This window comes from Triturus cristatus, chromosome 1_2 (genome assembly GCF_964204655.1).
Source record: "Triturus cristatus chromosome 1_2, aTriCri1.1, whole genome shotgun sequence".
In the NCBI taxonomy this organism is placed as follows: Eukaryota; Metazoa; Chordata; class Amphibia; order Caudata; family Salamandridae; genus Triturus; species Triturus cristatus.
The window spans coordinates 45,437,712-45,581,890 of NC_140580.1; positions in this window are offsets into that span (position 1 = coordinate 45,437,712).

Sequence of the window (144,179 nt, forward strand, 5' to 3'; positions counted from 1 at the left end):
TGTGTGAGTGACAGGGCTGGGGAAACTCAGAGGGGCAGGGCTAGGTAGCCTGGTGGTGAATAGAGAGATTGACATCCAGATGGGTGGGAGGAGTGCACCTGGACTCTGAATAGGGCTGTGCTCTGCCACCACAATGCTGGCTCCACCTCCTGTGGAGCGGCTGATGTCTCTGCCCTGCACCCTGAATAGAAAGTCAGAGTCATGTCAACAAAGTGCTCAGGAACTGGTTTGGACTGGGCAAAGGCCCCTCTACCCCAGAGGAACAAAGGAATTAGGGGTATAAGTATTGGGACCCTGCTCCCAAGAAATTAGATCCTGCTTGACAAGAAGAACCTCTGCCTGAGGAGAAGGAACCGGGAAAGCTGTAAGGAGGAGTACTGTCCCTGACCTGGGGGATTGGCCTGCAGTGGTTGCCTTGCTGCTGAAAGGAGAGGAGAAAGACTACAAAGACTTTATTTCAACTTGTGCTTCAAAAGATCTCCAAGGGCTTGTGCTGAGCTTGCCCCCTGAACGAAGTCCCAGGACCAGTGGACTTCACCCACCAGCTCCCCAAAGTTCTTTGGAAGTGCCTGCTGCTGTTGTTGGGCCTTCTGAGGGACTGCGTGTCGCAAGGAGCTGGAAGCGCGACTCAAGAAGGAGAAGCGTGCCGCCGTCGGAACTGCTGTCGTCGCATCACGTAAAGGGTGTCGCCGCTGCAGCATCGCATCGAGCGGAAGCATCTCGCATCATCCAAGAAGTGTCTCGCAACGCCGAAGAAGCGTGTCGCCATCGCAGCCATCGTAGCTGACGCATCGCACCGCATCAAGAGAAGAGTCTCGCATCGAGAAAGTAGCGTGTCGCCATCGCAGCCATCGTAGCTGTCGCATTGCACCGCATCAAGAAAAGCGCCTCGCATCCATGGAGAAGCGTGCCGCCGTCGGAGCTGCTGTCGTCGCACCGCGTAAGGGGGTGTCGCCGCTGCAACATCGCATCGAGCGGAAGCGTCTCGCAAACGTCGGAGAAGAGTGCCGCTGCCAAGGCCGCTGTCGTCGCATCGCGTAAAGGGTGACGCCGCTGCAGCTGACGCATCGAGTCGAGTCTTCTTGCAACATCGGAGAAGCGTAACGCATCTGGAAGATCTTCACGTCTTTATTTCTTTGCACCAAAAACTTCATCGCATCAGCATCGTTGCAACACTTTCGTTGCCCTGCGTGTCGCATCTAAGGTACATGGACTTAAAGTGTCGCATTTAAGAACTTAAGAGAACTAAGCAAAATTTCTACCATCTAAAGTAACAGTATTGTGTATTTTTGTCGTTTAATGGTCTTGTGGTAACTCTATATAAAGAATCCTTATTTTTAATATAAACACCTGTGTGGTGTCCATTTGTAGTGTAGTCACTTGGTTATTGTATGTGTTCACAAATGCTTAACCTATAACGCTCTGAGATAAGCCTTGTCTGCTCGCGCCAAGCTACCTAGAGGGTGAGCAGGGGTTATTTTAGGAGTGTAACCCCTTACCCTGACTAGAGGAAAGGTTCCCTGCTTGTCACAAGTACCTACCAGTCACCAACCCAGGAAGTAGTTGGGTTCATGTTTCTGTTTCGTGTATAGATATTTACCTAGAAAAATTGAAGGATTTATGGAGTGAGCACCAAAAAGTGTTGGAAACAATAAAATAAATTCAGGAAGGGCCTGTCTGGTTCCCTGAAATGGCAACAGATGATGGTGCTGATAATTTTCAAGTTGGGAGCTATAGGACAATGAGGTTGTAACTCCTAGGAGGTTACCACTGCTCATGGGCAGTCAGGATGCATCAGAACCTTAGGAGTGGAAGCCCCCAATGAGGTCAAGGGATAGAAGGTAGCCATGAAGCCTGATCATAGGCTCTGAGGTTTAGCGAAGGGGCCGTGAAGTCCACTGAGACCCTGAAGTCATGAAACAGTGATGCGAGCAAGAGCTGGTTGATTCATTTCCATAGGGTGGAATACGTTTTATGAATTAGGTCTATTGCTATTTAGTAATAATGTAGCTTGTAAGGGATGGTCCGCTATAGCAGGAAACAGTGGAAAAGGTATCATTACTGCAGCAGGTGCGGTGGCACTGGGGGCAGGTGGTTTAGGAGCCTGTTGCATCTCAGTTATGGATGAAATTTACTACCCGGACTAGGGGTAGAGGGCCCTTTTCCGTGTTTGAATGAGGAAGCATTGCACCCTAGCCAGGTCATTTGTCTTCCTATAGTTGAAGCCCTTGGGCCCAGTGCAGCTGCTCTGCTCAGCACAGGAGGAGGTAGAAGGGAAAACACAACATGACTTTGTCGGCTTCCTGTCAGTGGACAGGTAGAGTGTGAGGCAATGTGCCTTTGCATTTCGTGCAGACCCATTTGCAGGTGTGTTTGTGCCATAATCTTCAATACAGCGGCACCACTTTAATCTATGTTTTTAGGTCGAGCCTGGGCAGCGCATGCGCTGCTCTGTGGCATGCTGTATTGAGGTAGAGACTTGAAGCTCCGCCCACTCTCCACCCATATTTTTCAATGGCTTGTGTCTTTGTCCACTGTAAACTGTGGCTGTTCTTTCGTCAAAAGGCTTAGTAGTCCCTCCTTAGTACCGCCTTGTCTCATTTTGTAACCTCCCATGGTGACACCCCGTTACGTGTGTTGTTGCTTGGTAGGCTTTAATTACAGGCTCTGAGCACTATTTCTTGCAAGGGTTTTCACCTGCCTGCAGTTTTAGACAAGACACGCTCTCTCCTAACACTTTATTATAATTTTTTTTAATAGTACGGCATGCCACTGTGGCGGCCACGCCTTTGTTTTATCCACGGTGCCGAATGCAGCCGCATGTTTTTCAACCTTTTTATTCACTGCGGCTCGTCTGAAGAAAGGGGTGTGTCCTCTATTAACGTGAACGCGCAGCATAAGTGCTTTTACAAACAAAGTATTGGCAATGCAATAGGTCTTGCATTTACGAGAGTTTAAGCTATTGGCATTTGGAATGCCAATAGCTCAAACTCTTGTAAATGTGAGACCTGTTGCATTGAAAATGCTTGTTTTAATTGACAGTGTTTCCAACATTCTCCTTCGAAGGAAAGGTGGACCTGCCTTTATGATGCTTGCATCTGCCACGCATTACACAGGTCACACAGACGTTCCCCCAGCGTCTGCACAGAGAGTTTCTGGACAGGGGTGGTTTCGGTCCAAAAATAGGCCAAAAAATGTGGCCCACATTTTCATATCACAACCTTCCATATGACATTGCCTGGGAAGTATCAGGGGCTCATTTTTGGAGAACGTTTTGATATAAAAGTGTTTTAAATCTGGTCGGAATATTAGAATTAGTAAAAACTACAAACACCATTGTTCCTCTGCAGCTCTGAAAGCTGGATCCTTGCAGGCTCAAAATCTTGCACAAGCTAGAAACATGCCCGCTGCAACCTACTATGTCCTGGACTAATGCACACATTAGAAGTCTATTGCAGAAAAGTGGGAAGAGGTTAGGTGGAATTCTGGGAACAGAACTGAAAATGCCACACTTGACTTCCAGAACATATTAATGGAAGAAGTCCATTGACTAGTACGAGTTAAAGGATTAATGAGCTTGTTTAACACCCAGTGCCAGAAAGGAGGCCTTTTGCTCATGGACTGTTGATGTTGGATTCTTTTAGGATGATGCATGGCTGCTCCTGTGACAGGATCGACCAAGAGCAAGTACGCGTGGGGCTCGGGGACCAAGCACTTAACTTTATCGAGGATCTGATCCAGCTCCTGAGAAAGTAATTCTTCCCTATCAGGAGAACTTCATCTTCAGCCTCCAAAGCCCGTAGATCTGAGCAACAGATTCAGCTGTGCTAAATAGGAAGCTAAAAATAGTTCTGCAACAAAGTAAAATACTTTAAAATGTATGAAGCTTGTGCCAGTGAAATGGGTGGAATTGAAGCAGACATTTCACATATCAAGGGAAAAGGCGAGCTTTCCACAGACAGCGCACATCCACCACCTATCCAAGGTGCATTTTGGAGGCACTCTGAGTTGAATCGCATATATTCGACAGGTGTACATCATCATTCAACAACGTGCTTCAGTTTTATCCCTGGCATGCCAATAGTGGGTTTAATATTAAACCATATCCCCTTCAAGATGCAAATTTCTCTGCTTTCAAGACCTCTTTGACTTTCCTCAGAAGTAGATCGTGTATATTTTCTGTCAGACATAAACAAAAGACAAAAGGTTGCTGGGTGGGCGGGGCCTGCTCCTGATGGCTAATGACTGGGCTGCTGGAAGATTCTGGACCCTGGCTCTTCCAGCTACCCGCAGCGTGCAGCACTGTAAACAGAATCAGAAGAGGAAGTGACGCATTCTGGACCCTGACTCTTCTGCTAGCTACCTGCAGAGTGCAGCACTGTAAACAGAATCCGAAGAGGAAGTGACGTCTTCTTCGTCTCCTCGCCAGACTGCCAGTGTCGGTGTGCGCTCCATTGCGGTTGTTTATATAAATGTGGCTCTTCCTTATCTGCATCTTACTTCGTAGGACGGGGCAGTGAGCCTCTTGCAAGGCTGCCCGGGGGGGTTGCGCTGTAGCCCCCCCTAAAAGGGCGGCCGCCTTAGTGCCACAGGAAGGCACGGGAGGCACCGGTCTAGTCCCTGGGCCACGGCCAGGGAGGACGTCCGGTTGACCCACTTCCGGGAAAGGGGGAGGGGAAAAGGGTATTTAGGTTGTCCCCCCGCGATGTTCGCCCTCTTGTCCCTCGACGTCTCGTCTGGGAGGGCAAGGCTTCACATAGGGTGGTGACTGTCGGAAGGTGATGGTCATACTACGAGTAGTGCTAGACTCAGATAACTGAGGAAAGAGGAAGTAGAGCGGGCTTGTCAACTCTTACCTCCACCCGCATTGGCACTTCCTTCCTGGCAGGAGTGGCTTGTCATAGGTATTGTTCTTCAGCCATGCAAAGGTAACATTGGACCAACGCCTATTTATAGGTTCAGGTCATATCAGTCAAAATCCACGGGGAGTTTTGAAAGAATGGGGGCACCTGTCCTGATGGGGCATGCTGGCTCCGGTCCTGTAGGGGCTAAGACTTGTTTTGGCTGGACCTGGGGAAGCCCGGTTATCAGCATGTTGTAAGTTAAAAGGCCTACCTTGGTGGGGGGCCCTGGTAGTGACTGTGGCCACTCCCAAGGCTGTGGAGGAGTTACAGGGCGATCCAGAGTCTTCAGATACCAAGGGGTACTTCATGCAGCAGCACAGCGTTGTGCTAAGCCAGGATACCCAGGGATGTTTAGCGTTGTCCCCTGGAAGAACCACGGCGCCCCGTTAGTCCTACGGGCGGTTGTGGGTCTGAGCAACCGGGGGCTGCCATAAGACGCTCCGCCCACCTCTTTCAGGGGGGCGTGAGTAAGCGAGTGGACTGGTGGTCCACAGATGGGAGGGGTGGCCCCTCCCAAGATTTGGTATGCACCAATTGGCGACTGCCACTGTGTAATTTAAGCTTATCAGACGGGCAGGCGGCATAGGGCTTGGCCTGCCATGGGATCGGATCGCCCGTAAGATAACCCACCATATTTGCATATTGGTTATGCTAATAAACCTGCAGCAATATTTCTCCACTTATAAAAGTGTTGTGTGGTTTATTGATGCATTATGTGTGTTACGTGACTACAGTTGCCGATATTGGCACTAATCAGGCTGTCATACTTTGCAATGGCTGCCTCTTTTGTTCCCTGCGCTTTCAAGATGAGGGCTGTGACAGCCTGTCGGTTATGCCCTCTGCTCCCAAACTCTCACCTTGCAGGTGGGCCAGTGCCCTCCCGCTGCCCTCGGAACGTCCTGTGACAGTATGTAGCAATGTACCCAACTTTCCCCATCTTCACCGGGACTGGCACATACAGGGTTAACCATTACCAGTCGGTACAGACAGGCCTAAGGAGGCGCTATTCAAATGTTAATTAACATTCACAACCTGACAAATGGGTCTCAACGTTTGTACACAAAGAAACCCTCCCAGCATCTGTACAGGCAGTCCCTGAGTTCACATACGATTACTTACTAGGTATGCACTAACAGTCGCCACAGGCAGGACTGCGAAGACACTATACAGACGTGAATTAATAATCAGAAAATACAAACGTTTGCCCACTGTCTCTACACACCACGGGCGCATCCAGACCCAGACTTCAGAGGGGACTAACACTTAGAATAAAGGGGGTGGAGCCATCTTCAGAGATGAATCGAAGTCACTTCTGGGGTCCCCTTCAATTTTCTTGTACAATATCTGATATGGAGTGTTATTATTCCAAATGCTATGTAGCCAATAATGCATTTTAAGTGCACTGGGCAGTAAGGCTGGGCCTAGCATAACACAGTTTAACATCTCTTGGAGTGGGAGGGTTTTCCCTCAAGACATTTTAGAAGAATGAATAACAAAAGGTGCTTTGTTGTATTACATATAAAGCCATTAGACTTGGTAGGTTGTGGAAGTTCAGGTTCTGGGTCAAACAGCAGCTAATGCTGCATTCTGTTATACACTTTTGTAAAATACAATGCTTGTAAAATATTTTGGGGGCCACCACCAAATTAGGTTTTGCGAAAAGTCACTGGCTAAGCACAATTTTGTACCTATTATTATGTTCATACTATATTTCCCAGCACACACTACCAACACATTTGCAGGACAGATGTTAGTACATGAATGAAATGTCTTGCAGTCAGGGGAGAGAATGCCTCTTGTCTCGGCTCGATAACACATAGAATGTTGAATCTGTATTTCCACGGTTCCAAATGTTACTCCTGAGTTTTAACTGCCATCAAATAGTCTTTGGTATGATATGCTTGGAAGGCATGAAATGGACCTCACATTTGGACAGATATTGACTGTACAAACACAGAGACAGAAACTGATCATTACGTATGATGATCCAAAGTGCCGCCAGAAAACAGAATCAATGCCAGAACTTACACATACTCATAGGCACTGGTAGCTGTAGAGTGTCAAATAGTAATAACATTGCAGAAACTATTGTGCAACATTGCTTGAACTCATCTTCAACTCTGCGGCGTGTTTGCAAATTATATAATGCATGTATTTAGCAGGAGTGATAGGGCCACATCAGCAATAGAATTGAAAAAGGTTCTAGACCATCAGGTGCGATCAGTCTTAGGAAAAGAGTAAGCTGCAGAAATACTATGTTCTACTGTGTTGCAGCAGACAGAGAAGTGGGAAACTATATAGGACCAGAGATCCCACTTCCAACTTCAGTTGTTTTCAGAGGTAGAGCACTGGCTTTTAAGAGCAGGAAACAAGTATTTCAAGACAATACATTCCTGCACTTTGCATCTACCCTTTTAAGAACTGCCCTATTTTCACTCAACTCACAGTCATCTCTAATCCTGGTATTTATTTTCGGTATCATCATATCCTCTCACTTGCTCGCTTCTAGTTTTCTTTCTCACCTCTATGTTACTCCCCCGCCCCCGCAGATTTATTCTTCTGTTCACATGTGTATCTCTCCGTTTAGATCTTTCAGGGTTTATTCTCACATGCAGAACCTTTCATATGGGACAGACCATTAATCCCCCACACTGAAGTAGACAGGTAAAAATACATGTGCCTTCAGTAGGACTCATGATGCTACTACCGCCAGTTCCACACTGCCCCAAAAGTGAGGACAGTAGTCAGGTTCATATAGAAGGTGCACTTTGTCTGTCTCTTCAACCTCAAAACAATGCTTTGGGGTTTAGGACCAGGTAAAAAAAAGACAGACTATTAGCAGAAAAACAACAAGGATAGGGCAGCATACTCTTCAGAGCCATGCAATAGACTTTCCCTCCCAAGACTACTTTCCCTCCCTGGTGACTTTAATCAAGCATATTAATTAATGTTGTGCTCAGACTTATATGTGTCCTCTTCTGTTTCATGTGACAACCACATTTCATTTCTGGGTGTTCTGCCTACACCCTGGTACAAGTAGTGACTCTTGATTTTACTGGGTGATGGCATCTTGCACTTCTCATTGGACCCAACAGACACCTGATTCTTAGGGTTGTTGGATCCCTCTTCATGGTGGGCCACATAGGCTCAAATAAGATGTGTCTCTTGACTGGGTCATGCCATCTCCAACCCCAGGTGGATCCTATAAACACATGTATAAATGGTCTTCCTGTTTCAGAGCATCTCTGCTCTTCGGTGCCCCTTGTAACAATGATGTCTGTTGATTTTCCTTGCGCCACACACTTCCTATGCCCAGGCTCCGAACCCCCACTTATTCACCAAGCACAGCAGAGATAGATCACTCAAACAACACCATTATAAATAAGGATGGTAAGTGTGGTAGGGGAAATGTATGCAAAAGCAGCTTTACTTTCCCACATTTTTTCTGCTTCCTACCTTGGTAAAATATTGCCATAAGTTTGTAACTTAGCACTGAACTTCACACACAACACCAAAATACTTTCAATCTAGCCCACAATATGAAACATACTGCCGACCAGCAATGCATAGCAAGCTGAGTATATGCTTACCCAACCACCCCGAAAACACTTTCAATCTAGACCACAATATGAAACATACTGCCGACCGGCAATGCATAGCAAGCTGAGTCTATGCTTACCCAACCACCCCGAAAACACTTTCAATCTAGACCACAATATGAAACATACTGCCGACCGGCAATGCACAGCAAGCTGAGTCTATGCTTACCCAACCACCCCGAAAACACTTTCAATCTAGACCACAATATGAAACATACTGCCGACCGGCAATTCACAGCAAGCTGAGTCTATGCTTACCCAACCACCCCGAAAACACTTTCAATCTAGACCACAATATGAAACATACTGCCGACCGGCAATGCACAGCAAGCTGAGTCTATGCTTACCCAACCACCCCGAAAACACTTTCAATCTAGACCACAATATGAAACATACTGCCGACCGGCAATGCACAGCAAGCTGAGTCTATGCTTACCCAACCACCCCGAAAACACTTTCAATCTAGACCACAATATGAAACATACTGCCGACCAGCAATGCATAGCAAGCTGAGTCTATGCTTACCCAACCACCCCGAAAACACTTTCAATCTAGACCACAATATGAAACATACTGCCGACCGGCAATGCACAGCAAGCTGAGTATATGCTTACCCATCCACCCCGAAAACACTGTCAGGCATTATTAGGGATCTGAAATTGCTATACAAATGCTACAATCAAATACAGCAATCCACAAAGTCATTACCAAATTCAGTTTGGTAGGTTCGATTACTATACAATGAACATGAAATGGTTATTACATATAGAAACTGGCAGAAAACTAACTTCTTGGACTTTCTTGCACATAGGAACGGAGCCTAATCAAACGTACATTTATTATAATAAGGTTTAATGAGTGTACAATCAGACAAACAAAGGTAAAACTATTCAAACCAATGCACATTTAAACCAAGAAGGTACATTTGACTCTATTAATGTTTATCTGCTCCAAAGAATCTAGATCAATGAATATACATTCACAGACACAACCGTACATTAAAATAGTATCTGCACAACACTGCATTAACCGGAGTCAACTAAACGCTTACTAACTGACCTGATCATAAAGGTATCCGTGCTCATTATAGAAAAACATAAACTAGCATGCATGCCTATCTGTCAATTCTATTTAGAGTCAGGCAGGCTGAATGTTTCCGATGGTGGTGCCATCTCTGGCACCGACTCTGCCGGTGGAAACCTTGCACTCACAGCCTGACTGACAGGGGGCCTTCAGTGTGAGTACATCAGTGCAGACCATCCCTCATATTTAGAGTGGACGTCTGATTTACTTTTTTTCTGTTTGGGACCACCGCGGAAAGCCTGAGGTCAAAAACAGGGGAAAAAAATTACCCTCTCACCCTGGGAGAAAATTCTCATGAGTTTTTTTTTTTTAAACCCCCGTTTGGAAATGTGTTCCTGAAAAACAAAAAACGTTTGTAGAGTTCCTGCATGATATGTAGTGGCGGCTCAGCCAATTTTCATTCCCTTTAGAGAAGCTACCAAGGCAGAGGTTTCTTCCAGCGGTAATCTATAAGTATGGTGGACGGTAATCTGTAGGCAAGCAAATGTTAGTACCCCTGCTGCCCTGATGGATGGTGGGCCACCCACCAAACTCTGAATTATGATGGATGACACTGTTGTTAACTTAATAACAAGTTTTTGATGAGAGCGAAAAATGGTTCAAGGGTTATTAATATCACAGGTAAACTTTTTATTTTGGCTCTGAACTCTGCAAAAGAACCTTATTTGTAGCTCCCTGCTGTGATATGGCACTCCTTGATGCCTGCCCTGCTCCCTGCGGTGCAATAAGGCCACAGCACATCACTTAAGATGCTTTTGAATAAACTTGTTGTAGTTCCACAGAAAACTCTTAAATAATTCTCACCAGTACTGACAGAACATGACACAACTTTGTGCATTATTTAGGAAAAGTGATACTTTCAATGGTGGTAATTAATGCATTACTAAAACACAATTTAACTCATATATTTCAGTACTTTTTAAGTTTTTTTTTTTTAAATGTTAGCCTGTAATCAGTGTATCCCGCTGCAATACTTTGTGACACCTTATTTCTATTGTAAAAAAGATATATAGTATTGTTTCAGGGACAGGAGGGTTGTGATCTATGGAACGGGATGTAGTCCGTTAACAGAGATACTAGTGCTTGCTACAGTAGATGTTGCCATATTACAGTACTGTCATTATAAAGTGGCTTGATAACGCAAGGATGAAATACTGGGATACCCTTAAAAGGATTTGGATAGCTCAATATGGGCCAGTATACTCACATAACACAAACATGTATGCATGCACATAAACACTCATGTGCATTAAGAGAAAGGCTTCTAGAACGTCTTAGATAACCCTAAGTCCGAATGCAACACGTCCTTTGTTTTGTTTAGATTTATATAGTGCTGCATCATATGAATGGCCTCACAGCACTAAAATAGTCAAGCAAACGACTAAGAAATGCATAATTATATTCTAATGTTAAACATTTTGTGTTACATTTTATTGACAGGGAACAACAAGCATGTACTGCAGGAAACGTGCATGGCTTGTGTTTTATTGTTTTGCGACATTCCATTGTTTGGTTGGTGAATAGGGCCAAAATATGATAACAGCACTTGTAAGGCTGCTCATTGCACATGTAACATTTACCTTCCTCTGGTGTTTTTTTGGTCTCGCCTGAGCTAGCACTACTGCGCTGCTCTGCGAGGCTTCTAGTAAGGGATTCAAACTCAAAACACACACTCGTGCGTGTGCTTTTTTTGTATCTCCCGCTATTGGCCTTTGCGTGCGTCTTTCTAAGAAAAACAGCATGCAATTGGCCCAAGGCGGGTGCATGTCCCGCCTTCTCTCTCCCCTGGCCTAGGGAGCTCGGGAGCGAGCAGCAGCGATATCTTTTTCCAATTATCGCGCCCGCATCTTGCGGTCGCGTTATTTGAAAACAGAGGGTGGTCGCGCTGGCCCTGGTGCACTTTTGCTCCAAACGCTGCGCTTTCACTTTCGCCGCCAACCTGGCACGCGCGGCCGCGTTGTTAAATTGCGCGGCCGCGCTTGTTTGTTAAGTTAGCTTCCTGAGCCCCAGGCAGCGCAAAGCAGGATTAGCGCAGAAATCGAGTAATGCACAGATACGTTTCCAGCGCCAAGACGTCTAGAGTATGAGCTTGCTTTATAAATTATTTTCATTTTCAATTGGTCTGAGCCCCAGGCAGCGCAAAGAAGGATTAGCGCAGAAATTGAGTAATGCACAGATACGTTTCCAGCGCCAAGACGTCCAGAGTATGAGTGCGCTTTATAAAATATTTTCATTTTCAATTGGTCAGCTGAAAAATGCTGATTTCAGCCTTTTTAAAGTAGTTGTATTTGGTGCACTGTTGCTTTTTTTTAAAGTAAAATCAAATCTGTCATAGAAATATCAGCGCAATCACGCAGATTTCTAGATTAATCCCTTTTTCTGTTTTTAAAGTGCAGAATCATGGAAGGAGTATTTTGTACATCTGGGGAGAAAACACTTTTGTTCCTTCTCTTATGTGTGGAGGGAGGCCTGATGCATTAAGTTAGTGCAGCGTGGTATTGTGTAACAGTGTTGGGAGGGAGGAGCAATGGCGTCAGATATGTATATTCGGCAGTATGGCAAATCGGAAAAGCAAGCACGAGGCTGTGTATAGAAACAATAGGAGGAGCTACTTAGTTCTATGGATGTGCCTCTCAACCTTTGACTCTCCTAGGAGGGTGAGTGTAAATGGCTTTGGAGGGATATGTGTTCTTGTAAAATTAATGGCGATGTAAACATGTTTTTGGGCGGGTGAAGAGTGTTTTCCGGGCTGGTGATCCCATTGAAGTCTGTGGGAAGTTAGTTCTCTGGTTAGGAAATGGGTCCAAGGAGGGGAGACCCTTCAAATGAAAGTGAGTTAAGAGGTAAGAAAATATTGCCAGGGCACCTATGCCTCTTTCACTTTTGTCACCATAACAAGGAACGGACATTCCGAAACTTCAAGAGCTGGTCAGTTCCCGCCGAACTGGATTACATGCAAATTCTAGACTTTGCCCTTATTGCAGCATCTCAAAAAAGGTGGAGCTACATCTCCGTGACGTAGAGTGGAAGGAACATCTCCAAACATGCAGTATCAATGATGCTAAAAACTGTGAGTTGCAGTTAGAAGAACCTTAAAAGCTGTTTAATGGTTTTAGCCAGTGCTTAATTTGAGCCGGTTGTTGCAGATGGGGCCCACCAGCACTTATTTTTGGGTGCCTGCACTCACTTTTCGTCACCAGACTTCGCCCCAGATCCAAAGAGTGAACAAGCATTGAAAATGCAACAGGTCTCGCCTTTGGTTAAGTTAAAGCCATTTGCTTTGCTAATGGTATTGTCCACTCTTCTCATTCTAGGTTACAGTTGTCTTTGGCATAGTGTACTTTGGGTGCTGTACGCCCTCTTGTAGTCTAACATGCATCTGACATTTCCATTCCACAGAAGCCGCTTTGGGGCTATTGGGTGAACTTCATTGCCTTTTAACTGTTTGAATCACTTGTACCTCTGAAGGACGGTACCATTCATCTCATATCAAAATACTCATAACATAGAACACAAGGCACTCACACACTCCTATCCATCCATACATTAGAATCATCCAAGAGCAACCATTCGCTCACTACTTTTCACTTGAAATTAATGCATATGAGCAGTGAAACAACATGATAAGAGCACAATTCTGATCATTGCATACAACATATGCACAACCTTTGGGCGGTAAATGTGTACAAATGAGGTAAAATCTTAGCCCAGACAGAGGTAAGATTAGTAGAAATGTCAAAATAATGAAGTATTACAATCGGATTATGTGCAGCATTATGCAGCACAATGTGCTTTTTATTCGCTGCATAATTTAGTCAATACCGTCACATTATTTCTTTACTGCATTATTCCAGTGGAACTGACCACGGGCAATAACTGCATGTAAAATATTATTGCAGACACCTTACATGAAAAAACAGTGCATAATAAACTAATCCTTGGGAAATGCATTGTTCTGGAGAAAAGTTCAGTTGGTTCATACAATTAATTCACATATCTTGTGTCACAGTCAGCACGGGGTCCACGTTTAGGCACACCTGTCACAATCATGGCATCACACTGAGAAAGCCACCAAGATAATAACTGGAATTTATCTAAAGTCTCAGCCACTGGCAATCTCTCTGAGCTGCACACCAGCCCATCATTTTTTACCCACTGCGACTTCAAATGCCAACCAATCATTTTGCACCCCAACATTAGTTTGTCAGTTTCTGAAAATGTGAATTTTGATATCGGCTATAAGCTTTTATTTTGAATAATTGAACTGATCTTTCCAAACAAAAGCTTTTGATTTGCTCCAAAAGAAACTATTTTTTCCTGAAATAGAAGCTTTTCATATTAAGTAACCTATATGGTTCCCAAAGCTCAGCATGTCTTTTTGTCACGTTCTCGCCCATGAACAAATTCTGGTTTGATTGTTAATGTATCACTATCTTTAGCTAGTGAGTTACACCAGCTAAGTTAAGTCCTTTTTTAGGAGGAGAAATATAGATCCATCTTTGCTAGAACAAGTGCTTTAAGTGGGATGAAAAAGGTTTGAGGTCTCTAAATGGGACATGGTCCAGTAAGCATTACTAGGAATCCTTTCCAAGAGTGACTTAAAACATGTAAACTAATCCCTGCACTTTTAATATATATATTTTTAATGTGCGTTTGTAGAGCTCACGACTCACCCAGGAGGATATCTTGGCACTGAAAAGCAGGTGAAGAGACATGTCTTTAGTTTCTTGCAAAATTCAGGAACTGAGGAAGTGACTCTAATGTGCAAGGGTAGTTTGTTCCAGGCTTTGAGAGCGAGGTAGGAAACGGCCTGGCTGCTGGATGCGTTTGTGCATATGTGGGTATGTGTGTAGGAGTCAGTCTGGCTGAATGGATGTGTGGGGTAGGTATGTGAAAGTTAATTCGATTATTGAGGAATATGGGGGTGATGTGCAAGGGTTGGTTTATGTGCATGCAGAGTTTGAAGAGGGCTTGTTTGTGGATGGGGAGCTTGTGGTGGTCTTTGGGGTGAAGGGTGATGTGGGTGCAAGGGAGGGGGGAGTCTGAGTGTAAGTCTGGCAGCTACATTGTGTGTGGTCTGGAGACTTCGGGTTAGTTGCGTGTAGATGCCCACTTAGTGTGTGTGCCGTAATCCAACTGGCTGGTGATGGAGGCCTAAGTGACAGTTCTGCAGGTGTTGAAGGAAAGCCATTTGAAACTCTTGAACATCTTGAGTGTGTGGAACAGGATGTGGAGAGACTGTGTACACTTGTCATAGCAAGCTGGTTGCCGACTATTATTCAGAGGATCTGATAGAGACTTCTAGCCACAGATTCCTTACCTTTTGAATTATCTCCCGAATCAAACTGGATCTGGAAATTCGCCTTCTGTATTTTATTTGTGGAGTTTTTGTTTTTAGTAAACTGGTGCACCTGTTGGTATTTATACTCTTGTTGTCAATTTTTTATTAAACGTTTTATCTTGGTACCTACACTCTTATTCTTTTTTTTTTTACTTAGCAGGGTTTCTTTTATAAGTGTAATCAGCACAATATCCTTGATGCAACATCGACTGTTGCATGGCTAAACACTTATAAGGTCCAAAAGGCGAGACCTATTGGCTATGCCAATGCTTGTTTATTATTCAGATGTCATGATTAGGAGACAGATGGGAAGGACCGGGGAGACGCTTAAAGAGACAAAGAAGGCTTGATTAGTTGTAAAGAGCCTCTGGACGATAGGTCAGAGCAGCGCCATACACGTGATGGTGCTTGGCATCCTGGCTCCCAGCTCAGCCAAGGTCCCGGAGGCTGACGGGGGGGGGGGCTAAAGCCCACTCAGGCCAATGCGTTTTACACGCCTGGTACACACGCTCACTGCAGACACCCGCAATTTGTACAGACGGTCCCTGGCCAGCTTCGCGCCCCCCTAAGGTCACCCACTATAAGCCTGGCAGGCCTTAGGAGGCATTAATAGTTTACAAACGGGAATTAATAACAACAAACTCACGAACGTGTGTCCAAAGTACACGCTGAACCTCCCTCCGTGAGCACGCACACACTCCCGCAAAGGGGCACCCTCTAACTGCCTATGCAGACAGATCTGCCGAGGTGCGTGCTAAGCACTTTGTATGATGGCTGCCTACCAACACTGCCTACACACAAGTATATAATCCGTCCCCCACCTAAGCGCTCCCACACTAGAGCTCACCTTAACAGATGCACAATCCCCCAGTTTACCTGCTATCGAGCTGACTTGACCTCCAGAGAGGTGTAAAGCTGGAGACCGCTTAAATAAGAACTTTAGAAAGAGCAATGAAAACAAAGAATATTGGTAAGAAATGTATAATTGCAACTTGCGTCAGACACCTGACTCAGGCCAGTGATGGATTTCGAAACTGGATACAGACAGTGGTGCGAGGCTAGGGTGACCAGATTTTGAGAGTAAAATACCGGGACAAGCCAGATATAATAGTAGGACTAAAACAGGGCTTTATGTGGGCCGGGTCTTGCTGGTGCTCAGCACGACAGTTCTAAAAAGGAGGTTCTGAGACGGGTCTCTATCCGGCTTTCCGTTTTGTCCTCACACTCAGGGTGGAAAAAAAATCTTAACTCTGCACAGGCGTGCAACGCAGCTCCACTCTTCCTACTGCCCCCCCCCCCCCCGAAATCTTTTCTTAGCCCCCCCCCCCGAAATTTGGCTCTAGTTGAACCTCTGACTCTGCAGCAGTACCACCCTTCACTAGTTTTAATATAGCCTTATAGACCGCCGTAGCGGGCTATACCGGCTATTAAAGGCCCGCTGCAGCGTTAAAGGCCCGAGCCGAAGGAGAGGGACTTTAACAAAAGCAGCGGGACTTTAGTAAAGCCCTGCTACGAAGGGCTATAAGGCTATTAGAACATTCTGCCACTAGAGGGCAGAATGTTCTAATAAATTAAACAAAGGCTTCTCGAAGATCGAGGGGATTTAAATCCCCTCGAGCTTCCAGAGGCTTTTGTAAAACATTGGAATGTTGCTCTGCGGGCCTTTACCGGCCCGTAGAAGCATGGAGCACTCCATTGTCTACAATGTTGTGCTCCACATTCCAATGTTCTAATGTAACTTCAAAGAGACTCGTTGTAGTTATTTTCCAGTCTCATCATGTCAAAACTGAGGCATTTTCAAAATTATATACAATGAAGCCATAGTTGTTGCTTATTTATCTGATGCAACTAACATTCATTGACAAAGGCAATAGTCTTGGCTTGGAGCAGGTATAATATTACGTTTTTCATTATATATATATGGATGCAATGACCGAAACAGCAAAATACCAGTCAGGGCGGCGCACTAAGCTAAGCACAGATTTTTGGCTTACATGTTTTTAAGCCATGCTCTTAATTGCATTGGCCACACCCCTTTGAGAGACCCCACCAGTTTTTTCATCCCACTTAAAGCTCTGGACTAAAGTCTTTAGTCTTAATTATGACTGGCCTGTCCTGGTTTTTTCATGGGGGTGGAGGGCTATATAATAGAGCCACACATATACAAGCTATGCTACATAACATTAGCTATGGCATCACCCTTGCCGTGAGCCACCTGCCCCCCACCGCACTCTGTCTCCCCCCTGCTGTAGCATGCATTCAGCCATCTTCTCCTGCGCACCCTGAAACAGACACATTACTTATGGAGCGCACACCTTTCATTTCTCCTTTACAGTTTGATTTGATCTTGTTCCAAAAACAAGGACATACCTTTAAATTGTTAAAAAGCGTAGGGACACCAGGACAGTACTCAGAAAAGTGAGACTGTCCGGGGTCATCCAGGCCGTCTGGTCACCCTATGCGAGGCCATACTAGAGCTATATAAGTCTCTGTTACCATAACATATGTAGGGTGACCAGAATTTGATAGCCAATTACTGGGATATTTCCCAAAAGTAGAAGAAGGACTACAATTTTACTTCAATGGAGCTAAGAGAATGGCGGCGCTCCTCAGCAGAGAATTACAGAAGACCCTGTAAGAAGATAAATAACATGCAATTTTTATTAAGTGGATTTCTTACAACAGCTGCTAAGTATTTCTGCTTTTCAAAACATGAAAAGATACCTCCCACCGTTTTCAGTCGACCCTCTCTAAAAACCGGCACATGAGCTAAATTTCTGGAAATCTGCCGGGCCAGCTGGTGACGAGAACTCGGGACTTTCCCGGCAAGCCCCGGTCGCCTGGTCACCCTAAACATATGCTCTTTTCTGCCTAACGCAGGGTGTTTACATTTCAGCAGGACTTGCCACTGATCTGGCAACACGGCTCCAGGAAGTGTGCGGCTCTCTGGCACAACAAGTGCAGGCCGGGCTTGGTGCCAGGCACAGCAGAACGCAGCCCCTAAAAATAGGCCGGCAGTGAGGCATGCGAGCACACGGTGCTCCGGCATACAACCCGACGTAGATAGGGGGTGAGAGGGGGATTCAAGCAAGGGCAGGCCGTGCCAGGCCTTCTCTGTGGAGGGCCGGAGCAAGAGAGGACCTTTGTGGTGGGAGTGCAAGAGGGTGGGGCGGTGAGACTCAACGAGAGGGGCAAATAGTGCCGTTGAATCGATGACGGTGGTGTAGGGAGAGGCAGGCAGAGGCTCTAGGCTGGACTCATAGCGCGCAAAATGCATCAGGGCTTTCCCATAGGTGGGATATGAGCAGCAGGCAGGGCCTTCCATTTATTTTAAAGTGCAACCAGGCTGTGTGAGGGTTGGGGAGGGGGTGGCTATTTAAAGGGTATGGTGATCCTTCACCTAGTGAGAGGGGCACGTCTGTCTATGACACGTAACAGCTAGGGTTCACCCCAGAACAGGGAAGCAAAAGGCATGCGGCAGCAAGCAAGTCCTTCCTGCGGGCACTGGGCACATCTGGCCGCGCGGATAAACCCAGAGCCCCGCCCTCCCGGAGGCAGTGCGTGTCGCAGGATGTGAAAGTGAGACAGGAAGAGTGGCCTCGCAGTGAGCAATCTTCGCGTGACCTCGAATGACATTATCCCGGTGTTTACCTCAACACACACTTCTTAATTCCCCAATGTAATACTTTTCAAGTATTGCGTCTCACAAAAAATCGCAGTATTCAAACAGTTTGACACATAAATAATGGAATCCCGGGAAAAATGCGTAGTCACTGATGAGGAAAACAGAAAAAGCAGTGGGGGTGGGGGCAGAGGCAAGAACAGCAGTTCAGGGGCTGTACGAAAACCAAAAAAGGCACAAAGAATAATGTAAACGATTGGGTTACTGGTTGAGGGGGTGAAACCCTGCTCAAGCAGCAACCACCGTTCTTTTCAGGGTGAAGTCACAAGCAACCCCAAAGTAACCTGTGGGCGTTTGGCACAAAGCAGTCAGGCTTAACGTAGAGGTAAAGTGCAAACGTATTTATCCAGCACTCAAGGAGTAATAAAGTGAAAGCACAACACAAGACAAATCCCACAACAATTTGGAAAAATAGAATAAAGTTTAATAAATTATTTGATATCAAAACAACAACAATCCAATCAGTATTACTGGAGATATGCAGCAATATGCAGCTTTAAAGAGTTCATTAAAAACAGTGCTTTAAAGCACAAAGCACAAACCGTGGCTATCTGGTCGCAACGGACTGGGACAAAGTCACATTTTCAGGCAGACCGTGATAGAGTGTGAGTCAGATACAGGGGCCAGGTTAGGCCCACTGAGCAAAGTACCATAAATCATGGTTGTGGAGCATTGTGACATCCCACGTTGAGTATCCGTTGCGCCGCAGCGGTTCCAATGAGTTGTGCGTGGTTGCTCTAGGTCCTGCGTTGAAGATGCATCACGCAGCAGCAGTTCAGACGGAGCTGTTAACGAGGCTTGTGATGCGAGGTCCTGTGTTGTCTTCGAGGATGCCGTTGATGGAGGCTAGCAATGCGAAGTCCTGTGTGGGGAATGTTCTGTGCAGTGGCAGTTTCAATGAGCTGCGCACTGCGATGAGAGGTCTGCATTGGGGATGCGTCGCACAGCAGCTGTACCAATTCGAGTCTGTGAGGAGATGTGTCGTGCTGCACCTGTTCTGCCCAACAGACCATAGCTGGACTGCAAGAGCACCTTCAGGGCCACTTCAAAGGAACAGTCTGTGGTTGGGTAGTGTGTGGGGGACAAAGGGGCTTCCATCATTGGGTCTGCCTCAGGTAGCGAGGAGGACAGCTGATCCCCACGGACATCTACTCACAGGCAGAAAGAGACCCCGACACCTGGTCCCCACCGCCATTTCACTGCCCGGGAGGAAGGAAAACGCACAAAAACAATGAGCTATTCCCCGCTAAGCCAACCATGAAAAGAAACCAGGGCTGCATTTTAATGAAGGAGGGATGGGGCTTATCACCCAATTAAAAATTATATATTTCTGCTGTTACTATGAATATTCCTCACAGGGGAGGCCCGGTGGATGTCTTTAATGAAAACATTTTTGAAGCACAAGCTTCACAGGAAAGGAAGAAATGTTTCCATATTGACAAGCAGCAAGCACGCCTAGATATGAAGCAATGGATTGTAAAGAATCTGTGGTATGTTAAAATTGTTTCAACCAGAAGGCACCCCCTGAACACAATCCTAACACAAATAATTTAACTAATGTCTCTTTCACCAGCAAATTTCAAACCCCACGCTGGGGGCAAAGAGGGGGTTCATTCAGACCAATACAGTTCGATGTGCATAGCACCCACAGCAAAATAAACACCTTCTCAGCGCTTGGGGGAACGTACAGAATGGATCTTGTTTACTTGAGAGGTGCCGCTACTGAGGACCTGACCTTAACATCTACCTCCCCCCCTTCCCACCCTGTGCAGGTTACCATGGTCACCACTTCAAGCTCCTTATGCTTACCAAGCAAGACGGCGAAGATGACCCAGAGGTCAACTTTTTCCACTAACTGGTGCTTTTAATTCATGCGGAGCGCAAAACAAATGTTTAAACAGTAAAGGCGGCCAGCACAGCCTCTGCATCAGCCCATACCAGAGGCTAGAGAACTGGGAGACAGGGGTGTTAACGAGGGGAAAAGACGTTGTGCCAGTAATTCGCTGTAGGCAGAGGTAACCAAACCTGCCAACTTGCAGACCAAGCACGGTCCCGAAAGCGAAAGAGGATCGCGCCGGAGCATGGGGATCTTTTATCTTCATAGGCCATGTGTTTAAACACATGGCCCCATAAAGATTAGAAAGTGCTTCACGACAGCCGTGAAGCAGGCCACCGAGTCCGATCGCAAGCCAAAGGGCGGCAACCAAAAACACTGATTTCCAATGGCAGGCCACCGTTTAACATAAACGGTGACGCCAGCCAATGGAAATGAGGAGCGGGGCTTAAAGCCGTCTTCTGAAAATCCTCTCGCGGAGGCGGAGCAGGGCTCTGCCCTGCAACACACGCGAGACCTAAAAAACCCTAAGGAGGCTGGTTGAGAGGAACATTGATAAAATTAAGAAGGGAAAGTATAAGAAAAAGGGGTTCTTGGGTTTAACCCCAACAAGCATTGGGAAAGCCAATAGATGTTGCAGAGAAGCATCAAAGCAGTTGAGGAGAGCTTTGAAAAAAAGTAACACAAAAGCTGAGAGAGATGGGGAGAAGTGTGGGAAGCAATAGAAGGGCTTGGGCATGCAGAACGAAGGGACAGAAATGAGAGGGAAGAGAGCAAGATAACATATGCGCTGCAATGAAGGAAAAATAAATACATAGTTCCCTGATTGTAAGCAGTGTAAAAATCAAAAGAATGGTAAAAGGATAGTTAAGAAGCTAGGTTCCAGGAGTGGAACGAGTACAAGAAAAGGAAGGAAAGACATTGCCATGGGACACAAGCAAATAAGATAGACAAGAAGGCTAACCAATCATGAGTAATGGGCTGGCCAAAACCCTACTTTAAGCATTGGTATTTTAAACAATGGGTAGTTCAACAATAAATAGTTAAACATTACCTGTAGGCGACACCTAAAATAGATGAAAGTATTGTAAAAGACCCATGATAGAAGTCCAATTTGGATCCCTCTATACTCTCTAACTATAGACTGATCTCCATCTTGCCTGCAACTGCAAGATATTTAGAAAAGAAGGTTGCTGGTGAACCTTGTTCTTTTTTAGAAAATCACTCAATTGTTGATGATATACAGGCATAATTTCTCTCTGGTCATAGCAATAAATTGTCCATGGTTATGGTTACTAATGACCTCTGCCAGAAGGCAGATTCCAACAGTGTTAGTGGCCTAATCATGCTTATAATCAGAATTCGACCCGGTCAAATAGAAAATGTTTACCTGGCACATGCATGGCTTCTGTATTAGAGGTTGGACTATTTTACCCGTTCTTTCTCTCTGAACACTCTTGGAATTAATCAGGGATCAGCACTGTCTCCGTATCTCTTCAGTGTCCTAGTTCAGCATTTGACCCATCTTGTATGCACACTAGGCCTCTAATTATATGCATATGCAGCTAACACTACAATAATTTACCATCAACCCTGGGCTACATCAATGCCTCCTCCTGTAAGGATTGGTGCTCTACTCACAGATAACGGTGTCAAGATTCACCAATATGTAGATGATGCATAGCTCTATTTTCAAGTCTCCTTTGCTTCGGATATCCAATGCCTCAAACACTGCTTGCACATCATCCAGACCTGAATGCCAAGCACCTTTCTAAAGCTCAACCCAATCCAAAACAGAATTCCTGTGCTTTGCACAATAAACAAGTTACAATGCAAATTTGTCTCAATGTTATGAACCTTGATGCCTTGAAACCCCAACTTTCACCAAATGCCAAGTCGCTTGTATTCATCCTGGACACTAAGCTCACCTTCAAGGATTCCATTAGCAAAAAAAAAAAAAACGTCCACGGAGTACCAGCTCTCTCTTCTAAAGGCAGTCAAACCATTTAATTCCTGAAAGCAACGTCAGAACTGCTATTCAGGCCTTATAACTCTTACATCTAAATGGTTGCACTCCACACTGGTTTTAGGTTGCATGGAGGACCCGGTTGTATCATACAGGTCTCCTCTTTGGAGATTCTATTTTCAATTGAAGGCATGTAGACAAGTATTTGACACCTTCCAGGATCCAACCATATGCAGACTTTGTGCATACTTGTAGTTAGGTGTGCTGTCAAGCACCCAAGACCCCTTAATGGTTGAAACATCATAAAGTTGTCCCACTAGAGCATAGTGGACCAGGAATCTTTCGTTCGACCAGCGATAAATTTCAAGTTTTGCATGACATGTTATCCTCATGCCAGGAGCGATTTTAAGTGGTCAGTCACAGGAACAGCTTAATACTATCATTTGCGGTTTGAAATTTGTGTCATTCTTGCTGCATCGACCATGATATATATCTATATTCAAGTCAATGAGGCATCGCTCTCCTGCTGAAGGCCTGTGTGCCGAAACACGCGTAGAGAGATCTTTTGAGTGCATCGTTCACTCCAGCCACATTATTATTTTTATCAACTGTATACCTTATTAGGTCTTTGGAATTCCTGCAATGGGCGATATTTTGTTTTTATAAGAAGTATATGTTTAAATGGTTATCTTCTATATCTATCAGGATCTGTCTATCAAGAAGACATTGATCTGTAAATGTATTGATACCTTACTATTTGATTATTGAGTGAATTTTATGAATGTGTCTGGGTTATGATAGATGTGGATGATTGTACTGTATGGTTTTAGAGCCATATTCCATGAATATTTATGTTTATCTCATGTGGTGTCTATATTTGTGGATTGATAATAAAATAATTTTGAGATTTTTCTATATTAATGTGCTTATGAGCTCCGTTTTTTATTATATAATAATGAGTTAGTAAGTAAGAGTGGTTACCTGAGGATTTACATTATAGTTGGTTCTTCACACTGGGACCATTTAGGGGCCTCATACATGCTTCAGCATGTCTCACCCAGGGCACCCCCAACTTACCTTACAGACAAGCTCACTATCTTTGGCGGACCTCAGCACACCCACAGCCAGGACACCATCCGACTGCAGACTAAAAAGAAAGCACAAGACAGCACGCCTTTTCCATCTATGCCTCCAGGATCTAGAAAAACATCCCTATATGCCCCAACAATGGTCCAATTTAAAGAAGAGTTGAAAATGCACCTCTTTAAAGAACACATCACAATACAGTAACTATCGACAGCCCAATTTCCTCTTCTTTTATGCGTTGACTTTATGCTTGTCTTTGACTATGTACAGTGCGCCGCTGCTTTTTGACTAGGCTTGTGCTATGCCATAGAAATATGATATATACATACATATGCACATACATTGCTTAATTCAAAACAGCGACGGGTCACGATCATTCTTGCCAAAAATGAAGTGTTAGTCAACTGTGGCAGTTTGCTGTTACGGTCTCCTCAGGTCTGACTTCTTTGGTGGCTGTCAAGAGCCTTGAAAATGAGTTCTTAACTTGAGATGGACGTCCAGGTCTCAGTCGTTGCTTCAGCCTGTGCCTGCCACATGTATAAATAATTCTCTATTTACCCCTTTACTATCCCAGATTAGCATCAGATGACAGCAATGGCAGTGCTCAGCTCTTGTCTTATTTACGACAATGCTTTTTGTTTTTAAACTTACAATGCCCCTTTGCATTGCATTTAGTGTCTATAAAACCAGCCAGCTAGTCTGGCTACTCTCTCTCCTTGTATCTCGAGAGTTAAATGATTATGAGGGATCTTTTTTGCAACTCTGGAACACTTTACTCCTTCGAATTAAGACCAATCTCATCTTGATTTTAGGAAACATAAAAACTGTTTTATTGAAAGAATACCTCTGCTTCTGATCTTGAGCTCTTTCTTTTTTAGGTCTTGCCTGTTACAGCGTATGGGATGCATGCATTCTCGCTTGAGAGATATTGTATACAACAAGGGATTTGCAGCGCGTCCATTGCTTAACAATGGCTGACTTCATTGTCACTCATATTTGCTGCCTTCTAATTGGCCAGCGCGTGTGTGCTGGCTTCACTTCCTCTTCTTTCTTCTGGAGAATGGTTCAAGTACTGACTGCTTCAGCTTGAATGCAGTCCTTCCGCGATTGCACTGTGATTGACATACAACTTTTATTTTCTCATCTTCCCTGTCGTCCTTGTTAAACCTCTTGCCATTTGTAGCTATGTTTTACAATGCTACATGCACTTAAAAGTCTTTTTCCCCTTTGAAATGGATGTTTATTGTGACAACACATGTTGTCTACTTTTACTGTGGAAACAGATGTTATCTGCTTCCAAATGTATTTTCACTAAGACATGGACAAAGGCATAATTGCTTTCTTTACGTGACAGGATTTTTTGCCAAATGTCATATTTTTTTTCTTTTTCAGGCATGGGGAGATTAACTGATTTGTTCAGAATCACTGGGGTGCTGTGTATTGGCAAAGTCAATAAGTCTAGCTTTTGAGACTATTGTCTCTGCCATTGCTTTTTGTTCATGCTGTACAGCATGGGAATTGCCAACTATAGCAATGATTTGTGGCTGTGCTGTATAGCAGAGTGGCTGCTGCGCAGCATGGCTAAAACTAAAAATAATTGACAAAAAAGGACTATGATGCATCCAGCGGTAATAGACTTTAAAAAATAAAATGCACATTAGCTCATGCTGCATTTTTGAATTAGCTTTAGCCACACTGCAAAGCATCCGTGCTGCTATACAGCATGGCTACAAAGCATTGGCAAAGCCAATAGTTCTCATAAGCGAGACCTATTGGCTTTGCCAATTCTTGTTCCTCTTGCTAGGTCTGAGAGTCCTTCGGGCATAAGAGCACTAAATAAAACTCCAATAACATAACGAAGTAAAAAAAAAAACATACATAAAATGGGCGATGGAATAAACAGGACAACTGGGGAAAAATAAAGTGTTATAGAAGTACGGAGCAAAAAAAAAATAAAACATTGAGAGGTAAAAAATGTTAAGTAACGCTATTGAAAAAAAATTCAAGAATATGAGATACATGCATTATAGCAGCCTTGCCGTCTTGAGGCACCGGTACAGTGAATGAGCCAGTATCCTCCCGCTCCCTGGCCTCTCAAAGGCACCGACAAGTCCTGATATGTGATTAGCTCTGTTCTAGCCATTCTAATTGTGCAGTGGTCCTGTTCTACATGTGACTGGCTTTTTCCAGCATAAGAGCCATTTTGAGCACAAAGACGGACCTGTATTGAAATCTACCCATTTCTGCAAAAGAGTACGAGACGCTAACCTGGCATGCGACTGACACTTCTCCTGTCATGCCAGCCTTTTTAGTACCATGGCCAAGGTGTGACAGAATATCAGCGGCAGGCAAGGCTGACATGTGACATTCCCCACAGCCTTTAGGCGCCCTCAGCCTGGTGTGATGGGGCCATCCTTACCTTCAGGCTTAGGCACTGGATCGCCATGTGACAGAGATCTCCAGCTGTGCTAACAAACTTGTCTGGATTGCAGTACTGAATTCGGCAAGTCAATATCTTGGTGGCAAAATTTCATTTTGGAAATCAGGTATTCATGCAACTGCTTTCTGTCTTCTGAAGCACAGGGAAGAAGACAATCCTGGAAAGGGTAAAGTGTTCATCATGTGCTCTCCCAGGGCACACACCCCACCTACATATGAACCTGCATGAGACCCTTCGTGCTGCTCTTCTGAAGTGGTGGCCTGGGCCCAAGTGGACAGCGCCCCCCTATTATTTAGAGAGAGGAGACCTCTTCCCCGTAAGAGCAGAGCCACAGGAGGAGATGACAGTGCGTCCTGTATTGTCAGCTGGCGTCTCCTCTTGACCCAGCACCATGGCTTTTAACATGTGCAGGCACCGAATGCTGTTGCGTGCTCTTTCAATATGGCGTTGCCTGATCATTGTTCAGTTCCGTGGCTGCACCCACATGTATATCTGTGAAAGGCACCGGAGTGGGAACCTTTGGAGTACTTTACTGTTGAACCTTTGGAGTGCTTTACTGTTTCCAAAGGCACCTGTCAATCAGTTATCCTTTGGGCACTTTATTCCAGCCTCGAGGAACTGATAATGCCCCTCCAATGGGTTGATGGGGGAATATTTGGGTCTTTCTTCCAAAAATAACAATTTATAGGACAAAGTATGCTTTAACTTTAAAAAGTTAAAATAATTAAAAAAGTTAAAATACATTTTGAACTCCCTGAGGGGTTCTGCAACAATATGGCCAAACCAGAGGAATGAGACCGAAGACTGAGGTTCTTGATCAGATCAAGAAGCAACAAAGTGGCTTGCATTATAGGCAGAGGGTATTTTCTTCCTTATAAAACAAGGTCTCACAATCACCCTTACCCCAATCATCTTAAATCTTTGGTCAATTTCTATTTTTCAGGAAAGAGACAGTATGTTTGCAGATGGATACAAGCGAATGGGAAGGCAAACAAGGTGGAGGCCTAACGCCCATACACAAAAACTTTCTGAGCTGCAGACCACTCCCCAACACCTGCTTTCAATCGTTCAAGAATCTATCACTGGAATGAATCTGTCAATCTTCCTGCAACCACAATCTGAATGTGATCTACCACTCCCCGGTCAAACCTACACCTTAATCGAAAAGTGCATGGAATTCTTCACAGCACAATTCATCAGCTCTGAAAGAATTATCTTTTTCAGTGACTTCAACCTCCATTGGGGTTTCAAAGGAAATAACCCACTGGACCACGTTTTAACTTTTCAAAACAACAGTGACCTCCACTAACAATGCCAGAAAGCCATACACTGCGAAGGTGCCACTCGACCTCATTGTCGCAGGGTGACCTCTACTTTAGACCAGTGACCCTATCCTCGTCGATTGGTCAGATCACCTGCAGATTCCCTTCATAGTGTGTTTCTCAAACAAAAAACCCTTGGTCAACAAAAGGGGGAACAAACCAGGTTCAGAGATAGCAGTAACATTGATTCTGAAACCTAGCCGTACTACACCTCACCTCGATAGTTCCTCAACTTGACATCAACGAGGTCACAGACAATTTCAGCTCCTGCATCGACTCCCTGATTGGGAAATTCCAACTATCAAAAGCCAATACAGTAGACCCAAACCCTCTTGCCCCTGGTACTCCAAACACTCTACAAAGAAGGGAAAAACGTCAGAAAAATGGAGAAAGACGGGTGGGGAGCGTCCTCACAATTAAGTGTAACAAAGCATCGTACTGTGAGACAAAAGTACAAAGACCATATCTCTATAGTCAAGGCATAACATAGCAGATCCCTCCTTGATACAGCCAATAATAGACCAAAACAACTATTTGAGGTAATAAATCAAGCCAACAACCCTCCCGCCAACCACCCCACCTCCCCATTTAAGGCATCAAATATACTTTGTAATAACTTTGCAGAGTTCTTTGACAAAAAATCAAAGACATTAACTTCTCCCTTCCTTCCAAAGTCGATAATATAACCGCGGAGATAGTACCTTGCAAGGCACTACAGCCATGGTCCTCTTTCTCCCCAATCTCTGAGGCAGATCTGCTACAAAATCTATGAAAGGCAAAACCCTCTAACCATACCTTCACTGCCATTCCAACCCCCAACAGCAAATCCCTAACCAGACTGCTTCTCTCCATTTGGACAACCCTGGTTAACTCATCATTGGATCAGGGCTCATTCCCAGACTGTCTAAAAAGCAGTCACATTTCGCCTCTTCAAAAAAAAAATACAATCTTTTGACCCTCAACTTCAACAACTTCCCCCCAGTATTCACCCTGCATCTCCTAGGCTAGGTGTTTGAAAGTTGCCTACCCTTTCAACTGTCATCCCACATTTAGGACAACAACCTCCTCAACTCCCTTCAATTCTGATTCCATCAGGGCCACGGCACTGAGATTGCAACCCTGCAGATTGTGGACAACGCCCTCCGCATCCTAGACATGGGCAATTCCTGTCTACTTGTGCTCATCACCCTCGCTGCGGCAGTTGACACAGTTAAACAACTGGCTTTGTTAAACACCCTGAGGTGTTGAATGGGAATATATGAAGTTACAACGCATGCAATTACAACACATGCTTGTACAACACAGTTGTTACAGCGCAACTACCATTACATTGCATGATTTTACAGCGCCATTACAATGCATTTTTTAAATCTACCATTACAACGCATTCCATTACAACGCATACCATTACAGCGCATAATACTTTTAGGGCAAACAGTAGGATAAGTGTTGGATAGTGTAGGAGTAAAAATTACTATTCCCACTCCAGTGAGGTCAACAGTAGGGTCAGTGCTGGATAGTGTAGGGGTAAAAATTACTATTCCTACTCCAGTGAGTGCAACACGAGGGAAAGTGTTGGGTAGTGTGGGGTAAACATTACTATTCCCATCTACCCATCCTAATACTAAAAAAATCTCTATTACTTACCTTATAATGCGTTGTAAAGGCATGTGTTGTAATGGTATGGATTGTAATGACATGCATTGTAGTGACATGCATTGTAATAGCATGCATTGTAATGGTATGCGATGTATAGGCAGTTACGTTGTAACAGTTGCTTTGTAAAGGTAGGTCGTCGTAATGACTGCATTGTAATGGATGTTTCCCGTTGAATGGGTATTGATGGTGCCATCCTTAGGTGGTTCACTTTCTACCTAACTAACCACTCCCAAATTCTGAAAATTGGGAATGCCATCTCAGATACAGTCAGCCTGCAACAAGGGGTCCCATATGAATCAATTATCTTTCCAACCCTTTTCCACCTCAAACTCCTCTGCACAATCTCAGGAACTCAGGAGTCCTCTACCTATATGCTGATGACACACAAATCTACTTGATGGTCTCATGCCCAGAAGACGGTACCAACTTATCCAACTCCCTGAAAAAGAATTTAAACTTGGATGGCTAACAACCACCTCAAACTAAACTCAATGAAAACAGGAATTTCTGGTCATCTCTCCAGAGACAGCTAACTTGCAGATCCATGACTGGATGGATCTTCTCCCACACATGGATGCCTGCCCTTCCATCATTCAGAAAGTCAAATGTCTGAAACTCCAGAACCATATCTCCTCCATGGCTAAGAGTGCCCGCTTCCAGCTAAGGCTTCCTTCTGGAATCAGGAACCACATCCCAGCAATTTACCTTAAATCTGTTGTCCAGGCACTTGTGCACTCCAGACTCAGCTATGGAATTGCACCAGCATTCCCAATGTTCACCTAGGTTCTCTCAAAGCAGTCCTACATTTAGCTGCCCGCTTTGTGACAGGACACTAGAAATCCAACCACATCTTCCTCATTCTACATTCAATTAAGTGGCTTCCCACTTGCCTGCATCACTCATAAAGCTTTTCACTCCTCCTTACCTCGTATCTCTCGGAGAAGCTGCATATCTCGGGCATAGGCAGAGAATCTTAAAATGCTAATTTGCTCCTCCTCAAACCACCCCACCTTCAAACAGAAGCGATACATGAACCAATCTTTCTCCGGAAGCACCACAAGATTATGGAACTCTCTCCCATCGAGCCCCTGCCTGACCACACGCGTTGTCACCTTCAAAAATGACCTCAAAACTATTCTCTTTGAAAGACACCTGGCCTAATCCTGCTTCTACCCTCGCACGCTCCCACCAAGGACAGACCAACTTCAACCAGCAGAAACGATTTATGACCATCCTGGGGTACTTTTTCACCTGCTTGTCATTGCTTTTTTTACAATGAATACATGTGAAACACTCTACCTCACAGGGAGATTAACCTCTCCACCTCTATCGTACAGACATATTTTATATGTGTTATAAATATATTCTTCTTTATTGCAAAGCTCTCTAATGCCTATGGGCCATGTCAGCGCTATATAAAATCACAAAAATAAATAAATGAAATAAATAAATGAGGACTCTGTAGTGTGAAACTAACACACATAAATGCAGCTAGTAATTGGTCTGATAACATGTAATGACCCCTCCCCCTGCAAAAAATAAATACCCTGCATTAAAAGTCTTTTTTTCGATAATGACAGTTAAATGTATGGAAAAGAATCGATTAATCACAACACACATTGCAGGAACCTAAAAAGATATGTTGAAGGGTGATGCAGCAGAAATTCTCAAGCAGTCAAGGCAATGTGCTGTTATTTGCAGAAATCAGCTGCAGAACCCACTTCTGAGGCCCAGGACTAAAGGGGGTACCTTCATCAAGGGTAGGACTCACAGATGGCAGAGTCCAGCAGCACCAGCAGCATTGCAGGGAGTCTTTTGTATCCCTTAGAGTTAAGAAAACAAGAGGCATGCCAGCAAGCCATTTGAGTCAGTATGGGTTCAAGTGAGATGGGTCCTGGCCTTGTCCTCATCAGGGCAGAGATCAGCAGGCAGCAGGGCAGCTCAGTAAAAAAGGAGAGAAGCAGTCACAGCAAAGTGGCAATCCTTACAGCACAGTAGTCTTTACTCCAGCAGAGTTCCTTCTAGGTCCATTTGTGTACTGATTTGGTATGGTCCGTGCCAAGGTACTTATACCCAAAAGTGCCTTTGATGTAGGGAGTGACTTCAAAGGAGCTCGCTGAAGTGCACAGGTTCCGTTTCAACCCAGTCCTCTCTGCCAGGCTACCTGTAGGGAGTATACAGCCCTTTTTGTGCCCCTTCCTGCCCAGGAAAGCTATCGGAATGCAGATGAGTGCCCTGTCACACTCAGCACTTCCTGAGTTTGTGGCTGTCTAGCAGGAATGTACAAAGTATAGCTGTCACCCAGACCGTTGGAAACAGGGTGCAGGCACACAGAGCAAAGTTAAGAGCAGAGAAATAATGTCCGCTTTCTAAAAGTAATGAAACTGCTGGTCGGTAATTAATTTGCCGCGTTGCGTGTCCATTCTGCCTAACAATGCGGGCATAATTTGGAGTGGATCTTTTCATTTTTGGGCCCCATAAGACTTGTTTTGGTGGCCAGTTGCCGAATTGAATTTAGAGCAACATAGAATCCATTTGATGTATATATTGTTCATTTGGGAAGCTCAGTTAAACTTTATGTCCTGAGGATGACCATGGATTAACGCCAAAGGTCGAAACGCCGTCGACGCTACTGTGGCCGCAATTATTGGAGGACACATTGTCTTGTTTGTCGGAGTTTTCTTGTAAAGTGTTGAAACTCTGCCTTTTATGTTTTTTCTCCTTGTCTGCCACTTGTCTGGTTGTGTATATGATTGTAATATGTTATATGTACCAGCTTATTATACTGAGCCCTGGTGATATTTTTCACTGAATAAATTTTGTATTTTCATTAGGGTCTTTTTATTCTAATTTTTATCTTTTTATTCTAATTTTTATTTTATTCTGTATGTCAATGTGTGCATTGCTATACATGTAAAAAAAAATGTTGGCTCATTAATTGTCCTTTATTACTGAGAAATTGGAAATTCTGAACCTTTGTTTGGAAAAATTATTGTACGCCCCTGGTTCAGGAGGTTTGGGCTGCCCTTGTGGTAGTTAATGCTTTCTAAAAGTGGCATTTCTAAAATGATAGTGACAAATCTAACTTTACCACTAAAGAGGATTCATAACCACCATTTCAAAGATATGAATCATGATGCAGCTACTCCTTTCTGATCAGGATTTACAGCTTAAAAAGTGTTTTAAGGATCTCCAATGCTAGCCTGTGAGAGGTGTAGGCCTCACAGCTGTGAAAAACAAATTTAACTGTCTGTCACTGTGAGGACATGTAAACCTTAAAAGTACATGTCCTGAGTTTTAGTTACACACATCCTGCCCTTAGGGCCTACCTTAGGAGTGACGTATGTGTAATAAACTGGGAGTTTAAGGCTCTGCAAGTGGTTTTAAATGCCAAGACGAAGTGGCAGTAAACTGTACACACAGGTCCTGCAATGTTAGGCCTGAGACAGGTTTAAAAGGCTACTTGTGTGGGTGGCACAACCAGTGCTTCAGGCCAACTAGTAGCATTTAGATTACAGGCCCTGGGTATATGGAATACCAATTTACAAGGGACTGACAGGTAAACCAAATATGCCAATGAGGTATATAACAATGTAACCATGTTTTATATGAGGCTGGACTGTTCCCATTGGGTGCAGGGTCAAGACTGATTTGCATATGTCTGTGTTCAAACTGGAATGTGATGGGGAGCAAAAAAAGATGGATTTAGGCCCAGATCTATTACTTGGGTGAATGTATGACATTGTTCTGCATTCTGTCCATCAATCGCTCTTTTTGCATTTGTCACCCCGAGTGGGACGGGTATGCCCAAACGTGGGTCCCATGCTATCCATGCCACTGGAGTCAAGCTATTCTGGCTGATGAGGGGTGAAACCCCCAAACCAGTCCTAGGATGCTCGTTTCCAGTCCAGGGAGGACCTGTCCTGGCAGTTCAGGCTGGACTGTTCCCATTGGGTGCAGGGTGAAGACTGATTTGCATATGGCTGGGTTCAAACTGTAATGGCATGGGGAGCAAAATAACAATGGAGCTAGACCCAGATCTCTGTATTGGGGTGAATGTATGACATTGTTTTGCATTCTGTCCATCAAATTGTTCTTTTTGCATACATCCTACTTGGAGACCTGAATTTCCACCTGGAGAATCAACATGACCCCACTTCTACAAAACTCCTCGAAAGCCTTAGAAACCTCTGACTAACTCAACCCGTCACTGGGCCAAAACTACTGCAGGACACACCCATGACCCGGTATTCACGACCTTTGAAGGCATCAAAATCGCCACAACCATGCCCGGGGCCGGAATGGAACCCAAAGCAGCCATGGCAAATTTTGTCAGACCAGCCGCCGTATGGTGCATAATGAGTGCAGTGAGCAAGTCTGACCACTACAAAAGGGAGTTTTGGAGGGGGAGGGATCCCTAAGAAAATGTAAGAGTAAAAAATCACATTCTACAACACATTTGTAATCTTTGTTGGGACTCTTCAATAATTCCCTCACTATCACCTTCCAACAGTGCCTCTCAACTCTCCATAGCCCCTCTGTCACATGCATTGTGTCGGAGCATGTATGTGTCACACATACATACAGAGACAACGAATCATACATGTGTAAATGAGTGTATAGAAAATGTTACATAAGGCAAAGGGGATTACAAGGTGTATGGTTCACATGCTATCCTTAATGGTTGCCACTTTTTAAGAGTGCTTGGCCTGGAGAAGCACAAACTCAGGATTCAGAACATTACACAGTGGCTAGGGATGACTTTAATAATAAGAGTTTACTTCTATCCAAACAGACATTTTTTTAGGAACATCAGTATAATGAAAGACTGGGAAAAAGTAGCTCTTCAATGGCAGTTCATAGCTCACTGTGCTAGATTATGATTGTAACTTATGAACTGCACAGCAACAAAAGAATCTCTGTGATGAAAGCAGTAACCCACTGAGCCATGCACACAAAATATTGTTCTTTGTTATGCATGGTAAACGTTCTTTGCAGCTGGCATATTAACCTTCTGAGCTACCCTAGATGAGTCAAAATTGCCACTCCCATCTCTCTTCAGCAGGTACATTAATGAGTAGAGTTAACTTGACACTTTTAATGGCGCCCAAAAACTGCTGAATATACAAGGAACTTAGCAGTGCTTTTAAAACTGCTGCACTGCTCCAAAACCGGCCAACACTAACAAAATTGGCCCTCCACCCTTCCAGGCTCCTGGCTAAATGCCCGATGCCCAGCACGGCCAGTGCGCCCTTGACCATGCCTCTCACCCGGACAGACCATGCCACTGTCCATTTCCAAATCAACATCCCTCACCAAATCAAACCCACCACGAGCAGCCAGGCCAGACGTAACTGGAGTCATGTAATCCAAATGGTACTATGCCCTGTGCATGAACGTGCTCAACCCCACCAGCTACGTGAATTGCAACAGCGAACAACTCGAAAAATGGATCACAAACTCATCGATTCCCTGGCACCCCTTAAAAACAGCAGTCAAAAGAGAACCAGAAAGCAAACAAATGGTTGAGGCAATGAACTATGAGCAATTACATAATGCATGCAACTAGAGAGAAGGTGGAGAGTAAATCACAAAAAAGCAAAGACACTTTCAAAGCTGCTACCACCAGCAGTTCAGAGAAACCAGCAAGAAGGCCCCAGCAGAACACAGAAAACAGCACGAGCAATTGCAAAGAGATCTTAATGATTGTCAAAGACTTCTCTGTACCGGCCACTACCAATAACAGCATCTCCCCCACACAATTTATGCACAGATTAATCAGAAAACTTCAGCAACAAAATTTCAACCATTTACAATAATTTCAACCCATAGCAAGATCCCACAAAACTCACTGCAAGCATACCCAGTGAATACCCCAGAACACACCCTAACAGTTTGGAAAACTGTCACCAGTGCAGAGAGAGTGGACACCATGAGATCCATTCACTATGGGGCCCCCACAGACCCATGTCCCCACCACATCTTCAACATGGGCACCTCCTCAATCAGCAAAGTTCTCACCCACATCCTGAACTTCTCCGTCACAATGGCAACGCTCCAAGAGACCTAGAAACAAACAGCGGTAAACACACTGCTGAAAAAACCCTCAGCTGACACCGCCCTGCTAGCAAACTACTGCCTGATCGCCCTTCTTCCCTACCCTTTGAAACTTTTGGAGAAAATGAGCAAAATGCAACTCACCTACCACTTCAACAAGTAATATCTCCTGGATGACACATAATCAGAGAACAAGGAATGGCAGCAAGGCACAACCTACTGTACCACCCAGTATAGTCACTCCTAAGTCACAAACTTTTATACTGCCCACCTCAAATGACCAGCTGCCACACAGTCATAAATCAAATGCAAATATAACAAAAAATGAGAGGCAATATGATCACAGATTAAGAGTCAAAGCGTCTTAATGTAGGAGATGCGGAAGGAGCAGGATGACCAGTACGACTTGATGACAACTTGTTCAGATACTTGAAAAGGAACTTTTGAACTATGGCTGCTCCTTTATTTACATTGGCATGTCTCTAATGAACGCCTAGTTATAACGTGCAAAATAGAGATACACTTATCTCATTTACAGTTCTACAGCTTTGGAAGGACGATTGAGTAGGAAATACTAAGAGGAACTGAAGAATTGTGGCAGACAGTCAGCGTTGTCATCGTTGTCAACTTTTATTGAAACCACTAGATAGTGCCCTGAAGAAGCTCTAGTTGTAGGGTGAAATGCGTTGGCTGTGGCTACATAATATAGAAGAAATTGGAATGAAGAATATCTGGATCATTTTTGGAACTGTGGAATCTTGATTCTTTTTCTGTGATCATATTGCCTCTCATTTTTCTGTTATATGACACATAATCAGGCTTTAGAGCCAACCACAGCACCAAAACAGCCCTCATCGCAATGACCGACGACATCAGGATGATCCTCGACTGAGGAGAGACAGCGACCTTCATCCTGCTCAACCTTTCCGCAACCTTCGATACAGTCTCCCACTCAAACCACATTAGAAGACTTCATGAAGTGTGCATACAGTGACCTGTTCTCAACTGGATCTGCTCCTACCTTACAGGACAAACCCAAAGAGTAATTCTGCCACCATACAAATCGGAAGCCAAGAACCTTATCTGCAGAGTCCCTCAAGCATCATCTTAAACTTCTATAGGCACCCACTGGTAGACCTCACCAGATTGCATGGCATTAAAAAAATTTAAACGCAGACACACTAGCACAGGTACCCCATATACATAAGAACTGGAGGGCACACATTCTCTCACAACGCCTCAAAGCCTGGCATGACCTGCCATAGCACATTAGAGCCTCCTCATCACTTCTCGAGTTACATAAGAAACTGAAGGGCTGACTCTTCAACTAAGCAGCCCCTGGGAGGGCACAGCTTACCTATCTGCAAAGCGCCCAGATGCCCTCAATGGTGATTGGTGACCTATACAAATAGGCACAGCATAACATAACATTTTGAGGTGTATAAAGACTTTGGAAAAGGTGGTAGAAATGTTTGTATATGCCTGTGGAGCTAAAACCTTCTCTGTGGTATGCTTTCTGCTTTCATACTCTTCTGAATATAAGCAAGTACCATAAAGTTCAAGTTCTAAAATGCCTTCCCTTGAAAGCTAGACAAACATAAATATAGAGGTGCATGAAATAAAGATTAGCAATTTCTAAAGGCAGCAGGTTGGCTCCCTTGCTGGCTGAACTCGTAGAAAGTGATGTCTCCCTCCACGAAAATGCTGTTCCTTTCCTCCATGCATTAGAGCTCCCTTTCTTCCTATCTAATGCTACCTTGGAAACGTTCTATCTTTCTCCACTTTCCAATTCTGCTCACATTCCATAATAAGTGCTCACTCTCTGAGGTGCAGTGGCAGCTAGTACCCCAACTATTTGGTGGGGCAACCAACCACTGACCAGCATGCCTTTAAGGTCAAACTCCATTGCTGTAAATCCTGACTCGGTATAAACAGTGCTTATAATGAACCACGACTGAGAGCTCTGGTACTGAGGCTGAAGGCAGTGCGAGGTACTGTGATTGTCAGTGGGGAATAAATAAAAAATAAAAGAAATGTACTTACCAACTCCATTGGCTCGCCTCCTCCGGTCCTCTGCTGCAGTCCCTCGGTGCTGGTTTGAACTTGAAGCAGTTGAATTCTCTGAACCAATGCAAACGTTGCTCTCATGCCATTGATAATGTTCAGCAGCACAAGAGCAGCGCCATGATTGGCTAGAGCAGGCTGCCTCTATGCTCCTGTCCCTGCTCTCCATCCAGCGACAGTCTACCAAAGTGGCATGCGCAGTGGAAACTGGTGGAGTGAGCACCACTCTCCTGCTGCCAGTCAGCAGCAGTGGCCCCACCCCAAAACACCAGCTCAGGCTGGTAAAAGGGAAAAATAAAATGGTAATAAATTCAATTTATTTCCGTTTTATTTTTCATCTTTGGGGTGTTGGCAGTAGGGGGGGTGATGCTTCTCTTCCCTAATGGAGTGGCCACTGCTGCTGAGGTGGGCATTAATATTGAAGCCGTGACAATGTGTGCCACAACTTTCCAGCCTCAATGTGTTTGAGTTTTGCCTTTCATTATAGTTCTCAACATTCCCCATGTTCTTTTTCTAATTTCCCCTCATGACAATGGTGTGCTTAAAAATACAAATAATGTTACCAAAAATAATGTGTTGAATGTAGAGAACCATAATGAAAGGACAAGGGCAAGACTCGAGCCCCTATGTGTGATGTCAGTCCACCAAGGGTTCTGGTTGTCACATGTTTCTGTCCTCACAAGAGTATAAACAGCGGGAGCATGGTGGGCCTGATACACAAAGGGCCTCCGTACTAGTGGGGAGGCCCGCAGTTGTAGAGTAGTCTCTGCACTCGGGCGTAATGTCCACAATGAGAATTCTCATTGTGGAGATTTCACCCCAAGAGTGGAGACTCCCCATGACTGCGAGGCCTCCGCCACGAGAGCCAACGCCCTCTGGCCCGGTGATTTCATGTGTACATCTGTGTGAATGTAACATGTTCTGGATTGCAATTTTACATCCATTTTGCAATAGCTATTGCTGAATTGTTTTTATAGTATTCTTTACCCAATAAATATTTCATCCAAAAACGTGATGGTGGAACTGGAAGTGATTTTCTTGAGGAATTTTACTTCACTTCATTTGCTTCTATAATCGACCATTACTGATGCATCCTTAATTCCCGAGACCATACATACATTTTTCTAAAGAAGTCCAGTCCTACCTTTCTCCATTACTCTTCTAGGATGTCCAGTGGTGTTAGTGGAGCACTATGGGTAGGTAGTCTTTTCTTCAATTTGTGTACACTCTGGACAGTGTTCTACCCATCCTCTACCTCTGAGTCGATTCTGGGCCACCAGTAATTCTCATTTAATCATCTTGTTGTTAGGATTTTGTCCGAATTGCATAAATGTACTTGACGTGCCACAATTTCTATTACTGATGATAGATGCCACCAGTTAGTCTTCTCTTAAGAGCACCCTTTAGTGTATTCTAATTTTCTCTTTCACCTTCCAATACGGTTGCAAAGCCAGCTCTGTGTTTCTCTCCGTGTCGCATCCTTCCTCTATGTTGCTCATGACAGCGCTCATGACCTTGTCCCATCATAACTCTTTCTTCCAGTCATCCTTTGCTATGATCGACTCTGTCTTTCCCAATCCATCCGTTTTCATATTCAGTTTTTTTTCTCTGTTTTCCAAACATGTATTTGGCAATCTAGAAATGCAGTTCACTAATATGTTCATTCGTCCTGGGAGGTATTCGGTTATTGTGCTGAAATTCTGGTGATTTTGGCGCCTTGCAGACTAGTCAGGGGAAAACCTTGTGTGCACCACCATGTTCCTTTTTTTGTAATTTTTTTTTTATTGTCAGCAAGTAAACCTCACTACAGAAATAAGAAGCCACATTTTTCATTATTAAGATTATTAAAACATGTAAAACATGAAAACCGTGCAATACAATGCAAATGACAATCTAATCTCTTTACTTTAAATATCTATTTAAATATCTAATTCCAAGGATCCCCATATAGTGTCCGGGTTTACCATAGAGTGAGTTCCTCTCACTCGAGCTAGGGTTTTTTCCATTTCGGAAGTTTCCCTTACTATAACCCACCATTCACTTTGTTGCAGGGATTCTGCTTATACACAGAACTATGCGTAGAACCCCAGGACCTCAGTGAATTGTGGTGTACCAGAAACTCACCTCAGAACCCAGAACCCAATATCCGGCTAGCATAAGTGTCCCATTCGTTATCCGAGATTTAGCTCGGCGGTCCCAATGAAAAGACAACCCAGAACAAGCGACTCAGTATACTCTCAGTAATGGTGGGAATAGGAAATACCTGTTCGTATATTATTCTCACATCAGTCCACAACAATAATCAACAGAGACACGGTGTAAATAAAAAGAGTTTATTTTTATAGACCACGTGTCCTAAGATGCAGTACTTTGGCTAATACAAGCAGACAAATGATTAAAATCAAAACCATCAACATCGTTACAATACCATAGAATATAAAAGGGGTGATCATGTTATAATGACGGTGGATACTACCACCTTCCCTTTACTAAGAAGCTAATATTATTATTAGACTAGTAGAATGTCTCTTAGGCTTGAATAGGGGACCCCATACCTCAAAGATCAGCTTAGTGAAATCACATCACAGGAGCATCCGGAGTCTTCTCGCAGGAAGGCTCGTCTTCGGTCCGAATAATAAACATGATGATTGTGATATTAAAAGCACCAACTTTCAGGTATTTGCAGCTGCTCGTGTGTTATGACTAAATAGTGGGTCGATCAACCTAGAGTGGAAAACATGCATTGTCTAACAACTCAGACTGTTTGTCACATCATGTGCAGACCAAGGTCGCTGCGCAGAGCTCGGGATGGTAACAACAGATTGCTCTCGTGTGAGGCAAAACTCGAGTCAGCAGTTTGTTTAAGCAATAACATGTGAACGCAGTGTCGTGCGCAAAAGCAGCAAGATGGCTTTCTAACCTCTAACGTGGTTATGCTAACTTAACAATGTATGTACGTATTAAGGGAGTCCTTACTACATGCCCCCTTGATCGAAGCACTACTTAGTATGCAAGAAAAGAGAGAACGCAGAGTTCAAGTGCGACAGAGCAGAACAAGGCGTATTCAATTTAAAAAACAATGGTCAGTTCAGGCAAAGTCCGAGTATGAAAAAACCAAAAGTGGAAAGAAAAAACAAAAAACCTCAAACGTGCAGTGGGGGGTGAAAAAATGAAAAAACGCCTCACCGGGCAGAAGTGCAGACGCACAGGGACTGTTCAAGACACGTGAGGAAAACACAGTGGACGATAGTTCACTCAATCCATGAAAGTATATGCAGCATATGTGGCCACTGCTTCCAGCAGAAAATCATTGGCATGGCCACTGAAGGTTTCAGCCATCCAGTTAATCAAAGTAAAGGAACATACATGATCTTCCATTAGCGGAGCCTCCAGCACCATCAGAGGGCAACCAGCGTGTACTTCCTTGATTACAGGCTTAACTCCTAAAGAGCTACGACCCAAATCCCGGTATGCCTCTGCGATTATTTTCGCAAATTCCTGCGGTTTGTCCTCTTCAGCAACTCGCTTCAGTTCATTACGAACCTGGAAATGCAAAGCATCACCCTTAAGGTTTCCCATTATCATGGTAGCCACCAGGTCAAATTGTCCGAGGAGCCGCATCCCTAATTCTATCGCAGACTCCGCACCATGGTTCTCTTGAACTCGTTTGATAACGGAGGGCAGCTGCAACATAGACGGAGTGCCAAAGCACTGCGCGTTCGTCGCTGCAAAGACCTTGCCCCAATTTACACAATCATCTATGTGGGGGACCAAGTCTTTAGGCAAACTAATTGTGAGGATCCTGTGTTTCTCCACAGGAGATGTATTCGGGTATACCGCTTCTATTTGGTCAAATTTTTCAGCAAGCCAAAAGGGGAAATCATCCCTAGTTTGGGGGCGCTTGCCCATAACAGAATTAACCATAACAGGACTAATGACCACCGCGTGGTGGTCAGTAGGCTGCCCCGCAACAGCAGGTGCCCCCGCCTGCACATTGCGCGACACGTACTGCACTAACGCCCTATATACCGTAATAAGGGCAGTGTGTAGTACACGCAACTCAGCCACCGTCACCGTGAGGTAACGGGGATGAGGCGTAAATCCGGCTAGTACCGGCCAAGTGGCCCCTGCAATTGATAAAGGGCCCATTCTTGGCGGTATAACCACATGGGGAAGGGCGCCATTAAACCAAATAAGATGCTGCCAAGCAGATATTGGTATTTCTTGTGTCCTATACGGTGTATAGTTCGCTGGCACGGCAGCGGCAGTGTAAGAATGAAAGGTATTATCATCCTCACTCACCGCCGGAATCGTCACCCAAGAGTAGAACAACTCATAGGGATGAGCCGCATCGGCTCCCACCACAAAGATGACGTTCATACCAGTGTCCGGCACCCCATACTGCGTCAAATGACGTTTCAGAGCTGCACGGCTATGCGCCGCAATATCCACCGACATTAGGACAACACACACTCGAAGCTATCAGTAGCACAAGGGTTCAATAACCTTTTTAATGATCAAGCTTGAAGGAACCTATATCAATAGAACTAGGTAGGTTTAAATCCGTCAGACTTGTTATCCGGAAACAAGAATGAGGGTGTTGTGGACTAATACAAGCACTACTAAGGCGTTTCAACTCATAGACCAAACGTTAGGTGCGCCATGTTGCAGGGATTCTGCTTATACACAGAACTATGCGTAGAACCCCAGGACCTCAGTGAATTGTGGTGTACCAGAAACTCACCTCAGAACCCAGAACCCAATATCCCGCTAGCATAAGTGTCCCATTCGTTATCCGAGATTTAGCTCGGCGGTCCCAATGAAAAGACAACCCAGAACAAGCGACTCAGTATACTCTCAGTAATGGTGGGAATAGGAAATACCTGTTCGTATATTATTCTCACATAAGTCCACAACAATAATCAACAGAGACACGGTGTAAATAAAAAGAGTTTATTTTTATAGACCACGTGTCCTAAGATGCAGTACTTTGGCTAATACAAGCAGACAAATGATTAAAATCAAAACCATCAACATCGTTACAATACCATAGAATATAAAAGGGGTGATCATGTTATAATGACGGTGGATACTACCACCTTCCCTTTACTAAGAAGCTAATATTATTATTAGACTAGTAGAAGGTCTCTTAGGCTTGAATAGGGGACCCCATACCTCAAAGATCAGCTTAGTGAAATCACATCACAGGAGCATCCGGAGTCTTCTCGCAGGAAGGCTCGTCTTCGGTCTGAATAATAAACATGATGTCTGTGATATTAAAAGCACCAACTTTCAGGTATTTGCAGCTCCTCGTGTGTTATGACTAAATAGTGGGTCGATCAACCTAGAGTGGAAAACATGCATTGTCTAACAACTCAGACTGTTTGTCACATCATGTGCAGACCAAGGTCGCTGCGCAGAGCTCGGGATGGTAACAACAGATTGCTCTCGTGTGAGGCAAAACTCGAGTCAGCAGTTTGTTTAACCCCTTCAGTGCCCATGACGAGCTGGACTCGTCATGGGCCGCGGTGGCGCTGTGCCCATGACGAGTCCAGCTGGTCATAGACCCCGCCCGCTAATGCAACGGCCGGCACTGGGCGGGGAAAGGGGCGGGCACTGAAGGGGTTAAGCAATAACATGTGAACGCAGTGTCGTGCGCAAAAGCAGCAAGATGGCTTTCTAACCTCTAACGTGGTTATGCTAACTTAACAATGTATGTACGTATTAAGGGAGTCCGTACTACAACTTCTGGTGGGAGGTTTTGGAGATATCCAAGCCCAGCGATGGTGAGTCGGGCGACAACCAGTAAGATTGCAATAAGCCGCTGCAAACCTTGGCTCTCTTCCTTATAACCCAACATGATTTCCATGACTGTTGGAGTGAAATCTGCACCTGTTCGTTGTCTTATCACCTGAGTTATCTCCTGCCAAAATACTTTCAGCTCTGGGTAGGTAGCGAACATATGCACTATGTCTGCAGCGTACATCCCGCATTTAAGGCATTTTTTCCTATCCCCTCCTTGAGCACCCCTAGCCCTCCTAGCAATCTTCTGGGGTATAATAAAGTATACAGATTGTGCGAAATTGCTGCAATCTTAAGTTAACAGAATGAACTGATTCTTCTACCGTTTCCAATGCCAACGTAATAGTTTTAGGAGCAACATTTATCCCCAGAGTCTTAGCCCATCTTGCCGCCAATTTTTGACACCCATCCTGTCTAAAGTTGCTAAGACACTGATACATCTTGCTGATTTTTATTTTTGCTTTTTCCTCATACAGGCAATCCCATACTTATGATTCAGACACTGTTGTTAATGCTAGATGTTTTACTAGATAATCTCTAATTTGGAGATACTTAAAATACATCTTATCCTGGAGATTATAAAGAAGCTGCAAGTTCTCAAATATCCTCAAGCCATTACAGCCCTACAGTTCGCCGAAGTATTAGACCCCATACCTCGCCCAGCGCCTACTGGCAGTATCATGGAACACCTCTGGTAACATGGGATTACCCCATAATGGTAGTTTATCATGGAAAAATGACAGATTGAATTTAACAGACAAGGTTCGCCATATATTCACATGGTCTCTAATAGTCTTAAACCTGACCCTTTTAAAATAATTGGGGTTGTTAGTTTTATATAAAAACATTAGACATTCAGGTCCCAAAACTAATTGATGGAAGAAGGCTGCAAAGACAACTCGCAAATGAGGCCCAAAAATACATTTTAAAATCTGGGAACCCCAGCCCACCTTGATTATACGGATGTTTCAGTAAATCTATTGCCCGTCTTGCTTTTTTGTTACCCCCAATAAAACTACCCAATACGCCTTCAAATTTCCTAAAGAAAACATTAGAAACAAGGAGAGGAATCAATCGAAACAGGTATAAAAACTTCGGAAGTACCTCCATTTTGATGATATTACACCTTCCTATTATACCAATGGGGAGCTTGTCCAAGCTTTTCAATCTTTTAGTCGTCTTTTCCAACAGGGGCTCGTAATTCAAGACGTGTATACGCTCAATCTGTTGTGAGATACGCACCCCCAGATATGTAGCTACTGAGCACACTCCTGCTATATGTCTAGCAGGGCAAAAATTAAGAATCACTTGTGTTTTTTTAATATTCAGCTTATAGCGTGACAGAAGACCAAATGTTCTCACTTCCTCTTCCACACAGCTAATCGCTGTTTCTGGGTCAGTAGTGAAAACCGCTATATTGTCCGCGTAAGCGGTTACCTTCAGCTGACTTTCTCCTGATACCAGTGGTGCAATTTGTGTGTTAAAATGTAGTGCCCGGATGAATGGGTCAATATATAGAGCAAACAACAGGGGAGATAAAGGGCATCCCTGTCTAGTGCCGCTATATATAAAGAAAGGTGCAGATTGTAAGCCTAGATAAAGCAGTTTTGGCTGAGGTATATTATACAGAGCTCGTACCCATTGACAAAATTTCCCTCCAAACCCAAAGGCTATAAGTGTGGCCCACAGATACCTCCAGGCCACTCTATCAAAAGCCTTTTCTGCGTCCAAAAGCAGCATACTTAGGTTGTTTGCTGACTTCTTAGCTAAATCAAAGGCTCCGACTGCAGTGTTGATATGAGCAGTATTATGCCTTCCCTGTATAAAGCCATGTTGTTGCTCAGATACTAATCCGGGCATTAATGGGGCCAGACGAGTAGCCAGGATTTTAGAGATACTTTTGCATCTGCGTTGATGAGTGAAATTGGTCGATAAGACCCCCGCTCCTCTGGAGGTTTATCCTTCTTTAAAAAGAAAACTATATTTGTCATGTTCCAGCTCTCTGGTATCTTACCATGGGAGCCAATATATTGTATAACCGCCCCCATGGGCAAAGCCATAGAATTTCAAAAAGTTTTATAGAACTCCGCTGGTCTAGAGTCCTTCCCTGCAGCTTTCCCCGAAGGGAGAGAAGATATTGCTTCGATTATTTCATCCTGCAAGATTTCTTTCTCCAAAGTCACTGTCTTCCTCTCTCAAAGTGGGTAAGCTACTACCACGTAGGTGCTGTTGTAAGTCTGCCTCCTATGGTGCTATAGATTAAACGTATAATTTTTTATAGAACTCGGAGAATTGATCCACTATTGCCTGCGGTGATGTATATAATATTCCATTTGTCCCTTTTATAGTCTTTATCCTAGTTTTTGCCATTTGATGGGCTAGAACTTTCCTGATTCATTCTCCATATTCATATTGTGAGAACCGCATCTTATTATAACTCACAGCGACTTTCTCTCTTAATGAATGACTCATGACTATGCTTGCATTAACCAAAGACATATACAGTTTATCTTGATCGTTAGATCGCTGTTGGACCGCTTCTGCATGTTGTATCTCAGCCGCTAGTAATATTTGAATAGCTATTCTACTTGAATTTTCACGCTCCTTATTCTGCTGCAAAATATACTGTTGGGTGGCCCCTCTTATAAATGCATTCATGGCATCCCAAATCACTATGGGAGAGGCTGTCCCTGTATTAACTATAAAAACATCTTCTAGCTGTTTATAAGTAGCAGCTATGTACTCTCTATTTGTAAGCAAGTAACGTGGAAATGAAAAAGCCCTAACTGAGTTATGACCCACTTCTATCTTAAAAGACAACAAGATGGGGTTATGATTAGAAGTTATTCCGGGACACACTTCTATATCTGCTTAATCCATAATTTTCACCGAGACCCAGGCCATGTGAATTCTAGAATATTGCTTGTGTGGAGCAGAATAATATCTATAGCCAGGGATAGTTGGAGAAAGTTGTCGCCATGCATCGTTTAAACCATGTATTTGCCCTATTTCTAGTATTGCGGATCTGACTTTCCCCATTCTTGTAGTAGCTACTCTGTTCGTTGAGTCAATGGTGTAATCCATTACACAATTAAAATCCCCCATACTCAGACAATCCACTTGCCAGTCCAACAAATCTAGAGTTAAGAAATCAAGAAGCATAGGTTCATCAACATAAGGCCCACATACTATGCAAAACATATATTTCCTTTCTTTTATCTCCAATTGCGCTAGTGCTCATCTCCCCCATTGATCGGCTAAAGTCTTAATAGTTTTATACTCAAACTTTTTATCCGCTAATATAGCTGTCCCCCTTATAGAGGCGTCGTACACACAATTGTCTGATACCCCAAATGTCTGAGTAAACCATGATCCTTATTAGCTAAGTGTGTCTCTGTAAGTAACAAAATCTGAGGTCTATGCATTTTTCATTCTTCCCTAACAAGTTGTCTCTTAATGCCAATATTCAGGCCGGCTACGTTCCAAGCCATACATCTAATCTGCAACATAATAGATACAGTTTATGCCTCTTAGGTTTGTATATGCCAAAATCATCTTTCTCCCCTCCCACTTGTTGTATGTATTCCCTCCATTTGATTTTCTGCCTTCCCTGTTCACATCTGATGTCTCCCTTTCCCAGTGTTTCATTGTATTTCTGCTGACACCTTTTTTTAACATGCTCCCTCCCCTCTCCCTCCACCCCTCCTCTCTCTGTGTGCCCACCCCCACCCTGTATCGTGCCAGAGGAATCTACCCCTTTGTACGCTGCCAATGGATGGGCAGCGGCAGAAATACAGCGACCCCCAAACACATAATGGGACCCCCACACGCCACCATAACCCTGTACTTTAGATAGCTAAGAAACAAAAAGAGAGAAGGGATAAAAGTGGTGAAAACAAACAGACAACCAATGAACGTGGTGAAACATATACAAAAAGTCCATAGCAGCAATTGCCCTGCTTGTATAACTAGCTCTATGCCTGCCTGCAGAAATACCATCTCTAGGTCTTTGTGGCTACAGCATCTGACTACCATCTACATAATGCTTGCTTGGCGTCCTGCTCAGTATGAAAAAAGTGAGATTGTCTTCCTTTGATAATCTTTAGCTGTGAAGGGTCTTGTAGAAAAACTTGCGCCCCTTTGGCTTTTAGTCGGTCTATAAGCTGTCTTAGTCTCCAGCGTCTATCCATAGTGGCTATGCATAGATTGGATCTCACAAAAATAGACAAAGAATCCACATTTACCGGAGAGCTAGGGCGGGCTTTCAAAGATATAGTGTGCCTCTGTAGAAAATTACCAAAAGATATCAACAGCGGTCGGGGGTATCGAGATCCCTGCTTAAACCCCCCCATTGGTAGTCTATGCACATGTTGTAGCTGGCAGTCCCAGTCCCAATCTGCCAAATTAGGGAAAGCCTTTTGAAATAGCTGGACTACAAATGCCCGGGGGTCTGAGCCCTCCTGACCCTCCAGAACTCCAAATAACCTTAGGTTATTGCGGTGTTGCCGATTCTTCATATCTTCTACTTTCAACTGCAGGGCACTTAGCTGTGTGCCACGTAATTGCACTGAGCTGGCTACTGAAGTAGTTACTTCTTCTGTTTCCGCGACTCTTTGTTGTAATTCAGATATATAATTTGTTATTGCCCCCATCTCGGCTGTGACATTGCTAAGTGCTTGCTGGATATTAACATTATCCGCTCTGGCCTGTGTGTAATGCTCTTGTGCTTCCATTCGCTGATCTTTTAAGGCCTGCAGAATTAAAGAAAGTACTGGTTCCCTACCATCTCTTATGTCTAAAGGATTTTGTTGTTTTTCCGTTGCCTCGTTGTTCCTATTAGTAGAAGAATCTCTAGCTGATGCATTCTGTACCCCAGGGCTAAATACAGGGTTGGGAGTCTGAACATTGAGAGACCCCGGGCTGGTCGCAGTTGGGTGACTTATTCCAGCGTTATCTGTAAGTCCTGCACCTGAGAGCCGCGAACTTCCGAAGGGGACTACCCTCTGAGCTGGCCTTACTGCACACCATATTGGCAGTATGTTGCGGTATTCCAGAGATTTCTGGGGTTTTCTTCAAAGCCCTTGTAGGTTTAGAGCTTCCTTTCTTTTTTGCTGAAGATGGATTCTGCCTTTTCTTTATCTGGATCTCATCTGCCGATTTATTAGTTGCAGATAACAAACCGTGTATGGATTGTATGGCTTGTTTCTGTATACCCACTGTATAGTTACCACTTCCTTGAGCGCCATCTCTCCCTTCCAGCAAATCTTCCCTACTCGGGGACCGCTGCATCGAAGAGTCTACTCTAGAATTGGATGCTCCTTCGTTCAAATCCTCTTCCCATCTAGCTAATCTACTAGCTGTTAGACTCTTCCCCTCCAAGTTTGTAGCAGTCTCTGTTTGGCAGTAACTAATATTTGAATTAAAGCCATCAGCTATAATGTTTCCCTTCTTGGCTGTGAAGTCCGTCAGAATCATTGTATCCTCTGCACTTTGTCACATATCATCCCTGTTTGTATCTCCTTGACAAGCCCAGCCGTGTTCATGTTCAAGTTCAAGTTCACCAATCTCTGCGTTCTGTAGCTCCTTCTGTTTATCCACCCGTTAACTTGAGTGGTTGAAATTGCCCCAAAGAGTACCTCTGGTATAATGTCCCCCGCAGGTTGCCCCAACAATCTGCCAGTTAATAGTAAGTCAGCAGCCTTGTATGAATGAAGTAGCTTTAGCATGGGCTTACTCACTTTCAAAGTCCCACGGAGGGTAGCCGCGCTTGGAGTTGCTGCCAAGGATTTTTCGGTGCCGGTAGCTGCCGCCAAGCCTCCTCCAGCATTTGCCGGTGCACGACTTCACATCACAGGCCCCTGCAGCCCCCGCGTTGTGGGGGGGGCCCACGCTCCAAGGGCCCCCTCACTGTCTTCATCAGAGGCTTTTCATTAATTAAATGGTGCGGACGCTCGGCCGGTCCTGCCCCTGCTCTTCATTAATTCCATGGTGCGCAACTGCTGCGCAGTGCACACGTGCGGGCCCTGGCCGGGCCTCTGAGGCTCTGCTCTTAGTCTTTATGTTAAATGGTGTGGTGGGAGCACGTGGCACGCAGTTGTCTCCGTGACGCGTCTGCGCGGTCTGACTTCAGGGTGGGGCAGGGGCTGATGACCAATGCCCTGATTGAATTTGTCATGCACAATAGCTCATTGCGGAGTGCGCGCAATTAAAAGTGCGCTTGAGACTTGGGTGTGGCACATCCGATCCCAGGACCCAGCCACCCTATGCCAGAGACTGAGAAGGACCAAGTGTGTGGTAGGTTTCTTATCTGCTGTTCTAGCCGGCTAGCCGTGCCTAACTTAAATGCCTCACTTAAAGGACTACCTGCCCTCTTTTAGAGGCATATTAACAAGCCATGCGATAAAATTATCGCCGCTTTAGCGGCAGAAAACTGCCGGTAAAATGGCGATAATGGGCTTGATAATATGCTCTATGGAATTCCAATTGAAACCCATGTTAAATGTGAAGGTCGTCTAACATGTACTTCAATTGGAATTCCATAGAGCATATTATCAAGCCCATTATCGCCGCTTTAGCGGCAGTTTTCTGCCGCTAAAGCGGCGATAATTTTATCGCCTGGCTTGTTAATATGCCTCTTAGGGGCATATCAACAAGCAGGCGATAAAAAATTATCGCCGCTTTTGCGGCCGTTTTCGGCCGAAAAGCGGCGATAATTTTATCGCCTAATCAGCAAGGCCACGCTAACGCGTGAAACCTTGCTTTAGCATCAGGATTCCTAACGCCCAGCTTTACATATCTAATGAGATGCAAAGTGGGCATTCCTGACCTGGCATGACAGGAGAAATGTCGCTAAGCGACATTTCTCCTATCAGCAAGCCTAACGCTATGAACCATAGCATCAGGAAAAGTAGCGATAACCCCTGTTATTGCTACTTTCCTTACGCCTGCTTCAGGACTGACTTAGCCATGATATCCTATGGAAGGTGGATATCATGGCTAAGTTTGTAAGTCCCTAGCAACTAGCTAACGTGAGATTATCGCTGGGTTTCCAGCGATAATCTCACGTTAGCCAGTTAGCGCTAGGATTTTTATCGCTGATGAGATAAGCGTTGCTAATAGCACGCTATCTCAGCGATAAAAATCGGCACTAGCCGGCGATAATTACCCGAGCGCTAAGTGCGCTTTGCGATAATTATCGCCGGTTGTTGTTGATATGCCCCTTAGTTCGTCTCATTCAGGCTGAGAGGTAGTTTGGTGCCTAACACATTGATTCAGTGCCATCGTAGATGAACTATGATTTTCTGCATGGTTTTGCTCTTTGCAAGCGTGATATGTTTATAAGAGCTAAGCATGCACTGCTACAATATCAGAAGTCTCGGTGTGTAATTGTACTAAAAACCATTTATATGGCACTTACTAATAATTATTTAATAATACCCAAAGGATTTTTTTGGGGGGGCGGAATTTTAGGAAACTAAAAATTTGGAGGAAAAATTGTTTTAAATTTCTGCCTTGTTGTTTGCATGCGGCTTCCTGAGGCAGGTACTTAACTCACAATGCTCACTAAGCTATATGGATTGCAACTTGAAACCCACAAGTAGCACACGAGTCTGCAACAAAAGCTTTAAACTATAAACTATAAACATGTCTACATAAGATAACAAAATGAGTGTCCTGCTAGTTAAACGTGCTTTGCTGCGGGCATGTTCACTCGATCAACTAGTTTGGGATGAGTCGAACCTAGGATTAAACTGCCTCAGTTCTCCAACAGATCCATTAACCAGAGCGATTTTACTGCTACTGGAACTTGCTGAGCAGTCCAAGATCCATGGAGCAGGTGCTGTTACCCCTAACATTCTAAAATAGATTTAAAGTCATTTATACTTGTTGCCAATTGCTTTGTGGCAGTCTTTTTTTATTTTGTTATTATTTATGTACACGTTGACTGTAAGACTCCGCTCCTCGTGACTCCAGTTCTATCCTACCTCTTTCCCTATAATTTATGTGCACCGTAGTAAATATTTTTCATTTCAATCCCAGCCTGTTATTGAGGTATGCAAAAACGGCGCACGCAAACCTAGCTTTACATAAACATTGTCACCCCACTACCACGGGCCGGCTCGCATAAGCAGGGAGAATAATTCAGCAGTGCTTGCCCCTCATAATGCTAGCTGCGTGGGTTTGTGAAATACACAAAGGCCACAAAGTCTTTATCTGTGAAACACTGAGGTCAATAATTTAGATGTTCATGGTATTGCATCGATATCTGAAGTAACGCGTCCGCGATCTAGGGTATATGGAGCTATTTCTGCACATCAATCGAATAATTGGTGGTACTTAATGCTTATTGCATTCTTGTTAGTTTTTTCCTGGAGGTACTGTGTTTGTAATGCGGTGTTATGCAGGTATTTGTGTTCATGAGCCCTAACGCTTTAAATTCGAAGGCATCCGAAGAACCTGCATTTATGATAGTCGAATATTCAGAATGCCATTGAAACTAAGCCAACGCCCTGTTCATTTGAATGATGTGGCACAATGGTTTAATTTAACATAAAACAAACTATTTTGTTAGGAACGGTTATGGTGTATGACTGTCACTGCACTCTAAGGGGTAGATTCACAAGAAGGTGTGATAACTACCGCAAGAGTAGCGTAACGCAATTTTGAACAACGCAGCCTATCGCGGGAAAATTACGCTGTGACAACCGGGAATATACAACGCGGCGGTAGCATGCGCTAGACACCAGATAACGCGGCAAATGTCCGCGTGAAAATCAATGCCACGCCACTAAAATGCGATACGCAAACGCAAAAAAAGATGCAATGAGGCCAAACGCGGTACAAAAAGTAGCGGAAACCAGCCACAGGCCTGCAAATCCTATGCATCTGGCGGGACAATGCCACATAAAAACCACAGACAAAATATACCAGAAACAAGCCAAAGCACGTAGCAACATGGATGCACCATTACCAAGCGCAGAGGCCAACTCGAACCCCCCCACAGACTACCAGCAAGGAACAACTGGGTCGGGGAAGGCCAAGGAGAAGAGGGAGAGGAAGACTGGGTGCGGGCCACAGGAAAACAAGACCAGCGTCACGGAGGTGACAGAACACTATCAGCAACTGACCCACTAGCAGACCACCTGGATTGCAGTTGGAGTGCCGAGGAGGCCAATCCAGGAAGCCAATACGCGACGGCATGACGTGACTACCTAAGCCAGGCACAATCCCGCTGCCAACAGGAAGGCAGCAACAGCGACAGGAGATGGCAGTTCAGCGCCGCTGGAGGAAACCTAGGCCACAGTCATCAGTGTGGAGACGGTGCAAGGAATAGGGAGTACGGACACAGCTCAAGAGGACCTGACACAACATCAACAGGGAGTGCAGCGAACAGGGACTGTGGTGACAGGGGGAGATGGGCACAATGGCATACATGCACAACGAGGTGTAACACACTGCACACCCACAAACACCCAGGATTATGTCCCAGATCCCCTTGGCCCACTGCAGCACATACACATAGCACGAACAGCACACCCACATTGACGACAACGTGGAACAATGCGCATAGCCGACACTGCAGAACAGAGGACAGAACTGGCTCCGCACATGCACAGAAACATGCCTACTACATCTGACAGAGCCGGAAAATGTGAAATGGAAATGTACACGTACGACCTCACATCCATCATGTAGTCCAAATGTACACTATCCCGCAGAAGAATCCAGCACCCCCAAACAGTCACAATGTGCATTGCCATACAGCCTGCATGCAAACCAGCACAATGCGCCAACATATATGTCAACACAAAGTCAACACGCACCTCCCCTTCACAGAGCACAGAACACAACACATCAGTGATGCCGAAGAGGACCACCACACCGTCGACATTGACGCCCTACAACAGCCCATGGATATCTCATGCAACCCCCCACCAGGACCCGGCCAGCCAAGCTACTCCGGGGGGGAACACCGAGCCTGCAACAGACCACACAGCAGGAAGCACCCGCAAGCACATCTGGCTCACAACACTTCACCCACCCACACATGGCACCCCAATGCCATGTGTCAGCACGCCAAAAGGAGGTGACCCAACAGGTGTGGGTGGGGACCGAACCCAGGGAATGCGAACCAGGACACATACGTAGGGGTCTATCACCCTTCAGTGCCCACCCACACCCCATTAAGGAGACCCACACTGCCATAGAGACACATGTAGATTCACAGCACAGAACCATGCCCAGGGGTGCTTAAATAGCAGTCACACACCCATGTTGGCTGTGCGTTCGACGGCCCTGGCCACTCCCCTTACGAATTGAGTGGGTGACAACAAGGCTACATGTCCAAGCTCCAACCCGCTGCCTGCAGTGACATGTCTGCATCCGATGTACACAGCACAATGTAATGTCGTAGGGCCCAGGGCCCACATGCATACCACAAGACCACAGGGACACACACAGATATCATGTTGAACTGGCTAGGTCAGAGATTATCTTCTTTGGCGCAAGCCCTTGTGAAGCATGGCACAATTGGTGGCCGCAAGATATGTCTCCCCCTTAGCATCAGTTACCACGGTAAAAAATCTAGGGGTCTAACTGGATGCTACCCTCTTGATGAAGGCCCAGATTCAATCAGTGGCCGGGAACTGTTTCAGGGTTTTGAGAATGTTGCAAAACTTTCTCCCCCTGCTCCCAGTTCCTCACAGAAAGATGGTTGTTCAGGCTTTGGTGGTCTCAAGACTGGACTACGTTAACTCTTTGTACTTGGGCCTCCGGGTGTACCTGGTTAGCCGTCTGCAGATGATTCAGAACGCGGCGGCCAGAGCTATTTTTCTGGTGGGCCCTTGGACACACACAACCTATCTGCTGTCTACCTTACACTGGCTCCTGGTTCAGAAACAAATCCATTTTAAGGCATTGGTTTTGTTTCTCAAAGCCTTTCACAAGATAGGGGCCCCCTACTTAAGGGAAAGATTCCAACGTTATACACCCCAAAGTACCTTGAGGTCATCTGCTCAGCTTCTGACCTCCACACCTAAGGTCCTGTTGTCTCGGATTGGGGGAAGATCCTTTCAAGTGGTAGCCTCTCGCTTATGGAACACTACTTCTTTCTCTCATACAGGTACAGGATCTCCTCACATTTAGGAGAAAACTAAAAACCTTGCTTTTCCAACTGTAGGTTTTGGCCAGGTATTTAGATGGAGGTGTTTCTTTCTGTTAGCTGTTATCGTGTCTTTTTGTTTCAGCGCCGGGACACTCCTGGGAGTAGCCGTGCGCTATATAAGTGCCATATAACATAACATAACATAACATAACATTCCGCATGGAATGTCTGGTGCTGGCAACCACTTGAACATTGGACACCAGTGCAACGGAAACAGAAAACACCTGCAATACAGAGTCAACTGCTGAGCACCATGGAGTGAACCGGAGAAAGTCCAGAGGACAGCCAACATGCAAACAGTGTCCGTGAGTTGTAGTGCACTGGGCTTTGGACACTAGAGATGAGCGCGCTCATGTGAAGAAAAAGTCTTGGATTGTGTCCCTTCGATATATTCCGGATGCAGATGCAGTGAGGTGTGTTAGACCTGCATCACCTTCTCCATTAACGTCTCAGGGCCCCACACTGTTTGAGGTGACCTACCTGCACAACCGCTCCACAGCACAAAACACAATCAGCAACGGACAATGGCCTGCGGTGCACTGAGTCACTGGCACCTGGAGTGCTGAGCAGGGCATTAGGCCGATGATTGCATCCACGACAGGCCTGAGCAACTCCGTAAGTCTGTCAGGACCACCGTTTCAACTCTGGCAGATGGCGTTTGGAGGTGGTCCTTGCGGTGGTGACGTGTGACTGCTGCGGTGATGCGTCGTCCGGGCCGGTCTGGACTCGCTTTGGTGTGTGAGCCCTGGTGGGACGCATTCGGGCCCGGAGTCTGCGTACAGCGCAAGGCCACAGAGAAATGGAATTGATGACCCCAAGGCCTATGCTTCAGTGCCCATCCAAAGTCTCCGGAGAAGGGGTCCCGGACTTGCCCAGCACAGTTAGTGGCCCCGGATGCACTGCGGCTGGCACAGGCACCCAGCGGTGACTTGCGGTGCAGTCAGATGGGCCATGGGACCTGAGCGGGTCACCATCAATGTCCGAGGTGTATGTTGCGGAGGGTTTTGGGGCACAGTGGAAGGTGTCCTCCAGGGCAGGACGCCGAAACGTTTGATCTTATCTGGAAGCAGCAATGGAGGAGTGGAATGCGACAGCCTCGTTGCCACCACCAATTCAGTATCAGCTAAAAGACGATGAAAACTGCCCCCTAGTCCATAGACTCAGACGCCACCAAAGTTCAACCAGAGAGTGTCTATGAATGTCGGGGAACAGCCTTAGTGGCACCGGGGCTGAGTGGGGATGCAGTCTGCGATGATGCCGGTACACTGATATGAACTCCGCCTCTGCTGAATCATGACTCTGTGACCTACTGGACCGCAGTGTAGGCCAGAGGCAGCGCTCAGTAGTGGCCCACAGCCAGGCGTCATTGGCTCGGAATGCACAGCGCTAGTGACACCAGGGCAGTTTTCGGTAGTGCACGAACACCTCCGTAACGATGATCCTTTTCTCTCCGCCAAGATGCAAGGCGTCAACCTCTTACGCCTCTCCTTGCGTGCAATGATATGTAATCTGCCTTTGCATACTCGATGTTGAGTTCCGAATCTTTGACCGACTCGAGCGCAGCCTAGGCCAAGAGCAGTGTAGGCCGGAGGCAGCGGTCAGCATGAGCCATTCACCGAGTGCCGCCGGCATAGGTTGGTGGCCCCACCGGCCGGCGTAGTTCAGGTTCAGTGGCACCACGTGTTCGGTCACCTCCGTGACTGTGACCCGGCTTTTTTCTGGACTGAGCCGCATCTTCCTCTTACTCCTCTCCGTGCGACCACTGGTGTGGACTCTGCCATTCGTGAATCGCGACTAGGTGCTGGATGTGAGACCTTCTGGTCCGCAGGGTAGTCCTGGTCCCTCTTCCACATGTCGCCAGCTGGCATTGAACAGGGTTTGTGGCAGCATGTGTCGCCGGCTGGCGTTGCCGGCTGGTGTTGAACAGGGTTTGTGGCAGCATGTGTCGCCGGCTGGCATTCGACAGGGTTAGTGCCACCACGTGTCGCAAGATGCCCATATGGAACTATGCCTCACTGATCAGGGGGGTCTGGTGTTGTAGCCGCTGGGGTCACTGCCATTCAGGAGCCAGGACACAGTTTCACATATGGGACCCACTGAGCCCCAGAGGACGCCAGTAGAATATGTCAAAGAGGAAGGGGTTCTGTGGGCAAGCGTCGGGGGGACAGCGGTGGTCTGAAAGGCTGGCCGGGTAGCGGACCTCGGGCTTGGAGCTTACACTGGCACGTGGTGGGCCCTCCTTGACACACGCCGGTGTCGGCTGCTGATCAGTGTGGCCTGGCAGTGTAGGTTCGGGCCTGACAGGTTCGTGGTCCAGTGGGCCGGGGTACGGCTGGCGCAAAGAATCTCAGGCAACTCCGCTGACGAGGACGGCATCGGCCACGTGGTGGGGTGGGAGGTGCCACCCTGGCAGAGAGCCGTTGGGCTTTCCGAAAGAGGACCACACCCAGGACTGTGTGCTTTTTATTCACACCCCTACGATGGCCTGGCGTGCGTTGGCCCATCCCACTCTGCTCACGCTTAGGAGCGGGGGCGTAACAGGAAACATTTCCGCGAGGACCCCCACTGGCTGGGGTGACATGCTTGCGACCACTGTCCACTACACTCCATACACCAGAGGTGTATGTCACTGTGGATATGGCTGTGTTCTGCATACTGCGGTCTGTCCAGCACTTCGCCGCCACTCTTGGCCTTGTGTACTTTTCCAATAATGGTTCTACTGCATCTTTAGGGAGATGTGGGGCGAAATAACACCCCACTTTGGACGCACAGCGTTCATATGAGCATATCAAGAATGCCACAATTAATCCAGTCTTGTCGAAAAAAAATGTATTTCCATTTAATCTACTTTTTAATGAACCGTAACTCCTTTTCATCCAGTCACATGTTAGACACTATGTTTTACATTAAATCCTTAATGCTTGTAGACATGCCAATACAGGCCTTAATCTCCAGCATGGAATGATACATAGGTCCTCCTTATTAAGTACTTTTCATTACCCAATGCATTTTGGGCCTGTTCTGGCCCTTCGTCAGGGGTTATCTACAAATTAAAACAAATCAGTTAATTTCTGTCTTTAAACAACTCTAGTTTGTCACTCTTCGTGCATAAGAAAGATAAAATATGCGTATTTTGTAACAAAAGTTCACCCCATGATCAACGTATTGCCCACAGAATTCATAATGTACATTTAACTCGGTAAATACCCACTCTTTATACTCCCGTATTTGACAGAAATCCAACTCATTAAGCTCATTGTACGATTCCCCCACAAATGGGTAAACAACCTCCTCTAACCCAGGTCTCCCATCTACATAGTCTTTTCCACACAAACCCGTACCTTAAGGATTTCGTTGACTGCTTTTGTTCGTGTTTTGAATCATTCTAAATGCCTCACTATGTTGCGCTATTTTAAACACCTGTACCATATCCCCACCCATTCATATTCCTCCAATAAGTACCATCCGTTCCTTAAAACTACGTCCATAAGTTTACAAAACTACAGAGCCCATAATGCACTGCTGTTTTTGCGAGATAATCTCTTTCCAAAAAGTTCTCTTATTCTCATATTCTTCTGCTCGTACACTAAGCAATTTGTGATATACATGATTTCTGACACAATGTATGAACTCAGTTAAAAGGAAATAATTATACCCCATCCTTACTGGCGCTCATCACCATATTCTTTCTCCCCACTACCTGTACTGCTCACTTGTGTCATTGTTGTAACCTCATCCTTTTCATCTTCTAGGCTCTTCATCATTTCAGTCCATTCACAGCCCCTCTTCAAGATCCCCTCATCTGGTTCTTCTTTTCTCCTCCAAGTTCTCATTCTTTCTCTCCCCATTGGAGGTGTCACTCATTTAGATTCATATTTAAATGTCACACACACATGCGCACACACATCAGCACACTCAAAATTTGACAGCTATGGGGGTATTTAGTCTTGGTCTAAGATATACATAGTTGCTTTTCTAAAAATGCAACCTTTATTGTAATACCCAGGACACAGATCAAAGAGGGAAGTCACTCCAAATGCCTACAATGGAGGAATGAAGTCAGTGGAAACATGGACACCTTTTGTGACACCCTTTTACCGGTTTCATGGTCAATAGTCTAAGAAAGAGCAGTGTAACTACGAAGGGTTTCAGAGAATTATGGGCATAGATCGAGGGCTTTACGTATGCAAAATAAGAATTTTGAAAGATGACTGATATGGTCTCACCCCAGATCAACCTTTCTCTGGCCCTTTCCTCGTACTCCAAAGGGCTCGGACCATTGTCTTCTCTGAATGAGAGTATCGAAAGAATTAAAAGAATAGAAGTAAGGAGAAATACGTAAATAAGTTCTGACGGAAATGACATAGAAATTAATGCTAGATTAGTATTCAGCTACAAACCAACATTAAACACTGATTAAAACTAATATATGTGCCCACCGTCTAGTATACCACAAAATAGAAAAAATACATTTAGCAAAATACATTTTTTTTTTTTTATTTTTTTTTTATTTTTTATTTTTTTTTTATTTTTTTTTATTTTAGGTCATTGTTTTTTATTTCAAAACTATTTTATTATTTTAAAGAAGCAAATACGGACATGAGATACAAGCAAAAGTGATACAATTGATATCAGACAAAGGCAATAAATATGTTAGAATAAAATTAAATAATAGGAAATCAAATCATTGTCATTCATTAATCCGCAGATATCAGATAAATAAATTAATTAAGGAGAGACGAAACAAATTGATATCCGGCAAAGATAATTATCAAAAGTATCACCATCAGATAGCAAAATAGGGATAAGAAGAAAGAAAAGAGAGGAAGAAAGAAAAGACGGAAAAGGTAGGAAAGAGACGAAGAAAGAAAAAGAGAGACAGGGAGGAAAAAAGGAAGAGGAGAGGATTTCCAAAGGATTCACCCGACACACAAGACAACACTAAAGAGACAAATCAAAGGGATATTGCTCCACCAACCCCTCGGAGGCCAACACCATGTACGAATCTAAGGCTTTCCAAACACCAGTAGATATAGAAGGAGAGAGATGAGCATGGTCAACTGACGTATGAGCACTTCGTAGAAAGGAAACCCAAGCCCACCAAGTATGGTAAGAGACGGATGAAAAGGATTTCCACTCCATGAGAATTACTTTGACTGCAATAGTCAATAAGAGATCCAGCAACTGTAACTCCATGGGATCTAAAGGCAGAGGGACTGGGGCCGCCAACGGACCTAAAAGGATTAATGGAAAAGAAAGTTGGAATTTAATATTAAAGATGAGCATGAGGTGTTTGTGAATTAAATCCCAAAAGGGTTGGAGAAGGGAGCAATCAAGGAACATATGTTGAAAATCGCCTGGTAAAAGCCCACAACTCCAGCACAGATTGTCTTCTTTGAGATTTAGCGAATACAAACGAATGGGAGTCCAGTGAAGAAGATTAATAGAGAAAAACTTAGACTGCATTAAAGAGGGGGCGATTTTGTTACGAAGAGAAAATTTACCAATATCTTGCCAGGTATCAGAAGAGATATGATCGGTAACTCTATGATCAAAATGATGTAGCCATTTTTGCTGTGCGACAGTTTGAGAAGGAAGTGAAGAGGACGATAAGAATTTGTAAATCCGAGACGCAACATGACCAGTCCTGATCCATAACTGAAAAAGCGTAATCATAGGGGAAGAAGGATGAAGGTGCTTTTTAGCAAGTGCTACCTTTATCTTAAGAAAGGTATAAAAGTCTAAATTAGATAAAGAGAATTGTTGAGCTAGGGATGAGAAAGGGGAAGGGTCATTGTTGGAATCATAGAGATGTTTAACAAGTGAGACACCTTTCCCAGCCCAGTAAGACATCAACTCTGGATCAATATTAATTTTAATTTTAGAATTCCGCCAAATAGACGACCATCTAGTTTTATGCAGTGGAATTGCTACTCTTTTATCAACCTTGCGAACCGCAGCAATAGTGTCTAAAATAATAGAACGAGAGAATGGAATAAAAAGGGTATTCGTGGTTAAAAAAGAGGCAGTCGGCAGTGGGGATGCCAGTTCCTGTTCTATTGTCAACCATGCTGGAACATGAAGAGATGGAGAAGAAAACCAAAGGGCACCCTGGGACGCCAGAAAAGCAGTTTGATATTTCCCCCAATCAGGAAAATTACAGCCTCCCATATCATAAGATTTCCGTAAAAATTTATAAGCAATCCTAGCCCTTCTGTCATTCCATAGAAATTTGGAGGTAAGTAAGTCAAGTTCATGAAAGAAGGAATCAGAAAGCCTTACTGGAAGCATAGAGGAAACAAAATTAATAATAGGTGTGATCATCATTTTAAGAGTCTGCAGTCGGCCCCACCAAGAAATATGCTTCGGAGACCAAGTTTCTAAAAGACGTCTCACCTTAAGAATAGTTTGGGATTCATTATAAGTAGCCGTAGCATATAGAGTGGAACAAAAATAGATACCCAGGTATTTTAGCTGTTTAGATTGCCACTTAAATCCCGCCGAACCCATATGAGAAGAGAAACAGTAAGCATTTAAGGGGAACATCTCTGTCTTATCTTTGTTCAGAGTGTATCCTGAAACTTTTGAAAAAAGAGAAATCGTGTCCGAAATAGCAGGGATGGCCAGTGCAATATCATCAGAAAAAATGAGAACATCATCTGCATACGCAGCTGTTTTAATCTGATGAGACCCAAAAGAGAACCCCTTAATACCTGGATGTGAGTCAATCATTCTAAGAAGAGGATCAATAGATAACAAAAATAAAAGAGGAGACAAGGGACATCCCTGCCTAGTACCTTGGCGAAGGTTAAAAAAGGACGACGTAGCTCCATTCACTCTTATGTTCGCTCTAGGTTGGGAATAAAGAGACATAACCATACGGATAAAGGAGTCACCAAGATTGTGCACACATAGAACAGCTCGTAGAAAAGGCCAAGAGACCTTATCAAAGGCCTTTTCCGCATCAAGGGCCAAGGCCGCTGCCGGAAGCTTGGAGCGCTTGGCAGAACCGAGAATGTGGCAAAAAGTGCGGATATTGTCACGTGCAAGACGACCCTTCACAAAACCTGTTTGGGAAGGATGAACCAATAGAGGAATAAAGGATTCTAGACGTTTAGCTAATATTTTAGCAAAAATCTTAGCTTCCATGTTAAGAAGAGAAATAGGACGAAAATTTTTGGGATCCGAATGATCTTTTCCTTCTTTGGGGATTACTACAATAGTAGCATCAGCAGCAGAGCCAGACACAGAGCCATCTTTAATAAAAGCATCAAAGACGGATTGAAGCTGCGGCACAATCTCAGGTATAAAGGTTTTATAAAACAAAATAGGATATCCATCAGGACCAGGAGCTTTACCAGAGCGAGTTGCTTTAATTGCAGAAATAATTTCGTCAGAGGTAATCGGGCCATTTAAAGAGATATTATCTGCCTCCGATATAGTTTTCACCGGAACTGTCTTTAAAAACTCTTGGCATTGTTCAAAAGAAGATTGAGTAGAAGGGGTATATAATTTATTATAAAAATCTCGAAAGACCTCAAGAATTTCAGTAGTCTGAAACTTTTTCTTACCAAGATGATCATTAATAGCAGAGATTTGTGAAGATTTATAAGAAGAGTCTTGGAACTTTAATGTAGCCGCAAGCATCTTGCCAGCCCGGTTTTTTAGCAGCAACTTCTTAGATTTCTGAGCCTGAAGACCTATATGAGCTCTCTTAGTGACTATAGTATTATATGTATATTTTAAATTCTTAATAGATTGAAGGCAAGATTTATCTTTAGATTGCCGAAAAAGAGATTCCTGAGTTTTAATTTCCGCTGCTAAGTCCGTAAGTTCCTTTCTGATGGCAGCGTTCCTCTTTGACATACATTTAATGACCTGACCACGGAAAGTGCATTTAAAAGAGTCCCAAAGCACAACAGGGGAATCAACTGAACCCACATTCTCACGGAAAAACAACTCAATAGCATGGGAAAACTCTCGAACCTCGGAAACATCATGTAATATTTCTGTGTTTAGTCTCCAAGATCGAGGACTCGCCCTAGGGGTGAAGGACAAAAGTGTGAACGTCACCGCGGCATGGTCCGAAACCAAGATAGGGTGAATAAGCGGAGATGAGGAAGATTGAACAAGAGAGGAGTGAACCAAAAGAAAGTCAATACGTGAAAAGGACGAATGAGGAGGCGAAAAAAAGGAGAAATCACTGCCAGTGGGATTATGAAGACGCCAGACATCCTGAAGATGGATAAGAGAGCACATATTGAGCATTTGTTTATGTGATTTAGAGGGACGAAAATTAAATGCAGAATTCCTATCTAGGATAGGATCCATTGGTAAATTAAAGTCACCACCTACAATAAGATTACCAGAATGAGGTGTGTCATTTAGCTTTTTGGTGATTACTTTCCAAAAAGAGGGATCATCCTTGTTAGGGGCATAAATGTTCATGACAAAGAGATCAGCATTACCATCAGACAACTTAGATAATAACCAACGTCCCTCTGTATCCTGTTCAGAGGAAACAATAGACAAACCAGAATGTTTAGAAACTAAAGTAATTACCCCATTTCTTTTGCCACAAGCATCTGAACAAGCAACATCAGAAACCCATTCTTTCTTCAAAAATGACGCCTCCCTAGCAGAGACCTTCGTCTCTTGAAAAAGGACTAGATCCGAAGAAAGAGATTTGCAGTAATCTAATATCTTTGACCTTTTTACTGGATGATTTAAACCTTTCACATTAAGAGACAGTATATTCAATCCAGACATAAAACCAATAATAGGGAAAAATGATATTCTATATTTGATAGAGGATGTACAACAACCAAAAAAACTTGAAACCAAACACTAGCCACCAACACAAAACAGGAAGAATCCAAGGAGGAAATCCGAAGAGAGAAGAGGAAAGAAGAGGAAAGAGAAAGCAGGAAAGTAGGCAGAAGAAGAAAGAGAAGAATCAACAAGGAAGGTCTGAAAAAGACCGAATTCATACCAGGGGGGACATGGGAAGATGAGCAAGGGGACCATCGCGAGGGATAAAACAATCAGCATAACCAGCCCCAAAATAGTACATAACTGATTATACTTAACTTAGAAGGAAAAATATCTGATACATGAACTAGAACTAGAATTCATTAGAGAATTCTAAAAACTATTCATCATGTAAGTCTAGATCGGAACATGTATATACCAAATTAATAAATATGTAACCAATACATTGTAACATAAAAGAATGGAGAAAGCAGAAGAGGGAAAAATGTCCAATGTTACAAATGAGGAAATGGTGAAAAACAAGCTAATAACCATCTCAAATATGAGAAAGCATCAAAACCGATACATAACTTATGAAGAGCAGGAAAGAATAAAGAAAAAGAAACGATTTCCACAGAAGATTATAAGGTGTAGTATGAAGAGAGAAGATGAAGCATAAGAAAGTAAAGGATGAAATAACTGACCAATATAACAGTCAATAAAGCTCTATGAAAGATAAATAAGAAAGCAAGTACATAGTAAAAAATGTAACATCTAAAAAAAGTTATCTAGTAAACTATCCGCAAATACATAAACACTTGTTATACTTAATTTAAAGAGACAAGAGTATCTTAAATATATAACTATATAAGTAAAATAGCAGTGGAATAAAATAGAAAAACTAACTATACAGACAATAAAGTTATCTCTATATATAGCAATTAATAAGTGTCTACGAAGCAATTTATGCAGCTAAACCATAAAACAATACAGATAATAATCAATAACGTACTCCATAGAGACGAAAACACCAAAACAAAAGAAAAAATACAACACCGCAAGAATCAGAAATTGAAACCAGGAAGAAAGGAAGAACAAGAATGAACCGGAACCTGACCCATATAAAAAAACAAGCAAAAAGGAAAAAGAATAGTATGCACGAAAAAAGCGAACAGGAGTGAGACCAACCTATCAAGAAACAATATCACGAAACAATAGAAAGTACATAAAGAAGAAATATCGAAGATATCGGTCCATTTCACCATAAAGATATGAGGTAAACCTGACAAAGAAACGGCGAAAAAACACAGGCCACACTGAGCTTACACCGTCACGCACGAGAAGAACAGCCACAGCACACCAACAACAGCGGACTATAAGACCACCATGCAGATCTAAAAAAGACAAACTTAATAGATCTGGATAAGAGAAAACTCATTGCAGTTATATGTAACCACGTCAGGTGCCAGAGGAACCAGGGTCCCGCGAGGCCTCCACTTGAAGTTCCATCTGCAGCTCCATCTGATTATCCAAAAATGAGGCTAAATCAGCAGGTTCATCAAAAATTCTGGAACGACCTTTGAAGGTAATGCGGAATTTTGAAGGGCCAGAAAAAGAAAAGGGAATATTCATCTCAGAGAGACGTTTCCGGAGATTAAGAAAGCCCTTCCTCCTTATTACTGTGTCCCTAGCGAAGTCCTGAGAAATTGAAATGCGATGGCCATTCCATGAGACAGTTTTAACCTTCCGCATATGAGCCAGAATTTGTTCCGTATGTTGATGGCGCAGGGGCTTAAAAATTATCGCTCTTGGTTGCGTGGCAGATTTAGAGCGAAAGGTGGGAACACGGTGTGCCCGTTCCAGTTCAAAGTCTTTTTGAAAAGAAATTTGTAGCGTAGAAGGAAGCCACTGACATAAGAACTCAATCATAGCAGGGGCATCCTTCTCAACACCCTCCGGAAGACCAAAAATGCGCAGATTGGATCTGCGGTTACGATCTTCTTGTTCAGTGAGATCTCTCCGCAATGCCGCCATTGAGCGTTCTAACTGGCAAAGAGTCCTAGATTGCTTCTGCATAGTATCCTCTGCACCACTAATGCGAGATTCTGTGGCTGATACACGAAGGGAGAGAGCCTTGAAATCATTCCTAATGGCTGCCACCTCCACTTGCAGCAAATCTGTGTTAGTCTTGGTAGACTGCGCAATGTCGTGAACCTCATTAAGGCGCGTCAGAATAGTCTCAAGCGTGGAAGTGGTGTCTTTGTGAGGATTGTCCGGAGTAGGAGATATTTGCTTGGACCTCTTAAGAGAAGCTTTAGAGTCCTTTGCGTCTTTAGCAGTTGGTGACAAGCCCATATTTGCAGCCATAGAGCACACAGCCACCGTAGGCGCAAAATACAGCACCTCAGAGAAATGAAGGGAAGGAAAAAGCCAAAGGATACTAGTATATAATATATAAAAAAGAAATGAGCAAAAAGTGGAAAGCGCACTTTCAGCAGCCAACACAGGAAAGAACTAATGGCGGGCTTACATGGCAAATGAGAGGAGTCTCATGACAAAAATATAATGTTCTCCAGGTATCAAAAGAAACGCCTTCCGAACACAAAAAGACCAAGAAGCAGGGTGTCATAGAGCAGAAAAACACCAAATAAAGGCATCTGAGGCACTCTGAGGAGAAGTATAGTTAAAGAAAGTCCAAATATTCTCACCACAGGTAGTAATGCAGCGTGGGTAATGAACGAAGTCCAATATAAACCTCCAGAACTATAAAGATAATCACCAGCACCTGCTTTCCATCATTCCTGGCAAGTTCGGAGAAAAAGCGCCACCGTGTTGTGGAGAAAAAGCATCTCCGTCAGATAAGAAAAAAAAAACAAAATGGCGGCCGCTCGTAAAAGCACCGAGCACCACCACAAAACGGCAGAAAAACAGTTATGGCAGCTCCAGAGATCGAAAATCCCGCTCAGGCAACACACGGCAACATCAGGGATAAAAGGCCACCTTTCAGCATGTATGGGGCAATGTGAGGTAATAAATAAGCCTCCGACGGCCCTCGCTCGGCACGGAGCTCAAGCGCAACCCGCCATCTCGTAGCGGCGCGCAAGCCACGCCCCCCCAGCAAAATACATTTTTAAACCACAACACAGCTGGATACCTTTTCAGTCTTGCTTTGCTAGCCGAAAAGGAGTCCTGTGAACCTGAAACCAAACTCCAATGTAGGTCCCCATGCACTCATTCTCCTCAGCATTGCCTGTCATTTCCAAATTTGTATTCCATTTCATTTTCCTGATCTGTGTAGCCAGTCTTGACACTTGTCACGCACAGCAGCACTCAGATGGCTGCCACCGGGCATCATATTCACTTGCACATAGGTTCGACATAGCACATATTGACACACTCTACTGAGCGTGAATTTTGCTTGCAATTATGAGGCTAACTGGCATAAGGTAACAAGCATGGGCAAAGCACTAGGTCTGTCTAAAATGTTCAGTTATAGTCCAGACCTATTGGCTTTGCCAATGTATGTTTTTTCTCAGTGGAGGGAAGGTTTTGCTGAGGACTGTAGTTTAATCTAAGATGGACTGCCTGTAATTGCTGTGCAGGCTTGTCTGCCACAACCACTGCTGCTACCCCTTTCTCCCTACTTTACCTTTTAGTCATGGAGCCCAAGGAGGGGAAGGGAATGATTGAGGGTGATAGAAACATAACTTGATCACATGTGCTTATGTCCACAACATTCTTGTCAACCTTTCATGTTCTCATTCTTGCATTATTACTGTATTCTAACTTATGTGAGGGTTGCTTTAACATATATTCCACATCTGCAATGTTTATTCTTCTGGTTAAACACAATACCCTTAGAGGAATCCCATTTCATTTTCTAATTTGCTCTGTCCCTGTCTGTATTCATGCTTTACCCTTTTGGGCTCCCTCCAAATGGAATTGCAACAAACAGGTGTGCGTTTAATATATCCTGCCCCATCTTCTCTTGGTTTCTGTATGCTGCATATGGTAAAGGGAGGGAACCCACCTATAAGTGAATCCCCTTCATCTCTTAAAAATCGTTTTTTGTATGTAGTGTTTATGACCGCAGATGTGTCTTTTCGTATCACCATCAACAACAGATTTCACTATGCACATTTTGAGTATAATAAAGGGCTATGCAGTGACCACAAGGTGACGTGTTGTGCAATAGAAAACCTGTCCTCTGATTACACACTAACTGAAAGTTACTATAAGGAATGAGTCACAGTGTTTGGATCCCAGAAAGATGAGAGGCCAAGTAGGCCCTATTAAGCTTTTAGTTGGCAACTTGTTTGCTGAACACGTTACAGCAACCACTGCTTCACCGTTTTCCTTCCGGACCCCTTTTCTCTTCTGTTAGCCCTGCAAAAATACTGGCTATTTGTTCATGTTTTGAAATTATATGACTGGGACATAAATTGATGCTTGGATAAAAATGCCTGTAAAATTCCCACCATTGTTTTTTAACATGGCAAATCTGTCTTTGAATATTTTTATTATCATGTAATTAGTTTACACAGCTTTAAAATACTTTTTAAGTGCTTTGAACTTGTATTTGCTATTTTGTCAGCTAGAAATTACGGCAAACCTAACTACACGACACAGGATGGTTTACTCCCATCCAAGATGAACAACAGCAGAGGAGCGCCCGATGGTAGGGCAAAGTGATAGGTGGTGGGCCTGTTCGCCGGGGTAGGGGGGCCCCATCCATGTGCTTTCCAGGGGGGCCCCCTCAAGTTCCGTTACGCCACTGGGCCATGTTGCTGCCTGAAGAAAGATTCACCGTAGCAGGCAGCCCCAACCAGCCGCTGACCGAACCGCACCTCCTCACTGACCAACATGCGGCCCGGGAGATATGGAGCAGCCATCGAGCTCCGATCACCAGTACCGCTAACATCCGTCCGCAGGTAGCGTGATTCTTCGTTTCACCGCTTCTTTAAATCTTTAAGTCTCCTTAAATTCCCCTTCTCTGTCTCCTTAAGTCATGGCCAGCTTCAAATCTTTCACTGCATTATGTGCTGGAGCCTTCAGCGCTTGTTTTCCACTAGGGTGTCAAGCCGCCATCTATCCCATACAGAAATCCTTCTTAACCACCATGTTCCATTACTTTCAATAACAGTTAGTGTTTTGACCTCAGTGGAAACTGTTGGCCCCATAAAAACATTCTGAAGTGTGTTGTAGCCCATACACATGCAGGTGTTTTCCCTTATTTCATGGCATACGTCCTTTCTATCACTCTATCCTGCTGGGTGTGTTTAAGGTACGTCCTTTTATTTCCACTCCATGGTTACCTCTTTGTCCTACTACTCATCCTAGGCAGTAATTGCTTATCTTTTGTTAGACAGTATCTTTATTAAGCAAAATGGCTTAAAGATATCTGCTTCTAGAACTTATTTATTTTCTAAATCAAATTCTGTAGTTTGTTCCTTTCCCCATTCTTAATGTTGTCCTTTGTTAATCACACTGTGTTGTGGTTCCATTATTGGGCCTGTGTGAAGGGAATACTGTGATTAATATTTAGTGAAATCTATAACTGAACTTAGCTGCTTTATGGGCACTATTCCATTAAGCAACTCTTGTTTGGCTTGATTCCTTAGCCTGAGACTATACTGACAAAGAATCCCCCCATATCAATGTTGAATTGAAACTTAGCATTCTTTTGTGTTAATCCTGACTTTCCCAATTTTAAAACAGACTTTAAAGCCCTCCATTATGTGAATACTCATTTGTTAGTGTATCATCATGGTGATCCTGGAAGCATATTTGTCCCTTAATTAGATTTCTCCCTAATCTCTGTAGATACTAGCCTGGATGGTAATCTTTGGAACTGATACGCTCCCTCTGATGTTACGATAGTCTTCACCAGTTTTGAGGTTGGATGCGGCTTGATTTGATCACAGGTTGATTGTAGGTCCAATTTGCTTAAGGCTGTTGCTCCCTTGCAGGCCAGCAAACTATTGTATGTGATTGGTAAGGGTGCCTGTCCAATTAAATGTTCTTGGTGGACAATTGACCACCATATATAGAGATTTCCACTTGCCTGGCAGAGATTGCAGTGCCTTCAGAGGAATCTCTGAAATCACTCTAAGTGTGCTGAGCGAGGCCATATTTTGTGCAGCCATTCATCCAATGGCTTTGTTTTTCATAAAACCCAAAGATTCCAAAACAGGAGCTTGTTTTTGCAAAACAAAAATCTGATGCCCGTCACAACCTGGACTTTTTCTCCTAGGGTGTGGGCATCATTTTAGTTTTCTGTTTGGGACTCCCAGGCTTCCCCTAGTGGTGCCAAACTGGAAATAAATGATCAGAATGTCTAACCTAAAAAAGATATTTGATCTGAGGTACTTTGACAAATGGCCTGATGTCAACGCAAGGAGAGACAGAGGAAGGAAGGTATTAGTTTGGTGGACAGGGTACTCCACCACATTTGTGGCAGAGTCCCTTGTCTGCCAAACGTTAAATATAATCAAAACGATCCTTAGCTATTAAGACCTTTCATCTTTATCCTGATGAGTACAAGAAATGAAGAGTGGCCAAAACCCATCAACTTCACTTTTGCGAGGAGTTTGATGAAACGGAATAACAGAGAGAAATTGACTCTTCGTTTGAAAGAAGAGAGCTAAAGATAATATACTTCCAAATCATTGAAGACTCATTTTGAAAATAACGGACATTATGAAGACCTTTGAGTGTTGGACAAACATTAAATAGGTACAAGGGCTTATTTTGAACTTACATTTATATTACATTCTACAAAATATAATCTCATAAAGTGTGAGAACCTTTTAGATATCAATTTAATGAATGAGCTTTACAAAGGAATATTTTGAAGGATAACATCAAATTGTGAATGTTTTTGACCAATGATAGAGCAATATAAGAATTATGAGAATACATTGACAAAGTAATCATCCCAAAAAGTTGTATTACAAAACATAACATCATTAATAGATTAATTCTATTTATAAGCTCTTGTTAGACCTGGCCCCATTGGCATGGGTTTGCCCTGTATTTTTTCCTTTGCCTCATGTATTTGTGCTGTGTGTTGGACTTCGTTGTTGCTGGTGTAGATGCTTTGGGCACTTTGCCACTGCTGTTCAGTGCCAAATAATTGTTGTTATGGATTGGTGCTTCCCTAATTGGCTTATTTGATTTACTAGTCAGTCCCTAGTACAATGCACTGTGTGTGCCCAGGGCCTGTAAATCAAATGCTGCTAGTGGGCCTCCAGCAGTGATTGTGCCACCCACATAAACAGCCTGTAAATATGACTCAGATCTGCCACTGCAGTATCTTTGTGCAGTCTAGTGCTGCCATGTCGACTTGGCACATGCACTCACATGCCAGGCCTTACCCTTTCCTTTTCTTACATGTTAGTCACCCCTAAGATAGGCTGAAGGTACCCCTGCGGGCAGGGTGCAGTGTATGTGAAAGGTAGGACATGCCCTGGTGTTTGTGGCATCTCCTGAGAGTGAAATACTGCCAATTTCATTGTTCACTATTGCAAGGCTACCTGTTCCCATAGGATAGAATAGGGAGTTTGCTTATAACATCTTATAAACATAACTCCCCCTGGGAACCAGGTAGGAAAATAACGTTTAGTATGCCTGAACTCACAATGTTAAAATGTATCTTTTAGTGAGGGTGATTTTTACATTCTGTGTTTTAAAATCCCACTTTTGAAAGTAGGTATTTTCACGCTTAGCCATCCAGTGTGCCTCTACTGGGATGTGTATTGACTGTCTGGCTTTGAAGTGACAGGGGCTGGGGATGTGTAGTGGATCCAGAGAGTCTGAATGCATCAGGGTTTGGATGAATTGACCTGGGCTGCATTTAGAGTAGGGGGGAGGTTTCATTTCACCTGAATGGGCCTGGTCTGCCAAGAACAATGCTGTCTCCACCTCCTGCCAGGAAGCTGCACCAGAGAGGACAGACCTGGTTTTGACTGGGCACAGGGCTTCTCTGCCAACAGAGAACAAAGGATTTTGCTATATAAATATTGGGGCCCAGACCCCAGAACTTTAGATCACTTTTGGACTTCAAGGAACCTCTGCCATGGAGAAGAGCTGGAAAAACTGGAGAAGTACTGCCCTGTGCTGTGTGCTGTCTGGGGTTGGCCTGCAGTGGCTGTTTCTGCCAAGGAGAGGACCTGTGTGTGCATCCTGTTCTGCTTGAGAAAGTATCTCCAAGGGCTTGAAGTGGAGCTTGACCCCTGTTCAAGAGGTCTCAGGAACAGCAAAGACCTCACCATCCTTCTGGACACCGTCTCTGGTTCCGCTGGTTCCTATTGCCACAGAAGAAAAGAGCTGTGGTTCCGTCACCAAGGCTGTCGCAGACTCTGTGTCCTGAAGGCACCACAAAGAGCACTGGCTCACTTCGCAACACAACCCTGGTCTCACCTACTCTGTCGATGAGCCATTGCTTGCACCACGTCCTGTGGGCACCGCTTCGCTACATGCTACACCGACATCACCGACTCAGTCGCTGCCCGGCTCAAACATCAACCGGCACCGTCGCCGCACCGTGACCTGCTAGCACCGCATCGAGCACCATCTCACCCTGCAACACAAGCCTTGGTCTCACCGACTCCGTCAATGAGCCGCTGCCTGCACCGAGCCGTGAGGACACCACACGCTGCAGTGCTTCCATCTCACATCACAACCTCAATAGTTGTCCCGACCGACTCGCATCGTCACATTGGCCACAACAAGAAAGGTACTGTCTCCGAGTCTGTCGACGCTTCAGCTAACCCATACCAAAGCGGTTGGCTGGAATTGTTAGACTCTGTCATGTAAAGTATCGCGGTAGCCCCAAACGGAGCTACCAAGTCAGAGGAACTGTGTTTTCACATTATTCCTGCAATTTAAAGGTTATTTTGCACAGTACCTATTTTTACAAGCATTGTATGTTGGATTTTTTTCGTTTTTGGTCTTGTGGGTTTAGATAAAGTTTTGCTTATTTTTCTAAACTGGTTTGGTGTCCATTTGTAGTGTTTTCACTGTGTTACTGTATGCATGCACAAATACTTTACACACTGCCTCTGAGATAAGCCTGTCTGCTCGTGCCAAGCTACTAAGGGGGTGAGCAGGGGTTATTTTAAAAGTGTATTCCCCTTACCCTGACGAGAAAGACGAGTCCCTACATGGACAAAGGTACCTACCTCTGCCAACTAGAGACCCTCATTTCTAACAGCTCCCACATTGGTTCCCCTGATCTATTTACGTTACATTAGTTGATCACACACAGGTGCATTTGGGGTTACAGATCAGAATTCTGTCTCAGCTAGAGAGCTTGATCTGGTCATATTTCGGGATAGGCGTCTGGTCCATCTTCAAGATGTTTTGCTAAACGGAGGTTCCATTGGACAAATCCCTGTGGAATACAATTTCAAAGTGGCCGAAAGAACCTTCCCATCACAACAGTGCAGGACGTTTTGAAATAACTTAAAGTTCCAGTAGAAAATAGTAATGTCACTTAGGGGTAGGATTCTTCTGAGAGGCACTCACCTTAAAGCGAAAGACATAGAGAGCATTTGCATTACAAGGGGAGGTCAACAGCCTGAGAGGAATGGCTCAACCTTTCATTGAGGAGAGTTTTACATTGTTGCAAAAATGGTCACCAAGGAGGGTCTGCCGGATCGACCACTATCCAAGATGCTGTTCCCATAGCTGGGGATGGAACGATGCAAATTACTGATGCTCGAGGGATGCTAAACAGTCTGCATTTGTGTATGGTTTTCTGTATTTTGAAGGCATATCTCTGCAATTTATGTAAAAGGTGTGCAATTAGTGGGACACATCCAACCCAAGTTTTGTAACAATTTTAGGTTCTATATTTCAGCAATTTGGTGGCAATATATTTACACCTTGAAGGAGCACAGTGCTTCTGAACAGTTCTACAACACTGATGTTCACATGTGCACCGTTTGAATATTAGGGGTGCAGACATTTAAGCATTGATTAATGCCATTTTCAGGGGTAGGGTTACAATACAGTGGAGACCAAAATTAAGGACCTATTTAGAAATTTGCATAATTGTTGTTTTTTGGGGAATGTTCTGTAGAGGGAGCTGTAGACAATTCCAGCAGGGCTCCGTGATACTAATCCCACATCTGAGGTTAGAGGATGGAAAATTATACAGTTTGGATGTTTAAAGCATGGTGTTCAATCTAACTTAATCAATGCTTCTTGGAGGCTGGGCTTTGATTGGACACCAGAATGTAGAAGTGCTTGTGGGATGTCCTGCAGATCTCAGAGTCTTAATATTGAATGTTAATGGATTCAACTCCCCACCTAGAAGGTTTCAGCTCTACTGTTTTTTGCCGTCTGATAATGCTGAGGTGGTGGTTCTCCAGAAAATGGACTTAATGATGTGATCTTGGTCGAGAAGTTATGGACCTAGGCACTACCAAGCCCAATGCCATGGTACAACAGACACTAAGACATGTGCAGTAGTCATGGTGGTCAATAACTCATTTCTCTTTATACTTCAGAAGTTGTGGCAGAAAATGCACAGAATGAAAAAAAAGATTGTTTTTTTAAAGAAGTCGCTAAGGAATTTCTTTGTGTTTGCTGAAGGGCCCCTCATTCTAGTGGGAGACATTAATCAAGGGATGCACCCTTACATAGATAGATCTGAAGGAGGGGCTCCTTCTCCTAAGGTTGCCTTGGCTGGTTTCAAAGATAGACTAATTGCTATGGAGCTCACCAACATGTGGTGGCTATGGCACTCAGGTGATAGAGACTATTCATTTCATGCACACGTCCACCACACCTCCTAATGGATAGATCATATCTATGTCTCTGACGAGGTACTACAAGATGCACAGAGAACCGATTTAGGTTTAATCTCGGTCTCTGATCATGCATCACTAGTAGCCGGCACATCTTGAGATGGGAACCTGGAACAGGAAATGCTTCCTGGATAGATATCTCCTCCAGAATGTGTCCAATACAGCAGAAATACTATACTTCATTTCTTTTTGTATGGAATCTAGAGACACTTGAGATGAGTCTTAGCCAACACATTGGGACACCTCTAAAGCAGTGGTATGGGGCAGGTATATTTCACAGGCAACTGGTTGAAGTCAAAAGAGAGTGAAGGAAAATCAGTAACAATATTGGCTGCCTCCAAGGTCAGTATTGCTATTAGCAAATCAAGGCACCAGCCCTGTCGCTACCTTGTTCTGTCCTTGTAAATAGTTGGTTGCTGTGAAAATTGCATCTGAGGGTCTCTTCTGCTATTTACAGCCTGCTGTCTAGGGGAATCTGTATGGCTGCCTGCCTTCAATATTACAAACAAAACACTTTGTTAACAGTTTGGTCTAGAGCCCTCAAGGGCCCCCCTGGGCTTGTTATATCTAATACTCATATCTGTTATGCACTTCCAAATTGTATTGTAACCAGCACTGAGAGACTTATATGCTATATTTAAAAAATTGAAGAATGTTGAAATTTAACATGTTGACATGTTTCCAACCTGTTTTCACTTTACAACTTAAAATCCATTAAACAGATGGAGAGTGCCGTCTATTTTATCTTTCACCATGCAGTCACATCCAACTTATGTAGAGCTTAATAATGAAACAGGCAAAATTTCTCAGACGCTTGCCACTGAGAAATGAAATGATTTGGTGCTAATGAGTGTCAATCCCAGAAAGGTTAGCCTCCATCCTGCCTAGGTCAGTTAATTTAGTACCGTTAAATTGGATAATGGTGACTCCTTGTAGTTATAGTGCTGAAAATGGCAGAAGCGCAGTAGGACGCGTCACACATAAAGCAAGCTATTATAATAATGCACATCGATTCTGGCCTGCAGCAGGCACAGCTAACTCACTGCTGAGACTTTAGCAGAGCTCTCACAATGCACTTGTATTCTGGCTTACACTATGCACTGCTATCACCATAGTGACACATTCATAGGGCTCTCATGATGTGCCTCTATCTCATTCTGAACCGTGAACTTATATCCTGGTACTGAGTCAGTTTACAGGGCTCTGATGAGGCACCTACCTGCTGACCTGTGCAGTGGAACAAAGTCCCAGTATTGAGACATTCGCTGAGCTCCCACAAAACATTTTTAACCTAATTGTGCCGACTGTACTGGTACCCCACTAATGACACATGCCTAAAGCTCTCCCAAGCCACTTCTGTTTGAGTTACAGCACTTGACGGAGTTTTAATACTAAGGAACAGAGAGAACCTTTAAAGGGTGAATTGGGATCAGTTCGACTCTAGAGCTGAAGTAGATCTTTCTGGTAAGATACGTTGACTGGTTACCATGTCTGTCGGAGAGACTGTGAGACCTGCAGGTTCAGAACTCCAAATTGTGAAGTGAACACAAACAATCTTCTCACCCTTTCTTGGTTGGAAACAACCCTCAAATTTATTCATAAGTCGTTTTCAACAACTTTACTTCATAGGTGATGTGCAAATAGTGGCTATTTCATCTGCTTAACTCGAGCGCTTTGATAAATCATTGTATAGAATAAGATAAAAGAAAGCATTTCATTTAATGTGAATACGGATCCAGTTCTTTGTGTGCTGTACAAAAAGGGCTGGCTGTCAAAAGCTGGCTTGAGCACATGGCATGGGAACGGCAACCTTCAGGCTACAGATTTAAATTCAAACAACGGTAAGGTAGCTGGGTGTGTAAATGCACTGAAAAGATAATGGGGGTGGGGGAGACAGAGATTCATTCAGCTTTCAAAGTTAATGATTCTATGATCAAGGGGGAGGGGGGAGTATCAGAAAAGTTGTAGCGGAGACCCTCAATCACACTTTCCTAGTATGTGGTGTATGTTTTATCTCCGCTCATGTGGTTTGGTGGATAGTGTAGTGTCATCATTGGGTCTGTCACTTGAGTGTTCCGTTCTCCAAGTGATCTACTGTCCTCCACCAGGAGGGAGACTGTCTGGATAATTACAGTAGCAAGAGGTTAAAATGATCTCCTTTCCTGATTTGAACTGTTTATTTGGCCAGTAGAGGGATAAGGTTAAAAGAAACAGCGGTGTTAAGGTGGATGATTTATCAGTCCACATCTCCTTGTGGTTAGGTTGACATGTTTCGGCCAGGGAACGCCCTAACGGGTCAAGTGGCCTTCATCAAGACCGGTAACTTGTCCGCTGTATTACAAGTACTATACGATATAATGGGATTATAATATGGCGGCCAGGATAGCTGGCACGTTTGTTAGAGAGTGTATCCTCGCCTCCAAAATATATATATATAAGGCCCTGAGTCAGAAGGTAAAATCTTTAACCAGAATTAACCTGGTTGGTGTAGTTGACCCGTGCTCTATAGAGATCAGCCTCAAATTGAGCCTAGGTCCTCGTTTAACGTGTAATTTTTATGTAATTTTGTTTATTATATTTAACTCTATTTTTTGGTTATTTGATTTGGTATTTTTATTGTTTTGCGTTTTGATTTGATTACTATTTTTGTACTGTATGTAAACTTCTTACGTGCTCTGTGCCAGATCTACCAGACGGTTGAGCTCCGTTTAATTAAGTGACTTAGAGGGTCAACTCATATAAAGGCTGTGATTATTCCTTAAATTGGGTAGTCGCCAACCCCAGATAAAACTCCAATTTCATACAGACTATAACTACGTAAGCACCAGACAGCCCCTACTACAATTAGGTTTCACATTGCATATTTTTTACACCACTTCTAGTTACAGTTTGAGGTAGAGGGATGCAGTGATTTGTCGAGAATCACAGTTTTTGGGTACATGCCAACACAGGGTTAAAATGCAGGTCTGCAATTTCCAAGGTCAAAATTACAACATTTTAGGATATAGCGATAACATAAATTTCTCGAATTCTGATGTCATATGAAGAGCACTGTAGGTAATAACTGAACTCTGTGTTCCACTGCTCCACTCGCGAACAATAGTGAAAATACTGACAAAGTACAATACACAATCAATCTTATTGCATAAAGGGCTTACAATTCGCCAACTGAATCAAGCCTTGAGGAAAGGGAAATCTATTCCCATTGCATCACTTGAATGTTTAATCTTCCCCTGTTTAAAAGAACATAAATCCTGTGCTGTCTGCTCGTGTCTGCTTCCTTTACCCTGACTTGGCACGGAGAGAAGGAAAGGAGGAGTTAGTCAAAACAAACTCTTGAAGCTTTAGCGTCACATGTGCCTGTACCATAAGTGATGCTGATCCCAAATTATAACAAGCATTGCAAATGCAATTGGTCTCGCATTTCCTTGAGTTAGAGCTCTTGAGATTATAAATGACAATGTTTTTACCTCTGTATTATGGAGTGTATGTATGTGGTGTGTAGTGGAATTATGTGGGTTGTATTGGACCAGTTGTGTAAATGTGGGGCGTGGAATTGTGTTGTGTGGAGTGGATTTGTGTGGCATGGTGTGATGTGGAATTATGTGGATAGTAATTATGTGGTACTGAGTATTTTGGAATTATGTAGAGAGGGATTGTGTGTTACGGAGGGGTAGTTATGTGGAGGTGTATTTTGTGTTGTGGAGTGGTATGTAGTGAAGTTTAATTATGTGATGTGCTGTTGAATTGTGTGACACAATGTGGAATTGTGTGGTGTGGATTGTGTTTAGCAATTGCTTTGTTGAGCCGTGTTATGTGGTTTGGTGTCAAATTAGGTGGTGTGGATGGGAAATGTGTGGAGTTGAATTTAGTGGCGCGTAACTGTCTGGACAGCTTTGCGTTTTGGTGATGGCAGTTGAGCTCTAAATTATTTCATAGTTAATATTTCCGGAGACTTTCTCACAGTGTAGATTCATAATAGATTCTCCTAAATTGACATAAAAGTAATTCGAAACTTTTTTATTTTTCGTCTTTATCAAACGCAGACGTGTCCACAGAGAATTGAAGTAATCGAGCAACTAAGGAAACACATGAGAAAATGTTACAATTTAATGGTGAAAAAGGTAGCAGTGTTTGAAAACGGTCTGCATGGATTGACATTAAAGGCTAGGTGGCCATAGAGGGCCCTTGCTTGATGTTGGAGGGACCAACGACGTTTCGACTCTCTCTAGGTACGGGGTCTCATCAGGACAGCGTTCCTGGGGACAGTACAACACAAGGCATCTATTTCTTGGGTGTATCCTGGAGTAATGGTGGAATGCCGGATATGAAGGGGTACCTTGGAGTAATGGAGGAATGCCGGATATTACCAATAGTTCCACAATACTGCTAGTCCTGTGTCTACACTTCCCCTTCAAATATCCAGCATTCCTCCATTACACCAAGGGACCCCTTCAATATCCGGCATTCCTCCATTACTCCAGGATACACCCAAGAAATAGATGCCTTGTGTTGTACTGTCCCCAGAAACGCTGTCCTGATGAGACCCTGTACCTAGAGAGGGTTGAAACGTCGTCAATTATAACAAAAGAGAGGGCCTGAATGATTCATTATCCAGTGTATACAGCTCGTCCTTTTGATGTTTACCAATAACCTGTTTTCCCGTTTTTTCACATATTTTCACTTAGCACTCACCAAGATAGGTTATGGTCACTCCACTGGGGCTCACAATTCACTCCTAGTAAGTCATTAATGCAAAACCTTCCAATTCGTTCATATATTCATATGTAGTAAAATTGTGACTGCAAAATTAATTCCACTTGCTTCGGCTGAAGTAAGCACTATTTTGACTATTTGTTGTGCTGGGCTTTTTTAAGAATTCTCATTAAGTATTATGTACAGATACTCTCAGGTATTTTTACCATAACCTAATTAAGAAGGTCGTTACTGAATATTTATGATTGAGATTAAATCTAAGCAAGTAACTTTAGCTTGCATATATTATATTGCTTTGATAAATGAGCTCTGAAAGTAATAGGACCCGACCATCGGCATTGGCGGCTAGTGCTATTACCACCGTTTTAATGTACACTTTGAAAAACAAGCAACGGTCCTTCCCTATAAGAATGCCAGCAGGGCGGATGCCATCATCACTGATAATTTCAGCCAGAGCAATATTTGTTTTTAGAAGAGACAAATTCTGAACTGCATGTAATAAAAAGATTTCAGGCTTAAAACAGTAACCCACCTACCTACCAGTAATTATGTTTTTGTTAGGCATACAAAACTGGCAAAGTTGAAGACTTTAAAGTTCCTGGCTGTAACACTTGCAAGATACTTCAATCAGCTGCGTGGCAATGAACACGCGATTGCAACACCGCAGTAAAACTGAAAGATTCTCTGAGCTCAAGTCAGGCGCTGTAACTTTAAGAGTGCCCCCTTACATCTGTCTCCACTGTAGGCTGTGGCACAGGTCCTTGCTGCAGATCACTGCATGCTCTGCAGTGTGCAGTGCTGCGCCCCAACCCCCAGCACTGGGCGGCGAGAGGCGGCTGCAGCAGCCCTTCTAGTAAGAAGCCACTCAGATCCATCCCCCCTGCCGGCCTCTTCCCTTTGCCTTTAGGCTGCCAAATCCGTTCCCATTTTGGTCACGTTATCACGGTTTTCTCATTAAAGACTCTGCGACGCATTTTCTATGAGATGGGTGGCAGGGGAAACAAGACCCGCGGCCGCCATTATTTAATATGTTAATTAAAAAAAAAACAATGGGCAAGCCGCGCACAATGAGACGCTCCTCGTTTATTTGAAAGTCGGCGCTGTGCTGAACCAGTGATTGAAGAGGGGGGAAAAAAGAACAAGAGGCAGAGGCAGACTTTTGGCGCACATGCGTACGATGTATAGCATCGCGCGCATGCGAGAGTCTAGGTCAGGCAAAATAGAGTGCGAATGCAGCCAGCCAATCAGAGGTAAAAAAAAGCATTTACAAATGCAATAGGACTCGTGTTTACGCGAGCCCTATTAAATTGTAAATAAAACTGCGGTTGTCCAAGAAGGCAGGAACAGGAGTGGGTGGGGAGGGGTTGTGGTGGGCAGAGAAGTGACAGACTGTGGGAGGGAACGGGAGAGGCAGGGGAACAAAACAGTTTTTAAAGTAAAGGGACCGATAGCTATGGAAGGAGAAAAATGAAGACATGGTCATCAGGAGGCGGGATTAAGTTGAGGAAAATCAATCAGATTGCAACATTTAGGAATTCAGCCAGTCAAAAAGATAGGCGGAAAGTGGGTGGAGCTTCCCCCACTATACTGTATACAGCATCTCTCGACGAGACAGAGCATGCGCTGCCTAGGCAAGACCTAAAAATCGGAACAGGACCTGCCACAGAGAACTTCAAGTCCCTGGATCTGAGTAAAAGTATAGCGCCACCTGGGGGCACGTGAAAGAGCCCTCCCACCCAGAAGATGCACCACAGCCTCTAAGCAGAAAGTTCAGAGATGTGCCATGTAGGTATTCGATGGATGATGTCTCCTTGGTACTCCATATGTGTATATTTAGCAAGATAGAGCTGCACCTTGTTCATAAAAGACACAACCGCCTGCTTGTCCCTTTGCTTCGGGTACCATCCCCAAAACTGGAGTGGTCCAGCAGGTTTGGGTAAAATCCAAATCCCACTGCTTTGCAATAGCTGTCTCTGTTCCACAGTGAAGCCCATCCCTTTCTCGTTCCTGTGTTGCAGGCTGTCTCCTGTACCCTCTACATGTAATCAACAAAGTGCCACCACTAGTTCTGATGGGCCTGAGCAACATACATTACCTGACCAGAAAATTTTGCAAATGTCAAGACAAAAACCATAGGTGCGCTTCCTCATGACTGGAGGATGTCAAACTTTAAGCCACACTTGTGATTGGGTGCATGTTTTTTGCCAATGCCACCAATCAGGAATGATTTTCGACCCCTGCAGCCAGGAACTAGTACTGGATTGGACCTCCCTGGACTCTGCACACCACTGCTGAGAAGACATTTGCCAGAATCAAGACCTCACTAGTTGCTGCCTTCCTTCTAGTCGTGTAACAAGTCAGCTTGCTGCTATGACCTGAGAGGAAGAAGACAGACTAGATTATCATTACCTAGCAAGAGTTACTGACCCTTGACTGGCAAGAAGATCTTCACAAGGCCCATATTTCTAAAAACTTTGTATGTGTGTCACTGCAAAGGATTTAATCAGCCAGATACCTAGAGATCCCTAAAGCAAAATTCGCCCAGGCCAATGGACAATGAATGGTAATCACCTGAGATCGAGAAGCTCTAGACGGAATCCTAATTTTCCAATAAAGCCCCAGAGGGACAGCAAGGGTTTTGCTCTTCGCCCCACCTTGGGGCTGGTCAATCCCGAGGGGCAGTGAGTGCCCTTGGTCCTGTTTGTGCTCTTGACAACTGGAAGTCTTGCCAACTAATAGCCTGCATAGGGGTGTAAGACCCTAAGGTTTGGCATGTTTGAGGGATATTTATGTGGCCTCTAATGCATTTGCAGCTTTTGTCCCCAATTTAAAACATTCAATTGACTTTGAGCCCAGCTGGGGACTTACCTCAACAGTGCTCCAATAGATACTAGTTAGAATCTTTCTGTAGAATTGTTAACTGGAAATTGAGAGTCTAAAAACTAGCACTAGAATCATAAAGTACCTCCTTCGAACTTGGATGAGAACTCTGTTCTTGTTTTGGGTGATGGTTTTTGAATAATCACATTTTAGACTATTTTGGCTCAAAACTCAGGATCGGGGTGTCAAACCAATTGAGCTGTCCAGTTTTGCACCCAGAATCCATGAAGCTGGGGTGCAAGGCAGGCATAGCATATCAAACCCTACACTTTGTACCTTTCTGCCAGAGACTTCGGCCCCACTGATTGTATTTTTTTTTTTACCAACACTGAAGTAAAATTACTCAAATCAGCTCTCAAGCCTTGAGCCTTAGACTTGAAGGTAGAAAACGTGCTCGATCATTCCCCTGTAGGACATTATTAGTCATTTGATTCATGTTACTGAAAAAGTTAGCACATAGACACTCACATGGTTCCGGTCATTATTCAGCTCAAGTGGCGGCTCCTCCGCTAAGTCGGAGGAGCGTCGCCCCACTGCTTTTTAGCAGTGAAATAAAGGGAAAATAAAATGATAACTCACGTTATTATCATTTCATTTTCTCCTACGTCCGCAGCTTTGTGTGAGGGGGTGGGCGCAGGGGAGGAGTGGTAGCACCCTCCTAATTGCCCAGTGACCGGCCCTCTCAGGAAGGCCAAACAGTCTTGCGCATAAAAAAAAATAAATATATATATATATATATATATATTCACTGAAAAAACCATAGGTTTCAGGGGCGGTATAGTTAGCTGGACTTTTCACTCGTACAAAACCATTGAAATTCCCCCGTTATAGTTAGTTCAGCTAACTATAACTCGTGCGCCCGCAATACACTGCTGATGACGTCACATATTACATCACTCATGACATGGTCAGTGACATCACTGATGACATCACTGATGACATCTCAAATGACATCACTGATGACATCATCCAGTGAATGTGTGTTTTTCTGAAAATTACATATGTTTTATATATGTATATCTCAAGGTCGATGGAAGAATAAATGGGTATATAAGTGTCTAAATGGATGATTTGTTTTTGAAAAATTGATTGTATAACTGACTGATTAAGTGTATCTTAGTGAATACATGGCTTAGTGAGTAATGTTTAAATATGTAAATATCTGTATCAGTCTCTCACTTTGTGTATAAGTGGCTGCATCGGTTGGTGAGTAGCTACATGAGTGTCTATATAGGTTATTAGTTGGTTTTTTGAGGATCAGTATGAGTGTTTGAGTGTCTGTATGGTTCGGTACGTAGTGCATAGGTGGATGAATGAGTGACTCACTGTTTGTATGTGTTGAAGACAGTATGTGTGCAGGACTGTATGGGTGGATGAGTGTGTGCATGGGTGTGTTAGTGAGTGAATGACTGTCTCAATAGTGTCTTTATAAGTAACTACATATGTTTTAAACTAGTATATGTGACTATTGGTGTATATAAGTGAGTATATGTGAGAGTGAGAGATTGAAAGAGTTCCTGTATGAATAAGTATGTGTTTCTATAAGTGATTGTTTAAAAGACTAAGTATGTGTAAGTTTCTGTAGAAGTAAGTGTGGTAGTGTGTGTATAACTGTATATGCAAGTAAATGGATGTTTGATTCTTTATTAGCATGAGTGACTATGTGTGTGAGTAACACTATGGATGAGTGGTGTTGTGTAACAGGATGTGTAGGTGTATGAGTACATTTGATGAGTGTGTACATGTATGAGTGACTGTATAGGACTGTTGGTGAATGAGTGGATGTGTATGTGGATCTTAGAATTACTGAATAGGTTGTTGTAACTGGTATTGGTATGTCCATTGTTTTGAAAATTTTAGTTTCTATTTTTGAATGTGTGTATCAAAGGTTATATTAGGGGGAGATGAGGTCTGCCACTCTATCACAAGGATGATGTCATCAGTGATGTAATTTGAGATGTCATCAGTGATGTCATGAGTGATGTCACTGACCATATCATGAGTGATGTAATATGTGACGTCATCAGCAGTGCATCGCGGGCTCGTGAGTTATAGTTAGCTGAACTAACTATAACGGGGGAATTTTAATGGTTTTGTACGAGTGAAAAGTCCAGCTAACTATAACGCCCCTAACACCTATGGTTATTTCAGTGAATTTCTAAGGTTTTTTAAATGCTAATTCCTAACTATAACGTGCCTGAAACCTATGGTTTTTTCAGTGAATTTCAGAGGTTTTTTAAATGCTAATTTCTAACTATGCCTACAGAGATAGGACATGTGAAGAAAGAAGAAAAAACGCACAGAAAGAAAAAGAAGAAAAAACGTACAGAAAGAAGCAACAGAAGTCCTCAAAGATGAAGAAAAGTGCAGGAAGAAGGATAACGTGCAGAAAGAACAAACAGAAGAGCAGAAAGAAGCCTGGTTGCAAAATCATCCTGTACCCTCAACTTTTTCAGACAGATACTGGTGGTAACTGAGTCTGACTAACCAGTCCTAGAGGCAGTGCTATGTTAAAAGACACTCAGAATACAGTGAAAACACCTACATACACTAGGGAACACTATTTGTTGGGGTCCCCCTGTGATTAACATGACCTCCTCTGTAAGCCCCTAGTATATAATAGGGCAGGGGTTTAAAACTACCTCCTAAAATGCGCCACAGGGCGTGTTTGCACACGTCACCTCAGGCCCCGTCCCCTTCCTTCCCCACTGTGTAAACACGCCCTGTGGCCATTTTAAATTGGGAGATTAAGTCCCCTTGAATCCTGAGGGTCCCTAGGGTCCAACTAGACCACTAGGTACCTCCAGTAAGCGCCACAGAGCTGCGTTGCAGAGAGATGTAAAAAGGGGCACGGCCTAGACCACCTCTCTGCAGCGCAGTGCAGTGGCGCTTACTGGAAGCACCCGGTGGGCTAGTTGGTCCCCAGGGTCCCTCAGGATTGAAGGGGAATTATTTCCCCAATTTACACGCGCCACAGGGCTTGTTTGCACACGTTAACTCAGGCCCCGTCCTCTCCCTTCACCACTGTGTAAACACGCCCTGTGGCCGTTTTAAGTTGGGAGATTAAGTTCATTTGAATCCTGAGGGTCCCTAGGGTCCAACTAGCCCACTAGGTACCTCCAGTAAGCGCCACAGAGCTGCGTTGCAGAGAGGTGTAAAAAGTGGCACGGCCTGGACCACCTCTCTGCAACGCAGCTCAGTGGCGCTTACTGGAAGCACCTGGTGGGCTAGTTAGCCCCCAGGGGTACTCAGGATTGAAGGGAAATTATTTCCCCAACTTAAAATGCGCCATAGGGCGTGGTTGCACACGTCACCTCAGGCCCCGTCCCCTCCCTTCCCCACTGTGTAAACACGCCCTGTGGCCGTTTTTCAGTTGAGAGATTAAGCCCCCTTGAATCCTGAGGGTCCCTAGGGGCAAAATAGCCCACTAGGTACGTCCAGTAAGCGCCATTGCAGAGAGGTGTAAAAAGGGGCACGATCTGCACCACCTCTCTGCAACGCAGAGCAGTGGTGCTTACTGGAAGCACCTGGTGGGCTAGTTGGCCCCCATGGTCCCTCAGGATTGAAAGGGAATTATTTCCCCAACTTAAAACCTGCCACAGGGCGTGTTTGCACACGTCACCTCAGGCCCCGTCCCCTCCCTTCACCACTGTGTAAACGCGCCCTGTGGCCGTTCTAAGTTGAGAGATTAAGTCCCCTTGAATCCTAAGGGTCCCTAGGGTCAAACTAGCCCACTAGGTTCCTCCAGTAAGCGCCACAGAGCTGCGTTGCATAGAGGAGTAAAAAGGGGCGTGGCCTCAGAACACCTGTCTGTAACACAGCTCCCTGGCGCATACTGGAGATACCTGTTGGTCTAGTTGGCCCTCAGGGACCCTCAGTATTGAAGGGGAATTAATTCCCCAACTTACAATTGGCCCGGGGGTGCGTTTGCAGACTCCTGCAAGGAGGGGGCATGGCCTCCGGCATGATGCCGGTCTTTTATTTATTTTATTTTTTTAAGAAGGAGGGCTGTGTGGCCCCCCTTCTTTTTCTAATTTATTGGCCCTGGGAACCCCATACCCCAGGGCTTGCACCCTAATTGTTTTTGTTGAAAAAAATTAATGTGGCCCTCCCAAGGCCTTAATCAGCCCCGGGGACCCCAACCCCCGGGTCATGGCCTTTTAAAAAAAAAAAATCTTTAGGAGGGGGGCTGCATTGCCCCCCTCCTCAGGCCACTTACGGCCCCGGGGACCCCATCCCCCGGGTCCGGCCTTTGTTTTTTCTTATTTAAAAAAAATGTATATTTATAGAAACACCTAGGACATGCTGGACAAACCGTATGTACCTATCACCATGACGATTTGCGCGATATTCATTAAGAGGCGACTATGCATACAATGAATCCACGTGGAATGTATTTACACCACTAGTGAAGTTCTGACGTGTCTGACGCCCTACCGTGCCTAATCCCGGCGCCCCCGCCGGTGGGTACTCTCCAAGTAGACACCCTTGTCATTTATTTATACAATATTTATTTATACAAACATGGGTAGCTATTGACGGGCACATTTAATACACACGCACACCAAGCCATTCAAAGGGGATTCGACAAAAATTCGACCAAACTGTGCAAGAAACCCCCCTCACGGTTAATAAAACACACATTCACCGCCGGATGTGTAATACTTTTTATTTTACTCTCTGGAAAGGAGACGAACCTCACTTGAGAGTCACAGCGTGCTCCTGGCTGAGCCCAATGCTGTATTACACCCACCAGTGCCCGCCGAGTGCCACACACCTCTGTGTTGTATTCCACCAGCTAGTGCGTATGCTATGACACTCTCTAGCCCATGTGCACTGTAACACCACCCCGTGAATATGTCATACCACACTTGCCTCCGCACGGGTTATATTGCCCCATCTAACGTGCCTTCTTCGATGCCTATGTTATAACGCACAGCGCTATGCCATACATATTACAATCTGGGATCCATATCTTTGTCACAGTGCATATGCAACGTTACACTCCCCAGCACATATTTTATATTACAACTTTAGAGACTAGTTAGGTTACACAACACTGCCCTGTGCATATTACACTCCAAGGCGCATATCGCATAGCACGCGCTAGTGCCTGTGCTATCTCGCGCTCTCCAATGAATCTGTCATTGCGCACAATGTATTGCATATTATATTTCATGCCCTGGTTCATCTTATATCTCACTTTTTGGTGCATAGTTTATACCATATACTATATCTAGTTTTCATTTTCAATCGTGCTCTCAGGACTATGTTCTATATAACACTGCGTCCACCTACCCTTTTCACGGGCATTACATTTTGCGATGGGGGGTGGAGGATCGGGGTGTTTCTGCCAAGTGAGCCCGTAGTCACAGTCACAAACGTCCTCTTCTTCCTGAATAAAAGTGAGATTATGCTGCATACTTGTTCATATTTTAAGTAGTTTGCACAGAAACACATTTTAAAAACAATAAAGTTCCTAATACCCACCTTCTCTGAACAGTTAGCTTGCTGCCCCATCCACCTCCTCCCTATCCTCTGTTGTCTGAATCCATGGACTAGCCCCCTCCCTCCTGCCATGCATGGTCTGATGTGCTGCCACTGCCCTCCATTTAGCATGATGTACCAGTCCACTCCTCCTGCCCTCCATTGCCCAATTCTATGGCCCATCATTGACCTCCTGCTTAGCCTCTGTGCTTAGTTTGCTACCCTATTCTCCTTCCCCATGCCCTCCGATGTCTCTTGTGCATGCCCCTGCTCCATCCTTTTTGCCCACCATGTTCCATGGACCTGCCACTCCTATCTACTCTGAGTGTTCTGTTGAGCTGCCACTCCCCTCCCACCTGCCTAGCATTGTCAGATGACTGTAACCTGTCCCTGCCACCTCCACCCTGCCTGTCCACATGCCATGCTCCTATCCCCTTCCTCCTGTCCTCCATGGTCCATTTTACTGCCACACCCTTCTGCCCTCCCTGGTCTGTTGTGCTGCAACTGCTCCTCCTGCCTGCCCCGCGCGGTCTGTTGTGAGGCCCCTTCCCCTGAACTCTCTTGTCTGTGCCCAGGGCCTGACCCTCCCTTCTATCCTCCATGGTCCTTTGTGCATGCCCCTGCACCCTCCTTCTTGCCCATCATAGCCATTGTGCTGCCACTAACCCTCCTGCTTGCCATGCACGGTCTTCTGTGCTGCCATGGCCCCTCCCACCTTCCCTGTGTGGTCAGCTAGCTGCCCCTGACCCCCTCCCACCTTCCCTCCATGGTCTGTGTGTATGCCATCATAGTCTTATTGTTGCTCTCCATGGTGTGTCTTGTTTCTAGTGCCCATCCTGCCTGACCTCCATGGTCATCTTGCTGCTCCTGCCCTGCCCCTTGCCCCCGGCCCTCTGTTTCCATGTGCAGACCCCTATTCCCTCCCTCCTGGCTTGTCTGTTCCATTGTAATGCGCCTTATCCGTCCCTCCTGCCCTTTATGGTCTGTTATGCTGCAGCTTTCTCTCCTGTCTGTCCATTATGGTCAGCTAGCTACCATTGCCTCTTTCCCCTCTGTTCTCTGTTGTCCATGTGCATGGTCCTGTCCCCTCCCTATTGCTTTCTATGGATTGTTGTGCTGCACTCCCGTCCCGCATGCCCTGTGTGGTGTATTGTGCTGCTGCAAACCCTGATGCCTGCCTTGTAGGGTCAGTTTGGTGCACCTCTCCATGTCCCTCCTATCCTCTGTTATCCGAGTCCATGTCCCTACCCCAATTCCTCCTGCCTACCATGATCCAATGTGCCATACTTGCGAACATTTTGAACTTGGTAAGAGGGAGACTTTGAAAAAAAACTTGGGTATTGATTTTCCCCTTTGAGTTACATTGAACAAGAGGAGATTGTAGACAGGAGACAGATCAAATAAAGCCCATTTGAGCTTAAAAACATTGGACATTTCCTGGCTGAAACGGGTCTGTTGGCATGTATGGTTGTACTACCACTGCCTCTTCCTTCTGCCCACAATGGTCTATTATATTGCCACAGCCTCTCTTGCCAGTCCTGTATTGTTGGTTTGTTGCCCCTGCCCCCCTTTCCACTGCCCTCCATAGTCTGTTATGCTGCCACTGCCCTTCCTGCCTGCCCAGTGTGGTCAAATTGTTGCCTCTGCACTCTCCTACCTGCCTTCAATTTTCAGAGTCCGTGCCCCTGGCCACTGCCTCTCAACAGTATCCCACTGAACAACTAGATTGCTAACATTCTATATTTATTACAAAAGTGTGGAACGCCTGACGCCATCTTGATGTGATCAAAACTGTAATACCTAGAGCATTTCCTTTAGAAATTACATATATGAGAGGGTCTTATTTGCATCAAAATTATGGTTAGTGCTCTAAAAAACTAAAATGAGGACATATTTTCTGAGTTTTCAAATAGCGACAAAGAACTTTTAAATTATTTGTAATCTTTATGTTTTTTTATCCAGTTGACCACTTGATTACAAGTTGCACCTAGGGGAGAGGATGTGGTGTTACTTCCAGAGCTGCAGACTTTGCAACTGGGGAACCAGTTTGGAGTTTCTGCTTCAGCTCAACATTCTGTGATTCTGGTCAAATCACTTAATCTCCCCATTCTTTCTTCAGCACTAATCATAATTTCTATGGCAAAATGAACCCCCTCATTGTGTTCCTTTTTAAATTAAATATTTTAAGTGTTACCAGTTTATTCCAATCAAGATGACTTCAGGTGTGCCATACTTTTGTCATAAGTAAGATAGTAAGCGCTCTAGTTGTTCTTAAGAACACTCTGGGACATTCTGTTATTGGGCTATACTTGGGCTAAATCTTGGTGATATTTGGGCTACATTTGGGCTCTTTTGTCTCTGGTGGCCATTTTGGGAGATTTATTTGTTATGAAGTTTCCTAATTTCCTGATTTACTGCAGTCTCCTCAGTAGGAAATACTTTCAGTTTTTTATTTTGGTTCCATCAAGAAGGCATTCAGATGTGTCACACATTTGCCATAAATTCTGAATGTTAGCACTCTAGTTGCTCATTAGATCACTGTAGTAAAGCTACTGCTCACCAGGGAAGTCTGCTGCTGGTATTCAAAGTGCATTTTTCAGTCTGCATGACAGAATTTATTTATGAAATAGAAGAGGATTTGAGAAATCAAAATGTGCCCTAATTTTTCTTTCTGCAGCACTAATCATAGTTTCTATGGCAAAATGAACCCCCTCATGTTGTTCCTTTGTAAATTAAATGTTTTAAGTGTTACCGCTTTATTCCAATCAAGATGGCTTCAGGTGTGCCATACTTTTGCCATAAGTAAGACTGTTAGCGCTCTAGTTGTTCGTTAGAACACTCTGGGACATTCTGTCATTGGGCTATACTTGGGCTACATCTGGGTGATATTTGGGCTACATTTGGGCTCTTTTGTTTCTGGTGGCCATTTTGGGAGACTTATTTGTTATGAAGTTTCCTAATTTCCTCATTTACTACAGTCTCCTCAGTAGGAAATACTTTCAGTTTTTTACCTTGATTACATCAAGAAGGCATTCAGATGTGTCACACATTTGCCATAAATTCAGAATGTTAGCACTCTAGTTGCTTATTAGATCACTGTAGTAAAGCTACTGCTCACCAGGGAAGTCTGCTGCTGGTATTGAAAGTGCATGTTTCAGTCTGCATGTCAGAATCTTTTTATGAAATAGAAGAGGATTTGAGAAGTCACTCAAAATGTGCCCTAATTTTTCTTTCTGCAGCACTAATCATACTTTCTATGGCAAAATGAACCCCATCATTTTGTTCCTTTGTAAATTAAATGTTTTAAGAGTTACCACTTTATTCCAATCAAGATGGCTTCAGTTGTGCAATGCGTTTGTCATAAGTAGGACTGTTAGCGCTCTAGTTGTTCTTTAGAACACTCTGGGAAGCTGCAGTAGAACACAAAGGAATCAACTGACAGTCTCTGCCCTTGTTGGATGTACATGTTTTACTGAGAATGTCAGACTTCATTCTCACATGACTGAGAAAGATAATGTGAATTTACAGAAAATATGCTCTCAGTTTAGCTTATTGATCACCTTCCTAACCTCTGTGGGAAAAGCATGAGAAAATAGTTTTCTCTCAAACATGATTCATGATATCACAGCAGAAGGGTTTTTCACATGGTAAAATCACCTTAGAACACACCACAATTCCTAAAATGAGTATGGTACCATCAACAAATGATTTATATTGTAACTAAAGTCTTAAAACCTTCTATTAACTGCAATGCTTTTTAATGAGGTGCTATCATGTATATTGGTCCCAAGATAGTTGCCAACACTTCTTCGATGAAGTACTGACAGCCAATCAGATCTCACGATGAGATGTGTGGTTAGGCTCCGCCCAGATATATCTATCTTTTTAACTCTAATTTTCTCAGGAACTACTGAACGGATTAACACCATTTAAGCAAAAGGCACGAGTCTGAACTGAGGACTACCTCTTTGCCAAATGTGGTGTAATTCCGTTCAGCAGTTTGGGCTGTAGCTGCGTCAACAGGTCATATGGGAAAATGCATGGGGAAAACGTGTTTTGGGACCCCCCTTTTTTCTCGGCCCTCGTTTGACGAATCACCGTGAAATTTTCAGGCTAGGAGCGGACCAGAGCTGGCCAAAAGTTTGGAAAATTTCGCGAAGATTCGTCAATCGGCATCAATGTTATTCCAAATAGAATGTTGCGGATTTCCTATGGAAAATAGGTCCTAACTATAACTACCTACTGGCGATTGTCAGTAGGTAATAATATATATAGCCGCAATCGATGTATATTAGCCGCAATCGATGTATTAAGTCAACACCTATTGAATGAACTTGTCTGCAAATTTAAGGCCATTGTTTATAATCAATTTGTTCTTAACCATGTGTGAATATTTATATTGTGTAATTCTTTTATGGTCCTTGTGACCGAAATAAAGATGACAAATGACAATATATATATATATACACATAAGTGGTTTTTGGCAGCCCAAGAAGAAGGGGCCTTTGGCCTTGAAACGCGTCGGCAAAGTGAATACACTATGATGGAAGTGAAAGGCAGTTTGCATTATCAAGCCGGAGGGCGGTGTGTTGTCGAGTGACCTCTTATTGCTTGGGAACTTTGTTGGAAAATATATATATATATATACATATATATATATATATATATCTATATATATTACCTACTGGCGGTCGCCAGTAGGTAGTTATAGTTAGGACCCTGTTTCCATAGGAAATCCGCAACAATCTATTTTGAATAACTTTTGCGCCGGTCGACGAATCCTCGCGAATTTTTCAAAATAGGTGGGGCGCTACGCTCCGCTCCTATCCTGAAAGTCTCGGGGGGTTTCTTCAAGCGGGGGCTGAGATAAAAGGGGGGTCCCAAAACGCGTTTTTCCCATGCATTTTTCCATAGGACCTTTAGACACAGCTACAGCCCGAACGGCTGAACAGAATTACTTGAAATTTGGCAGAGAGGTAGTCCTCAGGTCAAGGAAGTGCCTTTTGTAGGTTTGGTGTAAATCTGTTCAGTAGATTCTGAGAAAATAGCCTTTAAATCAATATATATATCTGAGCCAGCTTACGGTGCGCTTACGGTGCGCTTACCGTACGCGTACGGTGACGTGAGCGAGCGCGATTCTGATTGGCTCTTAGATCTTAGTAAACATTCGAATCGGCCGAAACCAGGAAGCGGCGGCCGCCATTTTCTCTCTCGCACTCTGAGTAGGGCAGCATAAATGAAGCCCAAAAATGGGTAAAGGGGCAGTATATTGAAATAATAATCGCCCAGCAATGATATACGGGCCCCCAAACAACCCACAAGGCCAAAAAAAAATTTTTTTTTTTTCCGAAAAATCGCCGATTACGCTTACCGTACGCGTACGGTAAAAAATTAAAAAAAAAAAAAAGTATCCACACTCTCCCCACCCCATGTGCAAATGGTGCCCGAAGGGCACCATTTGTGCATGGCTTATGAAATAATTGAAATTAATAAACAAAACATTTCACAACGATGCGCATAATATGTCCCCCATGTGCGCACGGTGCGCGAAGCGCATCGTGCGTACATGGCCCATCTCGCATAATGTGGGCACGCGGTGCGCGCAGCGCACCGCGTGAACACCGTGCGTGCATGGCACTAACTGCGTAAAGTGGGCGCGCGGTGCGCGAAGCGCACCGTGCGCGCACGGAACGAACTGCGTTAAGTGGGCGCGCACGACACAAATGGCGCAAAATAAGTTAGCATTTAAAAAACCGTACAAATTCACTGAAAAAACCATAGGTTTCACACACGTTATAGTTAGGAATTAGCATTTAAAAAACCTTGCAAATTCACTGAAAAAACCATAGGTTTCACACATGTTATAGTTAGCTGTACATTTTACTGATAAAAAACCAATGAAATTCCCCCGTTATAGTTACTGTAGGCAACTATAACTCACGCGACCGTAATCCTCTGCTGATGACATGTGTCTTTATGAAAAAAAAATATTTGTAATATATGTATAGCTAAAATTTAATGGAAGAAGACATGGGCAAATAAGTGTCTAAATACAGTATTAGCATCAGCAGAGGATTGCGGTCGCGTGAGTTATAGTTGCCTACAGTAACTATAACGGGGGAATTTCATTGGTTTTTTATCAGTAAAATGTACAGCTAACTATAACATGTGTGAAACCTATGGTTTTTTCAGTGAATCTATATATAGATATATATAGATATATATATATAGATATATATATATATGTGAAATGCTGGAAAATCCTTTTTAATTAGTGGGCAGAAATCTATTTCCACAGTTTTTAACCATTCCTTATCTGAGAATTTGTAATGATGTTCTAATACCACATCTGGAAATTACTGTTCCATTTGGTATTGGCAATTCCACACGCACAACTTGTAATGAGTCTCTACTTACCCAATGCTGTGATGTTATTACAGGACAGAAGGATATATTATGCACTCTCTCTTCTTGCTTTATTTTCTCCGACACTTAAAAGAGCGGTACAACTCAAACACTCCTTCCTCCCTGGGCAGGAAGTTATTAACACAAATAAAGGACATCCACGCCTATAAATAGCAGCAGTGACCACACCATCTCCTGCTTCCTTGCCCCTAGACATAAGTGCATTACAAAACGCTGTGTGCCTGCATTGGATTTCTGATTTACTGTAGATTTATTCATTGTGTGTTTGGTGTTTAAACCAAACATTTGATTTCTTCAGGTTAGTGTGACTCAGAAGCCTGCTTTCAAGGCTCTGTGCGAAAAGTTTGATTTGTTTTGAGGCGATTTCACATCACATGGACCCTTGTGAAATTTTGACTTTGTTTCAACCTGCAATGGCTTGTTTTTTTATTAATTTGTTTTTTTTTTTAAAGAAGGAATTCACCTGTTTTCAAGGCTCATGTGTGAAAGATGACATTGTAGCCACATGAGGCTGCTGGGGAGTTTTGCCTATATTTATTTCATAGTGAGATACATTGTATTATTTGTTGGAAGGCAGACCTTGCCTGGGGAAGAGTTTATGCAAGCAGCTGCCTGGATGTGACAATGCCATAGAAAGGAACAATCTTCTTTCTGTGTGCTTGTTTCAATATATTTGATATAACTTGTTCGTCAAAGGAAATATTGTGGAGGTTCAAATCTCCGTTGTTTGCTGATTAAAATGGTTGACTGCAATATTAATAATAAGGAGGAGGATTTTTTTTTAAAGAAAAACCTTTTCGAATGTTTGGATAATTCAGTTTCTCATTTCATTCGTAAAGTGGTCACTTGATCATTTAAAAGTGTGGCGACTGATATATGACATTCCATGGCATACGCCATTACAAGCTCTTGAATTCCAGTGGTTGGCTGGGTACATTCCCAGAATGGGGACTGATGTAGCCATGGTGGCAAAAGGATGATGAAGAAAAATTATGCTTAGCTTCGTGGGTATGAGGGAGATTCATTTGGTGGTGGTTCAAATGAGCAGGGATATAATGACTTAATGTCAAATTGACAAAACCCTATTGTGGGAAATATGGGAGGCCCAAGTGAGAGGTTCCTGTGATGATTTAGGTTCACAGAACGTCAATGAATACTATAACTATGACAATTATACAATGATGTTGATGATGGTTCTGAAAAAGATGAAAACTCACACACGACTCATATTTTTGGGGGGCAGAGGGTGGTATTCCTAAGTGTGAGCCTGGACTCTTTCGGCATCTGCATTCAACAGAGATGGCTCCTCCGCTGATTACTGATGAATACATTAGGTCCAATATAAAAAGGTGGAAATGGATACTAGAACTAAAAAGCTAATAATACCCGAAAAAGCAGCCCTAACTCTGGTAATGGATGCTAAAATTGTAGCATTTTTAAGCAAGTATGGTCCCAGTATCAAGATAACGTGTTGAATACCCTGGGTCCTGTTTCCAGCGATTTGTTTTCTCAGGAACACGAAACGTGTGTCTTTTGTTTAGAGAGACAGTTGTTGCATATTGATCCCAAACTTGGGGAACTAGTTGGCTCGAACATAAGGGTCGATTCTCAGGGGTCTCTGGTTGGGGATGAATATACTAAAGAAATTTGGTAAATGTAGTTTAAAGACCAATTGGTCAAAATAAACTTATTTTTGATTTAATTTGACGAAAGAAATTGGGCAATATGTTCAGACATTTGCCTCTCTGAACAAAGCGCAATCATCTCTGACCCTTGTTTTTGGGATGAGGCCTTTTACCAGCCACGTGACCTTCTATAGAAACTTCTACTGGCAGCAGTATGGATGCTCAAGGCTAACATTTTTCCCATGAAAAAGAAGATGAGGTCTGAGTGTGGCTGAAATTTAGATCACGCTGGGACAATTACACAAAACTTACTAAAAATATTTGCCACTTCGCATAATAATGTGCCATTTGCAGTACAAATTTACAGCGAATGGCACCATTCACAGTAAAATTTTATCGCAAATGCACATGTTTCCTTGTACCAAAATGCGATGCATTTTTTGCTAAAATGTAGCATAAAATTATGGATTTCCCAACATTTTGCACATCACTGGTGAGAACATTTTATCATCAGTAGAGGCCAGGCATGGGAAGGGGTAAGTTTAGTGTCCTCTCCCCTTTTGAAAGTGGCAAACAGGTTGACCCTTTTTGTTCAACAGTGGGGTTTAATATCAAAAGACCCACAGATATTACAGATGGGGCGAGGGTTTCAAACACAAGTCTATGCAGAACTCTATGCAACCCCCATGTAGACCAGGTGGGCTTTAACGATATATTTTTCTCAGGAAAGTTAGGATCTCGTCACCTCAGATATACAGGAGTTATTCAGAAGGAGGCTATCTAAGTATTTGGCTTACATGCCACAGGTTTTGTCCAAAACGTCTTTCAATTGTGGAAGAAGGACAAAAAATATCGGCAGTAATACATTTGAGGGAGTTCAGCTAAATTATTCTGTACTGCCAATTCAAAAAACTATTGTGTGCCTGAGGGTCATCCTTCTTCTGGGGAACTGAAAGGTGTGCCTGGATTTAAAAAATACCAACCTTGCAGTGCCAATATGTCAAGAGCACAGAAAGTACTTCCATCTTCTGTGACAATGACAGGTGATAAGATTCATGTCCCTTCCATTCAATCTATCCTACGCTCCTTAGTACTTTACTAAGTTGATGAGGGCTCCGGCAGAGGCCATAAGAGCACATGGACTGAGGATAGGGGTGTACCTAGACAATATCATATTCCTCGGACCGAAGAGAGAGAGGTTGGTTAAGCAAGTTCAGGGTGTCACAGAGTTGGTTCAGTCATTGGGTTTCGTTATCAGCATGGACAAATCAGAGTTGGTGACCTCAAGTAGGATGGAATTCCTTGAGTTTATTGTGGATTCCAAAAATGAGATTCTTCTGTTGCCAGAAAAAAAAATGAAAGGTAGTAAAGAATGAGTTGAGGGTGATGTTGTCACAACATTAGCTTTCTTTACGCCAGTTGGCGGGGCTGGTGGGCTTGCTCTCGTCCTCCATTCAGGCAATTATTCCAGGCCCCCTTCATTACAGAGCTCTCTAGCACCGTGAGACAGGTCTAAAATACTCACAAACAGTCCCTGAAGATCAGGAGTCAAGCAGGAGATATGTTTGTGGCTAAGCCATGTAGACACATGGATGGGTGAGCTATTTTCTGTGGGTCCCGAGATCTTGTCCTAGAGTCAGATGCAAGGCTGGAGGGCTGGAGTGCAACATGTGACTGCTACTCAACTGGAAGAGGATGGTCAAGGAAGAGGCTTTAATGCATGCACATAAATAGTTTAGAGCTTCTTGCAGGCTCCTTTACAATTCAGAGTTTAACAAAAAACAGTCAAATGTGTGATCCTCTTTCGTATAGACAACATTACAGGAGTCAGGTATATAAATAGACTGGAAAGAAAATGGTCAAAGCCATTGGTGGGTCCAGTCCTGTTTCCTCAGGGTATGAATTTATGTATTTTACATTCATATTGGAAGATGTGAAAGTTTGTTTTATCATATGCATTTTTAAAAGAAATATTGTATTGTAATTTTAACTTTGTATGCCCATGAATTGTTTTTACGATGTGAATGGTCATATTTTTGATCGAATAACGAATATATATATATATATACCATTCAGATCTCCAGCGTTTTTATATGGAAATGTACTTGCAGTGTCAAAACTCCCCTTTTGAAGGGAGATTTCTGTATTTCAGTGAGACCAGCGGTGCTTATTGTAGGAGCCGCATCGGCGAAGTCAGCAAAGCTGTGAAATGTCATTAGCATTTTAAAGCGATATGTTGCCCTACGCTTGAATGACAACATGCAGCAGGAATCCGGCTAGAATTGGCTCGGCTGCATGCCTCTTTTGTGCACTTTAATTGGTTCACACCACAGTTTTCTGCTACTGTTGGTTAGTCAGTCATGCTGGTTTGCAATTATTCCCATTAGAATTTGCAAGCCTAGATTTGGCGATAAGATTTTATCTTCAGGAGGAGTAAAGTGCTTTTCAGCCCTTGAGTTTCATGTCAGATTCCTTTCCCTCTAGCTCCCTCTTGTGGTTCTAGGGATGGATTCCTTAGGATCCAGGACCTCCCAGGGCCTGGTTATAGTGGGTTGTTTAATTCTGAATCTGACCCGTGCGAAACCTCTATTTAGACATGAGTTGGAATTACGAGTTTGAAGGTTTTTAAGGCATCAGATGCGTTAATTAACTCAACCTCCATTAATATTTCAGCAGGTCGAACCTGCCAAAAATTACTAGTGGAAAGGTATGTGGTATTTACCGTATCATGAGGATTTTGGCATGTTAAACTCCAAACTCCACATTTTATTCCCCAAAAACTTGTAATAGAGGTTGTTTACCGCACCAAATAAATAACTTACTCCATGGTATCATAATTTATCAGGTGCGATAAATAGTCCCTAAACCCGTAATCAGGCCCTTAGTGTTAAATTCTATCATTATGTGTTTCCTCAGTGAAAACTATGCTAAAAATGGAAGCTAAATGTAACCCTGAAGAAGGTTTTAACATCGCCTTTATATTTCAGGAATGTTAAAATCATTTCCAAGGGGGTTTGGGGAGGTTCTAAGATGTTTAATTCAACAAAAACGGAGCCAAAGTTAGTCTCATATCAAGTCATTTGGGGCAGGCCTGTCATTTATTTATTATGACATTTTATATTCGCAACTAATGCCAAGGGCCACATCTCTAAGAGTTTATAATTCTATAAGGAAATAAACAATTTAGTATGAAATAAAATGAACACTGTCATCTAAAAATACAGTTCAGAGTACAGTATGGAAAGTCAGCTAAAGGGGGAGGACACATTTTAAAAAAAACAAGAAAAGAGTGCGGGGAAGATGCTGTGGAGGAGCAGAGAAGGGTGCTGAGGTAAGAAGAGAGGGGAGGAGTAAGCAGATGCAGTGCAATGTCTCTTTCTCATGGTAGATTGGAGTGGTCATGTAATCTGAGGATGAGATGTCCATTGAGCAGGAGAGCCAATGGAGAGTTCTTGAAGACTTCAAGGGTGGACTTAGTTAGATATCCTTAGGGTTTTTAATTATGGTGAATCCATACGATTACTTTTGTCTCATTGAAGCTTGGGATGCTCCATGACCTGCAATCTTTGGTTCCAAAGATTCCACCGGGCACTTCCAGAGTTTTACCTCCAAATCTCGCTAGTCTCCATTCTGTCATGACCAGTTTGTGTTCAGAGTTGGAACATAGCATAGTTATAGGTTTATGGAATTTGAAAAGATCTGATAAGTATTTGGATGATTATGTATTGATGGCCCTGTGTTTTATTTTGTGTTCAAAGGTTGGCCAGAACCATTGTGAACTAAAAGATGAAATGTGATCATGTGTTTTTTATGCCGAAGTTGATCCCTACATTCTCTTTGGTACAAGTCATAGTTCTGCAATGGCTTTGTTGGGAGGGATTAGATATATTGCTACGCAGTAATGTAGCCTGGACAAGATGCCGGTTTGGATCAGAGGTTTACTGTGTTAGATGGTTAGAAGTGGGCTTAGCTTGCATATTGCATAATAGTGATAGTTTGTTATGTTTTTCCTCGTTAGAGTTGTTCCTAGGGTCAACTAGATGTTGGGTGTCACCAGTGTGCATCTGTGAGTCAAGGCTTTTCTTATTGGTCAGGTGAGCCAGCCAGCACATACACGCGTTCTAAAGGAGGAGGGAGGGCGCCAATCATCAATGGATGCTGCATACAAAGATAGATGGTTCTGAATCTTGAAGATCCAGTTTCATTTTCTGTTTTCATTATTGCAGGAAAGTTCTGAACCAGTCCCATTTTATTCTGGCAATGTTAATAAGAGTTTCTGATGGTGTAGGAGTGTTTAATGGTCTACTGTGTTAAAAGTCACAAGAGGTCTAGTAGAATCAGTGCAACTGGGTGGTTTTGGTCTCTCTGGGTTAACACCTTTTCTCTGTTTCGCCCACCACTGTTTCTCTGCTTCCTCAACCTCACCAGCGGGTGACATTTCTGCCTCAAATACTTTTACTTATGGTGGAGGAAATACAACCACACCATCGGCTGATGGTCTACTTTATTCAGAGGCGCCACCAAGGTGAGAACCACCTCCACTTAAAGCTCTGAAATGGTAACTCTACCCGGTATGCATGGCGTAGCTACCAATAATACAACAGGTGCAATGGCATGGGCCCCGAGGTCTAAGGAACCCATTGCATCTGGATTATGGCTGCCCGTACTACGTCACTAGGTATTAAGAGGCCCCATTTTCCTGAACCGCATTAGGGTCCACAGCATACTGTCTATGGCTGGGGTGCTTGGTGCACGCATGAGGGTACTGGGAATGTACCCTTTAAATAGGAGTACATTACCATCATTGTAGGAAGGTGGAATCTGACTACATGGTTGCCCCCACTTTTTTTCTGGTGTTTTGATGGCTTTTGACTAGTCTGGCTGGGATCCTGCTATTCAGGACCCTAGCCTATCTGCTTACTCCCTTAAACAACATGGTGTGTTCGTTAGGTGCATTAGTGATTGGATACTGTGGTGCCCTATGAGTCCCTAGTATATGGTACCTTAGGTACCAAGGGCATAGGTACTTAACAGGCCTACCAGGGGCTGAAGCATGTATTATGCCACCCCTGGGAAGCAGACTACATCTGACACCACAGGCCTGCTACTGCAGCCTGGGTGAGGTAGTGTTAGCACTCCTCACAGAGGTATAGGTTCCCTATATCTCACCTTGCACACATATATAAACCTATCAGTCACCCCTAAGGCAGGTCCTATCAATCCTGAGGGCAGGGTGCTTGGTTTCCATGTGAGGGGGTGCCTATGCCTGAGCAGGGCCCCTCTGCAGCTCTCAGAGACTATTCTCTGTAGCTGTTTGTGGATGCGGTTAAACCATATACTCTTAAGTGCATTATAACCTAGCGGTAAATGCAAACTTTGGGATGGCTGCATCAAAACATGTCGTGCTTGGTGTCAAACGCTTTGGAATCATACCCCCACACCAGTAACTGGTGTGGGAGTATGATCCCACCCTTCTAGAGGGATAGACATGTACCCACTGTGGAAACACGGTAGAATCCTGAAGAACCCTGGCATCACAAAATGGATGCCACCAGCACAGACACTGGGCTGCCCTCCTGCTGCTGACCGAAACTCGCAGTGGAGGAGGCCCAACAATAGGTATCCTGTCACAGGGAGGTGTAACCACCTTCCATACAGGATTTAGTGTATTGGGGCTGGGTGGGTGCACTCCTAGAGTGCTTTGAAGTCCTGCACTGGGTGAGCAGTAGGCTCCTCTGTGCATATGCCAGCTCAAACCGGTTCAGGGGCTACCAGCTCCTGCTCTGGCCGAAACTTGACAAAGGGAAGTGGGTGTAGCCACCCACTCCCCTGACCCTCCCATAGGAGTGGTCTTAGAGCTAGTCCCTCCCTTCCTTGTAGTATAAGTTAGGGAACCCTTGCCATTGCAAACTAGATATCCCTGGACGATGCTCTGAAGAAGAATCTTGGACCTTCAACGTTCCACTACCTTTGGAAGACAGAAGAATCTCCCTTGGAGTCAAGGAGTGACTCCCCTGCTTGGCAGGCACCAAAACTTTGCATCAACGGTCGCAAACTTTCCTGCTCCCGCCGGAGTCCGAAGTCCCTGCAGCCCCAGAAGTAGATTTTCTGACTTCTCCAAGGCTATCGTGAGTCCCCAGTGAAGCTGAGGCAAGTGGACCCCACGAGTGACGAGGAACAACAATACCCGGGTACCATGCACTATTGTCAAGTGCAACCTCTTCACGATGTTCTATGAACTTGTGCTTTGGACCACGTGTGGCCCAAGCCTCCAGCCAGATTTCCTTCAAAGATCAGAGACCTACCTTATCCCGAGTGACCGTGGGCTCCTGGTGAGTGAATCCTCCTGAGGCGTCTTTGCCATTCAATGCTGGTTGGCTTGTGGGTCCCCCAAAAGATTTTTCTACAGAACCAAAGGGCTCTCCTGGTTGCTCCAGGCCTGCCCTGACTTACCCTCACTGGGTGAGTCCCTCAGATCTTGCTGGTCTGCACCGCTGACTTTCTTCACTTTCCACAAGACTTGCTGTTGCCAAGGCTTGTTGACTCCAATTTGATTGCCGACACCTCAGTAAGCTGCAGACTTCGTGGGACACACTGAACCCAGCTCCTGGTCATCGTCGACACCTCCTGAACCTCGTGGCTGAAGAGTCAAGACACCTGTGATTACCTTAAATCACCCGACTACTGTGGGCATCCAGCTTCCTGGCCCCGGGTCAATGGCAAGTGACTTTGAACACTGTCTCCTCTGCTTTCAGGTCTTCTTTCTTCTGAATCCAGCCTTGGATTCCACCAGACACTTCTCCTGTCTTCTCAAGCAGCAAGTCTTCTGTGGCTCCCATTGAAAACGACGCCGCGACCCGACACCAAAAGACACCTATGCACCCGTCTTCCCTGGGTGCGGTAACTCCAGCACTACAGTGCTCCTGTGGGTGTTGGCTCTAGAACTACTTACCCTGTAAGTGACTTGCTTGTAGATTCTCCCGAAGTATCCTAAATCTTTAAAATTCCAACTGCGACTTGCTCCATTGAAGTCTATTGGGATCCGCGGCTGTGTTCTCACACTGCATGCGTCTCCCGTGGGTCCTTTACTTACCTGCCTTGGGTGAATTAGTGAGGCCCCAGCGCTTCTACAGGCCCTAGGCCTTATCCCCTCGCAAGTCGATATTCTTATAGTATATGGTCTGGTACGCCCCTAGGGCCCCAGCCATTTAAGTGCTTAATTTGTTGTGAAACGTTGGTTTGTGCATATGTCCTTGACTTCTAATCTCATAAAGAGATCAGTAGAGTGTGTTAGAAATAAATACATATATATTTTATATATATGCCTGTGTGGTGTCCTTTCATTTGGTAATTCAACAGATTATAAGGTAAAACAAGCTGCTTTACATTCCTCTAAAGACTTAGCATGAAGGCTGCTCTCCACACCTACCACTAGGATAGCTTTCTTTAAAAGGATGTCTTAAACCTATCTACCATAAGAGTCGAATTGTACTGGTGCAAGGTGGCTACTTCAACTAGTGACCAGCATATACCAGGCCACATTTTCACAATCATTAAAGTAATGAGTGACCATGACATGCAAACAATTCTTTCTTGGTGTTGACAATGTCGAAAATAGTGATGGATTGGTCAGCATAAAAGGGCGCTCATTATGGAACCTTAAAGGAAATTAAGTCGACTTCACACTATCTTTGAGTGCAGTTGAGGGCACACAGAACTTTCTCCAAACTTTGGTAGACATTTCATATGTTAACATGTAGTTCTGAAGAGGGCAACATACTCAGGAGCACTATCATTCTGCACCCAGAAATCATGCATGTCCTAAGAAAACACATGGCCCCAATTACATGTACCTCCTAAAAAATACCAATTATATGGTCTTTCAAGAATTTCCATTATACGGGTTCAGGTGATTCCAGGAGCAGGAAAATAATAGGGAATAGCTTGCTGGAATCTGTGTTTCAGCACTGATTCCTGCATTTGTTTTGTAGTGTAACACAAAGAAATTTGATTTTCTTTCAGTAGCTGAAATGCCTGTGTGGAAAAAAAGTGTAATTCCAGTAGGTTCAGAAACTCCAGTTACTGGTGCCATTTGGGACACAGGCCACTTGAAATGAGGACATGCATGTGCTCACTTAATTTACCAGTTGTACTGTCCATCCAGTTCTGAAAGAGACGCTCTACCTCCAGTCTATCATAATTTTCCCCTATCTATTGTATCGTGAGTCCAGCCCCAAAACCAATGGACTAGGAGCCTTTATTAGAGTTTGGCGGACAGGGTACTCTATCTCATACTTTTAGAGATGGGTGGACCATTTGTTTTCTATTAACAGAGTCCCCCTTGGCTCTGTCAACAGAAAGGTTGCTCTGATGGCCCTTTGGAGGAAAGATATTACACCACCAGCCCTATTCAGGATAAACATTTTAGTTTCTTATTATGTGTCCATGAAAAACCTGGCAGTAAGAGACAGAAAAAAACAAGCAATGGGCCCCACACTGTGGGGAAGAGGTCCCAGAGTGTGTGTGTGTATGAGGGGTGGGGAGGGTTAGTAGCTTTTTGAAACAAATTCCGCATTAGGAACTTTGTTTCTTAAAGGAAAACCTTTCCAAAAGGTTAGTGAGCAGCTGTCAAAACTGACGACTACCACACACCAACCTTATTGCACATCGAAAGGAACTGCCGTGCAGTGACGAAGGATCTTTTTAATGTAGAGAGATGACAGATGAGCTGAAGGTCATCTCTAAATTTAGAGGACAATAGTCTGTTTTTGGTTGTGGGGATAATATCTTTCACCATCCTGATCAACAGAGTACCTTCTGACAAACATTAAATCAGGGTCTAGATTTAAGTTCTGTTGATTATCTCTATTCACGCCAAAGGTAATTCTTCATGATGAATGTATTCCGCAAAGGCTTTTTTCTGCTGCTTTGCGTCTCAGTCTATTCTGGAGACTCTTATGTTGTCTTACATGTCCATCTACCAAGTTTTATGAATGAGCATAGCCTGTAAAAAAAAAGGCATCGCCAGCGAGTGGAGGGATCATATTGAGTGTGAGCCTCACTCACGTCTTAATGAGATTCTGCTATAGTTCATCCCCGTGTTCCATCCCCAAAAACTTGTAGCCTCCACAATATTGAGATCATTTAGAAGATTGATTAAAGGATTTCTGTGAAATGATTGCAATCAACCACAAGTTTGGTGCTTTTGATGGTTCTAATCTCCAAATCACCTGCATCTAGGAACAATGGGGGAAACACTTCATATAGAAAATGAGCTAGGCAACAATATAAATGCAATATAACATAACAAGAGAAACCAAGAGTCTTCTGCAATGCTTACAAAGGCCTGCTCCATCAAACAATATTTTTGCTACAAATGTTTAGAAAATGACCAGAATATGTTAAAGTTGACAATTACTGCTGCTCTCCAACAGGGAAGAGGGAAACATTCTAGAATAACTAGAAGGCAGGGCTTTCCACCCATGCTACTTTAGAAATATAGGAGTAAAATTACATCAGCCAATAGCACAAATTAACCAAGTGCCAAGCACCTTCAATGCTATTGCATATTACAGTTGCTTTTAGTCTGTTAGGCACAATAACTGAGTCCAGTTGTCATAGAGAAAATAGAAAGATCACAGCGTTCAGAAGTATGTTCACAAGTCACCATCATTTTCAATCCTTTCCACAGAAAACACTTCAGGTGCTGAAAGTTGGAACTTCTGTGAAAGGTTTGAGTAGGGTTGGTCCTCTGGGGCCCATCAAGGCCACATTACTCTTGCATATCAGGAACTTTTCTTGAGTCTTGTGGAACGCACACTAAATAAAATGCATCTACTTGAAATGTTTATCTAATTGGATGGCATCCCACCTTTGAAATGTATGAAAATTACCATATTTTGTGTGGTGTACCTCCAGATTTTTGCCTTGACTGTTTTAATGGCTGTAGAACTCTGTGCACTTGACCCCTGCTAACAAGTAGCAAAGTGCCAGTTCTCCCACTTTCAACATGATGAAATTGACAGATCCCTAAATGACATCATTAACTTATCTATACGTTCCTAGCATGTGATGTTAAGTGTACTCAGGTCCCATAGGCCTATAAGTTAAATGTTCCCTAGTGGATTCTAGCCCTCATTGTGCCAGCCACTACAGTATCAGTGTGATGGCCTGCCATGTGTAGTTTACTGTGCAGTTTTAAACTGCACATTTGACCTGACAAAATAACCCCTCTTGACACGCCTAGACCTTCCTTTTCAATATTAAGTCACCCCCTAAGTTGGTCTTACTGTCCATAAGACAGGGTGTAGGATATTTAAAGGTAGGGTATATACATGGTTAATGGTAAACATATACTTACATTGAAAAGGCCCCAAAAGCAATTTTCACTGTAGCAAGGCTGGCTGTTTCATAGAAAACCTTTGGGCTGCAATACTAAGTTAATATTGTTACCTCTGGCTAGGAAGCAACTGTAAAGTGCATTCTCTGGTGAAATCAGATTTGTAATAAATATTTTCGAAAAGACAGTTTTAGAAAGTTACATTTTCCCTGCCTACTGCCTCTGAGTGTCCATGTGCATGAGCTCCATCTGTCAACTGGATGCTGAATAGCCACCTAGATGAGGTGAGATCTTGTTCCCAGAGCTGAGGCAAAGGCCTTGAGTGTGGGGAGGTGTTCTGTTCCTCTGAAAGAATGGCCATCTGAGCTGTTGTTAGAAACATGATTACCGTCAAAGAGGCCTACCCTATCACAGGCAAATGCTAGCTGACACCTTGGCAGGGACTTTCTTTGTTCATCCAGGCAGACAGGCACCAACTCCAGTGGGAGTGGAGCTTCCCCCTGAACTCGTTTAGTGTGCCAAAGGTGAAGGATTGCTCATTTCCCTGGCCACAACTCCAGTGGGATCAGATAGTGGATGGATGGTTTAAGAAACCAGAAGCTGGTTTACCAGACGGATGGAGCACCTTGATTTATTCATGCCATCTCTACCCCAATCATTGGAATAAGCCGAATATTATCCACATTTTATCATCAAAGAGTCCGTCCCGCTCTGACACTAGAGCCTCCGGGCCCGTCCTTGTTCTTTCCACCGCATTACCAGGTAGACTAAGGGTGACCCCCATGGTCCTGGTGAAGACCCTTTTGTAAGGAGCAGAATTTCCTACACTAACCCTGGGTCGAAACGTCGACAGCCTTATGTTTTCTGTGTTGAATGTGGGCGACAGTGATAGATTCACTGTGTCCTTTTCTGAAATTCTGTTTTTGTAAAAACATTAGCCTTGGTTATGGCTGGATAGGCCTTTTATGCATTTGGATGTACACATTGTTTACTGCCCTCCCTCCATCACTCATCCTCACTTTTGTACATTGATGCTCCAATTCCACCCCCCTTTTTTCCCCTTCTGGGGCACCTATGTACAAAAACATTTTGATAAATGTACAATGCTTTGCACATGATGTATTATATGTTCAATGTGATAAAATATTCTCAAAATGCCTAAATATTGTTTGTAATTGATTAATCAGGTGATGTTGATGTCTATGTAATTGTGTTTCCACTGGGACCACCCCCTTAGTGTACCACAACTCTGGTGGGGGCACACAATCTCTGCAGAGGGGCATAATGGGTTTCATTGTCTTGGATTTAGGCAGAGACGGTCACGGTGAGATTGTTTTCAGTGGGGCAGACATTATGATTGTTTGCAGTAGGGTATACAGGAAGTACTGCAAAGTTGGGTAGGATTGGCCTCAGAACCTTTACCCTGGTGATTAGGGACAGTCTAGGAGTCACCTACATGCACAGGCTGGTGCCAGGCATAAATGTGGCACCCAAAGTACCCTCCTCAGAACGAACACTTTCTGGACCTGTGGGAGAACAGAAGAGGACTGGGCCTGTTGTCGGTGACCTGAGAAGAGCCTAGAAGACTGGAACTTCTCTCCAACTGGTACCCATGACAAAGACGTGGGCTTAAAGGATTATAAGGATGACCTTTTGTTCAAGCTACAGGGACACAACAAGCTATAGGAGGCCTTTCCTATAACTGCCTAGCTCACCAGATCCAATAAGATTTGCCCCGCTCCTAGCCTCTGCCAGATGAAATCCGGATCCCCAAGCGCTGTCCCCAAGATCCTGGACCCTTGGCTAGTACTCCTAATATTTTCAGAGGCCTGGGGCTTAGAAATTATTTGGCTTCAAGAACCTCTGGAGAACCAGTACCCTATGGAGGTGCATTGCCGCTTGCCAAAGATTCAAATTGCTCTCTCTCAGAGCTTTTCCACATCAGCAAATCTGATTCAGCTAGATCTCACAGAAACGTTTTCCTGCCTCCTGGAGCCATCTTCGTCTACAGCCTGCAGCATTGCCCTCCTGGAAAAATCCATGCTCCAAAAAAGTGAATACGTCTTCACTAAGCAATGGTGCAAAAAGTCGCCGGCCTGGAAGGGACCTTCTCTGGGTGTGAAATTCAAATTTCTCCTACTCTGAGTTTTCCCGCGAAAAGTCAATGGCCTCTTCGCAAAATCCTTCAGTGTCTATCATCGTGGAGCCTTCTTTAGCCACAGCCGGCTGCCTTCCTCCCTCTGAGGATTTTGGACTTCCTCTCCGGAAACTAAGTGCGAATGTAAAACTTCCAACTGGGATGAACCTGGTTTCTGTTTCTGACCCACACTCCATCGTGGTCAGCCTTAACTTGCACCTAGGTACCAGTCAAGTGCAACCAGATGAACATGGTTGACGCTTAACACGTTTTGGTGCGAATTTGAACGTGAAACTAACATTTTTAAAATTCTTAACTCTAGTTTCCCTTATTAGGTTTTTTTCATTTTGGTGTTATTTTATTTGTTAAAATCTAATTGATTTTTTTGAACTGGTTTGGGATTTTTCAAGTGTTTTGACTTTCTTACTGTTTTAGTGCTTCGTAAATATTTTACAAGTTGTCTCTAAGTTAAGCCTGTCTGTTCCATGCCATTGCAACCAGGGGGTCGAGCTCAGGTTAAATTAGTGACATTGATGATTCACCCTAACAGGGACTGTGGTTATTGATTGGGTTGGGCACCTACCCCCCTCAACTGATGCCCCAATATCTTCCAAAATGTAAGTAGAGTACTGTGTTGGCCAGATGAAAATCACTACATTTTGCAAAAAAACTGATGAAATCAACATCCACTCTTGCAGAAGTTATACCTTGATTTGGCTAACTCATTTTTTAGATTGCTTGCTTTTAAGACTACATATGCCTGTACTGCAGGTAGGTGAAATAGATCCTTTCCATAGAGGGCATGGGGAGGTGAGTGCTGTTTCTGGGTCAATTGAGTGAAGGGCATTAACACTGCCTTTTATTGACACGATAGATGCTATTTGTACTACCAATGGTAAGATAGACTGATGAGTAGGCTTTCGTGATATATGGCACGGAGGAAATGTGAGGCTGGGCAGGAGATAGATAGACATGCCTTAAATCTATCTGGGCGAGAATGTTCCGTGAAAGAGAGAAGGGTCAACTCAGATGAGCTGAAGTGTTTGGGTGTCTTAGGAGACTGGTGCTCAGCACCCTTAGGAATGCTGCACCTGGGTAAGAATAACCATAAATGTTGTCAAACTGTGCCTGGTGGTGTGGGTAGTAGGATCTGTTGAAACTGGAACATTTGTTGAAGTGGGTGATGGGAAAACAGAAGGATAGCAATGGAAGAGAGGTAGAACATAGTGGAGAGCTGGAGTTTAGGAGGGCAGACATTAGAGTGGATACTCTTTGAACGTTCTTAATTCTGTTTTCTTTGGTCGAGCCATTTTACAATTCAATGCCTCCTAGTGCAGCAAAAGTGCACATTAAATGTTCCCCAAACGGCCTTTGTAGTACAATTATGAAAACACTTACTGAAAGTGTGAGAATGCATGAAAAAGTAGTGGAACTATTTAAGAGAAGTTCTATTTGAATCCTTTTAATAGCCAGTTTCTTCTACCACTGCTGAATGGGTCCAACAAGCTTCCTTGGTTCACATGGGAGACGAGTTGCAGAAGATTGAAAGTCAAACCTCTCAAATAATGCAGAGAGATGTCTGGGGAGCCGACAGAAACTGTAGGACAAAATAGATCAAAGGTAAAATAAAATTATGCTAAGTAGGAATGCCCTTAATGTGACCCAAACGTTTGATTTTAAAAAACAGATGTTTTCATGAACCATTGTCAGAATGAGTCCTTTGGCAACATAGTGCCTCTTCCTCCCCCCTCTATCACAGTTGGCCCAGGAAGCCCTGCAATTCACTGATACCCCAAGATATTGCCACTCAACACACCAATTTATGTAAATGTACTCTTAATGAGCTCATAGTTTATTAATCATAGCCTCCCTATGTCGCATGTGACTGAATTATGTGTTCTTTGGCAATCCTTTTTGAACTCAATGACTTTCCATGGGTTGGTTTGCCAGGTATGGTGTTAATTTCAATCATGCCAAACACTGGTAGTAAGTGTATGAAGAGACTCCTGGACAGGAATCTAAACCACAGTGGGCATCACCACAGGGAGGCAGAGACCAGTCTCACAGTGAATTCACAAATAGGTGAAAACCTTATGTTGATAGAATATGAATTTACCTTGAAAAAACACCAAAGACAGGAGGTGTTTGGCAAAATGGCACCAGTTGGTTTAATTAAACACTTCATCCTGGAGCACAGATACAGGAGCGAGTCTGAGTACAATCAATTTGAACATAGTTTTATGCATTTCTTTGGGCATCATAGAGTACTTCTGTTGATCCTTTTTTTTCGTAAAAGAATGCCAGTCTTGTCTGTGGAATCATAAATAAGGCCCTGATAACAAATGCAGGTGGACCTTGACCTTGCGTGTACACAATGGGAGCTAGTGGGTAAGTGTCCAGATGTCTGGCATGAGGGGCGGTGATCGCTGCATGTATTGTGTGTGTTGTGTTCTGATTGGCTGTATGTGCCTAACTTCGGCTGGCATCTGACTTTATGCACCAAAGTTGCAATCTATTTCCAAGATAAGGCCCTTAAAATCATTCAAGAACTTCTCCCTTCTGTGGTAGAGGAAATTGCCCTTGTCAATCCTATCCACTGCCCTACCAAGAGCCTTCCCGCTGCCTTCCCCCAGATCTCGACTTAGCAAACTAAGGAGGTATTGCTGAGTTTAAAATCAGGAGCTCCCTCGGACCCGTGCGCGTACTCCATACTTAAATTGGCTCCTGAGCCGATAGCCAAATTTCTATGCAAGGTGTTCAACTATACGCTCAAATCCGGAATCTATCCTGACATAAGGAAGGAAGTGATAGGTACGCTGCTCCTTAAGAGACCTAATGCTGACCCCTAGGACCTAAAGAACCTCTAGCCCATCTCATTACTCTCTGCCCCTGCTAAGATCTTGGAGAAATTCATCAATCAAGAGCTGATGGGAGATTTTAGATCTCCCAGAATGGGGTTTCATGCCGGTTACAGTACCGGGTCTGCCATTATCGTGGCTACCTCCAGCATTCGTGCTCAGGTTGATCGGAGCGGGGTGGCGGTTTTGATAATGCTTGACCTCTTGATGGCATTTGATACCGGTTCTCCGGCTCGTATGGTTCAGCGTCTGCAGCAAGTTGGATTCACGGGCATTCACTCATTTTTGTCGAATAGGGCTCAAATTGTCAGCTGTGGAAGCTTTAAGGGTAAGATTTTTAGTCTACCGTGGGGGTGGGGGTGCCTCAGGGCTCATCTCTGAGTCCCACCCTCTTTAATCTCTATGTACCCTCTCAGGCAGACCTGGTGCGTTCCTTTGGTTTTCAATTATTGTCTCCATTTCTAATGATCTGCAATGCGTAGCCGGGAGGTTTAATCAGTGTATTTCCAGCATTATTTGCTTTACGAAGGACGACTCACTGACAAATAATGCAGACAAGACTGAAGTGCTGGTGTTTGTCTCTCAGATTTACATCTGGTCAGGCACTGGGTGGCCTGAGGTATGCGGACCCCTCCCCACCTCCTTTAGGTCAGCTGAAAACCTGGGAGTTATCTTTGACGATGCTCTGAGTTTTGATGCCCAGGTTAGTTGCACCATCAGCACATGCTTTAACATCTTAAAGATCCTGAAAAAGGTGTTGCCTTTTATTCCTCCTGAGCTGCACCAGTCAGTCATTATTGCCCTGGTTACTTCTCGGCTGGACTGCTGCAACACTCTGTTCCTGAATATCAACAGTGCTTCGCTTAACAAACTGCAGTTGGTACAGAATGCAGGGGCCTGCCTCATTCTGAACATTCCTAAGCGGCTTTCAGCCATGGAGTGGATTCATTCCCTACACTGGCTTCTGGTTAGAAATCTTATTGTGTTTAAGGCTCTGTGCACGGTCTTTAAGGCCTTGCATCTTAAGGGCCCCTCTCAGTTGAAGCCGCTTTTTCAATAGTATGTTCCGGGAAGGCAATTGAGATTCTCCTCCTCTAAAAAACTCTTGATCTCCAGATTTCGTAGGACTTGATGGGTTGGCCGCTCCTTTTCAGTGGCAGTGGCCAAACTTTGGAACTCTCTACCAAGCTCTATCTCAGAGGTGGATTCCTACTTGGCTTTTAAAAAACATCTGAAAACCTGGCTCTTGGCATCTTAGCTCCCTGTCTGATTGGTCGCCTCTCCTCTGTTGGTCCTCTTGTTCTGCCATAGCGCCTTGACACCTTTGGGTATTAGTGCGCTCTACAAGTACTATCCTATACTATCCAATGATGTTTTTGGAAATGAGTGTACCCCTCTGGCCATGTGTGCCTTATTGGGCCCAAACTCCATGGGCCATTGTGGTGTTGATGCGCCTATCTGTGGGATTGATCTGAATTTCTTGTTCTCGCATTTGTCTGCCAGCTATGTGTCAGCCCACTTATGATGTATCAATCAGTAGCCTCAGGCCTAGGTCTCAGAGTCTGCCTGACCTCAAATTTCTGAATCGGGGTTGATGGAGAGTTCATGACAGGTAAATTGATAATAATGATGCTATCTTGTTCTTATACACTCATGTAACATTGTGTGCATCGACATCATCTGTTCCAATATTAACACTTACAGGCCTAGGTACAAGATGTCCTGCATTGCAGCCTCGATCCTGCATGAGCAAATGAGTAGATCTTAGACAAACCATGGTCACCCTTTGCCTTTGTCTTTTTACCTCCTATAATGTGAGAACTTCATACCAGGCTCAATGCAGGAATTGAGCACCAATGACATATATTCAGGACAGGCCCTGTGCACAACATTCATTCATGCATTATCATATAATATTTCATGCCCAAAGGGGTATAACTAACCGATGACAACCCGGACCGCCCCTGTCCCTGGAATATGAAGCATCCTATTTAGCATACAGTGTTGTATTTGCTGTTATACGAAAATCACAATAAACAAAAGGGAAAAGACCAAACTTCAAACACCTTCGCAGAGTAATTGAAAATGGACTTTAAAAAAATCCTGAAGTCACAAAGTTGTATTTTCAGGGGGGTTTTCACATAAAGGAAAATGATGGGCGTATTTACAAGGGCATTGCACCACAGGAGCGTCACTTTTAATGACGTTCCTGTGGACCAATGCCCTGCTCCATATTTTCATGGTTGCATTAAGCCACTTAATGTGGCTTAACGCCACTTTGTAAATATGCCCCTTACCGCAGTAGTCCGCTGCGGCATAGGGGCAGAAAATGGGTGTTGCTGTGGCCGTTCTAGCGCAACACTCATTGCTTTTTGACTCTGCCCCCTATTTACAAGGGTGGCGTAAATATGGGGTAGCACAAAAAATAAGACCAGGGAAAACCAGGTCGTAAATAGGCTCGACAAGGAGAAATGAATAATTTCTCCTCGTTTTTTGCTGTTTCTATGTGTGCTGCATTCTGCAGCACACATAGAAACAGCAACATGTCATTAATTGTTTATGTGCAGGAAGTTGTCCCTTCCTGCACATATACAATCATTAAAAAATGACATTTTGCAACTTCTTTATGTGCTTCATTCTGCAGCACACATTGAAGTTACACCTCGCCATTATTGATTGCTTATGTGCAGGAAAGGACAACTTCCTACACATGAACAATCATTCCCTGCAATGCAGGCACCCGTGCACTATGGTGCAAGGGTGCCTGCATTGGTGCTAGGCAGCTAAATTTAGCGGCAGTGCTAGGGGAAAAGCAGGGTGAGCCGCATTCTTGTAAATAAGGCGCATCCCTGCGTTTTGATACTGTCGGAGCGCGGCCTTAGCAATTTTGGCTTAACACTGTGCTCTGACATTTTCCTAATAAATAAACCCCCTTAGTCTCCTGTGGCATATTGTCCATTACCTCCCACTGGCTAATCCTCATCCTGCTACATTAACCCCTTCAGTGCCACGCCCTTTCCCCCTCCTGTGCCGGGCGTTGCACTAGTGGGTGGGGTTCATGACGAGATAGTCTCGTCATGGGCACAGCGCAACCGTGCTCCATGACGAGACTATCTCGTCATGGGCACTGAAGAGGTTAAAGCCCTCCTGCTGGCCTGCGGCCGTGTCAATGGAGGGGTTCACAGTCCTCCTAGTTAGAGTCTCCAATGGTAAAAACTTATTTTCAGCTTCGATGTACAAGGGCAGAGAAAGTCACATGTTGGGCACAAAGCCATGTGACTGGCTCTTCCCCAGCCCTGCTAGTCTTTCAGAAAAACTGCCTTGACAGGCAAACTCTACATTTCCTCGTGCCATGCCTGTATCTGTAAATAAAGACACGTCGGCTCATAATGTAACACAAACGCAAGATGTTGTTTTTTGCACAAACTAGTAGTGGATTCCATTAAGTGTCTTTAAAGGCAAACAGACTTTGGGGCAAATTTACAAGCCCCTTACGCCAGATTTGCACCGCCGTTGCGTCACTTCTGTGACGAAACGGCGGTGCAAAGCCAGTGCCATGCTGTGGGCAATTTACAACGTGACACATCTAGGGAGATGCATCACGTTGTAAAGCCCTGCGCCACATGTGGGTGTTCCTGCACAGGGCGGGAGGCGGGGGGGGAGCGTTCCGGCGCAGGAATGCCTCCAAAATGTGGCTGAGTGAAAGGCACAAGATTTCACTCAGTCACTTTTACGTCCATGCTGCGTCAAAACCCTGTGCCGGCTTGAAGCAGGCGTAAGGATTGACGCAGCATGTTAGGGATAGGGGCACCCCGATCCTTGCTGGAGCTGCATCGCGCTTGCGATGCAACTCCAGCAATGCGCAGCCTTTCCGTGGGGGGTTGCGACACGCATCTGCCCATCCGTGCGCCACAGTGCGCCACAATGTAAATGCGGCGCATCAGTGGTGGCGCACGGGGCGGCAGATGCGTCGCAACTCTTCTGGCGCATCCCTGCTGATCAGCAGAGATGCGCCACAAGTAGTAAATCTGCCCCTCAGTTTGAAGCTGATTAGACACAGCTTAGGTTAGTATATTACCAGTCCAGCATCCACAAGTAAGTACCCAGTTTCACGTTCACACTCAGTCCGTTCGGCAGCCCTAGATGTAATGTGTGCACGAGCCCCTCGTCCAGTTGGAGGAAGTGAAGCTGGGGGGTAGGCGGGGGCTTTACCAGTATGTCTACTGATAGACCAAATATCCATCAGAAGAACGTGTCTATTAGCGCGTGGCTACGCGGGGCGCGAGCGGCGACTGTTCCCCCAGAGCTCTATACTGTGTGTCCGCTCTGAGGAGGCTGCTGCAGGCACGCGGCATGAAGACGGCGAAAGAACTCAACATGGTCAGGTTACAGAGCTGATTACTGTCCTGATCTCAGAGGACTACAGGAGAGCCTCCCTTTTGCTGTGAAGGATAAAGTAGTCCTGTAGACCTCACGACAGCTGTTCTCCATTGCCAGTGACAAGCAGTCCAGTGCAAAAATGCTGCTCATTTTGGAAGTGCTTCCTTCTGGACAGGCCGCCGTAAAAGTGCGGAGCCTAACAGAGCCGCATGACCAAGTCTACTTAATGCCTCTTGGGACGGTCTGCCTGCTGGAATTCTTGCACAGTTCGTTATTAATGGAGTTAATTAATATATTTGACAGTACAGTAGTGTCCTCTTGTGGTTATAGTATGTACTACAACAATACATAATTGACTGCAGGCATTGTCGTGATTGCTGTTATGGGGTGGTGTACATGGAAAGAAAAATAGGGTTTTCAGTCCTAGCCTTTAATGTGACAACCACATTTATTCAGGGTGTTGTAGTTTTGGCGCCATAATGTTAAACTAATTAGTGTGAGACACCGAATCGCAATGAATTGTAGGTTAAATGACACCCGTGATAACATTAGGTGGTTATCCTAGGCCATGCAGAGCGTCAGTAACAGTAATGGACACGGGTGGGATACTCTCTTGAACTGCCCTGTTGAAGGTGGGCTGACAACCTTTATATTGAACAACAGCGTCATGGATTGACACATATACTAAAAGTCACTCCCGGTAGGAGGGGGTGTGAATCTAAAATGCTTGCCCTGCGCACGTGCAGCATAATATCCCTCCCCAACTGAATGGACGAACAAAGAGGAAAGAAACACAAGAAACGCTTAACCCCATTAACGTGGAAGTTTTCGTGATTTGAAATGTCTGTACAACATGTAGGGCCAGATGTACGACCATTTGCTTGTGCGACTTGCAATTTTTCAGAGACACTGTTGGCGATTCCCAATGGGGTCGCAATATGCGAGGCTCATGAATATTAATGAGCCACTCGCAAATTGCGACCCCATTGGGAATGGCAGGCCCTCCCAGGGATGGTGGCCTGCTGGGCACCTCCATGTCTGGGACTGGTTTTAAATAAAGCTGGGTTTTTTTGTAAATGCATCCCGTTTTCCTTAAAGGAAACGGGATGCATTTTTTTTTTTTTTTTAAATGAATCGTTTTTGTTTAAATTTTTAAGGGCAGGCAGTGGTCCCTGGGACCACTGCCTGCCCTTAAAAAATATTTTCCCATGCACTCCCAAAGGGGAAGGGGTCCCCTGGGGACCCCTTCTCATTTGCAAATGCTTCACCACCTACTTGAAGTAGGTGGTAAATTGCGACTGTTTTGCGACCGCAATTGCTGTCGCAAAACAGTCATATATAGGGCTCAGACTCGCTATTAGGAAGGGACACCCTTGAAATGCCCCTTCCTAATAGCGAGTCACAAATCTTAATTAGCGAGTTGCTTATAAATTGCAACTCGCTAATTAGGATTTGTACATGGCCCTTAGGTATTTTTGCATGCGCAAACAGGTCGCAAACCTGTTTGCGCATGCAAAAATACATCGTGCCCACAATTTCTTGAACTGACACTGGTTGCTGAGGGATGGCTTTAATGTCTCCCTTACGTCAACTACTGTAACGTAGCAGTACAAAAGGGGGTGGTGATGGACGGAGCATCAGAACCAATCAAACACTCACACCCAGTCAACAGATCTGGGTTTGATCCATCACCATTCTTTAGCCCACTCTGCCACCCCACTTCAGACATGGCCATATGCAAATCAGTCTGACCCTGTGCTTCATGGGAACAGACCAGCCCGAACTGCCAAGCCATGCCTTCCCTGGACCGGAAACAAGCTTCCTAGGACCGGTTTCTGGCATTTCAGCCGTCTTCAGCCAGGCTTGCTTGAATCCAGTGGCAAAGTGAGCAAGGGACTCACGTCTGAGCATACCCTGCCAACTTATGGCTAACAAAGCAGTACAAAAGGGGGTGGTGATGGACGGAGCATCAGAACCAATAAAACACTCACACCCAGTCAACAGATCTGGGTTTGATCCATCACCATTCTTTAGCCCACACTGCCACCTCAGTTCAGACATGGCCATGTGCAAATCAGTCTGACCCTATGCCTCATGGGAACAGTCCAGCCCGAACTGCCAAGCCATGCCTTCCCTGGACCGGAAACAAGCTTCCTAGGACCGGTTTCTGGCATTTCAGCCGTCTTCAGCCAGGCTTGCTTGAATCCAGTGGCAAAGTGAGCAAGAGACTCACGTCTGAGCTGACGAGGGTTATGAACCCGAAACCGGTCCCAGGATGCTTGGTTCCGGTCCAGGAAAGACATGGCTGGGCAGTTCGGGCTGGACTGTTCCCATGAGGCACAGGGTCAGACTGATTTGCATATGGCCATATCTGAACTGGGGTGGTGGAGTGAGCTAAAGAATGATGATGGATTAAACCCAGATCAGTTGACTTGGGGTGAGTGTTTGATTTGCTCTAACGCTCCGTCCATCATCCCCTTTGGTATAACTACTGTAACGTAGTCAGGGCCACTGGAATTATGACGCAGGGGATGACCAAATTGTGCGGCATGGTTGGCTAAATTCTACAGCAAAAGAATACAAATTTTGCGTCACATTTTGTCAAAGTATCACTTCATAATTTTGACATTTTTTCACGTTAACATAATCTGGGCAAAGATTTCATCTCAGTAGTACCAGTTCAACATCTAAATGCAGGTATAAGCAACTGAAAGATGATCTGTCAAACTTTGCATAGGGCCTTCCACCACACAGGAACACGGGTCGCAACGGTTTTAGTAACTTTTGAGTCTTTTGAGCTAGTCATTTTTTTGACGCAGTGGCGCCGTTAACAATGCGCTACGTTGCGGCCAATTTACAACATGATGCAGCTAGGGAGATGCGTCACCTTGTAAAGCCCTGCGCTACATTATACCTGCGTCAGGTATATAGTATGCAGGGTGGACGTCCCCATGCAAAAAGCCATGAAGAACTGACGCAGTGAAATTTCCAACATTTTACTGCGTCACTCTACGCCTTCACTGCATCAGAATCACTGCGCCTGCTCAGACTAGGCATAAGGAATGACGCAGGGCTTTTTGAATGTGGCTCACTTATCTGTTGTGGTGCATTGCTAGAGTTGTGTCACTTTCATGAGCAACTCAATCAATGCTTCACTTTTGCGCCAACAGATGCGTTAGAATTTCTGACGCATCCGTCAATCCTTGCACCATGGTGCGCCGTATTGTAAATACGGCACATCCATGGTGGCGCAAGGGTTTCGTATTGAGGCGCAGGGAAACTGACGGATCTGTACAGTTGCACCAGTTTCTTGTAAATCAGCCCCAAATACTTTGTTTGTTATAATCTGACTATTATGCATTATAATAGGCTAAGCAAATGGTCTCGTTGATTGCTGGCGTTAAACTTTCCGCTTCGTTGTTAGTGTCCTGAGGTATGATCTTGAGACACCTGCTCCATATCAAGGTGATGTATTCGACAAACTCCTACCCTTGAAACTGTGGTCCTTTGTTAAGTCCAGCAGGTGACTGGTGAACTTTGAAAGTGGTGGAGTGTAAATACCTGCATAGAATTTTCCCAAGTCATTGATTGAAGCGCGCTGGACAATTCAACAATTCAGGATGGTTCTCTCCCATATGAATGCCTTGAAAAAAGCCCCATCACCCCAGAAGACAGTTCTCTGAGAGAAGCCATCTGGAGGCCCGCCACCAAATGGCAACTGCTACACTTATGAATCAGCCTTGTATCCATCCTCCCACTTCAGTGGCTGTGGTTGTTCACTCCAGCCCAACAATGCAGGTCTGGGGAGTCTAACCATGTCAAGCACGGCTCTTCCGGGCAACGATTGTCTTCTTTTTTTCTGTCAATGTTTTAATAAAGTTTTTTAACATTATCATCTTTTCAGAACATTTCCAACAATATCAACAGTTTGGTACATCTGTAAAGCATTCGTATACAGCAGCTTCCACCACACAGTCTCGGACAACTGTATATGCACTGTGATGTGGCAAAATGTGCTCTGGTATGGGAATTGTACTGATATTCCATGCATTTACATTGAGGATTAGGAGCACTTGTACAGAGGTAAACAAGTGCAAACACATAACAGAAAAAATAAGTCAGGGTCCACGAAGTCCAGTGAGTAAGCAATGGTACAGAAACAATTGCGACACAACTGGACTTACAATGGAGCCCATTTTATAGCAGAGGGAAGGACATGACACCATTACAAAAGGGTTTGGCCATCTTAAAATTGGGAAGAAGGTAAGGGTAATTATAGAAAATGTAACATGTATATTACATAAGCAATTAATGTTCCCCAATTATCTACAGTGACAATCATGGTCGCAATTATATTGTAGGCATTAATCAGTGTTGTTGCTGCCCCCATCTAAGTACAAGTGGTCAGAAGGCTGACACGTGTCTGACACCAACATGGCTGCCATGAGGACGTTCATGTAAAAGATTCAGAGCAGCCGAAGAGCGCTGAGAGAAGATGCATGCACCAGTAGAAGAAGGAAGCAGCTGCCGCTGCCGCGCAACCCACATGTGGGCCAAAGGTAAAGAGTTTCTCCTTACAAATCAACCCTCCATCTGGCTCTGCGTTGTACCCAAAAAACATTCCACAGGCCTACTCAATCATATACTGAGATTTAACATAGAGCCTTGCTAGAAGCACCGCATACAACCTTATAACCTTGTGCCAGTTCAAGGGCTTGCTTGGTGCACCCCACCAGACCACAGAGACAGGCTTGGGATCTCTCAGCAAGAAGAATCAACTAGGTCCTTGTGTGAACGCATGATTGTCATGCGTGCTGGGCCAAATGAAAAATGATAGAATTCCAATATCAGGCAGCTGGGTTACTCAGGGCATGGGCTGCACGTGTTTGTTACTATGCAGGGGAGATTTCAGACCCAACAGTAGGTGTGCTCAATGTCTGTGTGAGCCCCAACAGGAATTTTACATCAAGACTTCTGTGCTGGTGTAAGTGGTGCAGGGAGGACGGCCACTGATTCAATTCACTTGGTTGCAATGCTGCAAGGTCCCACCTTTTCCCAATCACCTTGGCAGCTTACTTGCAGTCGGGTCCCACGCGCAGTGGGTGGTCAAAGATTTCAAGGTGCACTTGAAGGTGCCTGCACAGGTGTAGCACATAGCAGGTAGTAATTTAGTTCAAAGTAGTGCACAGCATTTTGGGAAGCAATCGGTGGCCTTGGGGAATACAAAGTGACCTATCAGTGCCAGGCTCCCTGCTGCTGATGTCAGGCAAAAGTGGTCCACAACACCAATCCCACTGGGGCTTGAGTCGAGGGTAGACGTGGATAGATGCTGTCTACCCACAATTTTTAGAGGGTAGGCGCTGTCTACGGTGCTGCAAGTTTGCCACTTTCAGCGTCATTTCCTACTCCTCTCAGAATCCACAGAAATAGGCTGAACAATTCCCAGTGTCATTTTCTGACACTGGACACTTTCCGCAGCGCCTGCACGTTGTCTGGTTTTGTTCCGAGCAGCAATGTGCAGGCAGGGAAGGGGCTTATCAGATTCCAGCTTCGCCCCTAACAAAAGTCAGAGTTAAGGGGCAATTAGTCCTCTTTTTGTTGGAGTATCCTGCCTGTGAGATGTTGGGAGCCTCATACCTAGATGCAATGGAGGGGAAACAAAGGCTCACATCTTATCATTTCACAGGTACTTGAGAGAGTAATGTTTTTGACTTTGTTCCCTCCCTGTATATAAGAGATATGCATACACTGTGAGAATGTTAAATGTGTTGGTCACCCCAGTATTTACACAAATAACAATTTAAATACCACTATTTTGTTGTATTTCTTTTATAGCACTTAAGCACCACTTATTCCAATGCAGGATGTCAGAGCGCTTTACATCACACGTATAGATTATACATTGAAAGTAAATCATATGTGTGTACATCAATATAAAGGATGTGTTACATAAGACAGTGAGGGTTACAAGGTGTAGGGGCCACATGTCCTTCATACGGCACTGTGCTATATTAGAAGGAATACAATTTATGAACTGTGTGTAACAAATGATTTCTGTCTTATAGCAGTAACCCACTTGCCAATTTACATAAAAAAACATGCTTGTTACATAATGTGCTTGCAGGAGATATATTAATCCCCTACGTTACTTTAGTTCAAAACTAGGACTAGGCAAAACAGAGGTCTCTCCAGCAAATACGTTATCCTGTAGAGATATCTTACCATTATTATTATTCCCTGAGATTTTGCAGCAGGTGCCTTAACCCGATAACATGCTTTAAGATACATACATTGCAACCAATTAAGCAGAACAAACTTACTGCCACGTTTCTGTTTGTTGACAATTTCTTTATGGCAGGGTTTTAAAAATAATTATACGTTGAGACCCAAATTATCCGTTGGGGCGCGTCAAAATTTTGGCACAACCCTAATGCAAAATCTAATTTATTAAATATTGTAATGCTCTCAAATGTACTCATGACTCCCAACACAAGACCAACCCACCCCACCTGCAACCACCGCACCCAATGGACCCAGCCACCAGCAGACTTTAACTAACTGGACTACCCTCACATCTGACAATACCCTCAGGATCATGAAGAGCATCCCTTCTGGAGCCCCTTCAGATCCCTGCCCTTACCACATCTACAACAGAGCTGGCACCTCCATTGCTCCCGAACCCTGCCTCACCATTAACTGCTCCATCGAGCTCACAACTTTCCCAGAAGACTGGAAGCATGCAGAGATCAACCCCCTGCTGAAGAAACCTTCTGCTGACCCGACTGACGTCAAGAACTACAAACCCATCTATCTGCTCCCCTTCCCAGCCAAAGTCATAGAGATAGCCATCAATGCCCAACTCTCTGAGTTTGTAGGAATGAACAACATCCTGGACCTCTCCCAATCGGGCTTCAGAAGCAACCACAGCACTGAGACGGCTCTCCTCGCCGCTACAGATGACATCTGCACCCTCCTCAACCAAAGCGAGACTGCAGCCCTCCTCCTCTCGGCCGTCTTCGGCACTTTCTCCTACCACACCCACTGTGCAAGACTCCACGAAGCCAGCATCCGGGACAAAGCCCCCAAGTGGATCCGCTCCTTCCTCACTGGACAAACGCAGAGAGTCAGACTTCCACTGTTCTAATCAGAACCCACAGAGATCAGCTGTGGAGTGCCTCAGAAATCTTCCCTGAGCCCCACCCTCTTCATCATCTACATGGCCCCGTTTGCAGCAATCGTCAGAAGCCACAAACTCAACATCGTCTCCTACGCTGACAACATCCAGCTGATTTTCTTCCTCAAAGACGAACCCAGAGCCGGCAAGAGCAACTTCCATGACGGGATGAAGGCAGTCGCCACCTGGATGAAGGACAGCTGACTCAAGTTTAACTCAGTCAAGACCGGAGTCCTCATCCTGGGCTCCTCCCCCCTCTGCCTGGGATGACTCTTGGTGGCCCGCAGCTCTCTGAATCCCCCCCATGGACCACGTACAAAACTTTGGCATCATCCTGGACTCCTTGCTCTCAATTAACAGCCAAATCAACACCATCACGTTCCCCTGCTTCCACACGCTCCGTCTCCTTCAAAACATCTTCAAGTGGATCCCCACCAGTGGCGTAGCTAGAGCTTGTGGCGCCCGGGGCTATCCCTCAGATTGCCGCCCCTCCCCCCCCCCCCCCGGCGGGAGGGCATGCACTTCAAAGAGGTCCGAAAAAAACGTAATATCGCCTCGAATAGTTACCTTGATCATGCAAGTTGCATGCACATACATGACACGGTCCAAGGCTACACAGTTGAATACACCAGTGACTGGCAGTACAAAAGAGAACACACAGACTGCATGATCTATCTGGGGACTCAGAAAAACCTCATATGACATCCATCAGAGAGCTGCGTGAACAATTACCTGGTAATCCCCTCAACACAATGCAAACATGCACACACATGACACTGTTCATGTAACCTTCATCTACAGCTGACATTAAATGACCATATATCATGGTCCCACCATTAAAGCAGTGGGGACCTGCACGAACGTGATGTGCTCTGGGGACCCAAAACCAACTTAACAGTGTCGAAGCCTGTGATTCTTTATCTTTCAAAAACAGCAAATTAATTATTCACAGGGAATGACTCACTGTGTGCCCTTAAAACTAAACGCAGCACAAAGGGGTCAGTCAGCTCCACCTTGCCAACACAGACCAGATACAAAGCCCACTCTGGTGGCCCAAAGGCAACATCCAGGGGCCGCTCCCTGTCATTACTTCAAAGCAGCAGCAACCAACTCCCTGGGAATGAAAAGACGTGTGCTCTTGGTACCCAAAACCAGCTTGTAATAGTGCATCTCTCCTTCACAGCAGCCTCAGCACACACATGGTGCACAGCCTGCCTGGGGGCCCAAAGCTAAAATACAGGGAGGGCCGACACATTATGATCACAATCCTTAAACACAGTTGTGGGGGCCATGGGGACTTGTTCAACTCTATCCAAGACCCGGGACAAACTGTTCCGGCGCTGCGGCACTCCTTGAATATTCAGAAGAAACAAGAAATATTAAACCACAGTGATGTCGGCCAAGAATGGTCAATGTTTCGAAATAAAGAAATGTGCAGGGCAAATAAATAGATACAAGACAAAGACGACATCAAGCATGTTAAGTGTGATTGTCAGCTGCTAAAATTTAAGTGAAATACATCTAGATTAAAGGAAGTAGATGTACAGAGGTGAGTCTTGAGCATACCAGGTAGGCTGCATTATGCTAAACTTACATGAGATGCTGTTAGGTGTGTCTATTTAAATATATTGCCAAACTAATACCACACATACATTATGGCTAAATTAAAGAAGACAATAACAATCAAACTGAAAATTAAGGGATGTAAAGCCAGGGAATCGAACCCTGGATGTACATGAGATAATCATGGAGATTATGGGATGGGCTGTATTGTGCTATACTACTGTGCCCCCCTGTTATATGTGCCCATTAAAATCTATTACCAACATAAATTAAAATAATTTGAGTAAGCTACATCTGAATTATACATTAGAGAAGAAAATTGTGCAATCTATATGACTTATATGGGGGTACTGCCAAAGAGATCCAACCCTTGATGTGCATGGACAAGTCACAGATGATACACAGTAAGAAGAGTTCTACTGTACATTGTTGTTTTGAGTAGTTCCAACGTCAGTTGGTAAATAGCAGCCTCAAAGTGCATAGCTGCCAAGCTTTCAGATTGCTGGGTGTGATATTTTCATAATTTTATTGCAATTATGAGTCCGCCGCCGCAGACATTTGTACCAGTTTTAGTCTTCTTAGAGTTTCTCATTGCTCAAATGGGTGTAATTACTGATATATATATATATATATATATATATATATATGTTTCCCTCGTCTTCATTGCTTGAGTTTTGCTCGCAAAGAAGTGTCACTCATAGTCGTTGAAATGTCACTCACAACTACAATTGAATTATGAAAATGTCACACATAGCAATTTGAAACCTTGGGAGCTATGCTCATAATCGTTGAAATGTCAATCATAATTACACTGAAGTTATGAGAAAATGTCACACATCTGAAACCTTGGCAGCTATGCTGCCACTCTGCCACTCACTAAATATCCCCTCTGAAAACGTTTAGCTCTTACCTCACTCAGCCTCCAGCAGCACTCCACAGTGGTGGCAGCCAGAGCCAGGGTCTCTATGGCAGGGGTTGGTTCACGTCTGGGGACGGAGGACACAAAAGAACCTGGGAGGGCAATGCACAGCAAGACACACTCCGGACAGGGAGGGAACCTCATGGAAGAGGACGCGATGCAGGAAGAAAAAAGAACGTGCAATTACATGGTCAGGCTTGTGTCAGAGAGCAGCGGGAGGTAATGAAGGAGTAGAGGCAGGCAAATTGGTAGAGGGACTGTAGATGCACATACTTAGGGGGGCGACCAACAGGCGAGACAGGAAGAGAATGAGGAGGGCCAGTGTGAGGGAGAGAGGCCAGGGAGTGATAAAGAGAATGAGGAGGGTTTCCAGAAAACGGCATTAGCCGCTCGGGCAACCGGAGAGGGGTCTTCATTTTCCTAATGGGCTGGAAGTGCAGCCAATGGTGGGAAGCTGAGAGCCGCCTGTCCTGTGGGCTGAGCCTGTAACTTACCCCCAAGTCTACCCAGGACACAGGAAGGGAGCCACTGCCGAGAGAGACACGGGCTGGGAGGCAGTGCCAGGGCAGGGCTGCTCTGTGGAGTGCCATGCTGTCAGCTCCAGACATCCATTGTTTGAATGTAAATGGTCGAGGATCAACTAAGCCCCTGGGTCCAAGCTGTTACATTCTTCCTCAATGTGGAGTGGGATTTTAATGTGTGTAATGGGTCTTAATTTTGGAAGTACTGCTCAGATGCTGGAACCACAAGATTTGTCTGTTAACATTATTATACACCCAGTCATTGATCGCTTATGGAATGCTTTTTGAAGCCCCATGCCTCTTCTCTGTGGAGAGCCTTTCAGCTTCAAACCGTTTAGAGCTGTGCTCACCCATTCTTTGAACGTAAAGGGTTGAGGATCTTTAACACTGTGTGGCCATTCAACCCTAACCATACATATCACTATCCCCATCGCACATAAATGTTCATTGTAAAATACTAGCATGCATCGTAGCCAGCAGGATAAACCCACTGAGGCCCAGTCGGATGCCTCCAGATGAGGCAGCTTAAAAACAGTCACCACCACAGAGCAATGCCACATAACAAACATGCACAAATATTTTTGCCACACATCAGGCCTGGCTCCAGGAATTTTTATTTGGGTGGGCCAAGGGTGCATTTGGGTGGGCCACTGCGGGCTCGATTTGTCGCATATATGTCTGGGCAGGCCTGCTTCAGAGCCCTCCTTTATCTCTTCTTAGCCTTATAAGGACCAGTAAAACTCACTCTTTTCCAAATCTCTTTCTAAATATTATCACTCACAAAAAGTGCTTTTTTCATGTAATGTTCCTTTGATGGGAAGAGGATTTTTTTGAGGTGGGAGTATCAGGCAAGTGATACTACTCAGGCTCCATCTGTTTGAGCCTTCATGGAGGATCCCTCTTCATTACTACCTCCAGCTGACCCCGGACTCGGCAACGCTCTCCCTTACAGGCTTGATTATCCACTACTCCTCTCTCCAGTGCACCTTTTCTCACAGCTGTCCTTGGGCCCCAGCCCCATATCAGGCACTATCGAGCTCCACTTTGCTTTTTCCCGGTAAAAACATTAGTAAAATCACCTTAAAACTTAAAACATTGAATATAGCAGTAAATATAATTAGCAGCACTTTAAAGCATGTTCCACAGTAGCCCTTATGACCCGACTGCTAATTAAATAAACAAAAACAGAAAGGCCATGACAGGGCCGGCTTTAGCGCTGATGCGAAAGTCTTTTTTGGCGCCACACTAATAACCTCTTTCTCTGTAAATACCTTTACTACCACCTTCCAACAGTGCCCCTCGTCCCTCCATGGCCCCCCTAGTGACCTCCTCCTCAGATTCCCTCACTGCCTCACGCCACAAGTGCCCCTCATCTCCCCATAGCCCCTCCCCCTCATGACCTCCTCCTTGGACTCCCTCACTGCCACCATCCACCAGTGCCCCTTATCTCTCTGCAGCCTCTCCCCCTCATGACCTCCTCCTCAGACTCCCTCACTACCACCCTCCACCAGTGCTCCTCATCTCACCCTAGCTCCCCCTCCACACCATGACCTCTTCCTCGGATTCCCTCACTGTCACCCAGGGCACAAGTCCTAAAAAAAGAAGTATGGGGACGCTGACGTCACAACAGGAAGTAATGTCACGAAAGTGGCTTGCACCATCAGACTCATTGCCTCCCCTCGCTCACCCCTTAGATGCCATTGCATCAGAGAAGCCAGCGCGTGAGCAGCGTTCTGAATGAGCTCCAATCTCGCCCCAGAGAGGCCAAAGAGTAAATGTGTGGCTCCATTTGCTCCAGTAATCGAGCTCCCGTTAAAATAAGTGAGGGGACACCGTCCACCCGCCTGGTACCCCGACTCGAGCCCTGCAGTCACCCTCCACCAGTGCCCCTCATCGCTCCACAGCCCCTCCAACTACCTCCTCCTCAGATTCCCTCACTGCCACCCTCCACCAGTGCCTCTCATCGCTCCGTAGCCCCTCTCTCATATGCATTTGTTGTTTAGCGCTACTCATATCAGTGTAGTGTAGTGTGTCAGCACTTTACACCACAAACACATTATACAGAGACAATCAATCATACAAGTATGTAAATCAGTCTACAGGGAATGTCACATAAGCCAATGAGGATTACAAGGTGTAGGAATCACATGTCATCCATACTGGTGGGCAGTATATTTTGAGAGGATTTGGTCTGGGGAAACACAACCTTAGGATTTAAAAGAGTATTCCATGGGGATCAGCTTTACTGATAAAAATGTATCTCTGCTCAAACATACTCATTTTAGCAACATTAGAATGATGAAAGACTGAGGAAGCTCTAACTATATCACAAAACAAAAAAAACGATACCATTCATGTTTGTATGCAGCTCTTTGATGACAGTTCATTGGTCACTGTCCTATGTTAGGATTGTGACTTCTGAACTGCAAGTAACACAAGGATCTCTGTGACAAAGGCAGTAACCCACTGAGCTATCCACATAAAATACAGTTCATCTGCACTTAAAAACTACCAACAGACAAACGATTGCTCTCCAGCAGGATCATTAATCACTAGCGTTATCTGGGCATTCTGAATTGCGTTGTCATATTGTGTCCTGCATCGGCCATGAGAAGGATAAAAACTGTTTAAATGACGTGCACAGAAGTATGTGTCCTGCTGGGCCTGCACATATTTTTAAAAGAAAAAAAATAGTAACACATTCTCTTACCTACTAGTCGAACTCTGTGTCACAGCCTGATGCGATAAGCAGCTGCAGGGGTCAGGAAAGGGGAATAGGAATAAACAAACTTATTTTCTCCGACAATCCGACTCCGACCTGTGCAGCACAGAATTGGGTCCTCACGAGTGCGAAGTGGTGAAGCGCGTGACGCGTCACCACTACGTAACGTTCTCATCGCGAGGCCCTGGAGCAGGCTGGGTGACCAATACGAAGTCCTGGCTCTAGTCTTGGCGAACCGGAACCGACCGACGTCATGATGGCAAGGCAGCACTGCAGCAGGCGCTGACGCACTGGCGCACCACAAACAAGTAGGTCTGCTGGTCAGCGTCAGGTGCGTGCAGTGCGCAGCGCGCTCACCGCGCTGCTTGAAGACAAGTTTAACTTTTAACTGGGCCGCCGGCCGCGCGCGCTGTTGCGGCCGCGGCTGACTTTATAATTTATTTAGGGACAGTCAAATCTGTCCCTAAATAAATTATAAAGGCCGCCGCAGCCGCAACGGGCCACCAGTGCTGAGCGGCCGCCCTAAAAACAGTGCCGCCTGGGGCGGTCCGCCCCCACCGCCCCCCCCTAGCTACGCGCCTGATCCCCACAGAGTCCAGCAAAACAGTCACCTATGCTCTCGTCAGCAGCAGGCTCGACCACAGCAATGTACTCTATGCCGACACCACCCAGAAACTCCAAACAAAACAGCAGACCATCCAGAATGCCTCCGCCAGACTCATCCTAAACATCCCATGCCACAACTACATCACCGGCCACCTGAGACACCTTCAATGGCTACCTGTCAACAAGAGAATCAGCTTCAAGCTTCTCACGCACACCTACAAAGCCCTCCCCAACGTCGGACCTGCATACCTCAACCACCGCCTCTCCTTCTACACCCCCACGAGACATCTCCGCTCTGCCCAAGTGGCCCTGACCACCATCCCACGGATCCGCAAAACCACGGGTGGAGGAAGATCCTTCTACTACCGTACTGCGAAGACCTGGATCTCCCTGCCTCTGCAGCTCAGGCAGGCTCTTTGAGCCCCTCCCCCCAGCACCTTGAGACCCTCAAGGGTGACTAGTCACGCTGTATAAGTCCCTGATTGATTGATTGATTGATTGATAGACCTGCTAAACATATGTGCGGTCTTAAGATCTGATTTCCCTTTCTGGGAGGTCATGGGTTGTGATGCCACTTCCTGTGATGACATATGTGATGGCACACAACCTGATGTCACAACCTGTGATATAAAATGCTGTGATGTCATGCTTGGTGATGTCACACCCATTCTGCCCAACTTGGTGAGTCCCCTCACTTCTTTTTGTAGGACTTGAGCCCTGAATCCCACTGACTTTCTCAGGCCAAGGTTAAGAGATGAGGTAACCAGGAGGTCTAGCTGAGGGCAGCTGGGGATATGCACCCATTCATCAGAGCGCAGGGACTCACTAAAGTGTCTTGTTGTACAAATCTCTAAGTGAGTACTGAAGTGTAGATGCTGCTCATGATTTCTTGATAAGTGCTCTTCTCTAGGCAGTCCCTTCTCAATTGTAGCTACTGCTGGGCTCTCATATGGGTAGTCGCCTCCTGCAGGTTCAGTAGCAGCAAGACAGGCTCCTCACCAAGTACATCACCAGTTCCTGTAGTAGAATGTTGCAGACTTCCCAAGTGATGTGACTTCACCTGGCTGGGAAACTGAATGTCACCAACGCTAGCTCTGGTTCTCAGAAGCTTCTCCAGCACCCTGTTTGGTGTCGCCTAGCAATGATCGTTGAGAAGTCCCAGAACAACGGCTTGGTGCTTCAGTCCCCTTCTGATGCACTGTTTTCTGACAGGTTTTGATAATTCTACAAGCTTAGGGCCATATTCTCAAGGAGCTATCTCCGATTTAATGGCACTTTAGCGCAACCAAAGTCGTGATAAATTTACCTCGCCATTCACAAGCCGGTGCAAACAGCCTACAGCACCACTTTTCCGGATCACCCCGGCAACTATCACTAATGAGATGCAGAGTAGGCATTCCCGAGCAAAAAGCAGCAACAACATCACTCCGCAACATTCTCAACGACCAGCCAGATCTGCGATAAGAACACAAAACAGGCGATAAGGTGCGTTAGCAGCAGGAACTTAACACCTGCTCACACCTGGTGCAAAGTCGGGCCACAACCTGCACCAGACAAGGGAGCACAGCTCATAGCCACACATGAAGAACAACAGATGCCCCCGAGCAACTGAACATGCAGCACGGACACCCAAGAGGGCCACAACACCCACCGACACCACACCCAGGCCCACAACACCCACCACCAACCCCGGACAAAGAAACTGCACACCAACACCCCGAATCCCAAAACAAATATTTTGCCTGATGTCGCACAAGCAGGAAAATTAGCATACATGCATGGCCAGAAAATGGAGAATCAGTCATACAGCAATGCAATCACCAACACAAAACACCATTCAAACAAAAGCCACAACAACCATTCGGATGAGTCCTAGCGGGTCCTCACTGGACAATCTGTAGGACACAGCCTGGAAGACAAAATCCAAGAGAAGAAGGTGTGCAATGTGCCCAACAAAGGAAAGAGAGGGAGAGAGCGAGGAAAAGAGACAGAGTGAGATTGCACAAGCAGCGCAAGGCCTCTCGGGCACCTGGCTCCACAAGCCAACATGTGTGTGTGTGTGTATCGCCATCCGTACACCATGAGCCCAAGGCCTTGTCCCAATATCAGCACCAAAGCCACATTACATTTCGAAAACGCAAGTAGTAGTCAGACAAACATCAGGGATGAAAGCTCCATTGTTCCAATGCAGAAGGCGGGAGGACACTCGCACCTCTGACCTTAGTCCAGAACGCGTCTGGAACACCCTGAGAGAGATGCCATGGCAGATGGGGATGACTCCCACACCACGCATTGCGCAAATGAACTATCTGACTCATCCACACTTCACACACAGAAGCCCCTGCCTGAGGTACCCCCGCATGGGATGCCCTTGACACTCACGGAAACAGCAACCTATTCTCCCCAACGTTGCGCATACATTCGAATCATTGCTCAGAGCTGTTTCATATCCTCCACACAACTGCCACAGTTCAGAAGAGTGCCGGTTCCATGAGACGCACCAACGCAATGGCAGGCCATCCCCGGCACATGCACAACCCCCGTCCCGTGGAACAGTACCATGCATGTATGCTGCATTTACTGGGCGCACTACCACTGGCAGTGCTGGGGATCAGTTACCGGCTGAGCTTTCGCCTTGCCTACGTCACGCACCTGCGTCCAGCCCTGGTTCTACTGCCGAACATGCACATTCGAGTGTCCCATTGATGTCTGCCTATCCAACACAACCGTAGATGAATTGGACTATGACTTGTGTCTGCGCCCCCTGTTGGATCATGAACAGGAGTGTAACCAAGACAGCCGTGCATGGGATGCCTTGACATACTGCGTATGTATTGGCAGTTGTGCATGGGAGATTACACAATTCCTAGTGTGCAGTGACCACATCAAGGTGCTCCCCTATTGGCATGTGTTGCGGATTGGGGAAACGGCATGGGCTGAGAACACCTGCCCGGACCAGTTAATGGATTGGCTCACCCTGGTGTTCCTTGAACATGACAACGACGTACTATTGGAACACATTGCACATGAAGCTGCACGGGCATTCACGGATGAGTAACTATGTCCCTGCAGCCACATCCGATTGTCACCCACAGCACAGGTCCCAACAACTTGTTGCATCATGGGGAATGCTCACATATCCCACCACAACAGAGGACACGTCTGCCTTCGTCAGGACTCTGGATGCATGTGCGTGGAACTACGCATGTGTACACACACCTGTACAAGGTGATGCAGGTCCATGGTCGGAGCAACACAGCGTCGTTTGGCAACGTTGCCAATTCGGACACACTGCTGGGGTGAGAGTACACACATGGCAATGTAGCACGACATGTGAACCTGTCGGACCCTTTCACCTGATCACTGTCAGCAGAGCAGACAATCGGCGCCCTCCGGTGGCAGAGCTATATGCAGATCCCAGGGGCAGTGAGTCGTGCTCCCTCACATGGGTAATGGGCAGCCGCCAAACAACACATGACTCATACAGCAAGGCAAGGCGGGCTGAGACCGTTGCCATCCATGATGATTGTTGTCCATTTTTGACTCACCATTTTCTGAACCTCGAAATTTACCCATGCTGCGTGTAAGTGTCTTATGCATGTCTCTGCCTGTTGTGGTCGTTGCCTTATCCGTACTGACACGCACATGCCAATAAAGCCTATGTCACTCCACTGGTGTCTAACTGTGATGTGTGTTGATTAGATTGTCCACTCGTGTGCCACAATGAGCATTGTCCCTACACAGGGAGGAACTGACTGACGCATGTGCAATGGGGGTGACTCCCTTTTGCAAGGTCCACCTCTGTGATCCAGACATTGTTTTGGGATAGGTGCTGGCCGACCTGTGCACTTACATGACTTCAGCACTGTGAGTATGGTGTCCAACCTCTGACCATGTGAAGCAATGTCATATATCATAACTGAATGTATCCACACAGACGTGTGTGAATAGGTATGCGACGTGAAGTTCTGTTGTCGCATGTGATGTAGGACACCACTCCTGGCCTGCTACCAATTTGGACATTCCTACACACAGCCCTATTCAATATATGGATGTATGCCTACGTTGGGGGAGTAGTGAGATTGTTGTTGATGTGCAATGGGGACACAGCCAGTACTCACCTTCACAGTCATTCAATTGGCCATGTGTCTCAGGGATTCACATGCGCATAGATGTCAGTTACTAGGGTGTACCTTCATGTGCAATCATTGTCCCTGCATTCATGTGCAATCGTTGTCCCTGCATCCAGCCATACTTCCATACGTGAGTGAACATAGTCATGACACATCTGTGTGATTTAGAATGTTTTATTCACATTCAGGTGATTGACGGAGCTGGAGCTGTACATGGCCATCCAAGCCCACATTACATGGAAGCCCAGTGGTGGGCCAACCAGAGTCCTTTGGGGATTGAAAAGTGATTAGGAAGAGGGGGAGTGCAGTCCGCAGCAGGATAGATGTGTAATTGTCCAGCATTGAAGATATGGCAGTCCGTATCAGGGTCCGGGTGAATGTCGCAGAGTGTTCCGGGGTTAGATGAAGGTATTGTAACAGGGCATGATGCATAGGGCAGAACCAGGCGGGGACAGGGCATTTAGCGGTGATGGATGCTACTGCCTCCTTCCTCACACAGTAATTACCATCCCCATCTTACTTCCCTGATACGGGTTCTGTGTCCGGTGTGTCCTGTGTGTGTGGCGGGGTAATGGCTGCATCACTGTGTGCCACTGACACATCAGTCTGTGAAGGTGATGGGGCAGCATCACTGTGTACCACTGACACATCAGGGGTCGGAGCTGTGTGTGTCAATGTTCCCGCTTCAGTCATCTGGGACAGGCTCAGTGACAGCAATGGCAAGATGATGAACTGCAGGGCATTGAAGTTCCCAGCTACTACTAGCTGGTGTCCAGCCATGGCAGCCATACTTCCAGCCTGCATCAGCTCCATGGTCTCGATTGACCTCCGCATCTGTGCCAACTCTGTGCTGTCATCGCTGGTGCCTGTCTGACCAGCCAGTTCTTGTATTAGATTAATGGCCCAAGCCAGGTCAGCCAAGGTCTGTGGTGGAGCATGGTGCATACAGGGGTTGTCCAATAGAGACTGTACGTGGTCCTTGATGGGACTCAGACACCCATGTATGGCATCGGGTTTGGCTGCCACAAGCTCGAAACCTACCCGCAGCTGTTCAGCCAACTCCACTTGGCAACCCCGCACACGCTGTTGGAACTCCATGTATTGGTCGGGGGGTCCTGGGAGACAGCCGTGGTGGTGTGTGTTTCCTGCTGTGTGGTCTGTGCAGGTTGTGGGGTCACCTCGGGGCAGCTGGCCTGCCCTGCTCCTGGGGATGGGGTGCAGAGTTTGTCCATTATTCGTTGGAGGATGTCTTGACGTGTGTGCAGGTTGTCCTCTTCATCATCAATGATGGGAAGTGTGGTGTGCTCTGCAGGGGGTGTTGTTTGTCCCTCTGCAGTGAAAGGGGAGATGCAGGTTAACAGAGTTACACATGTATGTTGAAGATTTGCAGATGTTTACATTCAGACTGCATGCCAATGTACATTGTGACTGTTTTGGTGGTGGAGCTGGCTATTTGATGGCAGTCAGTGTGTTTTTCGACTACATGACGGATGTGTGGTAGTATCCGTACATTATCATCACAGTGTCAGGCAATGCCAGAAGTGAGTGGACAGTTACTACGCACATGCGGAATCTGTTGTAAGCCCTGTCCTGTGGTGTTGGTGTTGCACTTTGTACCACATTGCCGTCATTGCTGATGTTCTGTGATTGCTATGTGTGTGTGCTGCATTGTGGGGGAGATGCCCCTGCAGCTCTGATTTCGTGTAGCCTTCTCCCTTTGAGGCGGTGTGCCTTTGAATTGTGTGCTTTTCGGGGGCTGAATTGTTTTTGACTTGGGTCATATGTGCTCTCGGACAGATTTTGTGGCCTGGTGCATTGTTCGTCTGCTGTGTGTATTGTACGGCATGGGTTGTGGGTGCACGTGGATAGGTCAGAGTGTGACCTGCTCCTTTACGGATGTGATCCGTACTGGGCCACCTCCATGTCGATTCGTGGGCCATGTCATGTTCTTTGGCTGCTCCCATGCTATCAGGCATGCAGTGTTACTTGCATAGTCAGTGTGGGTCACAGAGCCGCTGCTTTGCTGGATTCAGCACATGTGCATGGGTCGGTTGTGATATTGGTGATAGGGAGGGGGGCCCCTTTGTGCACATTGTAGATGGGGGCCTACTTGGTGTCTCTATGTGTGCTGCAGTGTGCCAAGGCTATCAGGGACATGTTCCACGATCATTGTGGGTGTGCAGTGTGCTAAACATAATTGTGCATGTGTGCCATTGTGCCCATCTCCCCCCGTCCCCTCAGTCCCTGGTCGTTACTCACCCTGTTGCTGTTGGGTCAGGTCGTATCGAGCTGTGTCCAGGCCCCCAAATCCTGCCACCGTCTCCACACTGCTGACTGTGGCCACCATTTCCTCCAGCTCATCCAGCTCCTCCTATGTCACAGGACTCCCACCTCCAGTCGCCGTTGCTGCCTTCCTGTTGGCGGCGAGTTCCTGTTTGGTTTGGCTATGCACTTCATGCCAGCGCCTCTTGACCTCCTCCAGTGACCTCCTTGACACTCCGACTGCATTGACGTTGGTGACGATGGCCTGACATATTTCCGTTTGGGTTGCCAGTGCCACAGTGGAGGTGCCGAACAGTTGTTGATGGTGTTCTATCACCTCTGTGACGATGATCCGGTCTTCCTACGGACTGAACCCCGTCTTCCTCTTTCTCTTCTCCCTGCCCTTCCCTGAACACGGGGTTCCTGGCTGGCCCTCCATGGGGTTTGTGGAGTTCGGCTTGTCCTCTGTACTCGGTCCGGGTGTATCCATGGTGCTACGCAGTTTGAATTGGTTTTGGTGTTTTTTCTTCTTTCTTTTATAATGCATTTTTTTGTACCGCGATTGGCCTCACCGCATGATTTTTTGCGTTTGCATTTTGCATTTTTGCGGCATGGCGTTGATTTTAATGCTGACATTTGACGCGTTATCTGGTGACTATCGCATGCTACCACCGCGTTGTGAATACTTGGTTGGCACGGCGTAATTTTCCCATGATAGGCTGCGATGTTGAGAGTTGCATTAAGCTACTCTTGCGGTGGTTATCACACGTTCTTGTGAATATACCCCTTAGTCTTTGTCTTCAGGAGTACTAGTTTTTGGGACGTTAATATATGCTGCTGTTCTGGCAGGCTACACCCAACCACCATTTTATACATCATTTAGACAGAGACGATCCCAAAATGCATTCCACTGTGCCCTCAGTCATCCATGAGATACACTCTCCTGATATGTACTGCTATGCATATACTGTGCTGCACTCTTATGTAGTATCCACGCAAAGAGGGTGCAGTGAAGGACTCGGGGGGCCAAAGACCAAACATAATTTACACAGCCAATTTACCTCAGCATACATGCAGGCTATTTGTGCATATCCAAGTTAAAATTGGATGAAAAATACCAGAGACCCCCTTTGTGGGTAATTCGTGTAGATGTAAAATATCGCCTTGTCAATAGGCTTGGCGACACTTTTAGTGACTTTGGCACTGAAACATGTTAGAATGCTTGCCACTTAGTAAGCAAAGAAATGTTGAGGAGGAATTCAAGAACATTTATTTTGCAGTGCATGAGAAATGGCTTGCAATAATGCATAGAAATGTCCCTTAACCAACCATGGCAATTGAAATCAATGAAGCTTCACTGTGCACAAATTCTACATCCCTTCCGTAAAGGGGAATTTTCTCCGGACTTTGAAAAGTACTGCTTCATTTTTCACTGCTTCAATAACTCTGAGTAAACTTTTATCTGTGAAAAGGCCCTCTCAACATTGCCACTTGAGACGGACAACACCAAAACGGCCAGTACACAATTTGCTAACTCTGGCCACTGACACAGCGTTTCATGCCAATACTGGTGTACCTGAAGATTGCTATTCTCGGGAAGGAAAGAGCGAGCACCCATGACCAAAGACTTACTGAAGATGTCAGGTTTCAGGAACATCACAAATAACTTCTCAGAATCCGGGTGATGCAAAAAAATGTCCACCTCTTGACATCCCCAACTCAGGTAATAAATCACAGAGTATTAGGGCGATCAAGCGAGGGAAGGGTATAGGGAAGGAGTAGCGGGGAATAGGAGATCTGTAGAAGAGAAAGAAGACCATGAAAAACAAATAGTAACAATCTTACACTCATATGATCTCGCTACAATTGTTCCGTACTTGAATCATACAGTTGTATAATTGCACCACAACTCTGACCGTGACAGGTACTCACAATCCTCTTGGCACACTCCTATGACAGAAAAAGACAGTATTACAAATGCTCTTTTTCTCCTAAGCCACCAATATCTCTGAATAAACAAACCACATTCAAACATACCGATTTGCAAAATAAAAGGAAACCAAAAATAGGAACCAATCCAAAACATAAAAGATAAAAAACATAGAGCAGGTAAACCATTGGCTCTCCTCTCTTACTTCATAAGCCTGGATAGTGAGAAATGTTATAAATGCTCCATAGAATTCCAAATGTCATATAATCCAAAGCAGGAAACAAAAGAGTTCAAAAATATAGTACATGCTAGTCAGTTAGAGAATATCCATATCCGTGTCAGACCACTGACTAGTAAAAATAGAAAGGAAAACAAAAAGATCCCTCTGCAGATAGCAAATCCGATTTCCTACCTGGAAGTAGTTCCGTCCAGCTGGTTCGAGGGGAATTACAGGGATGCTCAATGAGTGATAATCCTTCTTACCGCTACTGAATACTCAGATGACTATAGAGGTAGCAGCCTTATCCAAGGGCACCTCTGTCACCAATTTGCGGGAAAGCGAACAAGAAATCAACTCTGGATACCGTGTGGTGGCTGCCGAAGGAACCACTGCACCTCAGCGGAGCAGCACGGAATCTCAGGAATGCTCCGAAGAAAAAGGGCGGATTGACCGACTATCAACCACCTGTTACTTCCTGCTTGTTTTCCTTCCTAGTAGAACGGAGATAGAGCAGCTGACACGCTGCACTTGTGTTACCAGCCTGAACCCAAGGAAATCTGATAACGGTGAATTTCGAGTCACCCGCAGAGCAGGCTTCCAGCACCAAACAAAGAATTACGCTCGCCGGCAGGCGTGCATGGGTGATTTAAATAGCTGACTCCTCCCTTCCACTTCGACATGACTTCTGGGAGATGTAGTCCTGCCATAATTACACACCAGGAAGGCACAAAAGGAGTTCAGATCTTGACTGAAGAAAGATTGTATGGTTACTTCAAAATGTTTGAACTGTAAAAATATATTTGGACCTTATATTCACTGTTCATACACTGTCTATATACCATGCACTATCAGTGTAGAAAGCAAGCAGTAATAAAGGCAAAATGTTCCATAAACACCAGAAAAACACGGTTTCTGTTGTTTTTAATGGCACAAAAATGTGTAACCACTAATAACCACTGTTTTTTAAGGTGTTGAAATCACTGGAAAACACTGACAAGACCCCACCAGAATTTACCAGAAATAAAAACTGAAAACTGGAAAGCTTACTTAAACGTCCTTAATAAAGTGGTACTACATGTACCTGGCACCTTTACATTAAATGCTACTAGAGGGCTTGCAGAACTTATTGTTTCACCCACTCAAGTAGCCCTTTAAAACATGTCTAAGTTCTATCATTGAAGCCTGTGTGCAGTTTTAAACTGCCAATTCCACCTAGCAGAATAACCTTTTTTTCAGGCCCAAACCTCCTTACTTTTTTACAGGTCCTGGTAGCACGGGAGTAGCTACAAAATTAAAATACCCCACACTTGAAACTTACCTCTAACCAAACCAAGGGAGTGAAGTGAGCAAATGCAAGCTTCCTAAGAAGAGTTCCTCTCACTCTCCTTCCATTTATCCATCCATGTATCCTTCCACCTATTCATCCATCCATCTGTCCATACTTTCACCTTTACATATACCCACTCATTGCCCCATCCATCCATCTTTTCAGCCATCCACCCTTCAATATGTTAATGTATCCATCTGTCTTTTAACCACTCATTCATTCACTCTTCTTCATCTGTGCATTCTTTAATACTCCCATCCATTCACACTTTTGCTAGTCAATCCTCTCTCTCTTACAGCGAGTCATTCATTTACCCTTTCATTATACCTTTCACTTTTCTTCCATGTTTCACTTCACGTTTCCTTCCATCCTGTCACCCTTTCTTTCTCCTGTCATTCCTTCTTCTTGTTGTATCTGCCTAGCTTTTTTCTCTCATCCTTACTTTTTCATTCATATCTTACTCTGTCATGCTCACTCATTGTTTTTTAATGTACTCCTTTCTCTGCATTTTCTACTATTTAACATTTTTACTTTGTGTTTCCATCCCTGTGCATGCCCGCTGAAAGCTCACAACCTTCTCTCATGGTATGTGGAGTAGTGCAATGAATCAGCACTTTGTCTGTAAACCTGAAGACATAAGGGGCACATAAACAATTAATTAATGTTTCTGTGGACTCAGTTCACCAGCTTATGAGGCCCAGTGGGAGCCCCCGTTAAAGCTTCTATTCTGGGGGGGGGGGGGGGGGGTCCCTATGATCCTGCCTGGTGGTGAAAAACTCCAAATTTCTTTTTTCACTACTATGAGGCCTCTCTCTCTCACAGGATTACATTGTGTTACCTTATTATATTTAATAAGTGCTAACTTTAGATTGGGAACAACTAGAAGTGTAATTTTCATCTCAAAAGAATTGTAATTTAAAATCATCTTCAATGGTAAAGTCGGATTTTAAGTTACAATTTGGAAAATGTCACTTTTAGGAAGTTTTAAAGAAAGAGCACTCCTCTTCTGCTCCCACTGTCGCACTGCAAAAAGTGGGAATCAATCCCACCAATGTATTGCATTTATCCAGGTACTCCAATATAAACTCATTATAAACGTAGCTATTTGATTGTCCAATCTTAAAACCATACGCCATTATTCTTTCATCATGACGGAGACAGTGTGATTGAATCTGCAATCTTTATTGACATCTTCAAATACCAACTGCATGCCAATCCAGGCTTATACACAGGTACATGCAAATCAATCACGTTTTGAAGTTGGCACGCTGTACGAATACCCAATGCATTTCGAGCCTACTTGGCTCTTCGGCAGGACAAATACAATAAACAGCTTAATCACTTTCATGAACGATATATAAAACAACGTCAATGTACGACAAAATCTTCAACCCATCTATGTCCTTCCTAATCAAACATGATTAAAATAATAATAAATTGCTACACCTCCCTATACCACCCAAAACAATGATCACCCTCAGTTTGATATAAACAGAAGTGACAACATACCACCCATACAACAAAAGACCCATTCCTTTGTTCATAATCCTCCTGTGTTCTACAACCCCTACATTCACCAACTCGACTCCCCACATTCTCCATATCCCTCATATGTTACCTTTTAATAAACGGTCAGCATCAGTGCTCTGGCATTTCATCCTATCCTCCACAAACACACTGCTTCCTCCTCTTCCTAAACGTTAGTCCAAATCATCAGCTGTGCTCACTCTTGCTTTTAAATATTCGCGCTACTTCTTACCAAGCCGCCCCACGTGACCGTTTTCCCCAGCTGCTGTAATCAATTACCTTCATAACTCTGGCGAGAGACACCCACTCCCATAATACACCTCTCTTCCCCACTCAGAGTTACTCGCTGTCCTCGTATTCTGAATCTTTTGCATCCGTGTGTATAAAAGGCTCCCCCGTACCCATTTAACTTAACCAAACATCGCCCTTTCCTATTAATTATATAACAAAACCATTGCAATGTTTAATCTGAATTCATGAAATCAACTCAATCTTAAAAACTGAAATGGGAAAATATGATGAAATACGTGCACATGATTTATACTGTGATTGACTAATTACATACCGTGTAAATAAAAAATGATTACAATGAATAAAAAATAACAGTTTGATACTGTCAAGTGAAGTAACTTCAACTGTTCATATTAAATGTCCGAAGATGTTAATAGACTTAACTCCATTTCTTCTGTCTCCGCAATGACAAGTTCATTTCATGTTCTGTTTTCCATTTTTAAGACATTCTCTGTAACAATAGGGTGCATCAGCTCCTTGAGGCGATGAATTGGGTAGCAGAAAAATGTATGATAGAGCATGTACTCCTTCCCTTTAATTACTCCAAGCTCCAACACCTTATATGTAGATATTAAAGTATTAAAGAAAGAGCACTCCTCTTGCGCTCCCACTGTCCCACTTTTTGCAGTGCGACAGTGGGAGCGCAAGAGGAGTGCTCTTTCTTTAATACTTTCGTATTGACTGTGGTTTGGGGCGATCCACGGACATTGGACGCACGCATCTACATATAAGGTTTTGGAGCTTGGAGTAATTAAAGGGAAGGAGTGCATGCTATATCATACATTTTTCTACTTTTAGGAAGTTGGCATTTTCTTGTCCTAACCATTTTGTGCCTGCTGCTTGTTTTCTGTGTCACAGGACTGAGAATAGTCTGCAGTTGGACAGTTGGCCTTTGTGTATTACTCCCGAACAGTGGTACAATGGGGTACTAGAGGTTGGCAGTATTGACCATCCCACCAGAATGGGACGGAGCTGTTCCCTGCCCTGCTTACCTTTCAATGGGCTGCTACAAGCACACTCACAAATGCCCTTAACACCAGCCTATTGTCACCCTAGACCACTTGTCTGATCAAGGAAAGGAAGGAAATTTTCAGAGAAAAATGTGGGGGTAGCCTAGAAGTTACCCCACTTCAAAGGCTGGCGCCAGGTATAAATATTGGACCGGATGAGTTGGCGGAGCTTTGGCCATAACGCAGAGTTCCAGAGTTTTTTCTCGTGCGCGGCTTGCGAATGGTATGTTCGAGAGCGCTAGCAAGATTTCTCGTCCACTACCACAATTTTCAGTCTCTACCAGGACACGTGGCACGATTTACCAACACCCGAGGGCGGGGGTGGTTGAGACCATTAATGATCAGAAAGCTGCTGCTCAAGTAGTAGATGCAACGAAATCAACTCATTATTCAGGACCCTCTGGCGTGTTGCACGTTGCCGTTCCTGCTTATTTGTCAGTACGGCCTGCCTAATTTCGCCAGTTCACAGAACTCTGCAGAATCTTGCAGAGTTTTTATGGAACTCCATGAAATTTCGCGGAGTAAAACTCCGCAAGTTCCACCCATCCCTAATCCGAACCACTCTTTATTGCGGTCAGCTATAACTTTTGACAATGTCCTGGTATCGCGCAACAAGATGCCTGCTGTTGGCACGTTGATCTTTTACATAATATTTTTCATTTAAAACTTTAAAAATTCATAACTTTGGTTTTACTGATTGGATTTAGTTCATTTTGGTGTCTATATTTCTAAATGTGTGTGGGATGAATCTTCTGTTGTGTTTTCACTTCATTATTGTTGGTGTGCTGCATAAATACTTAACATCTTGCCTCTGACTGCTTTTCTGGCAAGCTACCACAGGGTTAAGCACAGGTTAATTTAGTGACTTTTGTGACTCACCTGACATGGATTGTGGTTGTTTCATGAGGAGAGTTTCACCCCATAAACTAAAAACCAAAATGTCTTAATATTTTTTTGCATATGTCGCCCTAAGTGGGAAGGGTATGCCCAGACGTGGGTCCCGTGGTGACTACACCACTGGATTCGAACTATCCTGGCAGATGAAGGGTGATGCCCTGAAACCGGTCCCGGGATGCATGTTTCTGGTCCAGGGAGGACCTTGCTTGGCAGTTCGGGCTGGACTGTTCCCACAAGGAACAGGGTCAAGACTGATTTGCATATGGCTGGGTCTAAACTGGGGTGGTGTCATGAGCAAAAGAACGATGGGTTAACCCAGATCCTTGTGACTGGGGGTGAATGGTTGCATTGCCCAGCATTCCGTCCATCAATTGTTTCTTTTGCATATGTCGCCCTAAGTGGGAAGGGTATGCCCAGACGTGGGTCCGGTGCTCACTAATCCACTGGATTCTAAATAGCCTAGCTGATGAAGGGTGATGCCCTGAAACTGGTCCCAGGATGCTTGTTTCCGGTCCAGGGAGGACCTGGCTTGGCAGTTCGGGCTGGACTGTTCCCACAAGGAACAGGGTCAAGGCTGATTTGCATATGGCTGGGTCTAAACTGGGGTGGTGTCGTGAGCAAAAGAATGATGGATTTAACCCAGATCCTTGTGAATGGTTGCATTGTCCAGCATTCCGTCCATCAATTGTTTCTTTTGTATATGTCACCCTAAGTGGGAAGGGTATGCCCAGACATGGGTCCTGTGCTAACTATATCACTGGATTCGAAATAGCCTGGCTGATGAAGGGTGATGCCCTGAAACTGGTCCCAGGATGCTTGTTTCCGATCCAGGGAGGACCTGGCTTGGCATTTCGGGCTGGACTGTTCCCACAAGGAACAAGGTCAAGACTGATTTGCATATGGATGGGTCTAAAGGGGGGTGGTGTTGTGAGCAAAAGAATGATGGCTTTAACCCAGATCCTTGTGACTGAGGGTGAATGGTTGCATTTTCCTGCATTCCGTCCATCAATTGTTTCTTTTGCATATGGTGCCATAAGTGGGAAGGGTATGCCCAGACATGTGTCCCGTGCTCACTACACCACTAGATTCGAAATCGCCTGTCTGATGAAGGATGATGTCCTGAAACTGGTCCCAGGGTGCTTGTTTCTGGTCCAGGAAGGACCTGGCTTGGAAGTTCGGGCTGGACTGTTCCCACAAGGAACAGGGTCAAGACTGATTTGCATTTGGCTGGGTCTAAACTGGGGTGGTGTCCTGAGCAAAAGAACGATGGATTTAACCCAGATCCTTGTGACTGGGAGTGAATTTTTGTATAGTCCAGCATTACGTCCATCAATTGTTTCTTTCGCCTATGTCGCCCTAAGTGGGACTAAAGTGTCAGATAAAGTCAAAAGTTAAAAAGTATGCGCACTAAAATATTCCATTAGATAAAAACAGATCTCACTTATACAATTCATGCTGCTGGATCAGTTATACGGGCGATTGTGCTATGGCATCCGCCCGACACTGACTCAGTCCTGGGACCGATCGACACTCATTTGGCAGTCGCCGACGCCTCATCAGGATGCAGCTGAGGACTGTTCGGTCGCATTCCTATATTTCACTATAACCTGGCCGTAATGCATGCTGCCATAGTGAAATGGGAGGTGTGTTTCATCCCTGTGGCAAGCAACTCATGGTGCCTGCCATAAGGTGCAGGGACCAACCGGAGGCCGTGCACCAAATGGGGCCCTGCTGGGGGCCCCCAAACATGCTTTCCGACATGGTTATAATGTCGGACCGACCGTCATGGAAACCATGTCGGAAACTGTGATCGTAATCTCAAGAGTGGAAAGAGCCGCCCTTGAGATTGCAGGCCCGCATCCGACTGGTGGACGGGCTCTCCGACCCAGTCGGAAGCCATCTGGAATGACTGGCCGGTTTACTTTCCGACCACCTATATCTGAATCAGGCGGTTGGGAATTAAATGGACCGGCCCATTACAATGTGGCCCCTAAAGGCTCCGACCAAGCCTTTACGGGCATATCGTAATGGGCCCCATAGTGTCTATCAGTATGGATGACATGTGACCCCTATTCCTTGTGGCCCTCATTGTCTTATGTAATATTTCCTATACATTGATTTTCACATTAATTTTCTCTGTATAATACTTGTATGTGATGCAAAGCAACTGACACCCTCCACTGGCATGCGTAGTACTAAACAAAATTATAAATGTGAAGTCACAGATAAATACACCGATGTTAGGGTCACCCTTATGCAACAGACCCTCACCTTTGGAAAGAAGGCTCAGATGCTGTCAAGTAAGGAGCATCTGTTATATCTAGGACACTCAAAATGTCATCCTAAATGCTTATTGAGCATATGTAATCAGAATGTCACCATGAATAGCCACAGTTTGTCTTGGATGGGCATCTATTATGCCTGGCATCTTATAAATTAGATTAGGAACCTGACATTTTGGCAGACAGGTTACTCCGTTGAAAATGTGACAGAGTGCCCTGTCCGCCAAACCCTCAGTCTGCCCAACTCATTTAGAGTTGGGCAGACTATGCGCTTTCCGACGACGAAGACTTTGTTGGCTCAGTTTGTTGGCCTCTACTCCTTCAGTCTTCCTCCAATAGCCTGAAGGAGAAGAGACCATTGAAGGAAGGGCATTACACC